The sequence below is a fragment of the Hippopotamus amphibius genome, chromosome 1 (assembly GCF_030028045.1).
Source record: "Hippopotamus amphibius kiboko isolate mHipAmp2 chromosome 1, mHipAmp2.hap2, whole genome shotgun sequence".
In the NCBI taxonomy this organism is placed as follows: domain Eukaryota; kingdom Metazoa; phylum Chordata; class Mammalia; order Artiodactyla; family Hippopotamidae; genus Hippopotamus; species Hippopotamus amphibius.
This window is the reverse complement of record NC_080186.1, coordinates 156,316,745-156,460,923: the sequence shown is the minus strand read 5'-3', so window position 1 is coordinate 156,460,923 and position 144,179 is coordinate 156,316,745. Positions and strand designations below refer to the sequence as shown.

Sequence of the window (144,179 nt, the reverse complement as noted above, 5' to 3'; positions counted from 1 at the left end):
TACTGAGATTATGTTTTTAAGGAGTCCTTGTTTATACATTGAGATGTTTACAGCAGAAATGATACATCTTAGATTTTTTTCAAAACAATCTGGAGGTAGTGTAGCAGTGAGTCAGGGCATAGGTGAAATAAAATCACTCATAGGTGAAATAAAATCACTCATTAATTGATAACTGTTGAAGCTGAATGGTGAATACACAGTGGTTCATTATGCTAGTCTATTTCTACATCGAATTGAAATTTTTCATAATAAATATGTTGTGTTTAAATAAAACCAGAAAAAGGGGAAAACTGGAGCACCACCCCCATTCACCTCAAGCATTGGGCATAAAGTGTGACTTATGAGTTTTCAAGTTGGTAACTACCTAAGGTTTCATTAAAAATTCACCAGTGAGCATGACAGTTGCCCTTAGGTAATCCTGGCCTTTCAGACAAAGTTCTGCATCATCTATAAATGTTTTCTTTCCTAAGTCCACTCTGTTTATATTCCATAGACTTATAGTATAAACCATAAGCTCCCAAATTTGCATAAGAAGCAAAATCACCTAAAGAATCTTTTTTCAAAATTTCAGAGCTTCATTCCATCTCTACTGAACTCTGTGGGTGGTGTCCTCTATCCTGTATTTTTAACAAGTTCCCTGTAAGGCTGATGGAGTCAGCTCAGAACTTACTCTGGTACTAGAATTTAAACCAACAGCACTCAAACTTTTAAAATCCATGTCCCCTTTTGATAAACATAAAGCTCTTGTACCTACCTTTAATGTTATTAACACAAGCATCAGAACTTAAGAAATTTTTTTCCTAACTGTATATCAGTGTCACCTCACCTCTCCAAGATTCTCCACCCAACCCTTGGGTCGGTCCTCAAATTATTTCATGAATATTAATTCAGAACAGTTTAAGCAACCTTAAAGCAAATATTTTGTCATTTCTGTCATCAACTTCTTCATTGCTTTTAGTATCACAACTTGACGGGATAATGAATTACTTTATTCAAGAACTATTTACTGAGCACCTGACATGTGCCAGGCATTGTGCTAAGGATACAACTGTAAATAAGACAAGGTCTCTGCTCTTGAAGAAACTACATTTAGCACAGAGAGACAGTTAATAATCAATACAAAGTAGTGATGAATTTCATAAAGATAATAAAATAGGATGATGTGATCAGCCAAAGTTGGGAGTGGTCTCTACTTTAGAAAGGGTATTCTAGAAAAATCTTTAGGGGGAGATAATATTTGAGCTGAGACTCTAAACAATGAGAAAGAATCCAACTATGAACTGGCAGAGGGAATGGTCCAAGTAGAATATGTTCCAAGAAGAGGGAAATGCACACACAGAGCCCTGAGGCAAAGCTCTATATTCAAGAATGGGAAGAAGACCAGTAGGACTTTAGCATGTTGAGGGTGAGGAAGCATGGCACCAATAATCTTCTGAAGCATTAATTGCTGTTAATGTAGGAAAATGGAAAATGTGAATATCATTTCCACTCCCCAACATCAGGAAGATAACCAAGTGTAAGGGATAACTAATAATGTTATGTTTCAGAAATTAAAGCAAAGTTGCCAGATTCCTAGAAGATCCCTTCCCACCTAGTCTCAGGCTTTTATGGTTATGGGAATCAGGGAAGGTGAGTTCAGACTAGGAAAAGTGGAAGATTCCTCAGCCCAAGGGAAATACGGAAAATAACAAATTGCGGTCTCAGGAATCACAGAAAGAGATCTTCAAGCCCACATTGAGCTGAAAAGATGCAGACCCACCTACCTTCAGGGGCCAAGAAGGGCAGCAGAACAGAATGAGGTCTAGAGAGCCCTGCCCGAGTACAGAGGACTGCTAAGATCTATGGAGCCTTTCCACACCCTCGGTAACAGGCCTCTAGAACATAACTGAAACTGAATTTCTTTCCTAGGGAAATGGGGAGATCAGAGGAGGCAATATAAATCAAATAAAGTAACGTGACCTTCTTTGCCCTTGAGATTAATGCATGAAAATTCATTCTAAATAGGGTAAGTAATTAAAATTAAACCAAAAAATTAAAAAGGTTACTCTGTGCTCGGTGCTTCCTATGTCTAGTTTCTAATCCTTACAATCATCCCACCAGGGAAGTAATATCACTCCTCCTCACCCCCAGTTTGCACATGGAGACCCTGAGGCTCAGATTAAGCTTTCCTAAGGTCTTGGCTAATAAACTATAAAGCCACTTACCTAGTAGCACTGAATGCAGTACCAGGCACATTGTCAGTTCTAGTATGTTTATTTGATTAATTAATTGGCCAGGGACCTCCCTGGTGGTGCAGTAGTTAAGAATCCGCCTACCAGTGCACAGGACACAGGTTCGATCCCTGGTCCAGGAAGATTCCACATGCCGTAGAGTAACTAAGCCCATGTGCCCCAACTACTGAAGCCCACGTGCCTAGAGCCCATGCTTCGCAACAAGAGAAGTCACCACAACAAGAAGCCTGTGCACCACAAAGAGTAGCCCCTGCTTGCCACAACTAGAGAAAGCCAGCACAAAGCAACAAAGACTCAACTCAGCAAAAAAAGAAAAAAGAAAGAAATTGCATAAAAAGGAATGAAATTGAGCTATATGTAATGAGGTGGATAGACCTAGAGACTGTCATACAGAGTGAAGTAAGCCAGAAAGAGAAAAACAAATACCGTACGCTAACTCATATATGTGGAATCTAAGAAAATGGTACTGATGAATCCAGTGACAGGGTAAGAATAAAGATGCAGATGCAGAGAATGGACTGGAGGACACAGGATTGGGGTGAGGGGGGTGAAGCGGAAGCTGGGACGAAGTGAGAGAGTAGCACAGACATATTTACACTACCAACTGTAAAATAGATAGCTAGTGGGAAGTTGCTGTATAACAAAGAGAGATCAACTCGATGATGGGTGATGCCTTAGAGCGCCAGGACAGGGAGGGTGGGAGGGAGTCGCGGGAGGGAGGAGATATGGGGATATATGTCTAAATACAGCTGATTCACTTTGGTGTACCTCAAAAACTGGTACAAGAGTGTAAACCAATTATATTAAAAAAAAAAATTTGGCCAGTTGAAGAATCTGACTGAAAGAGTTTTAAATTAATAATTAGCTGGTCTGGTTTACTATGGGTCGTTGAAGTGACTCACATATTTAGCATACATGATTTAGGAATCTACTACGTATAAGGCACTATCATCAGTCAGAGACAGTAAAATAAGACAGACACTGTCCTCAGCAAGTAGCAGTCTGTCTGGAGATAAGAGCACACAAACAAGTACAAGGAAGTAAAACAGATTAGAAGTGCAAAACACTTCCCTAGAGATTTGAAAGAGGGAAATATCACCTCCATTCTGGGGCACCAAATAGAACGCCCTGCAGAAGAGACCTGTGACAAGAAGGCAGTTCTAGGTACCCAATTATCTTGTGTATTTGAGCATCATTAACTGACCTAATGAATTCAAAACAACCAAACCTTTTTCCCTCAGCAGCAGGGTTTTGCCAGAATTATATAGATAGCTTCATCAATTCCAGTACTTACACAGCCCAAGTGAAGCCAATTTTTTTCCAAAAAAGAAAGAAGTAATGAACTTCAACAGATACTGACCTCTTATGGGTAGTTAGCCTGCTACATGGATTCCCAAGGAAATATAAAATTATGTCAAACTACTTATGTACAAATGCATTTACCTATGTGATGGCCTGTCCCTCGAGTTCTCCTTTTTCTGCCAAATGCACCCCACCCACTGGGGCTGGAGACAGGATGGGGGCCTGAAGTCACGTCCTGTTACATGACTCCCCACCACCATAGCTGCCTGGACCCAGCCTGGAATAATTCAGGTTGTCTCTCACAGCAATAGAACTGGGGCACAGTTTGAGCTCCTTTTTGCAGCTCAAACTGCAAAGACGGACATTTGGGAGTTATGGAATGCTTCATCCTGGCATGAACACATGAGAAGAGGCAACTGGTTGGGAGAGAGAGGAAAATAAACAAATATGAAGAAACAATCAGAACCACAAAAACAGAGAGAGAATCACCAGGAGAGTAACTGCCTTGGCTCCTGAAGATTTTCCTGGTTCTTGGATCTGCTCCCTGAGATTCTTACAGTAAATTCTCCTTTGCTTGTTTAAGCTGGTTGGAGTGTTTCTACTACCTGCAACCAGAGGGTTGATACGCACAAGGGACAGAGCAGGGGGAACGTACAACACAGAGTATGGAAGACATCACTTTGTTCTATTTGCCCAAGCAAACAAAAGCAATCCCACACAAAAGCCACAGATCACGAGATGTCACGTCCCAGCACTCAGCAGCAGGCCCCGCGTGCTTTTATGAGGGGCTATGACAGCCTGCACCCCAGTAGGTCTGGGAAGGCACTGTGCCTTCCACACCCTGGTGATCACAGCAATTTGACAGCAGAGGCTAATGAATCCCACAGTTGGGGTTGGGATGCTTTTGTCTGCTTCAGCAGTGGAGAAGGCCCAGCCAGCTTCTTCATTCAGGTACTGGAAAAATAGAACACAGGAGGAAGCTGGTTTCCCAGGTCAGAAACGATTACTGAAAAATTCTATCCACGGGCCACTTTTAAAAACACAATGTACACAGTAGGTAGGAAACAGGGAGCTGTGAGCAAAAACTTCTGAGCATCCGTCCCCCTCAGAGAATAAATCTACTGAGATAAAATTTTTCTCCCTTTCCTTTGCTTCCACTTCCATGACATGGCCCTCTATCTTGTCTGTTTCCTGAGTTTTCTTGGCTACATATCATGGTTGTTTGCCTTCACTCTTCTACCAGAAGATAAACACCCTGAGAGTAAGATCCAGGTCAAGTTCATTTCTAGACTTGCCAAAGCACATAGCATAGTGCCATGTACAGAAAACATGCTTGGTGATAAATGTTTAAGGACACAGGCTGTGTCACTGACTACCTGCGTGATCTTGGGAAATTTTCTCAACTTCTCCATGCCTTATTTTCCTTACTTATAAAAGAGCAATAATATTCCCTTACTCTCTGGATTATGGTTAAGTGAAAACTAAGACATATGTAAAATGTCTTGCATGAGAAAAGCACACTACAAATGGTAACTATTATTAGTAGCTACTGACCTGAGCAGTTCAGACCTAGACTGTGCCCCCTTCTCTCCCACATATTCTATTATCACTGTCATACCTGATTTTTATTTCAACCCCAGAAATTCCCCAGTAGCAAGGATGCAACCGTTCCACCAGGAGAGGGAACTAGGCTAGGTAGAAAGCAACCACACTAGCTAAGTACACATGATAACTAAACAGTAAAGGATTGCATTGTGCCCAGCTTTGAAATGTGCAAAAATTACACCTGCTCGTGCCAAGTTAGAAGCAGCTTCCAAGTGCCTGATGCTGCATTCATCACCACGACCCAGAAAGATGCTGACTGAAGGTTTTCAAAAACTTCAAAAGACTCTTGCAATAATTGCATATTCATTAGACAAATTAGTTCTAGATTATTTTTAAAACCATAACTTGAAAAAAAGAGAGCAACAAAGAATTCAAGAGAATTATGCAGGAGCGGTGTTTAGAATATAAAAATGTAGACTACTACTCATTCTTTCTGAAAGCATTAAATGGTAAAAAATAAAAATAAAAAAATAAATAAAGATGAGGGATGGAGAAGGGAAACTAAAAATAAAAAGCCATACAGAGAAAAATAATATCTTTATGAAATTCAGTCCTTGGGAAGTATATAGAATTTTTCTATTATTTGGGGTTGTGGGGGAAATGTACAAAATCTTTCCATCTCTAATGAGGAAACACATTGGGAAAATAATGACTCTCATCATAATATTACACTGGCTGAAGTGGTGATTAACCAGTGTGACCCTGAAAACAAGTATCTGCTGGGATCTTGTTCACGGAGAAACCACAATCTGGTATAACAGGACGGGCTCCATTTTTGTAGACTTCATTATACCCAAAATAGGCAGCTGCCAGTTTACCCAGATGTGTTAACAGGGTGGAAAGTCAGGAAAAGCAAACAAAAGCCTCCAGTGGAGCATCAGGTGGCTCACAGCTTCCTGCCTTGAAAAGCATCACAAAACGGAAAAGCAGGTCCTAGAACACAGGGCCAGACAGCGCTCTCCACAACAGGAGCGGTGAGGAGTGCAGATGCTAGTATTCACCATGTGGGAAGGTTAAGTGATGCACTCCACCTCCTGCAGCCACATGGGTGCAATATTAGGGTATAAATTAAAGAGCCCAGTAGTAGTTCCTGTTACTTGCCAGTGCCCATTGAGGTTGATCATTTCGCCATATGCAAAAGGCTGGCTGCCTTGCTACCTGGCAGAAAAATCAAGCAGTCTGTTCCAAAACCAACCCCTTCTTGCATGATTATAAGCACATTGCTACATTCCAGGACTAGTGGAAGAGGTGAAAATTGAAAAAAAAATGATCATAGAATTAAATTTATGATGACAAAGTGTAGGGAGAGAACAGAGAGCAGTCTACGGGCATCACATACACTGGGGGAAGCGAAACAGGCAGAGAGTACCAGTATTTCTAGGTAGCATGGCATAGTGGTTAAGAATCCTGGCCGTGGCGTTTAAAGATTTAGATTTGGGCCCAATCCCTCCCCTTTCTAGCTCTGTGACTTTGACTTCAGGCAAGTCATTTCCTCCTCCAAGTTTCAGTTCCCTTGTTTGCAAAATGGGAATAAGAATACCAGGACAGTTTCTCAAGATATGAGGATGTAGTCCATATTGCCTCTAGAATTTAGTAAGCACTTATGCAATAAGATTCTTGTTATTATCAGACATGATAGTCCAAAATACATCACAGTGGTGTATTAGTTTGCCAGGGCTGTCATACACTGCCACAGACTAAACAACAGAAATATATTTTCTCCCAGCTCTGGAGGTGTCAGCAAAGCTGGTTTCTCCTGGGGCCTCTCCCCTTGGCTTTCAGAGGGCCGCCTTCCCACCGTGTCCTCACATGGTCTCTTCTGTGTGTACATCCTTATGTCTCTGTATGTCCAGATTTCCTCTTCTTAGAAGGACAACAGGTGGATTGGATTCGAGCCCGCCCCTGTGGTCTCACTTTAACTTAATCACCTCTTTAAAAGTCCTATCTTCAAATATAGTCACATTCTGGAGTTCTAGGGATTAGGGCTCCAAAAAATTGATTTGAAGGGTATAAAATTCAGCCTATAACAACCAGTATAACATGGGAACTGACCAATCAGCAAAGACGCTACTTAAGCACTGGTCATCAGAATAGATGCTGATTGTACAAAACCAGCATGGTGAACTGAGGCAAATGGGTTTTTCTTTACTGCTATGATTATTATCATTCACTGAGTTTTATTAATACTGCCTCTACTCAGGGTACGTCAGGGTTTTAGGCAGAGTGATCCAATGTTTCTGAAAGGTGAGATTTCAGAAGGCAGAGCAACCTTCAACCAGTGTGCGCTCCTATACCCTGCCTATTCCTGGAACTGGACAAACGCCCAGAGTCTTTGGAAACTACCTTGTGAGAAGAGGCAGGGGGAAACAGTGACAGATGGAAAAGCAGGGAGGGCACAGGAGACTGAGATTTGAAAACAAAGACTAGGAAGAAGACATTTAAGTGGAGAGAAGAAAACTTCCATAGAAAGAGCTAATACAGTCCGGATGAAGGAGGTCTTGGTGCATCTGTCTCCAGCTTTGGTTCTAGCCCAGGGTTGACCAGTTGCAACTTTCACAAGGTCAAAGTATGTTCTTCATATCTTCTTGGCATACTCCTTCATGTCATCCTACTAAAAAAGATTCTTTCTTTTCCTCTTTACCCAAATGGCCACTTTTGTTATCCTACTGTGTTGTGTCAGACAGAAAGTTGTAGAAGAAGAAAAAAAATCTAAGATACCCATCACCTTCTTCTACATCATCTCCTTCTCCCTCTCCTTTTCCTCAGTCAGCCTTTATTCTGTGCTTGTCATGTGCAGCATTTGGTTCTCACTTATGCCTTCATTTAATCCTCATAACCTCCATAGCTCTGTCCTTTACCACAGGATAAACTATCTGTTACACAAAACAAAAAGGCAACATATGGACTAGAAGAAAATACTTGGAAACAACGCGACTGACAAAGGCTTAATTTCCAAAATATATAGACAGCTCATACAACTCAATAACAAAAAAGAAAAAATCCAACCTAATCAAAAAATGGGCAGAAGACCTAAACAGACATTTCTCCAAAGAAGACATACAGATGGCCAATAGGCACATGAAAAGATGCTCAACATCGCTAATTATTAGAGAAATGCAAATCAAAACTACGAGGTACCACCTCACCCCAGTCAGAATGACCATCATTAAATTGCTGTATAACAGAAATTAACACAACACTGTAAATCAACTATACTTCAATTAAAAAAAAATTTAAAAGCAAACATATGGATACCGCCGGGGGGGGGGGGCGTGAATAGGGAGATTGGGATTGACATATATACACTATTATGTATAAAATAGATAGCTAATGAGAACCTACTGTATAGCACAGGGAACTCTACTCAATGCTTTTTGGTGACCTAAATGAGAAAGAAATCTATAAAAGAGGGGATATAGCTGACTCACTATAAAGGGAACCCTTCTACACTGTTGGTGGGAATGCAAATTGGAGCAGCCACTATGGAGAACAGTACTGAGGTTCCTTAAAAAACTAAAAATAGAGCTACTATATGATCCAGCAACCCCACTTCTGGGCATATACCCAGAAAAAAAAGAAAAAAAAAAAAACCTCTAAATCAAAAAGATACATGTACCCCAATGTTCATAGCAGCACTATTCACAATAGCTAAGACATGGAAGCAACCTAAATGTTGACTGATGTGGTACATATATACTATGGAAAAATTACTCAGCCATAAAAAAGAATGAAAGAATGCCATTTGCAGCAACATGGATGCAACTAGAGATTATCATACTAAGTGAAGTCAGAAAGAGACAAGTACCATATCATATCACTTATATATGGAATCTAAAATATGGCACAAATGAACTTATCTAAAAAACAGAAACATACTCACAGACAGAGAACAGACTTGTGGTTGCCAAGGGGAAGGAGGATGGGGAAGGGATGGGTAGGGAGTTTGGGGTTAGCAGATGCAAACTATTATATACAGAATGGATAAACAACAAGGTCCTACTGTATAGTACAGAGGACTGTATTCAACATCCTGTCATAAACCATAATGGAAAAGAAAAAAAAGTATCTGTTAGAGAGCAAATTACACATGAAAACCCACCCACTCTACCTCCCTCCCATGTCTGATTACATGCCTCCCTGTAGCATCTTGGCTTAGCCTACATAACCGCCTCACACATACCCCACATGCACAAGAGTGCAAATCCCCTGACGGTAGGGACCATGTCTGAGCAATTCTTTTGCTAAATCCACTACCTAACAAACACAGTGCCTGGCTTATAAAGGTATATGTAATAAGTAATTCTGAATGAATACTTATAACATAAATAAACAAACCACCTATCTGGATCACTTCTCACTAATAAGACACATAAGATATATTTCCCCTCATGGCCCACCCCCACCATACCCCGCATCATCAAGAGCTAAGTGGGAGGAGTGGGGTCTTCCCCCAGCCCCACCTAGTGCCATCCTCCTAATTCCACTTTTGAAAGAGCAGAAGACATGCTCGGCTAGAATTGAGAAGGCGTGAAAAGGCAGAGTTCATTTAGGGCAGCTCTGGAAAAAAATTTTTAAACATCTGGACCAATTTTAAAATGCACTTGAGTTCCAGTTCAAGAAACGGGAAGCAGAACATGGGCTCAGAACAGCAATTACTTGCCCCTTTGTCTCTCCCACTTCTTTGAGAAAATTTAGTGAGCTAACTCTTAGCATGCCAATAACCAACATTTGGGTAAATTATAGATTAGCTGCAGCAACTGTTCAGCTTTTTAAAAGAATTCACCAAATTAAAAAAAAGACTTTTTTCAATTTTATGCATTTTGTTCAATGTCCCACAGTTTTGAAAAATACATCATAACAGAACTGATATGGTCTTAGGGCGTTTTACCTGTATTTGGACTAAGTTTCCTAATGTTTTTCCCAGCTGCTTTATTAAAGCAGGACAGATTGTCACCTTGAGAGATGAAGACAAAAAGAAAACTAATAACTACGGTTTTTTTTAATTGTCACTTAGACCTGGAGATGCTAGATGACAATCTAGGAAACAGCTAGGTTTACCTGGGAGGAGGTGTGCTCTCTGGTTATTACCATTTCAGTGCGGCTGTTACTTAACAACCTGGCTGTGTTAACAGCACTGTTCTTCTGAGCATGGAACTATGAGGTCTGAGCTATGGGGTCTGACCTCCAAGTTTCCTGGCAGCTTTTAAGAGGAAAGTGTACAAGACAGAGGGTCAGCCAAGCTCTGCCATTTGTTGGCTGCATGGCCTTAAAAAGTACATTGTCAGAAAACAGACAAACCCAAATTGAGTCGTTCCATAAAACAACTGGCCTGAACTCTGCAAAAATGTCAATGTCATGAAAGTCAGTGAAAGGCTGAGGAACTATTCTAAAATAAAGGCAACTAAAGAGATATGACAATTGAACCCAATGCGTGATCCCAAACTGGATCCTGGATCGGGGGGGGGAATGCTATAAAGGACAATATTAAATCAACTGACAAAATATTACTGTCTTGTTTATTGATGTGTTACCATTTCTGATTTTTCCTCTCCCCGTAGAAACTCCATGAAGAAAAGGACATTTTTAAAATGTATTTGCGTATAGATCACTAGCATTTAGGAGATGTTCAATGATGGTTTTTGAATGGATGAATAAATGAATGAATAAGTAGGATCAGCTACATCAATCCAAGCATTTTCCACAAATTACCAATATTGTCCCCGCTCTGGGCTAGACACTTCAAATTAATTACCTTATTTAGTTCTTTTCAAATCAACAACGTGAAGTAGATGCTATCAGGCCCATTTTACAGATTGAGAATCTAAGAATCTCACCAAGGTCCTGAACTCTTTTGGGAGGTAGGGGTAAAATCAAGATTTGAACCAAGTCCTGAGTCTCAGGTCTCTGTTCTGTCATTGCATGGTGCAGCCTCAGGAAAGCAGGCGCATTCAGTCTTCCCCTCTGATCCAATGCCGCACATTAGCATCCTGAAGTCATCTGCGTAAGGACTTGACAAGGCTTCATTTTCTTCTACTGCTTATCTTTGACACAACGCCTTCAGCGGCTGTGGGTGATGGGAAGGCTTTTAACCTGGTGAATCAATAGCTGATCCTTGTCTACCTCCATCACTGCAGTGACATGTGGCAGCCTGAGTCATCTCAGGTCTTTAAGGCATCTTGTTTGTTGCCCTAAAGTCCCGTTTTGGCAATTTTCACAATATTAGCTTGTCCTTTGGATGGGAGATGAAACCCTTGGTAATCATTTAGGGCATGACTTGCATCAGCAGTAATGGTAGCTGGATTTTTGTCCTTGCTCCAAAAAAGTAAAACCAAAGCATTGAGATTTTCTAAGGAAGTCTTTGTCAAATATTTATTAAGCTACCTATCGAGTTCCAGGTACTGCTTTCAAGGCGCTTGCAGTCCAGTGGGGAGAAAAGACAAACAATGAAATGAATGCCATCAGAAGAAAAGTATAGGATGCCATGGGAAAGGGGGAGAAATCAATAAAGGCTTCCCAGTGGAAATAACATCTCTGCCAGCATCTAAAGGATAGGTGAAAGTTACCTACATAAAAGGGTAGAAGGTACCAGAGTTCTTAGCAGAAGGACCTGTACATTTAATGGCCTGAAGGTGACAGCATGGCACATCAGAACAGCTTAAGACCATTCTACATACCTCGAGTATAGGTGCAAGATTGGGACAGCAACAGGGTTTACACTCTATTCTAAGGGCAGTGGGAAGCCAGTATTAACTTTCCATTAGGATGACCTTCTTGGGGCTTAGTACAAATAAATGATGGTGAGACAATGTAACCAGACAGAATGAGACTGCTTCAGTCCGGCTGTAATCAGGAAACAGAACCCCCACCAGCTATTTTGACAAAGGTAATTTAATGTGAAGAATTATTAGCCAGATGTTGCAAGACTGAAAGACCAAAAGGAGACACTGGTATCATAAACATAATTGCAACTGCAGGAAGTAGTTACCACTTCAAAGCCTCTAGAAGCAAAGAGAAGAGGTTGGTATTACTAAAATGTAAAAGCTTAGAGGAAGGTCACTGCTGAGTTCCGCCCAAACCTGAGGAGATGCTGCTGCCAGGCTGGGGCTCGTTTCTCCGAAGTTAGAAGATCTGACAGAGCTGGGATTTAGACAGAGGCTGGCTGGCAGGTGCTGATGTCTGAGAAGGCACCATGAGGCAGGTTCTGAGTGTTAGAAAAACACACCGGACCCAACTGCTGCTACTAGAAGCAAGTGTCATGGGTAACGTGAAGCAGCACGGCTGGGTTACAAAAACAGGAAGGAGAAATCCCTTCTTCTTCCTCCAGTTTCACAGTTTCTTCTGGCTCCCCTCCCCCAGCGGCAGAGCCTCCCAGGAGCCACGTGAGAAATGTGGTTAGCAGAGTCCCAGCCCCAGTAACACAAAGCTGAGAGACAATAGCTTCATAACCATCACGTCAAAGGTCTGCAGGCTTCTGTCTCTTTGCATGCCTCCTTGGCAGTCCTGGGGTGAGAGACAACTGGAAAGCAAAGCATTTAAGCTCCAGGTAGGAGACAGCAACACGAGGAGCACATCCCGGCAGGCTTAAATGTGAGGGAGGAATCTGAGCATCAGAAGGATCATGGCAGCCCTGCTTTTACTGCTCATTGGAAGGGCTCAGCTCATGCAGTCTGAGGCCACATTGTACAGCGGGTGGTTTATCCTTGGGCCCTAACTTGGAACACCGCGTGGAGTCCCTTGCATTCCATCTCTTCCAAACAATTATTCCCTGGTGAGCTGGAGTATTTTAACTGCCATTCACTTTACTTTCAGCTGCCCTCTGGGGATCCTCCTCTTCTCCAGCCTTAGTGCTTAGAGGAAAATTTCAACCTCCTGGTGGAACACGTGACACAGACCTGAGCCAATCAGAATGCCACATTGCCCCCCCACCCCCATTGTGATTGGTTCAGGATAACCCATTCAGACCCCAGGAGAGGGACATAGGCTCTACTCCTATATAAGAAACTTAAATCTGGAATGTGCTACAGCTACATAACAACCACAAGTGGAGAACTTATTTAAATTTGGAAGTACTACATCAAAAAGCAAATTACAGACAGAAATGGGTCCTTGTCATATCACGTGAGCCCTGAGCTGTAGCTGAAGGCAAATCTACTGGCAGGACTTTTCAGTTAGGTAAACTACTCAATTTTCTTTTTCTATTTAAGCCATTTGGAGTGAGGTTTTCTTTCACTTTCTACAAAACAACAAAAACAAACAAAAAAATGCAGTATGGTACATAGAGATACTGAGGCAGCACCATTGTCTTCCATTTGTCTCTCCACTCTTTCTCTATTTGCAAAATAACCTTTTCTTGCCCTCCTTTTGGATCACAGTACTGGCAGGAAAATTCCTCTATTAAACAAAATGAAAATCATTTAATTTCACTAGTAAACAAAGAAATGCAAACTACAACGAGAATGATCTCAATTAAAACTGACCCTCCCCCCCCAAAAAAACTTTAAAGATGACAATAACTAACTCTGACAAAGTTATGATGAAAAAAGTACATTTATGCATATGGCCATATAAATTGATGCAGCTATTTTGGAAATCTTATTGTAATATGTATTAATGGTCTAAAGCTTTGACCCGGTAATCATATTCTTTTAAATTTATCTTAAGGAAATAATTACAATGACCATTCTCTATCTTGCTTGACCCTCCTCATCTAGGTCATCAATGTCCTATTTAAAGACTAATTACCATGCTTTCCTTTCGGCGCAGTGGTTAAGAATCCTCCTGCCAATGCAGGGGACATGGGTTCAAGCCCTGGTCCGGGAAGATCCCACATGCCACAAGCAACTAAGCCCATGTGCCACAACTATTGAGCCCGTGAGCCACAACTATTGAGCCCACGTGCCACAACTACTGAAGCACTCAAGCCTAGAGCCTGTGCTCCACAAGAGAAGCCACTGCAATGAGAAGCCTGTGCTCTGTGCAACTAGAGAAAGCCCACACACAGCAATGAAGACCCAACACAGCCAATAAATAAGAAAATAAAGACTAATTACTGAAACTGTACACCATACTTTACATATAGTACAATAGTAGAATATAGTGTTCCTACTCATTTTCAGGACTCTGAATAATATTTCCATGTATACTAATAAAGTTTAACTTTTTTTGGGGGGTGCATAGTTTATAATAATCTTGTCAAATCTCTTTTGCATATAATCATTACTTAAATCTGGCACTGCAAGTGAGTCCTTTACACATTTACAGCTCTTCTCTTCAGGAAGACTGGAAGTTCCTTGAAATAAAGTACTGGCTCTCTCCCAAAAGAAACTTGTACCATAATGTTTATTGCAGCACTATTTACAATAGCCAGGACATGGAAGCAACCTAAATGCCCATCAACAAATGAATGGATACAGAAGATGTGGCATATATATACAATGGAATATTACTCAGCTATAAAAAGGGATGAGATGGAGCTACATGTAATGAGGTGGATAGAACTACAATCTGTCATACAGAGTGAAGTAAGTCAGAAAGAGGAGGACAAATATTGTATGCTAACTCACATATACGGAATCTAAAAATGGTACTGTTGGACTCAGTGACCAGAACAAGGATGCAGATACAGAGAATGGACTGGAGAACTCGAGGTATGGGAGGGGGCGGGGGGTGAAGGGGAAACTGAGACGAAGCGAGAGAGTAACACAGACATATATATACTACCAACTGTAAAATAGTCAGTGGGAAGTTGTTGTATAACAAAGGGAGTCCAACTCAAGGATGGAAGATGCCTTTGAGGACTGGGGCGGGGAGGGTGGGGGGGGCTTGGGGGGGGGCGTCAAGGAAGGGAGGGAAGATGGGGATATGTGTATAAAAACGGATGATTGAACCTGGTGTACCCCCCCAAAAAATAAATAAATAAATAAATAAAAAATAAATAAATAAAAAATAAAGTACTAGCTCTCATCTTTATAAGCATCCAACAATGTTTCGGTCAACAAACATGTAGTACATGCCTGAAGAGAAAACTGCACAGTAGTTAGTGCAGGGCCATGCACAGCTGGTGCTGGATTAAAGACTGTGATCAATGTCTCCCTGGAAATATTTACCTGGAAGATGTTTCTATGATACCATGGACTTCTTGAGGTTCTCATTCATCTCTGTACTCCAAAATTTAGAGCAGTACAGACATACAGCACATTTGGTAAATGCTTAATGAATTCATTAGCAAATAAATTTTAAACTGTCTGAACCTGAATAATTTTGAGAGTTGCAGCTGATGGGGCAGAAGATGTTTACACATATTTTTGTCCAGCCAGTTCTGCAATCTTGTGTACACACACACACACACACACCCCTAAGCCGTGGATGCAACCAGGCTGTGTGTTTGTGATAATTAGCAAAGGGAACACTTGACCAGCTAGAGACCTTCTCCCAGAATAGCACTATGCATCAATCCGAAGAGTCTGAGCTGACACCTCAAGAGGTAAAAATGTTCAGTATTTTCACCCAAAGGATGACATTTTGTCTAATGATGTTAATTTTATACCATAAACACTTTACACTACCAAACAACAACAAAAAAAAAACCAGTAAATGCCTGTCAGGTTGACAATTACAAATGGCAAAAGGGAGATTAGTTCCTGCAACAGTGAGCTTGGATTATCTAGAAGACAAGTATTTAAAAAACAATTTGACAGAGATTAATTAGGTCTGTGTCTTCATAAAGCAGAATCTTTTGTTTGGCTCCACTTTGGCTCCAGATACACTCCAATTTGCCTACTTAGTGTTAAGTAGACAGATTGGGTTTACTTTACTTGCTCAGTCTTTACCTGAATTTTCATTCTGAATTTTCCACTATCATTTATAACTCTCACCATAATCATAATGTCTCCATTTAGGAATATATTTTTACTTGTACATGGTTGGGTACCACGGGGATTTTCAGCTGAAGCAACCATTTCATAAGAGGGGATACAGGTCAACCTCACTTAGAGAAACTCATAAAGCATCTAACACTTCAGATGTATAAAACTACAAAACTGTCCGCTTTTCAACATTGTTCCCCATAGATTCCTTATTACATGATTTTGTTGAACTTTATATACCTGTTTGAGAAATTTAATCTAAGGATGGTATCATATCGGTGTGCAAAGATTTACCTTCAAGTAGCTTTATTGTAGAATTATTCATAGTAGCCAAGAAGGGAAGGGAAGGGGAGGGGAGGAAAGAGGGAGGAGAAAAGAAGGAAGGAAGGAAGGGAGGAGGGAGGGAGAATTTCTAACAATTCTTTAAAAATAGGAAAATTATAGAGTAGTCAAGTATTGAAATACTACACGGCCTTTACAAATTATGTTGGAGGAGAACATACAACAGTTGGGAAAATGTTCTTGATGTAGTGATAAGAGAGGAGGAGAAAAAAAAAAGCAAGCCATAAGCAATATTTGGAGCAGCAAAAATAGTGATTAAGAGCATGGATGCTGGAGCCAGACTGCCTTGGTTCAAATCCCAGTTCTACTACTCAGTAGCTGTATGACTTTAAGCGAGTTAACCTCCTGGTCCCTCCATTTCCTCATCTGTAAACTGTGGGTATTACTGGGACCTAGATCATAAGGTTGTTATGAAGTTAATATAAGTAAATATAAATCAAGCACTTAGAACAGTGCCTCAGAGTAAGTACAATGTAAACACTGGCTCTTATAAACATTTACACTATGCTCCTGATTTTATATACAACATATGAAAATATTACACACAAGAAAAAAACTTGGAATATGCCCCAAAATATTAGCAATGATTACCTCAACAGGATTAAGGGTAATATTTAGATTTTTTCTTTACCATTTTTTTTAACTTTTCTAGAATAAAGTTGAAGCATTTTTGTAATTTTAAAAGTTAACTTTTAATCAAATCACCTTTTATATGCTTTTGCTCTTAAAATATTTTATTAATAAACCATTTTTAAAAGCAAGTATATTACAGTATAATGTAATATCCAGCTACAGATTTTACTTGAAATTAAGTATAAATCCATTGTAGTTAAAGAATTTGAAGTCCATGATATAAAGTAAGGTATGATTGTGGTTTTCTTTTCCTTTGTTTTGTTTTAATGTTTTATTTCCTGGGATCAACTATCTCTATATGGCATTCAAAAATGTCATTCCTTTATTCACTTAAATACTTTAGGTGTCTACAATGTGAACAGAAGACACAAAAATCCTTGCCCTCCTATAGTTTACCTTCTAGTGGGGGGGGAACGAAAAACAAAATATACAAGTAAATTATGCAGCATGCTAGAAGATGATAATTAGGGCTGAAAGAAAGGAAGCAGTTTGGCAGGGATTTGGCAGAGGGCAGAGGAAAAGGCAATAGGAGGAAGTAGGGCTACACGTTTTAAAAGTGTTCCTACTGAGCCTCACTGAGCAGGCGCTGCATGCCAGGACGGAGGGGAAGTCCTTTGGTAAGTACAGTGGTCCATCAACGGATGAATAGATAAAGATGTGGCACATCTGTACAATGGAATATTACTCAGCCATAAAAAAGAATGAAATAATGCCATTTGCAGCAGCATGGATGGACCTGGAGATTACCATTCTAAGTGAAGTAAGCCAGACGGAGAAGGACAAATACCATATGATATCGCTTATATGTGGAATCTAAAAATAATACAAATGAATGTATTCACAAAACAAACAGACTCACAGATACAGAAAACAAACTTGTTACCAAAGGGGAGGGGAAGAGGGATAAATTAGGAGTTTAGGATTAACAGATACACACTACTATATATAAAACAGATAAACAACAGGGACCTACTGTATAGCACAGGGAACTGTACTCAATATCTTGTAATAACCTATAATGGAAGAGAATATAAAAAGAGAATATATATAATTTACATATACATGTATAACTAAATCACTTTACTGTATACCTGAAACTAACACAATATTGTAAATCAGCTATATTTCAATAAAAATTTAAAAACAAAATAAAATTCAAAAAAATACAAATATTCACTCCATCATTCCATAGGGTTGCTGAGCACTTAGAATTTGCCAGGTCCTAGGCTGGGTGCTAAAAAGGAGGTAGTATCCAAGGAGTCACACACGGTTCCTGCCCTACTTTACAAAGGGTAAAATCTTATGGTCACAATGGTCCTTTACAGGAAAAGTTTCCCAACCCCTGCTCTTAACCATTATCTTATCTGACAAGTTAATTTGAAGTTTTAGGGGAAATAACTGCAGTTCATTTAGACAAGAAAATCTCTTGGGTGTGGTTGTGCTTGCTTACTTTAGATCTACAGCAAATTGTGATACTCAGACTGTGCCTTTAAGGTTTAATGCATCTAATGCTTGAGGAGAATTACAAGAAGACATTTTGTGACATTTGAAGGTGTTTCGATCTCAGCTGCCTGTTATCTGACACTTCAAAATAAAATCACTAAAAATTTGCAGCCTGCTTACTTCCAAGCTCACATAAGAGACCTGTGATTCTCCCGATGTCCCTCAAATATGAAAAATCATTTTAGAGATGTTATGGTTTGCAATGCAATGAAAAATATAAATTCAAGACCTTGGGTATTATTAGCTCAAAATAGCACCTGTGCTTCTTTGCAAGCTCCATTATATAAATCTCTATTATATTCTAGAGAAAGTTTAGATTTCAGTCCCAATCCACAAAATCTAAAGTACTCACTCATTCAACAATTTTTTACTGAGGACCTACTATATGCCAGGCATTGCTGTTGCTTACAGAACAAGTACTTCTCAGGTGTCAGTAGCCTGTCCAGTATGACATACTCCTTTTTAAGTGAGATGATATTTTCACCTTTAAACGAGATGAAAAAATAGATATGTCCCTAGTATCTTGCAGTGTGTAGTCTACTGGAGAAGAGAAAACCCAAAATAAACACAAATAACAAAATAATTATATCATTACAACTGTGCAGAATTCGTAAAGAATAGCCTTTTAGGAAAAGGAATAACAGGCCACATCATTCCCATCGGAAGACTTGGAAAGCTCCCTGGAGGAAGTGACGTCTCTTAGAGGAGAAGCAGGGCAGAGCCAAGTGAATTTTGTGCGAAGAGTGTCCTTACCCCTACCACAATGGTCACATGCTGAAATGCTAAGGATTGGGGGAAAGTGGGACCAAGAAATAACATTTAACATATGAAAGCTGAACATTAGTATTATTATTACCCTTCTAAACATACACACACCAGCTCACAAAAGGGCCAACTGAGACTGGGAGAACTGCCGTTTTGTCCATTTCCCAGTAGTAAATGGCAAATCTGGGGATCGACTTCACGCTGGCTCAGAGGCCAGAGCTTTTCACTGTCCCATCACATGCATCTCTTCTCTGCTCCGCGACACTAAGGAAACCCGGAGTCTTTGTGCCACTTCTAGCTCCCATTTCATTTCATGAGACACTATTCTAAGGAGAAACTGATTTCAGAACCATGTGATCTTGCTTTAAGATTTCCAAATTCAGGGAGAAGAAATGTCAGAGGCTCTCACTTAAACTAAGCTCCGCCCCACCCTCTGCAGCACTCTGGCAAGCCACTCACCCCACCCTCAATGACAATTTGCTTCACACGTTTCTTCACTAGAAAGAAAACATCACCATCCATTCTTAGGAGTCTTGGAGATTCTTCCAGAAACAGACCCTGGTGCTCTGTGACATGCAATCTCTCCTTCACCTGGCTTCCTGGTCCTGATGGGGTCCCTCATGTCCCGGGAATGCAATATCAAGTTCAGGAAGCTGAGTGTAAGTCCCGGGCAGGAAACCATTTTTCTTTTAGAGCAAACACAGATAGGGATAGACACAGCCACACATCTCTTTGTGGTCATTTCATTCTCACTTGACAGGTGATGAAAACGGTTGGAGTGGAATGATGTGACCTCCACAATACTAATAGTCGTTTACGTGATATTTCCAAAGAGGCATTGGAACTCGGAGGGGTTTCTGGTCCTCAACATTCCCTCTCTTTTAGACATTAAACTGTAATGATTCCAGAACCAACAGACCTGGATCCAAACCCTTCACACATTGGTTGGGTGACCTTGGGCAACTTAACTGGTGTATCTGAGCCTTAGTGTATTTACTAATACCGTCTGTTCCAAAAATATTAACTTACTATCCTGTTTGACTGATATTCTGCTGGTTTTAACAAGCAGGACAGTAGCCATTTATAAAATATTAAATATTCTTTAGTTTTAATAAATAAGCACTGCCTTGAGCTCTCCAAGAAAACCCTTTCCCACGATCCCCACCAGTAAAAGCATTAGTAACTGGCACACCTACTACCTCTAGGATCTCACAGCTGCTATTCTTTTTGATTGGCTGATGCCCTAGGCAGTCAAAGTGCCCAATGGGTCTGTAGCTGCTCCCTACCACAGATTCTCCCAGTAATCCCCAAGGGCTAGCCCTGCTTTCTCCATGCACTCCTCCAGGTTCTGGGGATCCCTGGCCATCCTGACAGCCACGTATAAAAGCAGCCAATTCCCTCTGCTCCCATATGCCAGTATTTGTTCCCCTGCCAGAGTGTGTCCTGATCCAGCAGAAGTTGGGCAGGGGATGCCTTTGGTGGCATTGCTCACACCCAGGTGGGCAAGCCCTCCATGCCCATCTGGACCACAGGGGTTATGACCGTCCACCTTGGGCTGGCACTCCCTAGAATCATCTCTGTGTGGCCACTTGTGGAAAATGAAGCCACCATGAGCCAGGGTCTGAGAGAACCAGAGAAAAATGGGGAAGGCAGATGGTCAGGCCAGGACACACTAAGAGCCACTACAGAAGAGGAGAGTACTTTTAATTTTTTAATTACTATGATTTTCCCCATTTCACAGGTAAGGAAACTGAGGAACAAAGAGGCTATTTAAAACATTAAGTGGCACAGTCCAAATCTAAACTCAGGCACCTCAATGACAGCAGGTGTGTATTTAACCTTTACACTCACCAGCTCTCATCTGGCCTGAAGTATAGTATCAACTTAATTAAAAATGACATTCTACTAAATGATTTTCATGGCTTAGTTGATAGGAAAGAATTTGACCATATAAAAATCTTTGGCAACATTTTAAAATCTAGGAAAAAATTTTAATGTAATTGCTTAGTTCGGCAGAAACTGAAAAAGTTCTTAGGACCATGAAAAATATTGCTGATTTTTAAGAAATTCTCCACTTCTTAATACTGCAAATCACCTAATGACTATTAATTGAATGATGAGCTGAGGTGGATATAATTCCCCATGTCAAACCACACGATGTCACGCAGCATAAGACAGCCATACCAAAGAAGATTACACCCACAGTGTCCAAAAAAGTCAACAAAGGACCTGTAAATCACTATCATTTAATGAACTGTGTGCACTACAGCTTCTGTCACTTGGTAAGCAGTTTTAGTTCCGTTCAGAGAATAAAAAGAAAATGCATGTTTAATTTTTTATGAATAGCTTGATTTACATATTAACTTATATTACTGTAATGCTTAAGTATTTTTAAATACCACCCTTGTATTCACTTATGAAAAGGATGTTTCGTAAATCTGTACTAGAGTGAGCTAGCAAATTTATGGTAATCTCAGTATAGTATTCAAGCACCATGACTGTGCACAAAATGGCCCTCCAAATCTGGTAGTCACATGCAACACTCCTTGTCTACGGCTGCGGGTAGAGCCATGCACAGAGATTCGTGGCAGCCAGATAAAAGTAAAGGGTCTACAGTAGATGTAGTTTTATCTTCCTTCCCTCTCTCCCTCCTTCCTTTCTTTCTTTTTTTCCCTCCTTTTTTCCTTTTTCAGGGGATGGGCAGGGGATGGGGATGGTCCTCAGTCTCCCTTCTTGGGAGAATCAACACTCCTTTACTTCCTGTGGTCCCGGCAGAATGCATCAGGACTCATTCTATAACATAAATTAAGAAAGAAAAAGAGAGGGGAAAAAAACAAACCTGACAACCAGCCTCACACAATAAAACAACATTAAGAACTGTGAGATAACAATCTCAAAATAAGAAGCCACAAGCCAAAGCAATTCAATAACATTAAGGTCCTCTGTTCTTCAAAGAGCTAAGGAACCTTTCCCTAAAGCAGTCTTATCCCCAGCAGACTTCCATTCTGTCTCCTTGGCCAGAATCAAGCCACACGCACCCTTCTAAGCCACGTACTCCCACAGGGGAAGGAATTGTCTCAGCAATGTGGATTCATCACGACACTGCTGAAATTCCAGAGCACTCCTAATGGAACTTCATCAGCCCAAAGGCAGAGCAGCTACCACTTGGGCTTAAGTTCTACATTCACTAGAAAAATTCAAAAAGGTAGACCATAGGAAGAAAGGGAGGCATTTAACAAACTGATATATAATTTTTTCCTATCAAAAGACAGCAAATACTGTCAAATAAAGCAATCACTCATCTCTCAACCCTGATAAATGTACACTAGGCATGCAAACAGGCAGCTGGGAATGAATTGGGAACTAGACTTCCCGTTCCTTTACTGATCTGTGTAGCACCCACTGGCCATCAAGTAACAAGTGCGTTAAGCCTTCGGAAGGAGCCAAGTTACCAAGCAAACACCGTCTATTCAAAGCAGACAATTAGTAGTACCACTTATATCTGATAGGAATTTTTAATGCAAATGATTTTAAACTCAGATCAAATGGCATAAGCCACCTACTCAGCATGGCTTTCAATGAAGCTCGATCATTCAGCAGCTCAGACATTATCACCAAGGACCCCTGGTGTCTGGTCGTCTTTCTCTCCCTTAGCTCTGCCTCCCATGGGGTCAGCCTTATCATCAGACTCCAGATGGCAGACACACCCTACACGTATGCAACAGCTAAAGCTTTACTCTTATGACAAAATGGCTGCGGCAATTTCAGGTCCCATATCTTTATTCTAAATAATCTACGGAAAAGAAAATGCCATTTCCAATAGCACATACCTTGGTTCTGGGATCTTTCATTGTCCTAAAATGAGTCATCTGACCAAACCCAAATTAATAACTACAACCAGAGGAAAGGATACACAGGTTGGCCTGGATCCATCTTAGCCTATTTTTTGGACTATGTGTGGGATCAGTCTCACCCCTCAGGGCACAGTCAGAGGGAGAAGGAGAGAAGAGAGGAATGGTTATCAGAGTGACAAACGACAAATTTCCACTGCACCTATCCTTCACACCTGAGTTTCTCTAGATCAAGGAGTTCTTCCAACAAGCCTCCAGTTTCCCGGGCTACTCCAGAGCTATGTTTTATAAAACCTTATGTCTCATTTTACTCCTTCAACTTAAGAGAAAAAAATCCATAAAATCAGGGCATATTTTATTCAACTAGTACCTCCGAACAGAGTCATGGTACCTGGGGTATCCTCCTTGGTTGGCACAGGAGTGGGTTTTGTGGCAACAGCCATCACTGATGAAACATCATGTCACAGTGGTTTCAGGATGCATGTTCACTGGGCTGTAACCATTGCTAATCAAGCTTGGAGATTTAGTTGCTGGCATTAGACACAGAAATGCGAGACAACAGCCAGGCTAAGGGATGAGAACCACACATTCGCATATGGGTCGTTTTCACTCAATTTCCCTCTGTGGATGGATCAAAGCACTCTGAGCACAGCAGTCAACCAGGAGAAAATTCCAAAACCTGCATCTGTGCTTCCAGCTCCCAGCCTGGAGACAAAGCAAAAGACACCGAGAGAATTCCCAGCTTCCAGTAATGTATCAGGCAACAAGATGAAAAATGAGTGAACCACAATCGGCAGCCAAATAGGATATTACTGTTGTAACATCCCAAGTGCAAGTCAGTGAACCAGCAGCAGTCTGTTGTACTCAAAACACGCCTGGGATTGGAGTCTGTAGACTTATATTTTACCAATTATTTTGCTACTTGGGTAATTCACTTGGTGTTTCTAAGACTCAACTTCTTCCTCTGTAAAATGGGAGCAATTTAACGAAGTTGCTAAATTTTGCAGTAGCTGTATAATTCACAATTACCCTAACTCCCCAGTGTATAGAACTGCCATTTTGTAAATGATTCCTCACCTGCTGTTTTCTATGAAAATTATAGATGTTTGGACCAAGAGTAAAACCTGGCCAATTTTTGAGCCAAATACATTTCTCTTCCTCATAATATTTAAAATCGGGCCCAAAAGGGAACAATTAAACTCCTTCAGAGTGATGGGGCCAATAACCCGGAACCTCACACTACTGGCAACCAGAATCCACTTTTACTGACCAGCAGAGGAAGACAATATACGGAAAAAGATTAAAAAGCAGACACACAAAGGAGCTGAGAGGGGACCAAGGGACTACTTTCCAGGCCCTTCCAGCGACAGCCCTGCTCAAGGGTTTCATGGCAAATCCCATAACCATAAACCAATCTTCCTCAATCCCCTTTTCTTGTTTAAGACATTTAAGTGGGTTTCTGTGACTTGCAAGCAAATGATTTTAAGGAACTCCTAATGCTTATCTTATGGGGTGGCTGTGAGAATTAAATGAGATAATAATGATTTGTAAATGGAAAGTACTTCTAAAAACTGGTAAGGACAATAAAGTTAGCGACTGACAAAGACCTAGATCTGGACAAAACAAGTATACTGTTTTTTTTAATGGAAAAGAAATATTTTGAAGAGAGGAATTTCTTGACACAGAGAGATGTTTAAGATGTATCATTACTCTATACTCTGTAATAAGCTATATAGGAAAAGAATCTGAAAAGGAACAGATACATGTGTATGTATAACTAAATCACTTTGCTGTATACCTGGAACTAACACAATATTGTAAATCAAATATACTCCAATATAAAAATTTTTTAAATAAGTAAAATAAAAAGATGTATCACTAAGCACGTGATCAGGTTACCATCACAGAAATTATATCAGAGGTTGGCAAAATTTTATTGTAAAGGGGCAGATATTAACTACTTTATTCTTTGGGGGCTGTACAATCTCTGGCACTACACACTGCTGTTACATCAAGGAAGCGGCCATACATAGTATGCAAACAACTGAGTGTGTTGCATCCCATAAGATTTTTTCATTGATGCTGAAATGTCAATATCATAAATTTCACGTCACAAAATATTTTTCTTTTCATTTTTTCAACCATTAAAAAAATAAAGTGTAAAATACATTCTCAGCTGTGCACTGTACACACACACAGAACTTTGAAAGTACTACTTCAATAAAAACAAAAATAAATGGGACCCAATTAAACTCAAAAGCTTCTGCACAGCAAAGGAAACTGTAGACAAAATGAAAAGACAACCCACAGAATGGGAGAAAATATTTGCAAATGATGTGACCAACAAGAGATTAGTCTCCAAAATTTACAAACAGCTCATGTGGCTCAACATTGAAAAAACAAACAACCAAATCAAAAAATGGGCAGAAGACTTAGACATTTCTCCAAAGACGACACACAGATGACCAAGATGTACATGAAAACATGCTCAACATCACTAATTATTAGAGAAATGCAAATCAAAACCAGAATTAGGTATCAGCTCACACCAGTTAGAATGGGCATCATTAGAAAATCTACAAACAATAAATGCTGGAGAGGGTGTGGAGAAAGGGAACTCTCCTACACTGTTGGTGGGAATGTAAATTGGTACAGCCACTGTGGAGAACAGTACAGATGTTCCTTAAAAAACTAAAAATAGAACTACCATATGATCCAACAATCCCACTCCTGGGCATATATGCAGAGAAAAACATGGTTCAAAAGGATACATGCACCCCAGTGTTCATTACAGCACTGTTTACAGTAGCCAGGACATGGAAGCAACCTACACATCCACTGACAGAGGAATGGATAAAGAAGATGTGGTACATATATATAATGGAATATTACTCAGCCATTCAAAAGAATTAAATAATGCCATTTGCAGCAACATGGATGGACCTGGAGATTATCATACTAAGTGAAGTAAGTCAGACAGAGAAAGACAAATATCTTATGATAGCCCTTATATGCAAAATATTAAAAAAAATGATACAAATGAACTTATTTACAAAACAGAAACAGACCCACAGACTTAGAGAACAGATTTATGGTTACCAGCAGGGAGGATGGGATATAGGAATAGATTGGGAGTTTGGGACTGACATGTATACATTGCTATATTTAAAACAGATAACCAACAAGGATCTACTGTATAGCACAGGGAACTCTCCTTGATATTCTGTAATAACCTAAATGGGAAAAGAATTCAAAAAAGAATGGATACACATACATGTATAACTGAATCACTTTGCTGTACACCTGAAACTAACACAATATTGTTAATCAACTATACTCCAATATAAAATAAATTTTTCATATAAAATTTATTTATTTATTTATTTTATTGGCTGTGTTGGGTCTTCATTGCTGCACACGGGCTTTCTCTAGTTGTGGCAAGCGGGAGCTACTCTTCATTGTGGTGCATGGGCTTCTCATTGCGGTGGCCTCTCTTGTTGCAGAGCACGGGCTCTAGGTGCATGGGCTTCACTAGTTGTGGCACATGGGCTCAGTAGTTGTGCCTCACGTGCTTAGTTGCTCCATGGCATGTGGTGTCTTCCTGGGGCAGGGATCAGATCCATGTCCCCTTCATTGGTAGGTGGATTCTTACCCACTGCACCACCTAGGAAATCTCTAAAATAAAAATGTTTTAAAAAGTACTACTTCAGGCAGCCACTTCTCACCAGGGACTCCGGGCTGAAGGGCCGCATGTGAGGCCCCTGCAGGAAGCGCGCTGTGAGCAAGTGAAACTCCACTAAGCACCAAGGAGAAGAAAAAAGTGCTCGAGGAGGAGAAAAGATGGCAGCGAAGTAGAGGGACATGGAATGCATCCCTCTCCACAGATGCAATGGGAATGCACAGAAGGACGCAGTAATTCCCACAGAGAACCAGCTGAACACCAGCAGACGGCCTCGGACACCAGAAAGGACCGCGGGGAGCCCGACATAGCCGGTAGGGAGGCATCTACAAAGGCTCAAAGAGGGTGAAGAGGCGGAGCTGTGGCAGACGGGAGGGAGTGAGAAACATACGGAGGGTCCGCAGCGCAGCTCAGTGTTCCCGGACCGAGACGGCGATCCGCGGCTGAACGGAGAGTCCGGGAGCAGGAGCGTGGGAACCGGAGAGCTCGTTCAGGGTGAGAAACATTGTTGCCGGTAGGGTGACGGACTGAGAGGACAGGAGGGAGGAGGTCCGCGGAGAGGAATGCCCGTCCCTGAGAGCTGCCCGGCCATGATGGCGGCTGGAGGCTGCAGGTTCACGGGCGGTGGGGAGGAGCCGCGCGCGTAGCCTCTCTCTCTCTTTCCACGCCTCTGCAACAGGCAGTGGAGAGGTGCCCGTGGGCCACCTAAGGCGCTCAGGGATAACAAGCACCCTCAGGCACTTGGGCGGGGCTAGATTAAAACCCCTTGCAACGCCAGCAGCAGGGAAGCTGCCAAGAGAAAAAAAAAAACAGCAACAAAAAAAAAAACCCCTGAGAGAGGCCCAACTCTGAGACTTTCTGTTTACGCCTGAGCCACCAGCGTCCCTCTGCAACAGCCACCTCCAAGCCCGACTGAAACAACAGTGCGCCACTGCTCACTCACTCCCAGGAGAAGGAGCCACTATTGTACCCTCTCCCTCCCCGCACACTGACGCTTAGAGAAGAACAATAAAGGAACCTCTGCTGGTCACAGAATAATGCAAAAAAACCCAAGGCAAGGAGAAGGACACTTACAGCTGAGATGCTAAGGAAAAAGAAATAGTAGTATCAATACCTATTGAACCAGTCCATTCTGGGATCAGTTCTGGATTTTTTTTTCTTTATCTCTCTTTTTTTTTTTTCTTTATTAAATACAATGTTAGCCCTAAGGGATCTACAAGTTTTACAACATAATTTTTTAATGATATTTTTTATCCTTCCTTTTTTTTTTTTTTTTTTTTTTGCCTTTTTATATACTTCTATATCTAGCTAAGTTTTTGGTAGTACAGACAATATATCTCTCATACTTTCCTTTCATCCCTATCTTTTATACATTTCTATTCCTTTCTTTTTATTTGCATATTTCCAACCACATTATGCTCTTCTGTTCCCCTTTCTTCCAGCCTTTTTAAGTTTATTTTATCTTAACATACTTATAAGCAACACTATCAGTCTGCTCAGACTCCTTGCTCTATCCTCCAGATGACTCACTGCCTTGGTATTTAATATTAGGCTTTTGTCTTTATCTTAGTTCTTAGTCCAGTTGTCTAATTACATTCTGAGAATCTCCATTCTCTCTGGTGGTACTCTGGCTCTTTTCTATATTTGATCCTAGCATACAAAATCTCCCTGGATTAATGTTTGTATGTATAAGGTGTTATTTGTTTGCTTTTGCTTTTGTCTCTGATTTGTTCTGTTTCAGTTGTCAATTTCTGCTGGGTTTCTCTCTGAATTTCTGATAGCACACTGGGGTTCTCTCAGGTCTTTCTAGAGCCTTATGTCCTAATGGATTCAGTAATGGTGTGTCTTATACATGTATGCGTTTCCTAGACTTAGTATTTGTTTAATCCAATACTTGGACATTAGTCTGAGGCTTGGACACTCTTCTATAAACACCTCTATCGCCAGGACAAGCAACCCCAAAAGTTTGCACAACCACGAGGAAACAAAGAAACACCATGCAGGCAAAGGAGCAGGAAAAAAACCCACAAGACCAAATAAATGAGGAGGAAATAGGAAAAATGCTTGAAAAAGAATTTAGAGTAATGATAGTAAAAATGATACAAAATCTCGATAACAAAATAGAGAAAGTATAAGAAACAGTTCATAAGAACTCAGAAAAACAAACAGCAATGGATAACAAAATAACTGAAATTAAAAATACTCTAGATGCTATAACCAGCAGAATGACTGAGGCAGAAGAACGAATAAGTGAGTTGGAAGATAGAATGGGGGAAATAACTGCCACAAAGCAGGAAAAAGAAAAAAGAATAAAAAGAATAGAAGACAGTCTCAGAGACCTCAGTGATTACATTAAGCGTACCAACATTCGAATTATAGGCATCCCAGAAGAAGAAGAAAACAAGAAAGGGTCTGAGAAAATATTTGAAAAGGTTATAGTTGAAAACTTCCCCAACATGGGAAAGGAAATAATGAACCAAGTCCAAGAAGCACAGAGAGTCCCATACAGAATAAACCCAAGGAGAAATACACCAAGGCACATATTAATCAAACTAACAACAATTAAACACAAAGAAAAAATATTAAAAGCAGCAAGAGAAAAGCAACAAACAACATATAAGGGAAAACCCATAAGGAAAACAGCTGACCTTTCTACAGAAACTCTGCAGGCCAGAAGGGAATGGCAGGATATACTGAAAGTCCTGAAAGAGAGAAACCTACAGCCAAGAATACTCTACCCAGCAAGGATCTCATTCAGATTCGAGGGAGAAATCAAAAGCTTTCCAGACAAGCAAAAGTGAAGAGAATTCAGCACCACCAAACCAGCCTTACAACAAGTGCTAAAGGAACTTCTCTAAGTAGGAAACACAAGAAAAGGAAAACACCTACAAATACAAACCCAAAACAATTAAGAAAATGGTCATTGGAACACACATGTCAATAATCACCTTAAATGTAAATGGATTCAGTGCTCCAACCAAAAGACACAGACTGGCTGAATGGATACAAAAACAAGACCCTTCTATATGCTGCCTACAAGAAACCCACTTCAGACCAAGGGATACATATAGACTGAAAGGAAAGGGATGGAAAAAGATATTCCATGCAAATGGAAGTCAAAACAAAGCTGGAGTAGCAATACTCATATCAGACACATTAGACTTGAAAGTAAAGACTATTACAAGAGACAAGGAAGGACACTACATAAGGATCAAGGGATCCATTCAAGAAGAACATATCACAATGGTAAATATCTATGCCCCCAACATAGGAGCACCTCAATACATAAGGCAAATGCTAACAGCTATAAAAGGGGACATCGACAGTAACACAATAATAGTGGGAGACTTGAACACCCCACTTACATCAATGGACAGATCATCCAAAGAGAAAATAAATAAGGACACACAAGCTTTAAATGACACATTAGACCATCTCGACTTCATTGATATTTATAGGACATTCCATCCAAAAACAACAGACTACACTTTCTTCTCAAGTGCACACGGAACATTTTCCAGGATAGATCACATCTTGGGTCACAAATCAAACCTCGGCAAATTCAAGAAAATTGAAATCATATCAAGCATCTTCTCAGACCACAACGCCATGAGACTTGATATCAATTACAGGAAAAAAACTGCAAAAAATACAAACACATGGAGGCTAAACAATTCACTCTTAAACAACCAAGGAATCACTAAAGAAATCAAAGAGGAAATCAAAAAATATCTAGAAACAAATGACAACAAAAATACAACAACCCAAAACCTATGGGACGCAGCAAAAGCAGTTCTAAGAGGGAAGTTTATAGCAATACAGTCCTACCTCAAGAAACAAGAAAATGATCGAATAAGCAACCTAACCTTACACCTAAAACAATTAGAGAAAGAAGAACAAAGAAACCCCAAAGTGAACAGAAGGAAAAAAATCATAAAGATCAGAGCAGAAATAAATGAAAAAGAAAGGAAGGAAGCCATAGCAAAAATAAATAAAACTAAAAGCTGGTTCTTTGAGAAGATTAACAAAATTGATAAACCATTAGCCAGACTCATCAAGAAAAAAAGGAAGAAGATGCAAATCAACAGAATTAGAAATGAAAAAGGAGAAGTCACAACGGACACCTCAGAAATACAAAACATCATGAGAGACTACTACAAGCAACTATATGTCAATAAGTTGGATAATCTGGAAGAAATGGATACATTCTTAGAAAAATACAATCTTCCAAGACTGAACCAGGAAGAAATAGAAACCATGAACAGACCAATCACAAGTACGGAAATTGAGGCAGTGATTAAAAATCTCCCAACACACAAAAGCCCAGGACCAGATGGGTTCACGGGCGAATTCTATCAAACATTTAGAGAAGAGCTAACACATATCCTTCTCAAACTCTTCCAAAATATTGCAGAAGGCGGAGCACTCCCAAACTCATTCTATGAGGCTACCATCACCCTGATACCAAAACCAGGCAAAGATGTCACAAAAAAAAGAAAACTACAGACCAATATCACTGATGAATATAGATGCAAAAATCCTCAACAAAATACTAGCTAACAGACTCCAACAGCACATTAAAAAAATCATACACCATGATCAAGTGGGGTTTATCCCTGGGATGCAAGGATTCTTCAATATATGCAAATCAATCAACGTGATACATCATATCAACAAATTGAAGGATAAAAACCATATGATCATTTCAATAGATGCAGAAAAAGCTTTTGACAAAGTTCAACATCCATTTATGATAAAAGCTCTCCAGAAAATGGGCATAGAAGGAAATTACCTCAACATAATAAAAGCCATATATGAGAAACCAAAAGCCAACATCATTCTCAATGGGGAAAAACTGGAAGAATTCCCTCCAAGAACAGGAACAAGACAAGGGTGTCCACTCTCACCATTATTATTCAACATAGTTTTGGAAGTTTTAGCCACAGCAATCAGAGAAGAAAAAGAAATAAAAGGAATCCAAATTGGAAAAGAAGAAGTCAAATTGTCACTCTTTGCAGATGACATGATATTATATATAGAAAACCCTAAAGACTCTACCAGAAAACTGCTAGCACTAATTGATGAGTTCAGTAAAGTAGCAGGATACAAAATTAATGCACAGAAATCTCTTGCATTCCTACACACTAACAACGGAAGAGCAGAAAGAGAAATTAAGGAAACTCTCCCATTCACCATTGCAACAAAAAGAATCAAATACCTAGGAATAAACCTGCCTAAGGAGGCAAAAGATCTGTATGCAGAAAACTTTAAGGCATTGATGAAAGAAATCAAAGACGACACAAACAGATGGAGGGACATACAATGTTCCTGGATTGGAAGAATCAACATCGTGAAAATGACTGTACTACCCAAAGCAATTTACAGATTCAATGCAATCCCGATCAAATTACCAATGGCATTTTTCACAGAACTAGAGCAAGAAATCGTATGATTTGTATGGAAACGCAAAAGACCCCGAATAGCCAAAGCAATCTTGAGAAGGAAAAATGGAGTTGGTGGAATCAGGCTTCCTGACTTCAAACTATACTACAAGGCCATAGTGATCAAGACAGTATGGTACTGGCACAAAAAGAGAAAGGAAGATCAATGGAATAGAATAGAGAACTCAGAAGTAAGCCCAAACACATATGGGCACCTTATCTTTGACAAAGGAGGCACGAGTATACAATGGAAAAAAGACAGCCTCTTCAGTAAGTGGTGCTGGGAAAATTGGACAGCAACATGGAAAAGAATGAAATTAGAACACTTCCTAACACCAGACACAAAAATCAACTCCAAATGGATTAAAGACCTACATGGAAGGGCAGACACTATAAAACTCCTAGAGGAAAACATAGGCAGAACACTCTATGACATCCATCAAAGCAACATCCTTTTGGACCAACCTCCTAGAATCATGGAAATAAAATCAAGAAGAAACAAATGGGACCTCATGAAACTTAAAAGCTTTTGCACAGCAAAGGAAACCATAAACAAAACTAAAAAGCAACCCTCAGAATGGGAAAAAATAATTGCCTATGAAACAATGGACAAAGGATTAACCTCCAAAATACACAAGCAGCTCATGAAGCTTACTACCAAAAAAGCAAATAACCCAATCCACAAATGGGCAGAAGACCTAAATAGACATTTCTCCAAAGAAGACATACAGATGGCCAACAAACACATGAAAAGATGCTCAACATCACTCATCATCAGAGAAATGCAAGTCAAAGCCACAATGAGGTATCACCTCACACCAATCAGAATGGCCATCATCACAAAATCTGGAAACAACAAATGTTGGTGAGGGTGTGGAGAAAAGGGAACTCTCCTGCACTGTTGGTGGGACTGTAAGTTGGTACAGCCACTATGGAAAACAATTTGGAGGTTCCTTAAAAAACTACAAATAGAACTTCCATATGATCCAGTAATCCCACTCCTGGGCATATACCCAAAGAAAACCATAATCCCAAAAGAAACTTGTACCATAATGTTTATTGCAGCACTATTTACAATAGCCAGGACATGGAAGCAACCTAAATGCCCATCAACAAATGAATGGATAAAGAAGATGTGGCATATATACACAATGGAATATTCCTCAGCTATAAAAAGGGATGAGATGGAGCTATATGTAATGAGGTGGATAGAACTACAATCTGTCATACAGAGTGAAGTAAGTCAGAAAGAGAAGGACAAATATTGTATGCTAACTCACACATACGGAATCTAAAAGTGGTACTGATGAACTCAGTGACAACAACAAGGACACATATACAGAGAATGGACTGGAGAACTCGAGGTATGGGAGGGGGCGGGGGGTGAAGGGGAAACTGAGACAAAGCAAGAGAGTAGCACAGACATATATATACTACCAACTGTAAAATAGATAGTCAGTGGGAAGTTGTTGTATAACAAAGGGAGTCCAACTCGAGGATGGAAGATGCCTTAGAGGACTGGGGCAGGCAGGGTGGCGGGGACTCGAGGGGGGGGAGTCAAGGAAGGGAGGGCATACGGGGATAAGTGTATAAAAACAGATGATTGAACTTGGTGTACCCCCAAAAAAATAATAAAAAAAAAAAGTACTACTTCAAACTGTTAATAGAAAAAAATGTTAATAGAATTTATCTTAAGGTATTAAGTTTCAAGGGTTACTTATTTTCTTTGTGATCACCTATATTTTCCTTTTTCCTAGCATAGGCATACATTACTTATAAAATTATTTTTATTAAAAAAATTTTAATGGAAAGTGGAGTCATAAAATATAGCTCATAAAATGCAGGCCAAGAAGGAAGCAGGAGAGTGAAAGTGTTGCAGGCCCCCAGGAGCCCCAGCACTCTCCCTGGGAGCTAAGCTGGGTGCATGTCTCACTGTGGACCATGAACACACAGCTGGGACAAAGCAGAGAATCCTGTCTGAAAGGAGCTCCCCACATCATCAAAGAGCACCTTACCAACCACACCAGCCTCACCTATCCCTCGCCTCCAGTCCTAGAAGTTATAAGAAGAACCCCAGGACTTCCTAGGTGGTGCAGTAGTAAAGAATCCACCTGCCAATGCAGGGGACATGGGTTCGAGCCCTGCCCTGGGAAGATTCCACATGCCACGGAGCAACTAAGGGCGTGCGCCACAACTATTGAAGCCCACGCGCCTAGGGTCCGTGCTCCACAACAAGAGAAGCCACTACAGTGAGGAGCCTGCGCACCACAACGAAGAGCAGCCCCCACTTGCAGCAACTAGAGAAAGCCCGTGTGCAGCAACAAAGACCCAATGCAGCCAATAAATAAAATAAATAAATAAATTTATTAAAAAAACAAAAACCCTACAGCCTGGAACCATAGTGTTTTCCAGAAGGAATGGAACAAATATTAACAAGCATCACTCCTTCTTTTTGGACCCAGATGACTGATGAGTGGTTGGTTTTGCTTATAGGAGGGAGCTCAAGGGACCATCGACCCAAACTCTCACCCCAGCCTGAATGCCTCCACACAGCAGTCCTCCCCAGTTCCCAGCCAGACTCTGCCAACAGGAACATCAAATGTGTGGTGCAAGCCAACATCTGTCCTTCACCTCCTGCGTGCCAGGCACCGGCCTAGGTGCTATTCAAAGGACAGGCTCCCTCCACCTAGAACTGCAGGTCATGTTTTCAATTTCAGTGTTATTAGCCATCAGTTTAATATATTTAGAATAAAAATAGCAAAAATAGTAATGGTGCTATACTCCTGGTACCCACTATCTCACTTTAAATCTTCACTGTACCTGTGATGCATCATCAGCCCAGTTGAGAAACCGAGGCTCAGAAAGGTGAAGTGACTTGCCCAAGATCACCCAGCCATCAACTGGCAAAGTCAGGATTCAATCACAGGACTGACTCCAAAGTGACCAAGCATCCATGTCCGTGGGCTGGAAACCAGTTGGAAATGCAGACTTTCAGTCCCCACCCCCAGACCTGCTGATTCTGATTTTGTATTTTGACACAATCCCCAGGCGAGTTGTGTTCCCAATAAAGTCACTGTCCTAAGAAATCTATTCTTCAGACTGAAAGGAAAGGGAGGAAGGACACAAGGTGTATTACGCATGCCTCTGTGGGCCAGGCACTGTGCCGCTATCATAGGATTCTTTTCCTTTTAATCACACAGTGACCCTGATTTCATGTCCATTTTATTAACATAGGTGAGGAACCTAAGGCTCAAGGAAGTTAAATCACTTGCCTAAGATCCACAGCCAGTGCAGGGCAGGGCCAGGATTTGACCCCAAACACCCCAACACTGCTCTGTCTGCCCTTTTTGCCTCGTGTTGGAGGCTGAGGAGAGGTGGAGGGTCACGTAGCCAACCTGCAAGAGGCTCAGTTAACCTTTGGGATTTGAGTTTACTGCTAATGTTGGAAAGAGGGTGATTTTCTAATAAGCTACATTAGGGAACAATTTCCCCCCGAAACGAGTTTTTTTAACCTCTGTTAAATTAGGATGTGTAATTTCCTTACAAAGTTTGTCCCCAAAATGCTGAAATGGTGTCCTTTGGAAGTGACAAGTTCCTCATCTCTAATAAAAGCAGAAGCAGAAATTTGTCTCAGGGCAACTCCTAAGCCCTCTGTCAGAGAAATGGATGGCTCCATTCTGAGGAAACCTGGATCTCCTCAGAAAAAAAGAAAGACCAAGTCAGAAAAAAAAAAAAAAAATTAGGACTTGCAGGGTGTTTTAGATCAAGTACTGTCCCTGATTCAAATGATAAGGCGTATCTAAAACTACATGGAAGGAATAGATAAGGCAGCCAGGGGCCAGCAGGAGACAGAGCCTAGGGTGGTGTAGCCTGCACCCTATACCACCCTCACTCCCCCCCCCCATCCCCCATCTTTTTTTTTTCCCTTGTTTTTGTGCAAGGCTGTATGTTTCCTTTCACCTCAAAAGGTGCCTGGCACATAGTAAACACTCAGTAAATAGTTAGTGAACAAATAAATGAATGAATGGTATCAAGGAATGATTATCACATATCAAATGTTGCCCTAAAAATTTGAGGCATTTTATAGGGGTGTCTCCAAAGAATTCTGGGGGTCGTGGGAGGTGAGGAGAATAGACCTGCAGCTCCCCCTGCCCACCTGCTCCCATCCAACTAAAACATCTTTGTTTTATACTGTGGACTTCTAAGTAAGATTGGACTTAAAAAAAAGTGTCTCATCACTCAAAGGGAAAAAATAGTTTGACAATCCCTAGTACAATAGAAAAATATTAATCAAGAAAGAAAAAGATTCTAAGTCTTCTTATCATTAGCTGTGTGACCTTGAACAAGTTGCTTAAATTTTCTGAGCCCCAGTTTCATCACATAAAATAGTTTGATGAGTTTGCTTATATGATTTCTAAGGTCACTTCCAGCTCTAACATAATCTTATTTCATCATTTTCATTACCATCCAGTTTTTTTTCTTTCTTCTTTGTATTTTTTTTTCCAATTTGTTCTAATTTGTTTACAATGAGCATTTTTTTTTGTAGGGAGAAAAGATTTATTTTCAAAGACATATAAATTAAATTAAACTAAAAAAATCCCTCCCAAGTATTCCCTGCATTTGAATTTGCTTTTAACAAAAGCTAGAAGAGATGTTTTCCACGTTCTCGCCTGGGGAGAACAGAATTTAAAGTCATGCTGTTGGGAGAGCTGGAGTCTTCAAAAGCAAGTAATGCTTAATCTGTTCTATTTCTGAAGCACAAAATGAAACCAAACAAAAAAGAAAAATAAGTACAGCTTCATCAGTGCCAAGTTTCCTCATGCATAAATAGAGATCCATCCAGAAAAACAGCCTTCTCAGTCGGGTGGGACAAATCTTCATGTGCTTTTGTGGAAAATTCCCCAGCAAACTGCCAACAAGGATACTGTCTACAGCTGCCTCCGGGTATGGCCAGAAAAACACACAAAGGCAGTGAGATGCCATGAGCCCTTCCGGGGCAAGTGCCTGGTGGGAAATTTGCTCTACCTCCGATCCCATGGAATAAACATGGCTGACACCTCCCGAGCTGACTACAAGCCCATCCTGAGCAAAACTAGTGTAGGACAGGTCTGATTTTAGACCTCCAGTCTCCATGTTTTTGGTGTCTTCTCCTGGCTCAAGAATGCCCTCTCCCCACCCCCACCCCCACCCCACTCACTGTCAATCTTAGTAGTGCTCAGCTTTGCTTCCGCATGGATCTAGCATTAACCCTCTCTCCCCCTTCCTCATTAATATCTTACTCCAGAAGGGACCCTAGCCACTCATTCAAAAATAAAATGATATGTCTTCCTGTCATCTCTCTCATCAAGGGCAGGGAGAGCTTCTGGGTCCATCTGAAATCATACATCAGAACTGCTTCACACTCAAAGTACAAGACGGGGCCTATTTTTATTCTTTACCTACATACGCCCTCTAGTTGAGCCCACCCAATTCCCTGGTTTTAAATACCACATTTGTATTGAGGATTTCTGTATCTCTCCTGGAAATCCACACCTGTAAAATCAAGTCTTCATTTGTCATTTCTATTTGCATATCTAATAGGAATCTTTACTGCAATCAAGACAGAACTTTTTTTATTCCCCAGTCTTCAGTTTTCTTCAAAGGAAATAGCATCACCACTTACTCATTTACTCAAGCCAAAAAATTTGGGAGTTATCTTTGCTCTTTTACTTCCTTCATGCCCCACAATTCAGTGGCAGATCCAGGTAACTCTATCTTCAAAAGAATCGCAACCGCCATTTCTTCTCCACTGCTCCTACCGTATCCTGAGCCATCACAGCCTCTTGTCGAGACCATTTCTATAGCTTCCAACTGATCTCCCTGATTCCACTCTCCCTAAAATCCATTTCCCAAAGAACAGCCAGTTAGATGTTTTTTGAAACATAGATCCAAGCAAGTCACTCTGCTACTTAAAACCATCCAATGCTTCCCACACTTAGAATAAAATCCCAACTCCCTGCCCTAGCTTACGAAGCCCACGATCTGATGCTTGCCTTCCTTTCTGACCTCATTCTGCTCCCACTTCACCCACCACTATCCAGCCACACACTGGCCCAATTTCTGTACTTCACACCCACAAATTCGGTTTCCACTCTAGAGCCTTTTGGTGTTGCTATTCACTCCCCTGAAATGCTCCCCGCCCCCCCCCCCCGCCCAGGATCTTCCCACAGATGGCTTCTTCTTGTCATTTAGGTCTCAACAGGTAAACTTCTCTGCAGAGAAGTCTTTCATGACTATCAATCCAAAGTAGTCACGGCAGATATCACCACATCTTGTATTTCAGTTATCTGCATAGCACTTGTCATTGATATTTTCTTGTTTATTTGTTGGTGTAAGTCTTAAGACTTGTTTTCTAATGCAATACTCAAGAACGTCCCCATGTTCATCATAGCTCACTAATGTCTATCTGATGCCTAGAACAGTGCCTAACACACAGTGGGCTCTCAGTAAGTATCTACTGAATGGATGTATGGATGAATAACCAGGGAGATAAAGCAAAGATATTCACAATGAAGGGAGAACAAACCACGAGGAAGCCTTCACGTGATGGTGAAAAAAATCATGGTAAGCTACCTTGGTCTTAACTCTTCCTGTCAGAGCCACAGTTTTTTGGGTTTGTTTTTTTTTTGGGGGGGGGGGGGTGCGGCGGCAGTTTGAGGATGCTTGGGAACCTCTTTCTCATTCAAGGGCAAGTCAAGATTTCTTCTTCTCTCTCCACATTTCTTATAATTTTATACTGATATAACATTTTGAAAGACATTCTGAAAACATAAAAAGGCAGCCCACAATGCCATCATCATAGCAAAGCAAGTCTTTTCACACATAAATATTTCCTTTAAGTTTTAATTCATAAACAGAAATAGTTTTCACAAAATTGCAACCGAAGAATACACGTGATTTTACTGGGTTGCTTTTTACACGTACTACTGTATCATAAACATTTTCTATGCTACTGCAGACCTGAATATTTCTGTAATATTAAAAATAGCTACCATTTATTGAGAGTTTGCTATTTGCCAGGCATTGCTCAAAGTATTCAAAATACTGGTCTTATCTTGCTTTATCTACACAATAAATTTTTAAGGTGGGCACTATAATTACTTTGTAGATTCCCTGGTCAACAAAGCTCTTGCACACGCACATTATACGTATCAAAAACAAATGTCAGTATGAGGTTGTTGATAATATTGACTGGGTACAACCCATATATCCATCAATAATGGAACACTCGAATAAACTAGGATGCATTTGGTCTGCCATTAAAAATAACGACACAGAAATATACAAGATGATATGGAAGAAATATTAAGAGAAAAAAACAATCAGAATGATGTTTATTATGATCTCAGTAACATTGGGTTAGCCAAAATGCTCGTTCAGGTTTTTCTGTAGGATTGTATGGAAAAGACTGAGTGAACTTTTTGGCCAAACCAATACTTATTTTAAAAAGTCATATGCAGCTAAATGAAAGATCACCTATTATTTGATTCCACGTATGTGAAATATCCAAACTACACAAATCCAATGACTGAAAATATATTAGTAGTTGTGCGAGGCTGGAGCAAGGGAGAAATGGCAAGTGACTATTAACGGCTGTGGAGTTTCTCTGGGGGTGGTAAAAATGACCTGGAAGTAGATAGTGACGATGTGTGCAACATTGTGAAAATACTAAAAGCCATTGCATTGTACACTTTAAAATGGTGGATTTTTTGGCATGGGAATTGTGTTTCAATAAATATATTTAAAAAGTAACTGAAGAAAAAAGTTGTATAATAGATAAACATATGTATTTAAATTTAAAGAAAGGGGACGAAAGATGCACAGGAAAATGTTGATAGTGATAGAAGGAAGGGCAGGTGGACATATTAAATAAGATAAAAGGAGGGGTTTTTTTCTGTCTAGTGCTCATCATTTGAATCACATGATTTGAATAATTTACAATTAAAATGTTTTAATTTATTGCTTATTTAATTTAAAATAATTGTGTAGTAAAAACAATAACAAAAATTTTTAATTTCAAATCAAGTAAGTAAAATAGACAATGTCTGATTTTTATTAGTCAACTCACCAAGGTATTAAGATCAACAGATATCTAAAAAGCTAAAAATAGAACTAGCATATGATCCAGAAATCCCACTCTTAGGCATATATCTGGGGAAAAAACGTAATTCAAAAAGATACATGCACCCCAATGTTCATTGTAGCACTATTTACAATAGTCAAAATATGGAAGCAACCTAAATGTCCATCCACAGAGGAATGGATAAAGAAAATGTGGTACATAGATGCAATGCAATATTACTCAGCCATTAAAAAGAATGAAATAATGCCATTTGCAGCAACATGGATGGACCTGGAGATTATCATACCAAGTGAAGTAAGTCAGACAGAGAAAGACAAATATCATATGATATCACTCATATGTGGAATCTAATTTTTTCAAATGATATAAATGAACTTATTTACAAAACAGAAACAGAGACACAGATTTCAAAAACAAATTTATGGTTACCAAAGAGGAAATGTGGCGGGGAGGGATAAATTAGGAGCTTGGGATTAATATACACACACTATATAAAATAGGTAGCCAACAAAGACCTACTGTATAGCATAGGGAGCTCTACTCAACATTCTGTAGTAACCTATATGAGAAAAGAACCTGAAAAAGAACGAATATATGTATATGTATAACTGAATCACTGTGCTGTACACCTGAAACTAAAACAACATTGTAAATCAACTATACTTCAATAAAATTAATTTTTAAAAAATGATCAACAGACATCATACAAATGAGAGGATTTAGAGAAACATTTCTCCTCCTCAGTACATGTAGGCTTTAGAGGCTGAATATTTTCTCCTCTGTGTTACAAAGAATGACTTTTTGGATTCATAATGAGTCTTAACATAATAACTCTCAAATAATCACACTGGACAGTATAGGTAAGAATAATTGAACTTCATGAACAACAAAGAACAAATTTGACACTGCTATATTTTCTTACTTTTATTTCACCCAAAATAAAATGCTCAAAATACAACAGTGAGAAAATGGAAGCATTACTTATAGGTTATATATGACCGTCTAATTAGAAAAACCAACATAATCTAAAGACAAACTGCTAGAAAAAAAATCAGAGAGCTTAGCCATGTTGTTGATATATGACTGACCTACAAAAATCAACAGTATTTCTCAACATCAACAATAATCAGTAGAAAATATAAGATAAGCAACAAACATTAAAAATTTAGGAATTCAGCTAAGCAACAAATCTCAATAAAAATCTCAAACAAATCTCTCTAGAAAGTAATTTTAAAATCTAATAAAGGACATCAAAAGTGAGCAGAATAAATGGAAATTGTAATAATTTTTAAATGTAAATTTTCCCATCATTAATCTATAAATTCCCAATAAAATCCACCCTTGAGAAAGTCATCATATTTACTCTAAAATTTACATGGAAGAAGAAAGGTCAATGCATAGCTAAGTCAACTATAAAACAGAAAATTAAAAAGCTGGTCACCATATAGAAAGACACACAATAAAGCCATAAGGGCAGAAAAATAGACCAATGGAACAGAATAAATAACTTAAAAACACAGTCATGGGTATATGAATACCTCATATATGACAAAATGCAAATAAATAAGAAAATAATGGCATCCTGTAAGCCAGAATGAGTGGACATCAGAACCTGACAATGCTGGTACCCTGATTTCAGACTTCCAGCCTCCAGAACTGTTGGAAAATAAATTTCTGTTGTTTAAACCAGAAGAAAAAAAAAAAAAAAAACAAGAAAGAAAGAAAATAGTTGATTGTTCAAGAGAGGGTATAAGAAAAACTCATTCACTACATGGAAGGAAATAAAACTGGATCCCTTCATAACACCATATAAAAAGGGTGATAGGTTTAAGATAAAAAGGCAACAAATGGAATGTAATCTACGAAACTACCGAATTACTAAGCTATACACCTGAAACTAATATTGTAAATCAACTATACTACAATTTTAAAAAGATATAAAAGCAACAGAACCATAAGGGTAACTGAAGAAAATATCTTGGACTTCATAAATTAATTTCATTTAATTAAGACCTATATTATAGAGGGGGGAGGTGATTCATTTGGTTGCCTCACATTTAAGGATATCTGCTTCTGAGTGGGCTGAATCAGAACCACTCCAAAATTCCCCTAAACAAACTGTACAGATTCACCAGAAGAATAAGTACAATCACATAAAACCCATCCCTTCAGCATAGCTAGAAGATAGAGGACACCAGCTCCCACTGAAAGCATTTGTGGAGAGTGAGAAAAGTCCAGGGAAATTGCAGGGGAAGAGGGAAGGGTTTGTTGGTTCACATCCTTGAGGGTTCCCCTGAAATTCAAAACTGGCCCCTGGCACAGAACTTCACATACGAGGCTTGTCCTGGGCAGTCCACAAGACAAGATCTTCACACCCACCTGCCAGAAGCTTAGAAGTTTATATAGAGGCTTTAACTGGGTTCAGTCATGTGTACCATACAGATGGTCTCAACAACTCAGTGAAACATACATTCCAGGGACAGTGCAGTGGATAAACCCCCTCCAATTGCCTGGTTCCAGCTTAAGGGTCAACTGGCAGCCACGTCCTCTCGGCCACCTCCTGCAACAGGGGTGCAATTGCCTAAAAGTGAATTAAAATCACCTCCAGAAAGAGAAAGCATACTAATTGTGACAAAACTTAATAACAGGAATGACTACAGGGAAGAAACTTAAAGGTGAACAGCACCCGAGGTGGTAACCTCAAAAAGGCACAAATTCTGAAGAGAAAAAAAACACTTTACTGTCTGGGGTGGTGAGGATAAAAGCATGTCAAAGAAATGTGGTATCCTACCAGACAAAAGAAAAATTTTTAATTGGGGAATACACTGCAGCTTTTCCACTTTGACAGACAGACATTAAAGAAAATATACTTCACAGACAGAAGAAGAAGCTCTTGAATTAAACACTTGTAATCATCCCCAATTGCCAAGCTGATACACAAGATAAAGATTCCATACCCACTACTATATATAAAACAGATAATCAATAAGGACCTCTGTACAGCACAGGGAACTCTACTCAATATTCTATAATAACCTATAAGGGGAAAGAATCTGAAAATAAATATATGTGTATGTATTGATATAACAATCACTTTGCTGCACACCTGAAACTATGACAACATTGTTAATCAACTACACTCCAATATAAAGTAAAAATTAGATTAAAAAAATAAAAAATTTTAAAAAAAATTCCAAAACAGTGTACACCTATACAAGCTTGGAAGAATAAAACTTAAAATTGAAACAAACTGGTGAAAATTCTCCCACACCACCCTAAAAGCAACAATGAAAGCAGAAGAAACTATTGCACAAAACACCAAACTGAATCCAGTATTTTCCAGCAAGCATGTGGAAATATGAAAAAAAAAAAAATACCTTGAATCAGATGATCAAAATCTAAGGAAGAGAAAAGGCCATAAAACAGGAAGAAATAAAGGTTGATGGAAAGAAATGAGAAAAAAAGAAATAATAACCTCAGAAATGAAAAATTAAGTTACAGGTTACCCTAGGAAGATTATATTCAAATGAATATTTAATAAGAGGAAATGAAGGGACTTCTGTGGTGGTACAGTGGTTAGGAATCTGCCTGCCAATGCAGGGGACAAGGGTTCAAGCCCTAGTCTGGGAAGATCCCACATGCCATGGAGCAACTAAGCTGTTGTGCCACAACTACTGAGCCCATGTGCCACAACTACTGAAGCCCGAGAGCCTAGAACCTATGCTCTGCAACAAGACAAGCCACCACAATGAGAAGCCCACACATCGCAACAAGAGTAGCCCCCACTCACCACAACTAGAGAAAGCCTCACCTTGACTAGAGAAAGTCTGCACACAGCAATGAAGACCCAAAGCAGCCAAAAAAAAAAAAAAAAAAAAAAAGGAAATAAAGAAAAGTAGAGAAACAACCAAGATAATAAGATAAAAACATAAAAATAGGGTAAAAAAGAAAATAGTTTAAATGGAAGACATGCAAAGGAGATCCAATTACACATAACTGCACTTTCTGAAAAAGAAAAAAACAATGGAACAGAATTTTTTTAAATATAATCCATGAAAAAGTTCAGGAAATTATAGAATATCTACAAGGGTGAGTCAAAAATTATCTGCACTCCGATTATATTAAAACTTCTGCTGGCTTCACTGTCTTATCAGTGCTTTCCTTTCAAGGTTACCATCTCCCAAGTCACTGCTTTGCTGGTGTGAACTCATTACATCAGCTCATTTGTAACTGCCGTGCAAGCAAAAATGGATGCCCCGGTGTCGGCTTGGATTTTTCTCCCTTTCCTAGTTCTTCCAGACTAGTTTGTAGCAATTTGAGTCTAAAGCATCATCTTCCACCTGAACCCAAATATCTAAGAGGAGTTTCAAGCTGTGAAAAGACTCCCAATGGATTCATCTGAGGTTAACCCAACCTGGACCATGGAGTCTCCTCAAATGTCCATCAATGAAAATTCCCAGGCAACTCCAGTTGCCTCTCAACCTAGGTCTGAGGTGTTAATAAAGAACCTCAGTAACTTGACGCTTGATCCCAGTATCAAATTACCACTTATTCTACCTCAACCTACTGGGCGGTTACTTGGTGAAAACATACCCTATAGGAGAGGGATGAGGACCCTGTTAACTGATGGGAGAGAGAAGATGGAATGGCTGATTCAATCTATTCAAAAATGCTGACAAAGGAGTTCCTCAGTCTGACTCTCAAACAGAACCACAGCAGAATGATGTTGAGACTCGATCAAGAGTGCAAAGATTTAGATGTAGCTGTCGTTTTTGCCAGTTTCATAGAGATCCTTCTGAGGATAGTGATGAGAATTATTACAATAATAAGTATTATAGTCATTATGACATGGAGTCGAATGAGCCATAAATCTTATTCTTGTACTATTTTTTCTTGCTGGTAATTTTAGGATCGTTATGAAGCAGCTTGGGAAAGATTGCGTACCAATATTTTGATAACCTATAAGTTCTGTGTGTTTTTTTTTTTCTTATGTGTCCTTTCTACCTTGCATTTGAATGACTTGAATATACTTTGGTTCCACTTTTGAAACAAATCAACTTGGAAGGAACTTGAAGAATTTGGGTGGCTTGGCCATAGCATTGTTAGAACAGTGTGTTGAATTGTAATAAAAATTTGATGTGCTGTTTCAATTTTCAGTAACAAATGTGTTTATAGAGGATTTTATTAAAATTTGAGACTTGAGTATCTTAAAAAAAAAATGGATGTCCCACTTGTGATTTGCAGGAAAGAAGAGCAGCGTGCAGTGATTCGTTTTTTGTGGTCTAAGGGTGTACCTGGTGCGGTTATTTATCGAAGACTTTCTGTGCACTATGAAGAAAATGTTTTGTCGCAAAGATGTACAAATGGACAAAGAAGTTCAAGGAAGGTCACACAAGTGTTAGCCATCAAGAAGGAGCCAGATTCACTTCTGATGAAGAAGTGAAGACAGTGGTGCATTTGTGACTTGCAGCTCAGCCTAAAACATTTTTTAATGAGGGAATATGAAAGCATGTTGACAAAGTGTACTGAAAAGCAAGGAGATTATATTGAAAAATGATGTATTTGTCTTTTCTAAAAGTTAATTAAAATAAATTCTACAGCCAGAGTGCAGACACTTTTTGACTCACCCTCCATAAATCCATATACTAAATGGGAGGAACCTGGGAAAATTCACCCAGAATGATCAACCCTCAGATACATTCCTAGTAAAACTATTAGACTTTCCAGATATAGAAAAAAACCTCATGTCTCCAGGCAGGCAAAAGACTAATTTTTTTTTTTAATAGCAAGAGAATTTAGCTGGTATCAAAATTCCCAAGAGCAACATACAAATCAAGGCAAGAAGCAGGCAGCATTTGCAAGAAACTTAAGGAGGGAAAAGGTGAACCAAGGATTTTATATCCAGCTAAGCTGTCGTTCAATTTCAAGGCATAAATAAAAAAATAACACACAAAAAAAAACAGTTTTACACATTCACGAACTTGGGGAATACTGTATTCATGAGTCCTTGAAGAATCTGCTAAAGAGTGAATTTCATCCAACCAAGTTACAACTGAGGAAATTTAGGCAAAAGGAGTGATGGTGAGGATTTAATAATTTAATTTTAGATTTAAGATTTTAAAAAATGGAGACAAGAAGAATATAAAATGCTGTATGCTTTGACAAAGTAAATATAATATGAAAAAAAGCAGAAGAGAAGGGAGAGGAAAATGGAAAGGAGAATGAATTCATTGATGATGCACAAAAGGAGTCCTCAAATCTTCTGACCTCCCAAATCCTTGTACTTGTAAAATTTTTGAGAATCTCAGAAAGTTTTTATTTATTGATTTATGGGTATCAATATGTTCCATATTACAAATTAAAACTGAGAAGATATTTATTTACTTAAGAACAACAATAATAAGCCTATTACATGGAAACATAAATAACAATTTTATGAAAAGTAATACATTTTTATGAAAAGTAATTTTTTTCCTAAAAAAAATATAGTAAGAAGATTGGCATCATTTCACATTTTTGCAAATCCCTTTAAGGTCTGGCTTAATAGAAGACACCTAAATATTCATATGTGTTTCACACATTTCCTTAGCTATCAAAGGGATAACATCACCACATATGATGTAGCCTCTGGAAAATGTTCATGTGTATTCATGAGAAAGTGAGAGTGGAAAATCGAAGAAGTCTTAATATTATTGTGAAAATAATTTTGACACCAGAGACTCCCTGAAAGGGTTTCAGGAGTCTCCAGTGGACCACATTTTGAAAGCATTATACAGATAAAAGGGAGGAGTCAAAGGATACGTTAAAAAATGACATGCCATATAAAAAAGGTTAACTAAGAAGACAGTGGAGAAGGACATTTAAAAAGGTATAAGTACAGAGGTTACCAATAAATACCTAATCCTAATAACAAAAAAAATTTTTTAATTAAAGATAAAAGCAAACACATCAGGACTTCCTAGGTGGTGCAGTGGTAAAGAATCTGCCTGCCAATGCAGGGGACACAGGTTTGAGCCCTGCCCTGGGAAGATTCCACATGCCACGGAGCAACTAAGCCCGTGCGCCACAACTATTGAGCCTGCGCTCTAGAGCCCGTGAGCCACAACTACTGAGCCCATGTGTTGCAACTACTGAAGCCCACGCGCCTAGGGCCCGTGCTCCACAACAAGAGAAGCCACTACAATGAGGAGCCTGCGCACCACAATGAAGAGTAGCCCCCGCTTGCAGCAACTAGAGAAAGCCCGTGTGCAGCAATGAAGACCCAACACAGTCAATAAATAAATAAAATAAATAAATTTATAAAAAAAAAAAAGAAAAAAGAAATAGCTGCAGATATATGTTGGAAATTAATATATGGCTGAGACAGCATTGCTGTCGAATGGAAAAAGAGATGATTAATTTGATGAGTGATATTGACATTATTGGCCATGATTATGGGAAAAAGAAACAAAAAACAAAAAAACAAAAAAAACAACAACAAGGAAAGCAAACACATCATGTAGAGAAACATAGAAAATTTAATAAAATGAGATAGTAATTATAATTGAAATAAAATGACAGTAGAGACTCAACATAACAAGTATATTAATAAAAGTGAGTTAGCTTAACACATCTTTTAAAAGAAAAATATTTCCCCAATGATTCATAAAGAAATATCAAATCTTTGATATACAAGTGTCACATCTGAAAAAAAAAAAGTGATTCTGTAAGGCTAAACATGAAAGGATGGATACAGGCATAATAGGCCAATGAAATCAGTAAGAAAGCAGTCCTGATACCAAAGTCGGCTGCAAGCCAAAAAAAAAAAAAATTAATGTGACAAAAAGGACACTATTAATGCTAAAAGCTGCAATTCAAAATAGAGATACAACATTTAGAAATATTTATACACCAAGTAACACAGCAAGCATCTTTATAGAGCAGAAACTACAGGAAAAACAAGTAGAAATACACAAAAACACCTGATAATAGACTTCAACAAACTACTCTTATTATAACACAGGTCTAGGAGACCAAAAATTAACAGGGCTACAGAACACACAAACAACATTCTCAATATAATAGATCTTATAGAAACATATCAAACATTAAGCCCTGATAATGGAACATACATTTTCCTCTCAAGGAGCACAGAATATTTACGAAAATTGATCAATCAACTCAGGTCACAAAGAAAGCATCAGTAAGTCATATGGAGAAGAAATATTACAAACACCACTCCCTAATTATAATGCCATAAAATAAGCAACAAATAACAATACTTAAAAATAAGAAAATTCTTTCACCTGGGAATTAAAATCTTTCTCTTAAACAAATATTAAGTGAAAGAGGAAATAAAACCTCAAATTCCAAAATTTCTAAAATATAATGATAATGAAACTACTACACATTAGAATCTAAGGAATACATTCAAGCAGTAATCAGAAGAAAATAATTAATTTATATGCTTATTGCAAACTAAAAATATATCTTTATAACTCTAAGGGAACCCAGACATAGGGGGGCCCTCTACAATATTCTGAGGTTTAGTCTCAAAAATTGTTTTTTGAAAGAACAAAATTAACCAAAATAAAGTACAAAGAAGAAAATAATAGATAAAAGTAAAAAGTAATGCAGTAAAGAGAAATACAAGAAAACTATAAATCAAATTCCTTGTTCTTTGAAGAATAGTAATAAAGTAGACATATCACTAGCTCATCTGATTAAGAAAAAAGGCACAAATATATAAAGTAAGAAATGATAAGAAAAATAATGACCACTGAGACAAAAAAAACTTTAAAACCATGAGATTAATTTTCATACATTTATACAAATTTGAAAACCTGTATCAAATAATTTTGGATGAAATAAAGTTTACCAAAATTGACTCGAGTAGAGTTAGAAAGCATTTTAAATGGACCAATGTTTACAGAAAAAAAAAAAAAATAGAGAAGTTTTATCAAAGCTAGACCCTACAAAAAAGCACCAGGCCCAGGTGGTTTCACAAGGAAATTTTACCAAACTGTCAATAACCAGATAGTCCCAGTATTACAAAAAATGTTCCAAAACATAGAAAATGAAGGAAAACAACTTTCAAAATCATTTTATGAAGCAAATTTAATATTGCTACCTAAATATAATATAGTTTAAAAATTTTAAAAATCAAACATATAATTTATGAATATTAATGCAAAATATAAATATTTATTAGCAAACAGATTTCATCACCACACTATGAAAATAATATACAATAACCAGGCAGGATTTGTTCTAGGAATACAAATTACAATCAATATGGGAAATCCATTAGCATAAAACATCATAAATCTGAGAAAAATCATTGTTATTACTTTGATAACTCCTGGAAACTTAAAAATTCAACACCTATTCCCAGTAAATACACACACACACACACCCCCCATGATTCCAAAGCCACAATCCTACTTATTGTAAAAACACTGCAGACGTGCAAGACTGGACTTCTGAGATGGTCCCAATGATCCCCACCTCCACATACTCATATCTTTGAATAGACTCCAACCACACTGAATCATGCTGATCTCTTTATCCAATTACACAAATTATGGCAATGATGTTGTGTGATATCCAATGGTAACTTATAAAAAGAGACAATTGTAGCTTCCACCTTGTTCTCTCTGTTAGATCTTTTGTCCAATGGAAGCCAGTTGCCATGTTGTGAGGGGACTCAAGCAGCTCTATGGAGAGGACCACATGGTGAGAAACCATGGCCTCCTGCTAACAGCCATGTGAGCAAGCCATTTAGAAGCACCAGTTAAGCTCAGATATCTGTAGCCCCAGCCACCATCCTGACTGCTACTTCATGAGAGACCCTCAAGCCAGAATCACCAGGCTATACCACTCCTGAATTCCTGACCTACAGAAAATGTGTGCGAGAAGAATTGTTTATTATTGTTTTAAGCCACTAAGTTTAGAGGTAATTTGTTATGCAGCAATAGAGAACTAGTACAATCTGTGTGAGAAAACCTTAAAAACGCTACTGAAAGACACAAAGTCAAATTCAGACCAATGAAGAGGGAGCCCTTGTTCTTAGGACAACTAAATGTCATAAAAAGAGCACTTCTCCCTACACTAATTCATAAACTTAAGGCAGTAACAACAAAAATACCAATCATCTTTTTTTATGAAGCCAGATAAGTTGTAACAAATGTTCATATGAAAAAATAAACACTCATGAATAGCTAGGTAAACACTGGAAAAGCAAAGCTATGGAAAGGGACTAACCCTACCAGATACTAAAACATTCTAAAAAGTTTCTATAATTAAAACAGTGTAGTCCTGGCACATGAACAGGCAGACAGACTGGTACAATAGAATAGAATAGGATGCCCAGATAGAGAACCAATTACATATGGAAATTTAACACATAATTAAAGATGGTGCTCAAACTCCTGGGCAAAGAAGAACTTTAAAAAACAAAACAAAAAAAAAAACCGGTACTGAGATAACTGGATAGCCGTCTGCAAAAAGATATAATTAAATGCATTAGTCACATCATATGTAAAAATAAACTCTAAATGGGTCCAGAAATCTAAATGTGAAAGATAAAACTATACAAATACTAGAAGAAAACATGGTTGAATTAATCTATAACACGGGTATAAAAAGTGTTTCTTACCAAGGCTTAAAATCAATTGAAAATAAATTTAAGATAAATTGACTATATAAAAATTTAAATGTTTTTCATGAAAAAAACTACCACAATCAAAGTAAAATGACAGATGACAAACTGGGAAAAAATAGTTACATAATGTACCACAGATACTATTCTTAATATGCTTAAAAACTGTTAAAATAAAGGGGGAAATGACCAAAATTTCAATAGAACAATGAGTTAAAGGCACAAGCAAACAATTCATGAAAAAGATATACAATGGTCCTTCGTCATATGCAACTATTTCAATTTTATTCATAATAAGAAAAAAAGCAAGTAAAATTATACTGAAATACCATTTCTCTTCTATCAGGTTGGCAAAAAAGTAACAAGCTTGGCAACACATCCTGCTGGCAAGGCTGCAAGACAGTCTCTTTCATTGCTGATGGGAATGCAGATAATATAACCCTTAGGCTGGGGAATTTGGCAATCTCTAACAAAATTACACATGCATTTCCTTTTAATTTAGCAATCCCAGTTCTAGGAATTTACCCTGAAGATGCACTTCTAACAAAAAGAAAATACATTCACATTAGGTTATCCACTGCAGTATTATTTGTACATGCAAAATCGTTGGAAACAACTTCAATATCTACACACAGGAGACTGGTAGAAGTTATGACACAATGGAGTGCTTTGTAATAAAGAAAAGAGATTTCTCTGAGTTAATATGAAGTGAGTTCAGCATATTTTGCTAAGTGGCAAATACAAAGTGCAGATATATTTATATTTCCATAGTCCATATGGTCAGTGTCTATATGAAAATTAATTATAAAGAGGGAAAATGGTTATTGGCAGACTCACCTTAACTAAGTGACCAAAGTTAACATTTTCAGTAATGGTAAAAATTGATATCATGTACTTCCTGACATGATGCCCTGAGAACACAATATCACCTTTGTAGTATTTCTACAAAAAAAGAAAATTATCATCATGAAAAAAAAAAAATCACACAAACACAAACTTAGGAACAGTCTATAAAATATTAAGGGCATGAAAGATAAAGAATCCTGAAGAACAGGAGGGAGGAAAGAGGGGAGGAACGGCAATGGGGGGGTGTAGGAAAGAAAGAAAAGGAGGAAAAGAAGGAAGGAAGGGAAGGGAGGAAGAAAGGAAGCAAAAGAGATGAGACAGGTAGAATATCCTGGACTAGAGGGAGAAAATAGCTATAAAACTCAATATTGAGACAATGGGCAAAATTCGAACTTGGAGAGTAGATTGAATAATAACATCGGGTCAATGTTAAATTTCCAGATTTCATGTTTGTACTCTGGTTATAGTTTATTCCTGTTCTTAGGAAATACCCACCAAAGTAACTAAGGGTAAAGAAATATGATGCCTGCAATTTATTTATAAACGGTTCTCTAAATATATGAACTATGGCTTGTGTGCATATGTCCCTATATACACACATACGTACATGAGTGAGAGAATAAGCAAATGGAGCAGAATGGTAACATTAGCGAGTCTGAGTAAATAACATATTGAAGTCCTTATGTATTACGTTTGCAACTTTTCTGCAAGTTTTGAAGTTCAAAATAAATATTTTTTTAAAATTTGGAATCTGTTTGATGAGTGACAACAAGGACAAAGTTCACTGGTTGAAAGCATGGGAGAAAGTATTTGGAACGTCTAAAACTCACAAGGCCTTGACGGAATGAAAGGAATTCCTGCAAAGCAACAAGAATAGCCAGCAACCCCAATAGAAAACAACACAAAGGATATGAACAGGCAATTTACAGAGGAGGAAATCCCAAAAGCTACCAAACATATAATAAAGGGCTCAGAATTATGGGTGGTTTGAGACATGTCCATTTAAAAAACCAATGAGATATCACTTAACACTACCAACTCACAAACACTAGAATTCCAAATAATTCTAAGAGTTGGTAGAAATGTGGAGATGGAGGAACACTTACAAATTGCTAACAGATATATAAATATGGAAATATAAATGGTATAGCCATTCTGTAGAACAACCTGACATTCCTTAATCAAATTAAATATATATACACTGCTAAAGAAAAACTTCTCTGGACACTTGTTAAAAATGTCAAGGCTGACTTAAGACTCTTACAATAGAGAAGAGAGATTGACCTCAACTCTGCTGAAATAAAAGGCAGGAGAATTTTTAAATGCTGAGGTGAACTAATGGAAAAGTACTGAAGGACATTGCAGGGAGGTTGGTCAATGTGACTGGGCCACCTGTGTTTGCTAACTGTCACTGTTCAAAGTTAGGCTTCTACCCTCCTACAGAAACCCTTCCGTGATTACACTTCAAAGGGACGACTCCCAGGTCCTAGAGAAAGACATTTCTGGGTTGTAGAATTTTTACACTACAGTTGCAAGTTTTCTAAAATCAATGGTCTTAGAAAAGGGAGTTCAGGGGCCTACAGTCATGAAGAAATTTGCCTCAAGTTTAGTCAAGCTGAGGGGAATGTTAAGGCAGTCTTGTTCAACACCCACCAGCAACTTCACACCTGATGGATGGTTAGATGGATGGATGGATGGATGGATGTATGGATGGATGGATGGACGGAAACCAGACAGGCAAACATGCACAAGTATGTCCACTGGAGATTATATTTAGGATCAGGGAGTTGGAGCCCAACATGATACCCAAGAATGAACAGGTAAAGTATGGCAGGTACACACTGTGCAGATTATTTAGCAGTCATTCTGCACCACATCCCCTTAGCCCAGTTTTTACATCAGCTATCGCTTTTCACACTGACATCTTCCAACCCTCCCACCTGTCTATTTCAGATAGGTTTTCTCCCAAACAGTTGGACTTGTTCCGCTCACACATTGGGCACTGGCTTTTAAGACTTTTTCTGGAAGTGACTCATGTCTTTTCTAATCACATTCCATTAGCCAAAGAAATTCACTTGGTCATGTCCAATTTCAAAGAAGGAAAGAGAAGTGCAATTCTACCATATGCCCAAAAGGTAGAGAGCAGGTAACATCTATGAGCAGAACTAAAGACTGGCACACTCTCAAAATGCCCAACTAAGGTGGTTTTGAGTATTCTTGAATGACATAAAGATCCATGACAAGGAGTCCTTTGTATTTTACTGAGGCATGAATCTGAATCACGCATGTTAATGAGGATGAAGCTGGTCAGAGAAGGCACCAAAGCAAGTTTCTTATCTGTGAATGAACGAAGGTAACTACCCAACATCCACATCACATCACCCTGCAACTTTGTTGTTCTCCGCTATTGCAAATGCACTAATGCTCATAAAGTATACTTAAGTTTCATAGGGAAATTTATCTGCTATATATTTGGGGACTATCAGAGTGTTTGAGACATACCTAGTTTTGAATATAAGGGTCCATTCACTGATTAGTCAGTCACATCTATTAATCATGGCAAATGTTCATATCAACTACTGTTCTCAGCCACAATGCCTCACGATTTATGAGTCCCAGTGACTGAGATGTGTCCTGACTGGAATTCAATGAGTCCAGTGTGTCAGAGAGACAGTCACACATCACAGTGGTCTGGGTACTGTGGAGTTCTTTATCCCATTTTGTTAGAGTGGAACTTGGGAAAGCACAGGATCTGGAGCACAGAGGCTCACGAGCTGAATAACCTTGGCCATGTCATTGAATCATTCTTAGCTTCGTTGTCTTTATTAGAAAATGAGGCTATAATACAGAAGATAATTTCTTTCTTTCTTGCCTCACTTTTTTCCTTCTACCCCTCCCTCCTGTTGAAATTATGCTATGAGAAATGGTCAAATTTAGCAGAGAAGGGTTTGTTTCCATTCGGAAGAATCTAAATACATGAGTCTCCTTCTCTGAAAGGAGGGAAAGGCTGTAAGGGTCTACCTTTCCCCCCTCAGCAGAGGACTCCATGTCCCTGCTTCCAGGAGGAAGCCACAGCCCAGAGGAGTAGCAAGGAGAGAAGATCCAAGAAAGCAGAAGCTCCTGAATGATCTGAGTGACCAGAATGAAAGGAGGCTCAACGAGAGAGGTAAAAACCTATTGGACATCCCCTTCTCTATTTTCTTACCTGCATGTCTGAGCAGACATTCCATGCATGACCAATGGTTACAATAACTGTCACTCAAGGCAGCTGTAAATCAAGTCTTTCATATTATAAAGTGTTACATATAAATATGAAAGATGATAACTTTGACCACAAGGATCATAGTGTGTGTCAGTATGGAATTCCTCGAGGGCAATCGAGTAGGGCTATATTGGAAGTCCTTTAACTTGCTGGATCTAGAACCATCACGTAGTTTTCACATTTTGAGCCGCTCTTTCATCTGCTTTTTATCAGGGACTCTCATCTGAGGAATGAGTTATTCCACAGAAGCACAAAGGCTTGTCTGTTAGAGAAAAATGTCTCCAACTAGAATAATCCTTAGTTAGAGCTGGGAGAGTTTTTATAGACCATTTAGGAAAGTGTTGTCCAATAGAACTTTATGCAGTGATGGACATGTTCTGTATCTGCACTATGCTATACAGTTGCAGCCTCTAGCCACATTCGGTTATTGAGCACTTGAAATGTGGCTAGTGCGATTGAGAAACTTAATTTTCAATTGTATATAATCTTAAATTTGAATTTTAAAAGTCACATGAGGCTAGTGGCTACTGTATTGGATAGCACAGATTAGGGAAAAGATTCTTGACCTGGGACCCAACAGACCTCCTAGTATCTGAGAACAGCCTTCCGCAGAGACATAAATTCTTCTAAAATTTTATGTGAAATATTGAGTTTGCAAAACAACACTATCTTCCAAAAACACATAGCTATCCAAGAATAAGTATTAAATACATTAGGGTGGGTGTCTATGGGGAGGATGGTACAGGGGTGGGAATGAAAATAGTGATGAGAAATGAAGGTGAAAATAAAATAAAAATAAGAGGATAGCGCTACACATAAAAATGATAGTGGAACGGGAACTGAAGAGTATAATTCTTTGAACTCAAAGTACTAGAAACAAAGGAAAAAAATGTTTGTTTGGATGTTTTTCAAGGTCAGACTTAGCTTTCATCAAATTCTTAAAGAGGTCGAAGACACCCTCCAAAATGTCAAGAATCTCTAAGCTAGGGGAGAATAACCTCAGGACAGATGGGACAGGAATGGGAAGTGGATTGATTCAATAATAAAAAAGACAACACTTTACCTGGCACAGTTGGGTTGGCAGTTGTCTGTTTAACCAACAAAGTGAGACATTTCATCTTAGAGTGGGGAAACGTTAAAAAATGGTACTCATTTTAAGTATTTCAATTCAACTTACATAAAAATACACGTGAGTGCCTTTGCCAGTCTTCTGGTGTGCAGCCAAGGACTTTTCATGAATGAGTCCACTAACTAGATTTCTGCATTATTATTTCCTCCATAAATCAAAACCATAATGCATTTTCTGATTTCCAGTATCTCTCTAAATGGAGCAAGAACACAGAGACACTCTAAAGCAATCTGAGTCCAGAATCCTCCATGACTTTCACAATTTTCCCAAAATTCTATGGTTATCTAGCCCACATCTAATTCAAAAGCAATCTTTTTTTTCAATTTAACGTAATGAGTCTTTCCAATAGAAGAAACTAGGTTTCATAAAAACACCCTCTCTCTCTGTTCCCAAATGTCAATAGTTACGGTATGCAGAATAACGGTCCCCCAAAGATGGTCATGCTCTAATCCTCAGAACCTATGAATATAACTCTACATGGCAAAAGGGACTTTGCAGATGTAATTAAATCAAAGATCTTGAGCTGGGGAGATGATGCTGGATTACCCGGTGGACCCAACGTAATCACAAGGTTCCTTCGAAAGAGAGAGGTGACGAGGCAGAGAATTTGAAAATACTATGCTGGTGGCTCTGAAGATGGAGGAAGGGGCCAGCCAGAAGTCAAGGGATGCAGGAGGCCTCTGGAAACTGGAAGAGGCAAGGGAACAGATTTTTTGTTAGAGCCTCAGGAAGGAATGGAGCCCTGTGGCATCTTACCTTTATTCTAGTGAAACCCATTTCTGACTGACCTCTAATAAGATAATAAATGTGTATTGTTTTAAGCCACTAGGTCTAGGGTTATTTGTTAAAGCAGCAATGGGAAATGAATACACCAGTTTACATAATAATTAAATAATTGTAACTGCAATGAGCATAAACTGATTTGAGAATAAATGCAAGTAACCCTTGCAAAACACGTAATCCAACTTTGAGACCAGAATTCTACAAGTGAATAAGTGAGGTATAATAGCAGTGATTATTCAAGATGCTGTGGACATCATGTTTTATGGGAAAATGGGGAGCATTCATTAATCCAGCCAACCAATCTCCTAATCCAGAAAGAAAGCATCTATTTTAGTGGCTAACTTTTATTGAGTGGTCACTATAGGCAAGGCACTGTGCTAACTATTTTACAACAATTCTGTAAATAGATATTCTTTCCAATTATATTTTACCAATGAGGAAACAAATGCAGAGTGCTTAAATAACTTGTCTCAGATCACGTATTTAGTAAATGGCAGACTTACTAGCCAATACCTGACCTGTAATCCATCTGATTCTAAAACCTAGGCCCTTAAAGCCCCTTCTAAACCTCTTTTGACGTTCTCCAGATGCTAGCCCAAACAGCTTATTTTACTGATGAAAAAACTACAACTAGTCTAACTAATTCTAGCTCTATAGCTATATTAGTCAAAATCACAGCAGGAAATAGAATAATCAAACAGGGTAATTTGAAAGGAACTAAATAAAGGACTTTTTACAAGATGTGTTTTTATACACACTCAGAAACACATCAAGTGACTCAAAATGGAAGTTTGTTCACCGTCAGGGAAAGAAGGCAAATAAGATTGCATGAAAATAACATGACATGGTACAAACAATATAGTTTGTGATCAGGAAATATAAATCAAGGGATATACAGATATTTCTCTTTGATGTATCTAGCATCACATGGCATTACTAGGAAATTTCATTTGAGATAAGATAAACATGTAGCCAATTACTGCAGTTCAGCCACTTACCAGCTGTGTGCTCTCAGACAAATCACTTAACCACTGTGAGCCTTTGATCCTCATCTGTACATCACCTCCTACTATCTCCACAGGGTTGCTTCGGGGATTACATGAGATAATGGACATGGGAGTGCTTAGTAAATTAACTAACATGTCCTCTATAGATATGAGAGATGATTACAACATGTGAAATGAAGTGGATGATAAGCGTGACCAACCTGTTGTTAGACTAAAGCATCCTGACTCAGGGCTCCCTCTGAAATTAGCAGAATTTTAGCTCATCAGAGAAATGCCGGGTTTGATTTAAAACCTTACTGATGTTACAGACTTGTCACCCAGGACCTCTCATCACCACCTCTGGCATCTGGAAAATGCAAATCGCATATCATTTTTAAATAAAATAAGATGACAAATTAAAGTCCAGGCAGGTTCCTTTGCAAGTACAACCTAACACTGCAACTGGTCCTTGTTAAAATGATTTCATTAAATCCAGCTGTTCAATTCCCTCTTACAATGCATGGTATTTACCATTGCTACACAGTGAGGCCACACATTTACTATAAAAATAAAATGCCAAAAATCACAACAATTTTGGCCTTTATTTTTCAAAAAAAGCTTTCCTCAAGTGTACAATATAGTGACAGGTGGGCTGCTCAGACCTGTTTTTGTGAAAAACGTTTTTGTTTGAATGTATGAACTGGTGAGGCAGAATGGATACTAAGTGAACCGTGAAATGGACTGTCTTAACTTTACATTTCTCATACTCCTGAGCAAAATATTTGTTAAATGAACAATGAAAAAGAGGAGAGGGTGGCAGGTGGATGAGCAGTTAATGTGGAGATATACTTCACAAAAGATATGTAAATGATCAATAATATGAAAAAACTTCAACTGTAAGCTCCATGAGAGCAAGACCTTTGTTTTGTTAACCATTCTATCTCTAGAGCCTTCTTCCACAGAGTTTGGAACATAGTAGATGTTCAATATTTACTGACAGGATGAATAAAGTTTCCTGGTGTTCAAATAAGTGCAAAATAAAACCATAGTAAGATGTCATTATTCATCTAACAGATAACCAAAATTTTGACTTTGTTTTTCATGATGAAACCCAAAGTTGGCAAGGCACAGAAGGAGAGGATTTCAGGTGTGATTCTAATTTGGAAGTTATTGGGGGGGGGGGGGGAAGGAGCAAGAAAGAAAATAGGGAGAGAAATAGAAAAGGAAGGAGAGGTGGACAATCTCCAAGTTTATCTACTCCAACTCCCTCATTTTACAAATGATGATGTCACTCATTTATTCAGGTTTGAACCAAATCCCTGCCCTCAGAGCTGTCAAGTGGAGGAGACAGACACTGAACAAAGTTATTACAAGGAGGAGTGCAGAGTGTATGAGAAAAAGGTAATGGAGACCCAGCCTAGTGTATAGACTCAGAAGGAGCTTCCCAGAAATGACACTTGAGCTAAGACTTGAAAGACAGGTAGGATTTAAATAGAGGAAGGAGCCCAACAACTTTGGGCTTATAGAAAGTCAGTGGTGTTAAGCTTAAACCCCTGAACATTACATATAAAACAAAACACAAATACTCTGAAAAGTGAAGTAAAAAAGGCAGACCAACTAGGAAACTTGAGACCCAAACAACAACACTGCAATGAGTTTCCTGAATATTCTTTGTGACTCACATATTTCAGACTGAGTGCTGCAGAAGCCAGCAACCTGGAAATGCCAACAGGCACAGACAGAAACAACAAACAATAAAAGCCCTCTCTCTAGGCAGAGGACCAGGAAACAGGCAGCCTAGCAATCACTAAAAGAAAAGGCTATACAAAGAGATTCACTCAAAAACACTGTATTGATAAACCAAACAAGATTTCTAAAATGTGTTTGAATAACCCCAAGGAAGCCCACCCCACCAAAAAAATAGAATTCTTTTTAAAAAAAGAAAGACTTAAGCTCTAACTCTATAATTACACTAAATGTAAATGACCTAAATCACCAATTAAAAGTCACAGATTGGCAAAGCAGATTAAAAAACATGACCCAACTGTACGCTATTTACAAGAAATGCACTTAAAATGTAACATTAATAAAAAGAAATATAGGCGTTCCTATTAAAGGTACTCTAGCTAAAGGAAACTTCAGGGCAAAGAAAATTATCAGTGATAGAGAGGGACATTATAAAATGACAAAAAGTTAATCCAAAAAGAAGACATAGCAACCCTAAATGAAAGAGCTGAAAAATATGTAAAGAAAAAAATCTACAGACATAAAAGGAGGAAAAGACAAATCCACAGTTGTAGTTGGAGATCTCAATACCCTTCTCTCAACAACTGATATTACAACAAGACAGAACATCAGATAAAATATAGAAGAACTCAACACTTTAAACCAACAGGATCTAATCAACATTTGTAGAATACTTTTTCCCCCAATAGCAGATCCATTCTTTTCAAGTGCCCATGAAACATACTAAGTTTATACATCCTGGGCCAGAAAACAAATCCCATCAGATTTAAAGAGTTGAAATCATTTAGGCTGTGTTCTCTAACCACCGTGTATTCAGATTAAAATCATTGCAAAAAGACATCTAACTGGAAGACCCCCAAATGGAAGACTAAACAACACACTTCTAAATAACCCATGGGTCAAAAAGAAAGCATCAAGAGGTATTTTTTAAAAATACATTGAACTGAATGAAAATGAAAATACACCATATGAAAATTTGTGGAACACAGTTAACACAGTGCTAAGAGGGAAATTTATAGCACTAAATGTACACATTAGAAAAGTGGAAAAGCCTCAAAAGAATAATCTAAAGCTCCCACCTCAAGACCTACAAAAGAGAAAAATAACCTAAAGCAAGCAGGAGTCAGAAGTAATAAAGAACAGAAATCCACAAAACACACCAGAGAAGCTAGAGAAAAATCAGTGAAACAAAAAGATGATTCTTTGAAAAGATCAATAAAATTGACAAACAGCATCTCCTTCAAGACCAGATGGACACCAAAAAGATAACATGAAAATACTATGAACAACTCTACACACATAAATTTGACAATTTATATAATATGCAGCAATTCCTCAAAAACCACAAACTACCACAACTCACCCAGTATGAAATAGAACATTCAAATAGCTATACAACTATTACATAGATCACATTTGTAATTAAAAATCTCCTTAAAAAAAAAAAATCTCAGCCCTGAATACTTTCACTGGCAAATTCTACCAAATATTTAAAGAACACCACAGTCTCTTTCAGAGATTGCCGAGTGTTTACTATGTACCAGGCACTGTTCCATTCCAACTGTTTTCACATGTCTTGAACTCATTTAATCCTTTCAACAACCCTATAAAATAGGCCCTATTATTACTCCATCCCATAAGAAGAAAATGAAGCCCAGAGAGCTTATGGACACAGCTGGCTCAGAGCATAACAAGTATTCTAGTTTAAACTTCTGGGCTATCTTTGAATCCAATCAGATGCTCAGATTTCTTGTATTTAATCTAATGCCAAATTAACTGTCAGATTTCACTTTTGTGAAGGGAAATTCAGATCTGACCAGGATGTGCTCTTTCAACAAAGAAGCTGGGGTAATACCAAAGTTGGCATTCTCAATAGAAATATGTGTTCTGTAAACAAAAATAAAGGTTATTCCTGCTAGCAGCTGCCATACAATTTCCATCTACATGACAGTTAAAATATATCTATAAACCAGAAAAGAGGTTTCTTATTAGAAATGATAAGAGCTTCACTATAGCAGAACCAGCCACACCACTGTAATTACAAGAATCAAAACACTGCTTCATTAATTTTTCCCTGTCTGTTATTTTACCCCATCAAGACTAATTACACCCCTTCCCATTGATTTTAACAAGCACCCTGGGTTAAACACTGCAGACAGTCTGGTTAGAGAAAGCTGTGCTTTATAGGTGCATCTGAACAGTCAGCATTTAGGAGAAGACAGTATGTTAAAAACATTATATTGACAAATAAAATTTTCCTAATGTTTTCTCTGAACAAAACTGGAACCATTACTGTCCCACCCAAAACAATTATAGTGAAAAATAATTTAAAATTTAATATTCAATAAACACTCTTCCTAGTTAAGTACTTTCTTCTCAACGACTAAGATCTCTACATTAAGACAGTCCTCAAAACAATCTGTGATGCCCTGAAGTCAAGTCTTGCCCAAGTTTACTGCATATTTGACCTGTTTTACATTACAAGACATTGGCAGGCAAAGGCCATGCTGCTGGGTGGGAAGGCCCACTCTGAGGGGCGTGGGAACTCTGAGAGTTCCAGGGATTGGAGGTGGCCTACATCAGGGTTTCTCCAACTTTTCCAGAGAGGGGCTTCTCACTTGCAGAACAGGGCCCTGCAGTATTTGAGGATGTACTAATTGCAAGTGCTTCTATCAGTCTGAGCATATGTATTTGTCATCCTTTGGTATTTCCATTAAATCAAACCTAATGTAACACCTGCTACGTACAATGCAGCTTTCCAAGCAGAGTACCAACCAAAATGTCTTTTATGTCTCCTTTCTAAAAATTAAGAATCCATTACAATCTTACAACTCTACAAAGTTATACATTTGTTTTAGCAAAAAAAATTTTCCCACAAATCTTCGAGAAAAATATTCTAAGAGGAGGATTTTGCCCATCTATCTTGTGGCTCCACACATCCCTCACAGAGATGGCCATATGTTCCCAGTACAAATACTCTGCTTTGAGAATTACAGGTAATACACCCAGAAAGAGATTTCAGAGGCACATCCAGGGAAATAAATGCCTGGCTGGTGCTTTGCTATTCCCCAGTTCTTCTCTGCAAAATCTTTGCCTTCAATAAGGCCCAAAAACATTGTTAGCATTTATTTTTCCAGGAAGAAACGGTTCTCATAGCACTTGACAGAACAATTAACACCTAAGGAAACAAGTTATAATGCTAGCTCTAACTTCACACATACAAAAAGGCTACTTTCCATACTGGAATCGTTCCAATTGTAATCTGATGCATAGTTTAATCCAATTTAAAACTATAATTAAAAATCGCAGCATCTAGTGCCTCAGATGTGACTCCAAGGCTTTAGATCCAATCACCAATATACCAGTAGAGCTGTATTGAACTTTTTTCTGCTGTATCTATGGCTATGTTCATAAATATTTTTTTAAGACATGAATTAATGCTCTAAACCTCCATGCTATATCCTCCAACTCTCTGAAATGTCATCTGGGAAAGAAATTATCAGACAGGAAAGGTTTCCCTGTAGTCACCCAAACCTAATCAGTGACAGGTATGACCTTGTACATTTCTCCGGCTCTTTGCCTCAAATCCTGTTTCCATTTACAATAATGTTACCCTGGGGTAATTCATTCGTTAAATTTTTTCTGGCTGTTTTTGTAAACCTCTTGTCCTGAGGACCAGGGGAATGTTTTCTGGACTGCCTGACAAGAATGACTTTGATTTTGAATAGACTAACGACTACATCCTTAAACAAGCATAAATAAGAGAGGAGCTTCAGCTCACAAAATAATTTCCCCTAAACATGTAAAGAAACTGGCAATGCGACAATTTCAAAGTCTGAACAATCGATGGACTTCTGAATTTACAGAGACACCTAAACTCAAAATAAGAAAACAAAAACATACAACTGAACAGTTGGCATTTTCTCCTTTGTCATCGGATCTGAAAGTTCAACCTGGCACCGACACAAAGAAGTAATGATTCCATCAGTAGCCTAACAGATGGCAGGCACAAAATGGCTCTAACCTTCTCTGAGAATGCTGGAGAATAGCTCCGTGGAGTTTAATTCAACAGGATGGTGGCCACTATTTTCTCTCTGCTGCCTCCCGCACAGCTTGTTTGTCCATAGCTCGGAGAGCTACATCTTAAGGTCGGACAGTGCAGTTACTCAGTTTAACCCTTTAAGACAAGCGAGGGTCTTGAGTTATCATGGAATCCTTTTCCTGCATGGGATTCTGTTTCACCAAATACGACCCAAACTTTGGATCATAACAAAGTACTCTGCGCGTGGTAGAAAATTTTTAGGCTCTCTTTTCTTTTATTAGCATTTAAGAGACACTGGAGCATTTTTCTTCCTTAGACAGTGAATTACATTTCTCTGAAGGACTAGAGGCAAAACATTAAAGGAAAAAATAAAGAGTTCTCATAGGGCAAACTCCTTCCGCCAGCTAGCTTAAGGATAACCACTTTTGGGAGAACAGACATGACTTCCAAAGCTGATAGAAGTGCTGCTCATGGCTGCAGCTAGAATCTCTGTGGGTGGAATCCAGGCATCCGTACTGTTGAAGCTCCTCAGCGGGTTCCAATTGGCGGTAGAGAAATGTTAAGAAATACTGCATTTAAAAAATGAAATACTGCATTCTAAATTTCTGTCAATTGTTTCTGTGATTTTTATTCTGAGACCTCATCGCACCGAGTTTGTCATTCTTAGGACTCTACCCCTCTATCTGCCTCAGTATCTCCAAGGCTTGTGTTAAGGTTCCAGGGTTTGCAGGATTAGCCAGAACTAGTTCGCATGCCCCACTCAGATATCAGGGAAGCAAGGCACTGATACTGCAGCCCTGAATTCAGGGACATCCTCAGATCAGGCTGTAACAGAACAGTCTGAAAGTAAAAGACATTTATGTCAGAATATCCTGCACCCTGCAATCACTGTGCACTGTGCAGTCCCGACGTGGCTCAGATGAGGTAGTGTCTCACGTTCCACCTTTCTGTATATAAGGCTCAGCCTGGAGAGAACCTATGATCTTCCAAATGGTATGATGTGCCCCCCCACTAATCCAGACATGATTATACAACCATGCAATCTGCTGGTGAGGCTCTGCGGCCGTCGAGCTACACATTTTGTGCTGAGCTCTCCACTATGCCTCCTGTGCTATTTTCTGCATCCTTTAAACAAGCAATTACAGTGTCATTTACCCAAGAGGTAAATATGTCTGGTCTCACCATCAATCAGTGCCCATTACTGCCCTGTCAGTACAATGAAGGCACAAGCCTCTTGGAGACCCACTGCATCAAGTCAAAAGAGAAGACAAACCTTGCCTTCCTCTTGTACACAGTGGGTGCTCAATAAGTGCTGGATGAACCAAGGACTCCGCGCCTAAAGGCACTCAGGCTCTAACAAAAGAAAGGCATCAACAGGGCTTGGACAGGGCACTTTGGACACAAGGCACAGAAATCCACTCGCATACATGCGAGTAAAAGGTGGACTAATAAAAGGATAAAGGCAAATCTCAAGGAAACTAAATGCAGAAAGTATAGCTGAGCCTCACAAGCAGGTCAGCAGCAGCTGCTCTCTCTTTCTCCCTTCGGGACCACTGTGCTTCATTTCTTCCTGCTCTGCAGATCCTGGTCCTTTGCTCCATTAGCCCATGGCCCATTCTGTCACCCAGTAAGAGCAGTCTTTGCTTATTTCTGGGAGAAACGTTAATGGCTCAGCTTGGGGGAAGCAGGGAACTAACATCCGCTGGCTGGTGTAACACTCTTATCTGGGGCTGCTGCAAAGGGCTAGAATCACTATTATGAATGATGAACACAAGCGCTGCCAGGTGATGTGATACCCTCAAAAACTTAAAATTCACACATAAATATTAGTTGTGACACCTTTATTTCAGAATGACAGCAGGACTGAATTTCACAACTAATTTATAGCTCTAAATCACAATAACACTGAATCAAAAACACTTTATCCTGCACAGAAACTTGGCACAGAGATGTTCATTTGCAATCTACTTATGTTTCACATTATAGAACAGTACATACAAAAATACTAACCCAATTGGGGAAACAACAGCCTACAGATCTAAGTAAATCCTTTGTAGCTGTATCCCAGTTATCCTGAGGTCACAGATCTGACAACTGCAGTTGAGGATCAGGAACTAAGTTAGAGGAAGTAATACAGCCACTAAAATAACATCACGAAGTCAAGGCTGCAAAATTCATCCACCTCACTGCTAGAAAAGCCTCCTGAAGACTCACTCAGCTTGTTTCCTGTTACTTGATACACAGCATACAATTACAGAATTTCCCAGCCCCAGGTAGCGAAGGACATTTCCTAGAGATAGGCAGAGTAAAGGCAGTGAGAAATAACAGGGAACAGTGACGGAAAAGGAAAAACTATGAGAACCACAGCAAAACTCAAAAAGCAGAGCCATTCAGTGGAGGGGCTTTAACAAACCTAAACAGGACCTGAAAGAATTCAGAACATAAATGATGGCCCTGAAATGATTTCATTATCATTGGTAGATTCTGTTTGCAAAAACAGGGAAACGTATACTAAATTAAGAGTTCCATGTAAATGGCTGAAATAGAGCAAAAAAGACATGTGACTTAAAAGAATAACCTTGAGTCGGCTATACCACACACCCACGATGTCTGATAAATGGGATATTACTACACACGTACTGCTTATAAAATACACAAAGCAATTCATATCAAAAGAATATAGCACCTTTTTTATCCCCATGATTGAAACCATAAAAGCCTGTTTATGGTAAAAGCACCTCAATCACGCAGGGATAGCCTAAGTCAGCTTCTCTGTGCACGAGAACTTTATACTGTCCTGAGTGATCGGCGAGCCCGACTGACTATAAACCCTTCTTAAATGACAGGAGACACAGAGGCCACAAACAGCTCCCCTACATCACTCTTTGTCAAGTTCTGGTCTGTGGAACAGCACAACCAAGTCTCCCGGTGAACTTGTTTTAAAATGCAGATCCTTGAGTCCCAAATGAATCAGAATCACTGGGGGAGACCCTGGGAACCTGCAGTTGAGCCCACCTACCCAAGGATTTCTGGTGCAAGTAGAAGCCTGGGAATCATTGTAATACATCCTCACCTTCACGTGTAGGTTCAGCAACCCGGCCAGCGGGGGACTGGCCAGGTCTGTGAATCAACCCTTCCCACCCTTGTTCCTAACGTGCCCAGTAAGGCTATACTTCTGGTTTTGACATTTGATAGATAATCAAGTTAGATGTGCACTTCTAAATGTTTAATCACAGGAAAAGGATTCTGACACACAATAAAGGTTAACAAGCCTTAATTAATTTTAAAAGGAGCATACGATTTTTAAGCCGTATATGTGAAGCTTGAAGTAACAGATGCTTGCAGGAGAAAAAAAAAAATACTGAGTGAGGGAATGTGTCTGATGCAAGTTCAGAGGATTGCCTGGGAATGGGGAGGAAAATACATGTAAAAACGCAGTCTTGGAAGAGAGGCAGAAAGCAGCTTATATCCAGAATAGGGAAACGCAAATCTCTTAAAAATTGGCTGAGATGTTTAAGCTGTGCCTTAACTCTTGAAGCAAAGGCTGGAAACTACTGGCAAACATGTTTTGTTTGCCCGGCACAATGTTTTAAACAATCCTGAATTTGTTGCCAACACATAAAAATTGAGAGATTTCTTTTTTTTTTTTTTTTAATTCTATCTTTTCCTGGAAAATTGGAAACTGGAAGAACTAGAAAAACCAGCCACTTGGCAAAACTGTGCTGGAGCCGGGCAGCAGCTGCCCACCCTTCACCAGCCCCATTCTCCTGGGGTCTCCCCAGTGGCCGCCAGCCTGCTTCACGCGTCAGATCACCTGCCAGACCCCCGCAGGCCTTTGCAAGGCCCGCCCCAGCTTCAAGGAAATAAGGCAAAAAGTCAGCCTCTCTGTGCTTCACTCTAACAATAATTCTTGCTACAAAGATAACTTTCCTTCCTGGGAGTTGCTAAGAAAGGAACCAGATGATATCTGCAAATCACCTAGAATTCACTGCAGTGTTCTCATCCTTAGCTGCCCATTGGAATCACCTAGGGAGCTTTAAAAAAATACTGATGCCTGGGTTCCACCCCCCGAGATTCTGATTTAGTGGTCTGGGATACAACCTAGGCAGCAGGATGGCAGAAAGCTCCCAGGTGATTGTAATGGGCAGTGAGCCGAGGTTGAGCACTCCTGGCTTCACAGAATTCAACTTGTTGAACATGAAGGATTACGTTTATTCTTTTTTTTTTTTTTTTTGGTCACTCCATGAGGCTTGCGGGATCTCAATTCCCTGACCAGGGACTGAACCCAGGCCCCAGCAGTGAAAGCTCACAGTCCTAACCAACAGGCCACCAGGGAACTCCCAGGGTTACATTTATTCTAACATCAACCTCCAAATATAGATTGCTTCCCTCTCGCCTCTGTGACAATTCATATCAATTTTTTGAAAATGCACTATTATTCCAAATGCCATTTACAAACTGGAAAACGAGGTCAAAGGGTGTTCTGGTTTCTACCATTCATTTTCCCTCCAACACAACTGAAGAATGAAACACGAAGAAAATGAAGGGAAATTATCCTAAGACACAAAACGCTGGCAGCACAAATAGCTCAAATACAATAGGAGGAGCTCACAGTGGCGGGCTTGCATTTAAAAAAAAAAAAATTGGTTTGAAATTCATCCATGCACTAAGTGGAAAATTTTTCAAATATTAGGGAAAAAAATTACTTCTCCAAGACTTTCCAGTAATGGCCCAATTTTTATCTTAAGATGAACTCCAAATTACTGCCTCTCTTCAAGCTTTCTCTTAGGTAGTGTGCATTTACATCTTGGCGTCCAATCACGGGAGATGCAAACTACCATTATCTAATTTTCAAACAGTAATACTACGTTACATTACATTAGAAAAGCATATTTCCAAAATGGCTTCACGTAATAATAGCTTATATGTACTTCTGTGCACCAGGTAGCATGCTAGGCACTTTATCACATGATCTCCAATTGTTCCAACAACCTCATACCGTTAACTCTATAACCCCATTTTACAAGTTTAAAAAATGAGTTTCAGAAAGATTTTAAATTACATACACGATCACCGAGCTGCTGCGTGGCCCCACTTGGATTCAAACCCGAGTCTGTTTGACTCCCAAACCTGTGCTTTTTACACCAAACAACCTTGTTTAATCATCACAAGTAGAAAGATCTGTGCCCGATTATCCCCATTGGCCCCGTGAAAGTCAGAGAGGTCACATGATCTGCTCCACATCCCAGAATGAGTCAGAAGGAGCCAAGATGATAGCCCTCCTCCCCGCTCCCCGGGTTCTTGTAAGGAACAATCACAGTTCCCGTGTTACATTATAAAAGCTATGCTGATGACAGTTATATATTGCAGTACTGATAGGCAGAAATCAAATGCTCCTGGTTTCTGAGGATCTTCAACATTATTATGAATATGGCTTAACATCAACATAGGTCTGGTATATTCCTGTCTGTTCCAGGCTACCTAAGAATCAGGTATCAAGTTTAACTCCTTTACTCATCCCAGAATCTTCTCGTGAATCCTATGAGCAATGATGCAGAAAACAAACAGGCACAAGCAGAACTTCTCAGGCCTCTGGCCCATCCTTGGCTGCCCCAACACCACCACCAGGCAATCAGCAGGACATCCTGAAGAAGGGCGGACATCACCTTCTACGGGATTTTTCCTTTATTTGTAAAATCGCAGAGATTATGTCATAAGAATCAGCCAGAAGGTCTCAGCTCCACAAGAGCTGCTATGTGAGGCCGGCTCCCAGGGGAGTGTATCATGTCATGTCCCGGCAGGAAGGTCTCCTCTTCTGTGAGCTGCCAACACCCCATCCTTAAACCTGTATTTCAAAAACTGTGTCGCTGGATGTGTTGTGTCCGAGAAAAGATTCTCAAGCAAAAGGAGACACAACGTAGCTTCCCTGCAAGAGAAAGCAAACAGGCTTTACCACCTAATAAACATGTCTCAACAATCAATACTTATTTACCCTCTTTTCTGAAGCAACTCTTAAGTCACTTGAATTCTACCACTATGGATAATTCTTGAAGAAACTGCATTTCTGCCTCCTAATGATCTTCGAACAAAGCGAGCACCTCATTTGATTAAGTCCAACTACCCAGACGAGCCGGCTCACAGGGAAGTTAAGATATAGCTGAAATAGACATCTTAATCATTCCGATGTGAAAGAACTCTACTATGTTATCAAATCTCACCAAGCCCAGTCTCTCGACTGCCGGCAGCAAGAACAAACAGATGTCAGGGCTACTTGTTTTATTCAAAAATGACAGGAAATCAAAAACCTATCAGATGGACGTGTCAGCAGCAACACCGCAAGCAGGCTGGTGAGTGAGATTTACGCGCCTCCGCTTTGGCTCTGGACAAAATCACCTTCTAAGGGTTCAACAGGCCAGAGGGCTCTAGGGAGCATCTTCTGCACGAGGTACCCTACACAAGGCGGTCATGCTCTCTGTGAACTTAAATTATGCAAATTTGAAATGTGGTACAATATACAAATATTAAATAAGTCTCCTTAGGCACACTTGTGCAGACCCCATGGAATGGTTTTTTAAAACATTAAGAACTGCAACATTCCAAAGCTCAAAACTGGAGTACACAATACACGGCACCTCCACTATTGCCACATCACAGTGCTACTATTTATCTGCTAAACAGAATGCCTGTATTTCTACCCCATCATGCACGTGCACTGGAACTTTATGAAGCAATTGTAATGATCACTATTGCTGGTGTCTTAACTTCATTGCTGTGATCATTTTAATGCTTTTTTTATGCCTTAAAATAACACCATCCAAGTGGCAATGTTAAAGCTAATGCAGAGAAAATAAACTCTCACACTATTAACTCTGGAATAGAGGTAAGACGTGATCAAATGCTACGTTAAAAAAAAGGCCAAACCACCACCAAGAGACCACCTGATATTAATTTAGGAGCCAGCAAACTAACCCCAGGGAGAGACAACTTTTTCTTAAAGGACCAGATAGTAAATATTTTAGGTTTTGCAGGCTGTAAGATCTGTCACAGCTCTTTACCTGGAATGTAGCCAGGAACATAGCTGCATTCCAATAAAACTTTATTCATAAAAGAAGGCCCCAGGCTAGATTCGGCCCCCAGGTTACAGGTGGCTGACCTCTCCTCTACAGCTATGGAGTGAATCCCCACCCCACCGCAGCCTCTTCTTTTAATGTAGCATTTGACTGCACATAAAAGGCAGCTCCCCCACCTACAAACATTCTCCCGCTTCCAACAGATATAATTTTGAGAAAATTGAAAGTTCCATTAAAACAGGAGTATTTCAAACTTGCCAAAACTTTGTAAAAACAGTCAAGAAAATGAGCTAAAAGGGGGATGTGACAAGCTGGCAACAGTGCTGCAGCAAGAGCAATGCCTCAAGATGGTAAGTATCATGTTTTTCGTGATGCTTACATAACTGTACATATTTGTCAAAATCTACCAAATCGTACATTGAAATTAGTCAACGGTGCATTGATGATACCTCAATGAAGCTGATTTTGAAAAAAGCTTAAAGCCTCAGCAATAGCCCCTAATTTGCAGTAATTGTAGATCCATGTGGTAAGAGGAACAACCCTTACTTCATATTTGCTTCTGAGAAAACTGGTCATAAATGACTGTTTCAAGTATGTAAATCCTGCAGGAACTCCACTGCATTAAATGCATTAAACGCACCTGTCCTGCACTAAACTCCTTGTGGTATCCAGACCTCAACCACTTCACCTCAGAGAGAACTGGTTGCTTTTAAGAAACAATACAAAGCCCTGAGTTCATGACTTAGCTCTCCGCCACAGTAAAAGCAAAACAAAACAAGAACATGGGTCATTTAAGACAGGAGGTAATGCTTGTTTAATTTCCTGTCTTTCATTAGCAACACTTTAAATCAAAAACACAAGTTGATAATTTCAAACATGAGTTGTTGCTGAGTCAACTCTTTTCAGTCATCTTTGCTCCACGGTGGAGCCTGTCAACATTCAAGCAGGGGGAAGAAAGAGAAAAAAAAAAAGAAAAAAGATAAAAAAGGCAAGATGCTAAAAGAAGAGGCTGAGATGCTAAAATCAGGGAAAAGCCACACAAAGAAAACCATTCCTCCTTTGATGAATCTAAAGTCGATGGAATATATGACAACAATTTCAAAACCCCAGCTAATAGCTTTCGCAGGGCCCTTGCATTTCATCTGTCTCCAAGTCACAGATGAGAACTTATTTAAAGCAACTGTTCTCAGAGTGTGGTCCCTGGACCAGCCTCACCATCATCACCTGGGAACTGGCTAGAACCACAAATCCTCAGGCTCCTCTCCCCCCAGACCTACTGAATCAGAAACTCTGAGAGTGGGACTCACCAAGCTGTGTTTACCAAATCCTGCAGGTGATTCTGATGCTCCCTAAAGTTTCCAGATCACTAATTTAAAGTCTGAAAACCAACATACACTTTGGAGTTTCCTTATCCTCTCATTTAACTTGGAGCTGACTTTAGATCTGTGCCCAAGGGCACACGCACCAGAGGTGCTTGGTGAGCCTCACAAGAGGCCAGCATGGAAAAGCAGGGGCATGTGGCCAAGTTCTTCTCCACAACTTTTTCAAGAACAGAGCAGATCTGGGAGCACATGACATTTAGATTCCATGCCGGGCTTCCTAGGTGGCGCAGTGGTTGGGAGTCTGCCTGCCAATGCGGAGGACATGAGTTCGATCCCTGCTCCAGAAAGACCCCACATGCCACGGAGCAACTAAGCCCGTGTGCCAAAAAAAAATAAATAAAATAAATAAATAGATTCCATGCCAATGTTTCGAGCACCTGTCATGTGCCAGGCTTGCGCGAAACAAAGTTATCTTGCTTAGCCTTTCCAATAATAAATATATGTATCAGTATGTGTTAAGTACACAGAGGCTTAATATTGATCAGAGTGGAGTCAAATCCGCAAACAAGCAGAAAGCTTCATAATTCTCCAATCTGCACTCATGGGCCTGGCCAGCATGCTTTGAATGATGAGGTTCTCATACACAAATGTTCCTGTTGCTTCTTCTTCGGTTAGCTGTTCTCAAACTTTATCGTATATCAAAATTAGAGACCAGGTTGCTTATACAAAACCACGAATACTCTAGTTTTAAGCCAACATAGGGAAATTTGAGGTGATTGTGAATTATCCACGACAATGTGTGCTCTACTCAAAGCTTTTACCTTCTCTCAGATGTTAAAAATCAAAGTCCAATAAATCTTGTAAGGTGCAAATCCACTATACACATTTATTTTAGGCTTTGAGTCTCAAATAATTTTGTTCTGCCCTTTCCACCATGAAGACCACTGTCAAGGTAGACAATAAAAAATGAAGGCATGAAAAAAGCAAGTAATTCCGAAATCCCCCTGCTTATCTGTTAACCCTACATCACTTGCCCTAAAAGTGGCCTGTGCTCCAGCACAAGTGCTACTTTTCTCATCTGTGCCCATGGCAGACATTGCTAATCAACAGCAGCACTCTGACCCGGAGCCAGAGAGAGATTCTCAAGGCCCTGGGATCCTCAACAGCATTTCAGACAGTGCCCCACCCCTCACCCCGCCGCCCCCTCCAAATCGGGAGGCGTATACATGACGAGTAAAATGTCTGTGTTTCCCTGGCCGATCAACATGCTCCTTTCTTGTTTTCTTTTAGGCAGTTTAAGCAGCTTAAAGCTGCTCCCAATACAGCCCTAAACCCCTCCTTTCACTGTTCTCAGACAACAAAATTAAGCTTCAGTTAATTCTGCACGGCAGTCTCTACAAACCTATGCCACCTTGAGGGTGGCAATCACGGTGGGTTGTGTTGAACACTTTAAACAATTTGAGTGCAGCTGTAACCCAGCATGTAGCACAAAACTGCTCTGAAAATCAAAGAACCAAGCAAATACGTACAGAACAGATAAAACACCTGTGAGGCAGTATATGCCGTGCATATAACTGGGAAACGTATGACTAGCCCAGGGAGGCCGATGCATGATACTCAGGCTTGTAAGCATGAAGACATAGCTTGAGAAAATAATTCTCATTTTGCTTTTGGTACTCACTGAGGATTCTTTATTCGGCTAGGGGGGCACCACACTGTTCCTTTAACAGCATCTCCATTATTCTAATTCCCTATGGAGAGAAGAAAGAAAAATCAAAATGCCACATTTCACGGACAAGCACTTTTACGTTTATCACAACCTCTCCCTTCAAGGAATCCAAGCCATGGCCGTACGTTCTTTTCAGGAAAGAAGGCTCACAGTCATACTTTACATTTTTATAATATTCTACTCAGCAATTTCACATACATTATCTCCACATGCGCTCGGAACTACTCAGGGAAGCAGGCAGAGCGAAGCTGTGGATCTTCCATTTTAGACACAAGAAAGCCATCCAAATGGTATGAGATAACTTCCTGAAAGCGGCCCAGCTATTAAGTGGCCCTGCCAGTAATCATGGCAGTGGTTAGTACAATAAAGTGACACCAAAGGCCACAGATCACCATAACAAGTGTCAGGATAACGGAAACGTTTGAAATTACTATCACGTGACACAGAGATACCAAGTGAGCAGACACTTGGAAAAACGGTGCCAAAAGACGTGCTTGAGGCAGGGTGGCTACAAACCTTCAGGTTGTAAAAAGCGCAGCACCTGAGAAGTGTGATAAAGCAAAGCGCGATAAAAGGAGGTACGCCTGTGTTTACTGAACACTTACACATGTGCTAGACTCGCTGCGAAGGTCTGTATGTGCATTACCCAGGGTAGTGCGTGCAGGGTGCAACCCGGAGATCCCCCCAGGACTCAGGCACTCCTCCCCGTCCTGCCAGCACCCTAAACTGCTGATGCAGGCAGCTGCCCTCAGCCAAAGGGAGACGCGTTCCCTGAGGTCGTGCCCCTCCCCAGGGGCGGCCCACATCTGATGGCTGGTGGGTATAGGGTAGAAGGGCCCAGTCCCAGCCCTCAAGCTGGGACAAGTCTGAAGGGCACCCTACCACCACAGTTCCCCACAGGACCAGCTGAGACCTTCATCACAACTGCCTCGCAGCTCAGCGTCACCTTCTGCCTCATCCTGCTTCTCTCGCTCCTTCACAAGAGTGGTTCCCGAGAGCCCTCTCCAATGACCTCCTGCACAGAGCTTTCCAACTGACTCTGTGTCCGAGAGCCGACTAGGACACCTTGCTTCACATACACAAAATTCCTGAACAAGTATTATTCTTACCCCCATTTTACCGGTGAGGAAAAACAGAAGTTCAAAGAGGGTTAAGTAATTTTCCCAACGTTATACAGCTATTAAGTAATAAAGCCAGGGAAAGAAGACAGACACTGAATTAAACACAGACACTGAATTCTGCTTTCAGGGGCATGCCTTCACCTCGCAAGGCTCCCTCCACAACTGCAGGCATCAAGCTGTCTGCCCACCCACCTCGGCCAGTCAAATTCTACCCTGAGGGAAAGAGGAAAGTGGACACTCCCTCTCCCCTCCTTCAAGGACAAGTTCTATAGACCAGAGGCTAAACCTTCAGACAGAACAGCAGGACTGTGGTGTAATTATGAACCGGGGTTGTTAGAAAGTCAAAGCTGGATCTTGGGGAATGGGACACGCTGCTCTCAGGGATGCGAGTGTGGACGGGAGGGAATAAAAATGATCAACGCTAACTTAAACTGCAGGTCCCCAGGCCCCGCACGGAAAGGCTTTGATTTCATAGGACTCAAGTAGGCCCCAGAGCACTGTACCCTTAACAAGAACCAGCTGCTCCCCACGGTCAGGCAGAGCTGGGAGACAGTGAATGGGCCTACAGGAGAAAGGCAGGCACTTCTACCTGGGGTTTGTGCTGAGCCACAGGAAGGGGATGCATCTCTAGAGAAGACGATAAAATATACTGAGTACTAAAGTACACTGAACAAAATCTGACGTTTCCTTGAGGTTGCTGAAGGTCCTTCTGATTCTAGCTGGCCGTCACCACAAATACTGCCACCATCTTGGAAGGAAGAAGTATTAATTAAAGTAACTTGACCAGGCCAAGGAGCACGAAGTGTGGGGTGGGCCAAAACAGCAGACTGTAGGACCAGGAGCCCTGCTGTCAGAGTCAGGAGACCTGGGTTCTGGTCACAGCCCTGCCAATTATTCTGCTGGGTACCTTAGGCTAATCACTTTTACCAAGGTGTAACTTAGACCAGAGAGCTCAGGGGACTGCGAGGTTGACTGGACAGTGCAGCTGTACACCAGGATTACTAGGAGGACTCACAAAAGCAAATACAGATTCCCAAGCCCTACCTGGACCCATGCGATCAGAACTTCCAGGGCGGGGGTGGTTCCGAAGCACCACTAGTTCATACCTAGGACTTGTAACAAGACGCTTGATACCACCTCTGTAAGCCTAGGAATTGATGAAATAATTGCCCTTAAGCATTTCTGAAGATACAGTATATACTCCTGTACTCTTAGAGTTACTCACCTTTTTAAGAATTAGGGGGAAAAGGAGGGGATGGGGAATGAAACGACCAGTGGAATGAAATTTAACCTAATACTTAACCTAAGATTGAATTGTCATTTCTGCTCTCACTCACTCAACAACAGAACCAGTTAACAAATAGTTACTGTGCACCTGCTACATGCACTGGAGATTATATGGTGAGCAAACCTGTCCTCGCCATCATGGAACTTACAGGCTAGTGGATTTCATTCCCCTTGTCTCAATTTTTTTTTCTTCCAACAAAACCCTGGGCAATAATTAAATGCCTTCCTTCTATTTTCAGGAAGAATAAAAACGGCCATGTTCTTGCAAAAGAAGTCGCAAGCTTCTTCTTGCAGAGTGCGCCCATAAGTCTAGTTGTTATGTCTTTTAAAACCAGAAAAGCAGACTCCTTCCTTAGGAAACGAGCACTTGGTGAACACTCCCCATCCGTCTAAATTAAGAACACCACTGCTTACTGAGCTGAGCACTAACTGACATGAGTGAAGACGGTGGGGTTGGCCTTGGGAATTGAAAGATGTTAAAGATGTTATTTATTGAATCAATTATGCTTACAATGTGACGGTTGATTTTCTTTCCCTTTTTACCCCCTTTCTCTTACCACTTTAGTCTTTTTAAGCACAACAGTTAGAAATAGAAGGTGGAGAACAGGGGCACACAGAGAGAGACCTATAAAATTAATTAAAAACAAAAAACAAAAAAAACCTACCTGGGAGGCCAAGCCATTATTTAGTACATCTCTTTGGTAACGAAGGGCCCAGTCAAAGCCCAATCGATAAAATCCTTTCAAACAGTTTCAGTGCTTAAAATTCAACCCCCAGGAGATCAGGCTTAAAGGGTCTAAATTTACACACTTATCTCACAATGATGCCTGAAACACAGAATAAACATTACGTGGATCCACCTTTACAGACAGAGCTTAACTTAAAAGTGTTCTGGACTGACAAACCAGAAACCAGCTTGATTTTATTATCCCCATGCCCTCTGAGAATTTTCTTCCCTGTTACCAGGCCATCTTTCTCTATTTGCCAACGTACGGACAAGGGAGCCCTCCCAGTCTCACTTCCCTAATACCAGGGTTGTGCTGGCCAGACACATCCCCGCAGAGGAGTCCCACAGTCGCATCTTTCAGATTCAAAACACTTCACAGATTTCCCACTCTAGGAGTGTCTGAGAAATAGCTGATCCTTACAGAAAACAAAGAGCTTGCCTGAAAAGGAGGCAGGATAAGTTGGAACTATAGGTGGTTAGATCCAGACAGTGTGCTTATTTCGTTATCAAACTGATGCTTCCTTCAGAAGCTGATTTATCTATGAGGCCCTGAAGAGACCTGCATGAAGGGAGGACCTCCAGAAGCTGCTAGAAGATGAGTGGTTTGACCCAAGCCTGGCTATGAGTGTGACAGACAGAGAAAGGAAGGTACAAGCAGAGGAGGAGAGAGTAATATTAGACCTTATAAAAATTACAAAGTTCTTGGGGAATTCCCTAGCAGGCCAGTGGTTAGGACTCTGTGCTTCCACTGCCAGGGGCGCCTGAGTTCAATCCCTGGTTGGGAAACTAAGATCCCACAAGTTGTGCGGTGCAGCCAAAATAAAATAAAATAAAATTACAAAGTTCTAAAGCGGTTCTCAAAAGACACATCTATGGGGCGCACTTAACAAAAGAGAATTGCTCACTTAATTATCACAATGACAAAAGACTGGTCATCATTAGATGAAGAACAACTATTTGTGTACTGAGTGTTTGCCAGAAGCTGGGTACTGTGATAACCAGATGAAGTATTGGGAGACCTCTCCTCCGGCTACTGAAAATAAAGCTTTCTTCCAGGTCATGGCTTTGGAATAAGTGCCAGAAACAGTATCGGTGCCCATTCTGTGTAAAGACTGCACTGATGCTGTGAAGAATTGAAAAATGAGATGCATATAAGACATGATGTTTCTACTCAAGGGCTCATCGGTCTCTTGAGAGGAATTAGAGGACTGCAAGATAACTGAAAAACAAGACAGCCTCTGAAAAGCATTACCACGTTTGAAAAAAAAAATTCAACGGAAAAAGGGAAGTAGAGACGGATCTTGCATGAAGGGAGGACCTGCAGAAGCTGCTAGAAGATGAAAGGTTTGAGTAAGATCCAAGCCTGGTGATGAGCGTGACATACAGAGCCAAGGAAAGGTCGAAGCAGAGGGATGAACAAAAGGCACGGGGGTGTGAACGTCAGTGCACCCGCAGGTAAGCGTCTGCCTCCCTGAGGGGTGAGAAGGTGGAGGGCAGGTGGCAGGAGATGAAACTATTCCACTTCCACTGCTCCACCCCCGCCCCCCCTCCCCACCTGCTCACACACACCCTGCCTCCCACCTTAGCTCTGCTCTTTCCTGCAAGAGGCAACAGCCCGTACAACATCCCACAAATAGCCCTGTAATTATGCAACCACCCTCTTAGAGAGATTTAGGGTGGAGTCCAAGCTAGCTGTGAAATCTTGGGCATGTTACTTAAATTCTCTAACCTTCAACTGCGTCATCTTTGAATGGAGATAATATAGCAACATGGGCTTCTCCTAAGAATTAGTCAAAATAATATCTGATCTGTTTGCCACAGCACCTAGCCTCTGGTAAACACTCAGTAAATAGTTGTTTGTGCAGATCTCTCTCATGATCATCTAATCCCACTAGAATGCAAATACCATAAGGCTAGGGGCCTTGTCTGTCTTGTTCAAGATGTAACCCCTAGAAGAACAACACCCAGTACACATGCAGTAAATGTCTACTAAATGAATGAGTGAATCTATCAACCAACCAATCAGTCATCAGCTTACAAGTCTACCATGTTAGATGGTAAGGTGCTCAGAGACAAGGAACAAAAATTACTTACATTTGAATCCTTATTGTCTAGTGCAGAATTTGGCACAAAATACATGCTCAATGTTGATGAATCATAAGACAGATCAACTGATCTCTTTGGAATGCCAGGCTGATGAGCGTGAATTTTGGAATTATAGTGCGATCTGCCCAGTAGTTAGCATCCTAGAAAGTGTGGTGAAAGGTCAGGATAACAGGGGCTGCCACAGGATATGAAAAAAATAAAACAAGGAAAGAATAAAGAATGAAAGTATGAAAGATAAAAGGGAGGGAATGCTGCGGAAAGAACTGACAGCAGAGCAGGGACTTGAAATGGGTCCTGAAGAATCCGGATTAGCCGAGAGGAGTCAGAAAGTGAGATAATCTCAGATGCAGAAGTGTGCATTATAAAACCATACACCTCTTGATAAGAAGGTATGCATCCAGTTTACTTTAAAAACCTCACTTCCCTTTTGATTCTAAACTTTGCTTAATTAAACTGCTTTACACAAAGCTTTCTCAGAATCTTTTCATTTACTCTAGGAAGAATCGTAACAGTATGAATAAAAGGTAGAATAAGAAACTGTTGCTTCCCTGCTTCACCCTTCAACAGTGTTCCATTGCTCTTATAATAAAATTCACGTTCTTTATCACAGCTAGAGGCTCCGTATGGTCTGCTTCTGGCCCACTTCAACCGCAGGATGGAAGGAAAGGAGGCAGGGAAGGAGGAAGGGAAGGAGGGAGGGAGATCAGCATCCAGTTTTCTCACCAAAAGGCAAGGGAAACACTGCTCAATGCTTCTCCAGGAAAAGATTTTTTGCCACAAAAAAGTATCTTGTAATCTGATGCTGTCCAATTCTTTTATATTTAGGATTTCTCATCTATAAAACTGGGATAACACCAAACAACTGGCACGTACTGTGTGCCAGGCATGGTGCTGAGTGCTTTGTCTGCACTGGCTTATTTTACCCTCCTATCTGCCTTAGAGATGATCTTCTTTTTTTTTTTTGGTTAAGACCCAAGGCTCAGAGAAATTAAGCATCTGGTCCAAAATGACATAATAATCAAAAAGCAGAGCCTTGATTTGACGTGAGGCAATCAGGATTTAGAGTCCAGGATCCGGAATCTTACAACACTGGGGGGCAGTAGGGTTTTAATGAGATTAAATGCGTGAAGACACCTAGGATAATACTGGCTACACAGCAAGAGCTTTCCTTCCTTTCCCTATTGATTAGGTTCAAAAAGCCTGAAAAACAAATCAAATACTTCAGCCCTGTGCCAAAACTAAATGGCATGATTTTAATATACAAATCTATATTTAATCACATCTACAAATTATTTCATATATAACGTTTTTAAAATAGGAATATCCTAACAGACTGTACAACTTCAATATAATTTTCCCATGGGGCTAATAAACTCTTGAGTGAGATTCATTTTTATTTTGAAAAGTAACTCAAAATCTTTAGGTGTAATTGCAGAACATTAAACTGATACAATAATTCCGATGTCTTTGCTTCACATTATAAAGCTTCCTGTCTCCTTAAGGAGAACATTTAATCTCACAGTTTGTAAAGGAGAAGAATATATCCCAAAATAATAAAATCTAAAAATTGGAAAGGACATGATATTATCTAGTCCAGATAGGAAACTCACAGCAAAGAAACGAAAGTGGCCCATCCAATTTAGGGAATTGTCCTAGGATCAAATATCACAATGAAAGATGGCCAAGCCATTTCCATGCTGCCAATCTGCAAATAAACCGCGGACATGCACCTTTCAGTGGCCAAAAGGCATTTAGCCATTGGTCTCCCACCCTCCAATGTGACTCAATAAGTCTATTTTCATTTTTCATTTTTTAAAATGTAACTTGTATATAATTTCAGTTTTCCTGACTTACAGACTTCATGCCAAAAAATGGCTTGTTCATGTCTGTCTGTTGAGTATAATTATCAGTACTTTGTTTAAACATCAGCGTCAACCTCCCACCCAGTGCCACATCCACCCGTGACATTTCTGACAACTGACCATCCTGCTTAGAAACCTCCATTGATGGGATGCTATATACTCCCTTTTCCCTCTGTCTCAGGCCCAATTACAAGGCAATCTTCCTTACACTGAAGCAGCACTGGCTCGGCGCTTGGCACCAAAGGGTCCTAGTACCAAGTCTTGTATCAACTCTTAAAACTACCAAACTAAACAACAAGGTTTCTATCAATTCCCTTTACTGGCCATCTTCTCTCTATTCATCAGGTTTATGCTCAGTCATAATTTCCCGTTTCTTCCCTATCCTGAGAGAGAAAATGGTTAGCAGCATGCTTGTACATTTAACCAATGAACTGTCTCTAACAGAATAAATATATCCAACTGATGCCTAGATAATAAATAACTCCAATGGATGCCCAGATAATTCTCTTATCTTTTATCTCTACTCTTCTCCTTCCCCCAAATTCTTGAACTTCTGTAAGTCAATATTCTTCTTTACAAGTAGGATCAAGTCTACTGTCTTCAAATGACACATTTTCTTTGATCAAAATATAATTTTCCAAAGCCATATTTTGGTCAAAACCCCATCCCACCAAATCTCAACAATATTGAGGTTAATAATTTATCCTGGGCTTACTATATGCCGGTAGCTTTGCCTACATTATCACATTTAATCCTCTCAATAGTCCTATGAGATGAGATACTTTTACTCTCACCATTTCCAGGTAAGGAAACTGCACCTCGATGAGGCGACTTGCTCAAGGTCACAGAGCTGGTAAGTAGCCAACCTGGAATTTAAACCTGGATTTCTCCAGCTCTTTCCACACAAGTACTTGCCTCACTGAATTTGTTTCTGTGCCTGTAAAATGGGTGAAGGGAAGAGAACACACATACCTCCTTGCAGGATTGCTCTGAGGATTCAGTGAGGCAACCTATAAAGCTACTGACACGTGACAGATTTTCATTAACCATTACTTCCTATTCTCCCCGTGGCCTGGAAATCGGTTGCAGATTTCCCTATGGACCTAAATTGGATTGGGGGCCTTCACAATGGGATGCCCACAAGGGACCCCCGTTCAGCTGGTGGTCAGTGACCTGGAGGAAACGTCAGCAGGGGCTCACCTTGTGCTTGTTCATATTTCACTTGTTCTCGACATCATCTCTAGGAGTTACTAATACTGCTGTCCGACACCCTGAGCCCAGCAGGGTAAACCAGCTTTCTCCAGGTCACAGGGGTTGTCTGCAACAGAGACAGAACTAGATAGGATCTAAGCCTCGGGGAAAGAACTGATGATTGAGAGGCTGAGGGCCCTCCAAGGCTGTGCTGAGCACATTACATGCCTTGTCTCATTCAATCCTCACACCCAACCTATGAGTCAGAGACATGAGGAAAACGAAACTCAGGTTAAGAAACCTGATCAAAGGCACTCAGCTAGGAAGTGCAGAACCCACAAAGCCCAGGTTTTTGTGACTCTAAGCCCTCGGCATACCACTTCCTTAAAGGGATATGTTTATAGATTTCCTGTTTGTCTTTTTTTCACCTTAGGCATAGTTCTTCCTGCCATCACAAAGTTATTTCTATCTACATCTGGGTGGTTTTAATTTTATAAATTTAGGGGAGGCAGGTGAGACCAAATCACACGCAGTTCTTGGAATAACTGCATAGAGAATAAAAGCACCTCACCACATCTCCAAACCCATTTCATTTTCTATTGGTACCTAGTGAAGCTCCCTCATGTACCCTGGAGAAGCTGGAGGACACACATGTGCACTGGAAGCACTTCTGTTTCAACACAGTATCTGCCAATTAGAGCTCCTTGGTTGACTGCCAAATGCCAACATGGAGAGCCCTTTACTTCCCATGAAAAGCCTTTCAGTGCTAAACATGATCATGGTGTCTTGGGGACAAAACCTGGGGAGGGTGAATGAGGTATCAGGTTACAACTCGGAGCCAGTGTCTAAGTGAACATGAGCGATACAAATACGACGGCTCATCTCCACCCACCTCCTCCACATCACCTGTGGAGTAGCAGAACCATGAGCCCCCACAAGGTTAAGAAGGGATGCTTTTTTTAAGCGTTTAATGTCACAAAATAAACACATGGAGATCAACTCGATGATGGGTGATGACTTAGAGGGCTGGGATAGGGAGGGTGAGAGGGAGTCACGGGAGGCGGGGGATATGGGGATATGTGTATAAATACAGCTGATTCACTTTGGTGTACCTCAAAAGCTGGTACAAGAGTGTCAAGCAATTATATTCCAATAAAGAGCTTAAAAAGAAAAAGGGGCAACCAGAAAAAAAGCTACAACACAGATGTAGAGAACAAACATATGAACACCAAGGTGGCGGGGAGGGGGATGAATCGGGAAACTGGGTTGGGATTGCCATATGTACATTAATATGTATAAAATAGATGACAAGAAAAAACAATATCAAATTGTAAACTTTAAATATATGCAGTTTACTGCATGTCAATTATATCTCAATAAAATTCTTTTTAAAAGGAAAAAAAGAAAAGAAAAAAGCTACGTATAAATCCCTAAAAAAATAAAAATCTCTACATGCAAATAACAATCTAAAGATAAACCACCTGCTCTTTTTTGAGTCAATCATTTGCAAAGGGAAAAACAAATACTGGGTAGCACTTACGGATGCAAAAGTTCTTTAAAATTCCCAGCCCCTATAATAAACTGATGTGGGGAAAGGAGAGACTGAAGAAATGGACGTAATAACATAGTTGATACTTAAAAAAGTTGCTCTAATATTTCACTTGCTAACTAAATGGGACATTATTGGTTAATCCTTAGGCTCATACCCTGTGTACTCTTCAGTCCCAGATATTCGTATGTGGATTAGTAACTCCCATGTGGATCATGTTCTAACTCTACCAGCTGTCTTGAATGTTAACCAATCTAATAAAATTCTTCCCTTCAATAAAAAAAATTCTGGGGCTTATAAAAAAACATATTCACACATCCCTCACTCAGAGAACTGCAAGGGTGGAATTCCTTTTAAATAACCAGGGTTCGGGACTTCCCTGGTGGTACAGTGGTAAAGAATCCAACTGCCAATGCAGGGGAGGACACGGGTTCGATCCCTAGCCCAGGAAGATCCCACATGCTGCAGAGCAACTAAGCCCTTGAGTCACAACTATAACAAAAAATGAATGAATAATAAATAACCAGTGCGGTAAGCAACTCCGGTTCTTGTTCTGAGACTGATGCAAAATCCCCAAGGTGAGGGACAACTGTGATTCACACCTGATTTGGAATTTGGCCAACAAAGGCTCCCTGGGAAATAATTTGTGAGACTGGCTGAAGTGTAAAGGGGTGAGCTGCTGGAAAAGTAAGATTAGGGGGACATGCAGCCTAGTCATCAAGTGTTCAGACTAAGGTCCGACTGCCTGGTGTGAACTCAAGTCCTTCCACTCACTAGCTGTGTGATCTTGGGCAAGTCAACTCACCTCTCTGAGCCTCCTCATCTATAAAAATCATACTTATCACAGATAACTGTTGAGCAAATTGGAGGAGTTAATTAATGTAAGGTACTAAATATGATGCCTGGGGCACTGAAAGTGCTCAACAAAACATTACCTGTTATTGTTACCTTTACTGTTGCCCCTAGGGATGAAAAGACTTTTAAGACTTTTTAAAAGATAATAGAATGGAAATATAAAGTAGTTGTCCTACTAATATTTATTGGGCGCTAACTATGTGCTAGGTGCTGAGGATAAAGTGGTGGGTCCCACTCAGAGGCCTGTTGTTCAGTGAAGGAGACAAAGAATACATTCAGAGAATCATGAAAATACCTACATACCAATGAGATTCAGGGAATCTTTTCTAAGGTAACAATACAAAATACAAAAGGCTATGTATAAAGATGTTTCATGTGGTCTCATTTATAACGGTAGGACTTGGAAAGAACTTCAATGCTCAATACTAAAGAAATGGTAAAATCAATTATTACATAACTACTTAATGAAATATTATGCAGTGATTAAAATGATGGCTTTGAAGTTTATGTAGTTACTGTGAAATGCATTTGTGACAAAATAGTACTTGAAAAAAAGCAAGACATGAAATTGTACTTATACTGTAATTATGACTTTAAAATCTGCATATAAAAGATAAGAAGGAAATATGCCAATTTGGGTTATAATGGAAAGTAACAGTTATCGTTTATGGAGTATTTATTGTATGACAAGGTATTTTAAGCACTTATTTATGCTATTCCCTTTAATTCTCATACTCAGAAGGTAGGTACTATATTCACATTTCACCCGGAGAGAGGTTAGGTTCATATATACCCTCTGAGGGAGGGGACAGAGATTTAAAATCCGGTTGGGTTGACTCCCAAAACAGGCTCATCGTAACCACTAAACATTTGTCTCTCGTGTTGTAATGAAAAGATTAAGTTTTTGCCTATAACCTCCTTGCATTTTTCTTTTTAAATAATAGTAACAACTGATGATTTACTATATGCCAAGTCCTCTCCTAAGCATTTTATGTATGTGACTCATTCACTCCTCACAAGGACTCTCTGATGTAGGTTCCTATATTATCCTCATTTTACAGATAACAAAAATAAGACTCAGAAAATTAAATGGCTTGGCCAAGGTCACACAGCTGGTCAGTACAGGGTATGCTGGCTGCTTTCAAAGAGCACTAGGGCAAAAGAACATAAATGGCTCTGCTGCAAATACAATTTAAAACATTTATGGGCAGGTAATACTTACTCAAAAGCATTTTATATAAAATGTTTCTTAAAATTCTGCTTAAAAACTGGAAGTCTTTTAGGGGGTAGTGCAGCAATTTTTAAAATTATGAAATATTTTGAACACATCAAGAAGTGCAGAGTAGAAAAACTAGTGGGCTTTCACAAACTAGCGGGCTTTTAATGTCTTTAAAAGTAACAAAAGCTACATCTTTACCAAAGGCCAGTGATCGAGAAAATTTTTAATTATAGCCTTTAAATTCTTCTTAAACTGGGTGTCAACATGAAAGGAGTTAACTCTCAAAAACCCACCATTTTCCTTTACCAAGGAAATTCACAGAAAAATAGTTTAGCTAGAATCTAAGGAAGCAAGCTAGACAAAGACTAAGGGGTCAAATCCCAGGCAGCTAATGGAATTCCAAGGAAATTGAAACAGACAGAGAACTGTCACTCCAACAAACCTGAGTTCATGAGATACAAGGCCTCTTTCCTCCTGAACAGGCAGACACCCCAGCCTCTTGCACATCATCTGCTTAGGGCTCTGTCCGGTGCCCCTAGTCCCACAAAGGGTGGGCACACCAACGGGTCCTTCAGCAAGAGCTGAAGTCCTACTGTAGAGTGGGGAGGCAGCATAAGAAACGACCACTGACAGAGGGGTAAGAATGGCCAAGAGGAACAGCTGGACACCTCGGAGAGGTCAAGGGGCATTTAATTAGCATGCTCCAGGGCTTAAGCACACAACTGAAGTTTAACTATTAGATGTACCTTCAAGAAATTAAATTCGCTTTGCAGTTCAAGTTGCTCTACCCAGAAGTCTATATTCATCCTTGGCCTTGTTGGTCAAACTAAGAGCCTTAATCTAGCACCAAGAGCCTAGCTGAATCCAAACCCAATACTACAACAGATTTGATCCACCAAAGATTTGTGACTAAAACGTACTTAGTCCGCACAAGCTGTGGATACAGCCGCTATTTTTCTGGTATTTCAATGCAGCTCAGCCAGAGCTATTTCAGTGTTCGATTCTGTGTCTGACTTAGGTTTATACAAGGTACATGAAGACTGATTTATGGTGGCCACGGATTTCTATTTTCTCATTGTCTCTGAATTTAGCACAACAGAGTATGAGAATGGGCTCAGAAAAGTAACAGATTGGTTGGAAATTCCATCCAGAACAGTGAGGGAAACATGGCTCCCAAATCTCCAAAGATTCCAGTTGGGTGTGAGCGTAAAAAAGCAACAGGAAAGCAAGTACCACAGTGTACACCTCAAGTGTCCACTTCAAGGTCATATGTGTACCAAGCTCTGTATACTGGCTGATGACACTGCGTAAGTAATTTAACCTTTGTGTGCCTCCGTTTCCTCATCTGTAGAATGGAAAACTGGCAATAACAACATCTGTCTTTTAGAGGGTTATTGGGAGACTCTATGTTCATAAGACAGGGAAGGAACTGGCTCCTGGTAAACACTCAGTAAATTACAGTTACCACTATTATTACTGTATCTGGCTTTCTCCAAAATTTCCAGAACAGTCTATGTTTACAGAAGACCTGAACTGAAAACAAGCCAATGTATCTATTACTGGGCACCAATACTCAAAGACATCTAAAGGCTTACAAATCTTTGTATTACACAGGTGTATTTAGCTCATGTGAATAGGATTATAAAATGAAATTGTAACAACCCTACCACATGCTTTCCACCCTTTCTTGCTCATTAGTATTTTTTAAAAGTGTGTTTCTCTGGGCTTCCTAGGTGGTGCAGTGGTTGAGAATCCGCCTGCCAATGCAGGAGACACAGGTTCGATACCTGCTCCAGGAAGATCCCACATACCGCGGAGCACCTAAGCCCGCGCACCACAACTACTGATCCTGAGCTTTGGAGCCCGAGAGCCACAACTGTTGAGCCCATGTGCTGCAACTACTGAAGCCCACGTGCCTAGAGCCCGTGCTCTGCAATGAGAAGCCACGGCAATGAGGAGCCTGCGCACCACAACGAAGAGTAGCCCCCACTCACTGCAACTAAAAAGAAAGCCCGCGCACAGCAAAAAAGACCCAACACAGCCAATAAAATAAATAAATAAATTTAATAAAAATAAAAGCGTGTTTCTGGAACTCCCTGGCAGTCCAGTGGTTAGGACTCCATGCTTTCACTGCCGAGGGCCCAGGTTCAATCCTTGATCAGAGCACTAAGATTCTGCAAACCACGTGGCATGGCCAAAAAGAAAAAAAAAAAAAAAAACGGTAAAAGTGTGTGTCTTACTTTTAAATATTTTATTGCCACCACCTCAATCCTTGATATACCTGTTACGTGAATTATCTCTGATGCTCTTGGACCCCTACTTAGTTTCAACACCTGAATTTTTATGCAGACTACAAGACTATTTGTCAGACAAATTTAAAAATCTTGGTATTTACACACTGGGGGAAAGGAGGGAGGGTTCAAAAAAAAAATCACACAATGTCAGAATTGAAAATGACCTTCTAGCCCAATCCCCAATTTTACAAAAAATGACAATGAAGTTCAGAGCTACTAGTCCAAGCACCATGGCCAGGAGAGTGCAGCCAAGGTAGGGCCAGAGCCCAGATTTCCTGATTCCTGGCCCCTGTGCTCCACAGTGCAGGGATGTGACGTCTGATCACTATGCAAATAATGACACAGTGACTCATCTCAAGCTCAGGAAATCTCTTTCTATCATGTCTTTCTATCATTTCACGAAAGAGCTTAACGTCCCAGGTTTCATCTAGTTTCACAGACGGTAACACCCCAGAATTTCGGCTGGCTGATTTAAGGGATTCCCAAAAGCTTTACCACTGAATAGTCTATCACACCCCTGGTGAATTCAAATGAACTGTCGAGGGATCTTGGATTCCTAAGTCTCACAGTCAAGGTAAAGGCATGGATTTAAACTCTGTGGAAGGAACAAAAACTATCACTGGCAGAATACTCATTTTCACGAAGATGTTTTCACTGCAAAGGTTACATTTCTCGGGACTAAAACTCTAGAGATAAAAGCAGACTGGGATGAGCTGATGGGGGGGGGGATATGCAAGAAGAGGGCGGCTACTATTATTTAACTGATCTAGAAATAAGTTGTTAAAAATCAGAATCCTGGTAATATTCTCACAGCATCTAATGAATAAATATCAAGTAAATCAATCTATTTGAGCACTCAAGAGTGGGATTTAAAAGTATTATCAACAGATCTAAATTGAAAGCTTGGAAGTAAGAGGGAAAAAACATATTTCATCAGTTCTTCAAGTGACTCAAGTAATGCAAAGAATCTTCAGAGAATTCACATAATCAAGCAGGACATATAAGTCTCCAATATATTGTCAGCAAAACATTACACTAGTGTTCTTATGTCATATTTGTGAGTTTATTCTTTTGAATGACAGGTTTATTTGCTCTTCTCCTCTATCTTGGAATTACTATTGGGTTTTGAAACGTCCACTCCTTTTTAGGATAGTGACTACCATGAATGTGTAGACACTGTATAGTCAATTCACAGATAAGGAATTGAGCAGTTAAGGGCAACTAGCCCAAGATAACACAATTAAAACCTTAGAGGAGGGACTTCCTAGGTGGTGCAGCGGCTAAGAATCTGCCTGTCAGTGCAGGGGACACGGGTTTGATCCCAGCTCCAGGAAGCTCCCATATGCTGCAGAGCAACTAAGCCTGTGCGCCACAACTATTGAGCCTGCACTCTAGAGCCCGTGAGCCACAACTACTGAAGCCCACGTGCCTAGAGCCCATGCTCCACAATAAGAGAAGCCACCATAGTGAGAAGCCCACACACCACAATGAAGAGTAGCCCCCCACTTGCCACAACTAGAGAAAGCCCATGTGAAGACACAAGGACCCGACACAGCCAATAAATAAATAAATAAATAAATAAATTTATTTAAAAAAATAAACAAACCTTAGAGGAGGATTGAAGTCATACAACTAGTTAATGACAGAAGCATTAACTTTCACTTTCTTCGGAGTAAGACTCAGAAAACTTGAGGTAACAATTTCATTTCTTCTTCACAACAATCCCATGAGGGTGGACTAATTAGCCCTGCTTTGCTAGTGACAAATGGAAGTCCTAAGAGGTTGTCATTCATTCAAGTCATACAGCAAGAAAGCTGATAATACCCAGAGCCAGCTCGTGGTGGAAGCTACAAATGGGCAGAAATTTTCTGGAAGAAAACTGGTGATGTGCATCAAAGGTCACTAAAATGTGCACACTCAGCCTAGGAAGTGACCAGAAATATACACAAATATTTATATTCATGGATTTGCTACAATATTATCTATAATAGTGAAGAAAATAGAAACCAACAATAAGAGCTATTATGCCAGTGGAATATTATGAAAGCATCAAAAATCATGTTTTCAAGGAATGTGTAATAACACAAAAATATTCACAGTACGCCCATAAACGGCAAGGTCGGGCTAAATAAACAGAAAAATCCCAATTGTTTAAAAAAAAAATTACATATATATACACATGCAAACATAAACAAAGACACATGGAAGGATCTATATCAAAATGTTAAACGTAGATACACTGAGTAATAAAATTATGCATTTAAAAAAATGATTAAAAAAATAATTTTTAAAGAAACAAAACCTTACCCATACTGCTGCTAAAATTTTTGTTTGGATACATATTTAAAAGGCTATTTACTTATAGAAATATACTTCTTATCAGAGAATTTCTCTTAATGCAAATAATTATTTGTTTTTCTATATGCCAGGCATATTTCATATACATGCCCTCACTTAATCCTTAAAAGAACCCTGTGAAAAACTATTATCACTCCATTTTAGAGGGGAGAGAACTGAGGGTCCCAGATGTGAAATGTGACACCTGGGAAATGAGAAAACCAGATCATGTACCAAGGGTCACTTCTCTAAAGCTTCACATTTGTTAAACACACAGGCAAAACCTGTTTCACACTGAATGACCTTTCTAAAGGCAGAACGTACAAAGCTTTTAGTTCAAGAGTTGGCATGTGGAAAACGATTATTAGGATGTCTACAATTTGCTCCAAAATATTTCAGCCTGTGCAGCATAACGTTATGTACGGTGCGTGTGGCAGTTCAAGTTACACACCAGGTAGAAAGTTGCCCTGACGCGGGCTTCGCACTCCAGGTGCTGGCTGTGAGCATTCTCATCAGCACTCTCCCTCAACAGAAACCTCAGTTATCTTCATCAGAAAGCAGCAGAGGCTTTGATAATTAGCATAAGGAATGTCAAAATCGTGAATTTTCACTGGTAAAATTAGCGGCTTGCTAACTAGCATCATGGATATTAGAAATGGACCCTCACTACCTCAATTAGTAGAATTTAAGACATGGGGATTAGCTCAAAATTCTAGACACTCATCCTTGCAATGAGGAGTTAAGACTATTGAGCGAGGCCTTCACCCACAAACTTTAGGGAAGGCACCCATGGTTTATGTCTAAACGGTCCTGTGGCCAGACACTGGGTTGAAGATTCTAGCTGAATCTTGCCTTTGGAATATCATCAGCCCTGCCTTCAGAGAACAAGGCACCCAGGAGGGCAGAGACGTAAACTTACAGAACAGGTAAGCTACTTTGGGCCCACCTGTAAATGATTAACAAAGTGCCTGTATGTGTTTCAGAGCCTTTTTATAACCTGGTAGTGCGATTGTGAGGGTGCAGCTAACCCTCATCGACCATCATCCATTCCCAGTAGGTACCAAAAAGACCTCAACAACTGTACACACAATGTGCAGGCCAGTCTGCTTAGGTCGGTCCTGACACTGCTGCCAGTGCTCCCGACCTCTTGGTATTTATGCCCTTGTGTAATCCCTTCCCTTGACTGGGGGCTACATCTAGGGACTCACTCCTAATGAACAGAACACAGAAAATAAAAGGATGTCACTACTGTGATTAGGAAATAAAAAAACTGCGGCCTTTGCCTTGCCAGCACCCTCCTGCCCTCCCCCTTGCTTTCTGCCATGCTGTGAGACACTGTGTAGAGAGGCCCACGTGGCAAGGAATCAGGGAGGCTGGCAGAATCCTACCAGCAACTGCATGAGGGTTGGGAACTGAATCCTCCCCATCGAGCCTTCCGATGAGATTGCAGCCCCAGCCAACGTCTCGATTACATCCTTGTGAGACTGTGAAGCTGAGAACCCAACTAAGATGTGCCAGACTCCTGACCCACAGAAACTGAGAGACTATAAATGTGTGCAGCTGTAAGCTCTGGAGTGCTGGGGTAGTCTGTTACACAGCACAGATAACTAATACAGTTAGTTTAAAAAAATACGATGCAACAAACAGATTTTTCAAATGCCCATTTGGACTACATATATAGTACCTCAGCATACTATACTATACATATAAAATATACACTGTAAATATATAGTGTATACTGTGTGTGTATATATCCATATATCCATATACACACACATAACATACTACATATATATAGTTTATATAATACATATATATCCAGACTTCCCTGGTGGCGCAGTGGTTAAGAATCCACCTGCCAATGCAGGGGACATGGGTTCGATCCCTAGCCTGGGAAGATCCCACATGCCACGGAGCAACTAAGCCCATGTGCCACAACTACTGAGCCCACGTCACACAACTGAAGCCTGTGCTCCCCAACAAGAGAAGCCACCGCACTGAGAAGCCCGTGCACTGCAACGAAGACCAGCCTCTGCTCACCACAACTAGAGAAAAGTCCACGTGCAGTAATGAAGACCCAAAGCAGCCAATTAATTAATTAATTAATAATAATTATATAATACACACACACACTAGTATATACAAGAACAGTATCTTCTGTCTCAGAGAGTTATCTTCCACTATTAAAATGGATTTTGTAAGGCTCAAATAAGCACACCCCCTAAGGAAGCAGCATATTCAGATCTCTTTAGCTTAACATGTCTAGGCCAGACCTTCTTCAAAATGATGCACAAATTGTTTGACTTGCCTACATTGTTTCAGTGACAAATATTTCACATGCTGTTGAATTCAATTTCTGCTTCAGCCTCCTGATCAACACAATAAGAATAATGATGGAACCAATAATGGGGCCTTGCCAGGAGAGTGGCTGAAATAACAAATTATTTTATCACACGCTGAAAATGTATTTCACAAACTTAAAAAAAAATACCTCTGTGCGAGTGCATAATGAGGGCCCTGCATTTCCGCAGCATTTGTACTCATCCCGAAGTACTCAGACAACTGGACGAAAAAAGAACACTTGCATGACCAGACTGTCATCACCCATGTTATCCCCTGCGCCGCTCCCAGAAAAGTAAAACGTGGGATTTACAAGAACCACATGGGAGTCCACCAAAAAGTTCTTTTGATTTTTGTTTGGAATTTGGGGGGTGGAAGGGGGGTTGGGGAGTCGGGGAGGGGGGGACTGGTGACTGTTTTGTTTTGATTTGGAGAGACGGAGGCAAAAACTACAAAAGATCATTACACCCAATGCAGTATGAAGCATGCTTTCTCACTGGGGACAGTATTGAAACCAGATGACAATTCGTTCATGGGAGTGAAAAATATCTTACACTTTTTATGCATATAGCAAAGATATATAGGGACTTTCTAGGTGGTGCAGTGGTTAAGAATCCACCTGCCAATGCAGGAGACAGGGGTTCAATCCCTGCTCCAGGAAGATCCCATATACCGTGGAGCACCTAAGCCTGTGTGCCACAACTACTGAGCCCATATGCCGCAACTACTGAAGCCCGTGAGCCTAGAACCCATGCTAGGGTTCTAGGGTTCAAGAGACGCCACCACAATGAGAAGCCACAACTATTGAGCCTGTGTGCCACAACTATTGAAGCCTGTATGCCTAGAGCCTGTGCTCCACAACAAGAGAAGCCACCGCAGTGAGGAGCCCTTGCACCACAATGAAGAGTAGCCCCTACTCACTGCAACAGAGAAAGCCCATGTGCAGCAACGAAGACCCAATGCAGGCAATAAATAAATAAATGTATTTATCTATTAAGAAAAAAGATATATAATACAGTGTACAAACACATAAATAGGATATCTATAGTATTAACGTGGGGGCGGGCAATTAGGAAAGAAAAGTCTACAAAGGATCCTTAGTTGGGGGTGATAAAGGAAAAAAGACTTAGCAACACGGGCCTGAGGGATGCCTTCCCAGAATTAGTGAGCACCTGAGAGCCACGCCTGCCCCAGGGAGGAGCCTGATCTCTGTTTCCTGTTCTGAGGATCCCTGAGGTTGGCCCTGAATGGCTGGGTGACTCCCAGCTCTGCTTCACAGTTGCTGACCATTCCCCTAGGCTGCAGAAATGTGGATGAAGCCATACATGTGTCCCAGACTTCCATCAACCCCTGTTTTTCTTCAGATCTTCTTCTGTTTCCTTAGTCAGGTTTTTGACCATGCTTGCTTACCTGGAGGCATATGAATTTGCATGTATTTGCAAAATATGTATTTGACATCCTGCATACTACCTGTCCATGGCACTTTTTCAACACTTCCAACCCATCTTCTGTTGGCCAGCTTTGGTCAAAACTCTCTACCAGAACATGAAATCAGGGCAAAGAGACAGAAACTATGGCAGAGTCAAGAGACAGGTGAGTGCCCCTCAGAATGAAGAAAGCACCCATATGGCATGCTCACTAGTGCCACCTGCCAAGAGTGTCGTATACGAAGCACTCACTCTCCTGAGAAAAATACACAGTAATGGTACAGTGCATTGCTGTCATGGACAAAGATAGACAGCTATCTCAAAAAGAAACCTTTAAGCAGTTTCCTTGAAAAATTAAACACAGAATTACCATATAATCCAGCAAAGAATTGAAAGCAGAGATTTGAACAGATATTTATTCGCTCTTGTTCATGGCAGTAATATTTGTGTCAGAAAGGTCCCCAAACTGTAAGTCACCTCAAGGTGGAGAAGGGAAGAGAGAAAAGCAATTGAATAAGCCCCCAGAGGCACAAAAACACAAGTGACCTCACCTTGGGGATCCATAGCTAGGGCTAAGTTTTAATTTACACACACAAAGATACTTTGTGAGCACCTAGTTTTTCTTTTTCCTGCGGGGGGGGGGGGGGGTGGGGAAGATCCCACCTTCATCACTGTTACCATGGCTGTTCGCCTCAAGCTCTAACCTGCCCTCTTCCTTGAAGAAAGGTAAGTGTTATCCATGTCTTACAGGAAACCACCAGAACAGAAAAACAAGAGGCCACCAGAATTGGTTAGCACCAGCCAAAGCCAAGACAATGGAAAACCTGACCTCCAGGAGACCCCAAGCATCGTTATATGCTCATGGTAACATTAGCGTGCTAAATGACATACCTGACATGTGCCATGACAGGAAGTACTGGACCACAGGAGGAAGGAAAAGAAGTGGCACCTCGGTTGTAGGAAGAACCCTGCCTTTTCCCAGAAAACCAACGCACATGCCCCCCTCCAACCATTACCTTGCCTTTAAAATCTTGCTTGATCGCCTCCCACCTGCAGAAGTTGATTTGCACACTGACTTCCCACTTCTCCATCCTTTGGCCATTGAATAAAGTTTGTGCTGGTTTAACCTCAGCATTGGTTTTGTTATTGGCTGTGCAAATCCAAACGGAAAAAGAACCTTCCCCACTGAGGCAGGGGCTTCAGCTAAGTTAGAGTTCAAGTGGGGGTCCATACGACCTATTCGGTAACATCACCACTGAACAGCCTCCAGTTCTAAAGTAAAAATAAAGTCACCTAAAACACTCTAATGATGATTTCTATAAAAGCCATTGAGGCAAGCTCAGCTGTGAAAGTTTATCAGGAAGTCAGGCTGATACCGGAAAATCACCACTTGGATAAAAGGTAAAAGACACTTAAGCATGAGTGGCTCCTAAAATTGAAAAGCTGACTAATTAAACTAAGCCTCTTTTATTAAAAAAAAAAGTCAGAAAAGGCAAAAGCTAGCAGAAAAAATATACTCTTACTTCTGAGCATAATAATTGGGAATTCAGAGGAATCACTTGGATTACTCACTTTTTTTTTTAATACATCTTTATTGGAGTATAATTGCTTTACAATGTCGTTAGTTTCTGTTGTACAACAAAGTGAATCAGCTATATTTATACTTAAATCCCCACATCCCCTCCCTCTTGAGCCTCCCTCCCACCCTCCCCATATACACTACCAAATGTAAAATAGATAGCTAGTGGGAAACTGCTGCAAAGCACAGGGAAATCAGCTTGGTGCTTTGTGACGACCCAGAGGAATTACTCACTTTAAAAATTTAAAGTCACTTGATTTCCAGATAACAGTCATCAGAAACCAGCTGTGGACCTCACTGTGCATTCTATCTCCTTTTCACTCATTTCCACATAAATGTACTGAGCACTGTCCAAGGTATTACTGTCGGGGGGGGGGGGGGGGGCGGCGGGAGTTGGGGGGTAGACTGGGTATGAGATGAATATAACTGTCTCTCTGCCATCAAGAGCCTAGAACAGAACTACTATGAGACCACACCAGAAGCCTTTAAGGAGTATTTACCCATCCTACCACCCCTTTCCCTGAGAACTGACAACCCAACCCTGATCCACGTAGCTGTGACAGAGGATTAGCCGTATTTATACAACCTGGCTTCTACCCTCCTGGTCATGCTTGACCTAGGGAAGGCCGATGCGAGTCCCTTCCAGAGAATCTGGAAAGGAAGAAATAAGCAGTCTCTGTTGGCCAGAAATCTACACAACAGGTACACCTGGACTGTGGAGGCCCACGTGACACTCTACAGCCTGTGAAGCAGAGAAAGCCAGACTGCAGAGGAAGAGCATACGACAGACGCACAGTCTTATGGACAAGAGCTAAAGAAGGAATACCCCCTGGGTTCCCGGCAGCCCTCAGTTCCAGTGCAGACCGTTCTGAAGCCTGCCAGCCTCACCACCCTTGCAGCTCTATATCACGCGAGCCTAAGGCATGTTCTGCTATGTGCCACCAAAGAGCCCTAATAAACACGCAGGGAGCAGGGCCGCAACACACATTCATCTAATGCACAGCACGGTGCTGAAGAGGCTAGCATTCTGCTTCATTCACCTGAACATACCTTGCACAGTGAGTGGCAAGTGTACGACTTGTGGATAAAAGACAGGGATTTGAGTCCAGGCTCTACCCTTTGCTGGTCCTGTGACCTTGAGTAAATCCATTGAGCCCACACTCACAGTTCCTACCACAAAGCAGGTGCTCGCTACATACCTGCAAAAGGAAGGAACGCGGGCAAGCAGCTGCCCACATGCTGGGTGCACCTCTCTCTTCAAGACACTTCTCATCAATAAAATGGGAATAATAATGTCTGCTTCGCGTATCTCACAGGATCAGAATGTACACAATCACAATATGATTAAAAGTCATTACAAAGGTTCAGAATGAGAAGCAGGTCAAAAAGAGACCCACTTGGGTTAACCAAACAGTATTTATTTATCCAAAGCAAGGGCTGGGAAACTACAGCCCACAGGCCAAACCCAGCCACCACCTGTGTTTGTATGGTCCACGAGATCAGAATGGTTTTTACAAATGAACATTTGCAATCAATGTGATGGTAGCGAACAATAAATTTTAATCCCAACTCAGGTAAACGTTATCCCCCCCAAAAAGAATTCCATTCTTTTAAGAATTCCATGCTTAGCAGACTTGTATTGTAAAAACTATACTCAATTACTATTACTATAATTTTAATTTTGTCAATAAAAAATGTGTGCAAATTTGTTTCTCTCTTGTTACAAGGACCTACTTAGTATCTTGATTTTGCCTCTTGGCCCACAAAGTCTAACATATTTACTATCTGGCTCATTACGGAAAAGAGTTTACCACTTCTAATCTAAACAATGTCCAAGAAGTCAACTCAGTCAGGGACAAAGCAACAAAGTTATTTTTCTCACCAGCACTATTATTTTTACAGTGCAATTCTGCAAAAATGGGGCTTTCTACAAATGCATATTTTTCAATACAGCAGGAAAAACCTGCAATAACGTCTGAGTAAGTGAGAGCGACATCAGAACTTCCAGAAGCTCAACGACCCCCTTCAAGCCCAGGCTTACACAGGCAGGGCCAGTCTGGCTATGTGCTCAACTAGGGTCAGGAACATCCTTAACCTTGACAGTATGTCTATGGAGTACAGCACCAATTACTCATTCATCACCCTCAGCCTCCCAGACTAACATGTGGTGGTCCCAGTTCATTCCTGAACCTAGATCCACAACACGAAAACAAAGGTCCGTCACCCAGCAACTCTCTAGGGTCATAACGATAGTTCTTTAGACCAGCCATTAAGCCTGTCCCACAAAACAAGACGAGGTAACACATGCATCGGACCTGAGTAAACTCTGGAAATAAGTGATTATGCTCGTCAGCATAATTAATAACAATCATAATGACAAATAATTTTTAAATTTGATAAATTAAATAATCATACAATAATTTTAAAACGTTTTGGAACACCTGCAATAGGCATATAAAGGTGCATAAGAAATGGACTTTCCTAGGCAAGAAAATAGGACCTATCAATCTCATATGTAATGCTATCTAAGAGAGATGAAAAAAAGAATAGCTTTACTTAACTTAAACTGGTAACAAAGGACATTAGAACCCAAGGTGGCCTCCAAATAACATTGATGGAAGCCTAAGCTCCCACAAGTGCAGAGCTTGAAAACCACAATAAAAGACAATCAGGAGCTCCAGAGCTCTGTGTCTTCTTCATCCACAATATCAGGACAATAATAACAGCTATTTCCAAGGTTTGTGAGTATTACATGAGTTAATGATTAAGAATTCTTTTTAGTGAGTAGCACATGGCAAGCACTTCATAAATTTTAGCTATCATATTTTTTACTAGTTTTCATATTGTATATAGTGCAAATATAATTATTCATTCTGATTATTTCTCTTCATTAGACTGTAAGTATTCCCATATCATCACATATTCTTCACTGGCATATTTTTAATTTAATGAGTCACAAACGGCACTTTGGTTTTACTCTGATTTGGATTTATGTAATAATTAGTGAGGATAATTATCTTCACATATATTTGTTTATTAACTGTGTTTTTTTCTTGTTTTGTCAGTTTATGAGCCTTATTCAAGAACCCAATGAAAATCTCCATGGTTTCTTAAAATTAATGTTAGTTCAAAGTGAAAAGAAGCTTACCTTCTGGGCACCCTGTCTTAAAAATGTTCTGGCAAAAGTTTCCAAAACACAGTTGAGAAAACCAGCCCCTGTGATTGAAATCCTGCCTTTCTGAATGAACTCTGTCCTGCGAAAAATAAAAATATACATCTTTGTAACACAACATTGTAAAGCAACTATACTCCAATAAAAATTAAAAAAAAAATATATATATATATATATACACACACACATATACATCTTCGGTGTCAGTCCACATTTGAATATTTATATTACAAGGATTTCCAACAGCATAATTACCACTTATAATCAACATAAAATAATATCCATAATAATTCAATAATTGCCTGTTACAACAAAAGATTTTATTAAAAGGAGACTTCCAATTTATATAAGCAACGTATTACATTCAAGACTATTCATATTTCAAGTTGCTAACTATATAAAGACTCTTCATTTCAAGTTGTTAAGAAAGTAGATTTTAAAAGTTTTCACCCCACACACAAAAATTGTTATGTGAGGTAATGGACGTGCTAGCTAACCTTACTGTGATAATTATTTTGCAATATATACATATATCAAATCATTACACTGTACATCTTAAACTTAATATTACATGCCAATTACATCTCAATAAAGCTGGAAAGGAGAAAATACATGAATGCATTATTCTGACTATAAAAGAATTTTTATTTATACCTAACAAATAATTCAATGATCAAACTGTGATAGGACAGTCAACGAGCTTTAAGAATCTCTACTTGACCCACAATAAATTTAACTGATTCTAAGTAAATATATATATATACACACACTCATTCCATGCTACAAAATGTCTTCTTAAAATTGAGTCTGAGATAAAAATCAGCTGTATGACCTCACATAAATTACTTAGATTCTCTTAACTCAGTTTCCTTCCATGTAAATTGGGAATAATTATAGTATCTTCCTTTTGCAACTAGTGTCAGAAGTAAATGAATTAATACATAGAACAGGAACACGAACAGTTCCTGACAAACAGTAAGGAACTTATTCAATGTTAGCCACCGTTGCTAAAGACAGTCAGACAGAGACAGGAAAGAAGCCTGGAATGACTTCTTTAATCCCTGATTAGAAAAGAATGTGAGACACATGATATGTGTCACTAACCTGTTTAAAGTTCTACCAATATTAATTATCTCCATTTCATTAAACAAAGATTCCAATAACACTTGAGAGCGATGGCAGAAAGATGGCAGAATCGGAAGCCCCAGGCCCTCATTCTCTCACAGAGACCCCAACCTAACAACAATATACGGGCCAAGTTGCCTCTGTGAGACGTCCATAAGCCAGTTAAGAGACTGCAACACCCCAGGCGAGCACAAAGCCAAGCACAGCCACGTCAAAGTGAATAAGAATGTTTGTCACATTTTCCTGCCATAGCCCCCCTCCACCCAGCACAGTGCAGCACAATCAGAAGAAAACTCCCAACTCCTGTCTTCTCCTTTGGGAGGAAAGAAAAGAGTGGAATGTACAGCTAACATTCTGGCTTTATGGGGGTTGGGGGGTGCTGTCCAAGGAACTAGTTTCTGTCTTCCTTGATTCAGAATGCTGAAAGGAATAGCAGCATACTTTGGATGTCTGGGGGCTATTAATAACAAAGGCAAGCATGGTGACTTATGACAGCACCAGAGAATCTGCAGCACCACAGACAGACACCAGGGAGAGCAAGAGAATATGAGCTCTTGATAACAGGGGCAGACCTTCTTCTAATGGGAACTCACACACACAAGCCCCCAAATGAAACATCCTCAGAAAAGATATGAGGGCCCCCCAAAATCTCTACCCAGGCTGATGCATGAAGGTCTTTCCCTGAACAGAGCCAGACCGCAGAGGTCTTTGGCTATCTTTTCAAATGCCCAAGTCTCAACAAAAGATCACAAAGTAAACAAAGAAACGAGGAAACAAGGCCCAACCAAAATAACAAAATAAATCTCTGGAAGCCAATCCTAAAGAAATAGAAATCTATGAATTATCTGACAAAGAATTCAAAATAACCACCTTAAAGAAGGAGCTAAAAGAGAACAGAGGTAGACAAGTAAATGAAATCAGGAAAATGAGACATGAACAAAATGAGAATATCAACAAAGAGATAGAAACTAGTTTAAAAAATTCAGAAATTCAGGAGCTGAAGAATAAAATATTTGAATTGAAAAATTCACTAGAAGAGTTAAACACCAGATGTGATCAAGCAGCAGAAAGAATCAGTGAACTTGAAGACAAGTCATTTGAAGTTACTGAGTCAGAGGAGAATGAAAAAGGAAAAAGAAAAAAGAAGGAAGAAAAGTGAAGATGGCCTAATGGACTTATAGGACATCATCAAGTGGGTCAATGTATACATGGGAGAGCCAGTAGGAGAGGAGAGGGAGAAAGGAGCAAAGAGCTTATCTGAAGAAACAATGGCAGAAAACTTGCCAAATTTGAGGAAGAAAATGGACATTCAAATTCAAGAAGCTCAACGATGCCAAAAATGATAAATCCTAAAGAGACCCACGTCAAGACTTTTATTTATTACTTCTATTACTTTTTTATTACTTTATTACTTTTATTTATTCCACAACAACAAAAAACTTCCCCTACCTTCTTATATCTCTAAGGAAAGGAAACGGGAGCCAAATCTCCCATAGGTGTACTTGGGTGTATTTGTACATGTGTATATGAGCACATTCACTAACACTAAGAAATATATTGAGAAAACTATGAAATCAAAAAGCTGTGATTTTGGTAAAAATAGTTAGTATAACCTCTTAATTAGACTTTCTCTCTAATTCTCCAATAGCAGTAGCCTCTACATTTAGATCATACACACAGTAAAAGGAAGCCTTCAGAACACGTCTCTCCCTCGCTCTTCCTCTCCCTCCCCCTCCCTCCTCCTCTCCTCTCCGCTCTCTGTCTCTCTCTCTCTCTCTCTCCCCCCTCTCCCTCCCTCTCTCTCACACACACACTACACAGAGTTATCCTAGCCAATCTGGGACATAAATAGTCTAGGCAAATAGTCAGTCTAAGCAAAGCAGCTTCCACCTCTTAGATTTAAGCCTATTTTAAATGATTTGCTCATGTAAAACTATATCCTGGTGACACTAATCTTTCCTGTCTTTGTTCCAGATTAGTCAGAGTAGATATTTTACAGTGATTTTAATACTTAAAAATGAAAAGTTGATCAGTCCTACACTCTTAGGAGAAACGCACTCTTCAGTCTGCAAGAAAATGTAGGTGAGGGATTAATAAAAGTCTCACTTATATCATATTCTAACCAATATTTTTTTCCACCACTTTTGGGAGAAGTAAGTGCTCAGAAAAGCACTCTCAGGCTTGACCCACATATCAGAGAATAGCAGGGCAGTAAAGCAGGGTCATGCCCTTGCCATCAATGAGATGAGAGTTTATCCTATTATATTTTAAGACTGCCAGAGAAGGAACTGCTGTACTTTCTCTCAATAACTCATTGACAAAGCACATCAGACATTTTCTTCTTAATACACGTAGCTAACCTAAATCCCTCATGCTAGATAAGCCTCCATTTAAGTTCCTGCGCAAAACACGGCAGCTTAAACAACAATTTATGGTTTAATTTCAGCTTTTTTAAAAAAAGAAAGAGAAAAGGATGGATGGGTGGATGGATGGACGGACAGACAGACAGACGGACGGACAGACATATGGACAGAGCTGAAATATGAACAGACTCTCTGGGCATTAGAATTATAGGTATTATTTATTTACTTTGTTCTTTTTACTAATTTTATATAATAAAGATGTATTACTTGGCAATCGCAAAAAAAAATCACTAATAAGTCCTTGATCCTTTTTATATAAATAAAAAGTAATTCTTTAAAAGGCTCTGTGCTTTTTCAGCAAAGATACTTGCTAACTTCGGATTTATCCTTCATTTAAAGTCTCAGTAAATCATGTCTTGACTTTCCTTTTCCCGCACTGTGTAACTCCAGTTCTTTGTGCCTTTTGACTTAAGACTTTCTCCTGCCTCCAAGCCTTAAGTGTCTGACGTTTCACTCAAGAGATATAAAGATGATTCAAGTTTTCCTACACCTGGTCTTATTTCTGTTAAGCCTAAAGGAATGACTGCATCCATTTATGATGTTATATACTCAGGGTCACACTTATTCTTCAAAAAAGTGTAGAGTAACAACGTGGATTGTGTATCAGACAGTGTACTATGTTCTGAGGTTGTTACTCTTAACATGTTTTCTCTCTTTTACACATGAGGACACTGTGGCAAAGATAAGTTAAATAACTTGCCTGAGATCATAGCTTGATGTCATGCAGATTCATATCTACCATCTCAAAACCCTAGTCCTGCTCCTATCTCAGTGAAGGAGAAAACCATCATCCTAGTCTATGAGATTAGAAATCTCAGCAGCAGGTTATATGGTTCTTTTTCTACTCAATCCAAACATTCACTCAGTCCCTGGATTGTGTTTATTTTACATCTAACGCCCCTCAACAGTCCATGTCGTTCTCTCTCTTGCTGCTGCTACTGCCTGGGTTTAGCACAGCACTCTCGCTCCAGGACCAACACAACTGCTTCCCAATGGGGTCCTTGCCTCCAGTGTGGGCTCCCCATAATCCACACTGCCCTGTCAGCTTCCTAAGCACACTCTGATCTTGTCACTGTTCACTAAGGCACAGGGAATAAAACCTGCATATTCAGTGGAGATTCATCCATCCTGTTGCAGGAAGCTGTTGTTTTCACTGCTGCATACTATTCTAGGGCTTGAAAATACTCCAAATTATTTATCCATTCTACTGAAGATGGATATTTAATATGGACTCAGTCTGGGGCTACTAACAGTTCTGTAAAAGAAACATTTATAATGCATCCAGCTACAAGCATGCACGTGTGAACGAATGTCTCTAGAGTGTCTAGTGGTCAAAGATCTGGGTCACAGGACATGCACAGTTTCAACTTTTAAAAAATGCCAGGACTTCCCTGGTGGTTCAGTGGTTAAGACTCCATGCATTCACTGCAGGGGGCATGAGTTCAATCACTGGTCGGGGAACTAAGATCCAGCATACTGTGCAGTGCAGCCAAATGGAAAAAAAGAAAAAAGAAAAAGAAAAAAGACGGGGAAAAAATGCCAAATGTTTTTCTAAATAGTGGTACCTATATTTTTTTCTTCATTGCATCATTTCCAATTGCAATGACTAGCACATGGTAGGAAATCAATAATGTGTTAGGAACAGAAGGATGGAGAGGAGGAGGAATGGTAGGGAAGAGGTAGGGAAGAAGCAAAAAAAGAGGAGAAATGCTTTGGTCGGGGAAATTGAACCAAATGTCTCAGGAGTTCACTTGCTGGTATCAGAAGGGGGCAGCCTTCACCTGGCTGAGAGATAAGCAGAGTCTCTGGAAACATGTTCAAAGAGGCTCACTCACTCACATGGTGCCTATATATGAGTCACATCTATCGCTCTGTCCACGGGCAGACAGAGTTCAACACAGAACACAATGGAATCATGACAAGAGGCCACAGCTCAAAGCTAGGAATGCCTCTGTGAAAGTGAATGGCAGTTTATACCATCAGTCTTTTTTTAAGTGACTTTGGGGTCACTTAAAAAATGTGTTTCCATCTGAATGGGGAAATAAAAAAGTTCAGAGGAAATATGGATCAGGAATTAATCCCTAGAGCACGCAGCCACCAACTCAGAATCCTCAAAACGGCAGTTTCCAGGAAAGCAAAGGTCTGAATGAGATCCTGTCCCTGAATTATTGACTGGTTGGGTCTGGCAAATCTTGCCTAATTGTTTTCACAATGAGAATTTAATTAAAGTGCCTTTGAGGAGGAAAAAAGTTTCCACAGATATGCTTGATGTGAAGACATCTCAGTTCTAATCAGGATGTTTCTGGCATTCTCCTGTAATCACACAGAGCAGTGGCCCAAGGGACAGGCCGGATCTGCCCAACTCCCTGGGCCCAGCACGGCTGCAGGGACCGGCCCGCCTTAGCATGTGCTGCGCCGCCCAAGACACACGGCCCCTCCCCCCATCTCACCAAACGCACCTGCAGAACTGTGCTTCCTCAGAGACCCCGTTCAATGTATAGGGTCCTCAACAAGCACTAAGCACTGTTTAGCCTTAACGTGAACGCACATAATTATATATGTGTCTCTTATATTTTATATATTTGTATTAAATATATATATATTTTACAGGACATGATTTAGGCATGTGGTTCCTGAAGTCAGATGGCTTGGACTCACATCTCCTCTCTAACACGGAATAGGGACCCACCCGTGTAGGCACGTCTCCTCTGCAAAATGGGCTTAATCATACCTACCCGAATGTTGTTCCAAAGGTGAATAAGGTTCTACGCGTAAAGCACTCAGGGATGGGGAAGCATTTGATACCTGTTAGTTAATCACACTAACACTGGTAGAAACAGCTATTCACTACCACCACCATTATGATTCCCACTTGCAGAAAGAGGAGCACAGTGTCTGAGACGTTAAATGCCTGCAGTACAAATCCAGCTCCAGTAATCTCCAAAGTATTTCCACATCACCAGCACCTAGGTGGCACTCAATCCCCATAGACTGCTTGGCAAGGAGCCCTCTCCCCATGCTGGCACTCAAGGCCCTCAGAGTTCCGGGACCCTCCGTTTTTCCAGCCTTCCCTCCCTCCCTGCTATCACACGTCACACGCTCAGCACAGCGGCCACGGAAACCAAACACCCCGCTGGCCTCTACGACCTCCACTCCTAAAGCCCTTCCCCTCTGAGAAGCTCTCCTTTAATCCACCCCGCAAACCAATGGGTTGCTGCCGAAATGATTAGCCAGGAGCAGGAACAGGAAGTAAGTAAACGGTGGATCTCGGGAGCCCGGCAGCCTAAGGCAGGTATATATTATCAGGCGGGATGGCTCTGTCTCTTAAAACATAGCATTAATTCTCATGACCTATCTTATCAATAGCCTATTGTGGAGAAGTACTGTATTAAGTCTTGTATATACACATTTCAGTTAATTCTCACCATCTATCTTAGGAGGTAGATAATATCAACCTCATTTTACAGATGAAAAAACTGAGGTTCAGAGTGGCAAATTTGCTAAGGTCACATAAAAGTAAGTGGCACGGTCACTTTTTGAGTCCACACAGTTAACATCAGCTCCCATGTCCCTTCCCACAATCCTGCCACCTATAACAGTGCCTATTCAGTGCAAGCTTACTGGCATCCTGAGTGATGGGCAAAGCTTCAAAATACACCAGTTTGTGAACCAGTCCAATTGGAGCCTTGTCTTGGTGTATCAGGTCCACCAGTGCGTGCATCCCACTCAGGCTGGCTTCAAGGATGTGTGATCTACGGGGTGGCACAGGGCTCAGCTATCAGAAGGGCTACGCCCTTCGCTGAATGCTTTGCTGTCACTATTTCTAAGCTCTTAACTATTTTTTAACCCCGCATTTTCATTTTGCACTGGCTCCTGCAAATTATGTAGCTGTTCCTGATCCCATTACAAATATAGGTCCATGCAACACTGCCAACTGCCAGGTCCCTGGGAAGTTTTCTGAGATGCTTACGAATACATACTTCAGTTCAGCAATACCTAATAAAAGCCTCAAACACGTGCAAATCCTTGGAACCATAACATCTATCTCTGACAATGGGTTCTGAGCAAAAAATCTTAGATGAGGGCACAGACCAACCTACAAAGATACTCATCACATCACTATCTATGAGAGCAAATAATGGCAAGTAATGCAATGCCCGATAATTAAATACACTAGAATAACTTTACCCAATAAATACATCTGAACAGCCATTTTAAAAAATCATTTTAAAATGACACATTTACACACAGGACCCTTGGCGGCAGCTTTTTTTTTTTTTTTTTTTTCATCTCTGCTTAGCTACCAAAACCAGCCTTGATTAGAAAGATGGTGACCAAGCTCCCAGGTGTTGATCCTCAACCTGATGGAGGAGGCAGACCCTTAGACTAGGTGGACTGTCATCAGGTTCCTGGCTACTGTCCCAAGACCTTTAGGTTGCTCTGCATAATATCAATTCTTGGTTGATAAAACATTGTAATTTTTAATACCCAAACTTTTTATTTATTAGAGATGGATAGAGGAAAGAGAGGAGAAGAGGGAGGGGAGGGAAGGGGAGAGGAGGGGAGGGGAGAAAGAAAAAAGAAAGAAAGGAAAGAAAGAAAGGAAGAAAGGAAGGAAGGAAGGAAGAAAAAGAAAGAAAGGGAAAGAGAGAAAGAGAGAAAAAGAAAGAAAGGGAAAGAAAGAAAGAAAGAAAGAAAGAAAGAAAGAAAGAAAGAAAGAAAGAAAGAGAAAGAAAAGAAAGAAAGAAAGAAAGAAAGAAAGAAAGAAAGAAAGAAAGAAAGAAAGAAAAAGAAAAAAGAAAAGAAAGAAGGAAGAAAGAGAGAAAGGGAGAAAGAGAGAAAGAAAGGGAGGAAGGAAAAAGAAAAGGAAAGAAAAGAAAAGAAAAAGAGGGAGGGAGGAAGAAAGGAAGGGAATTAAACTGGCATCTCTGCTCCATAACAGATTCCAGAGGAGCTTTTCCGAATTTTGCTAAACTTTCCAGCAGGGTGTTTCTGCCAAAAAGTGTTCACTGTTTGCTGGAGAGCCAGATTATCAACTCGTCATGCTTTATGAGATAAACAGGAATTTTGCACAAAACAGAACTCCAAAAGGGGTGCCAGATGTATGTCTGCTTTCCACTGGAACCACAGGACACTGACTAGTTATCAAGGGTTCCCAAATCTGGAGGCTCAACAGATTCACCTGGAAAACCTTAAATATATTGATTCCCAGGAGCCAGCCCAAGCTGACAAAACTAGAATCACCACAATGAATCCACACATTTAAACTTCCCCCAACCCTGCACTAATACACAACTGAAAACCAAAGGGCAAAGGAGGACAGGAGAGGAAAAAAAAAATCAATAGGCATTCACTAAGATATTTCAAAAGCTCTTACTTGTAAATGGCACAGAATGCTCTCTTAGCTAGGCATCATTGTTTCCAGTTCAATCATCACCTCCATTTTCAATAAAACAGCTTACTCCACTTGTCAAAGTTAGTGCCTATAAGGAACCACAGCACTTTGAAAACAGCATTTATTCACCATTAGATCCAATAACAGCCTACTTTATCTAGTGCTTTATACTCTCCAAGTGTGGGGCATTCCCATCTATTATCTTATTAAATTGCCACATCACTCTGTGAGGGCGCTCAGGCCAGCTTTATCACTTTGCCCAGAGGCCAACGGCACGTAAGTGACCAAGCAGCAAAAACCAGCAGAAAAGTATCCACATTACTAGGTTCAAGATTCCCTGTAGGACTTCCCTGGTGGCACAGTGGCTGAAAGTCCACCTGCCAATGAAGGGGACACAAGTTCGAGCCCTGGTCCAGGAAGATCCCACATGCTGCGGAGCAACTAAGCCCGTGGGCCACGACTACTGAGCCTGTGCTCTAGAGCCCATGAGCCACAACTACTGTGCCCATGTGCTACAACTACTGAAGCCCGTGCGCCTAGAGCCCATGCTCTGCAACAAGAGAAGCCACTGCAATGAGAAGCCCGTGCACCGCAATGAAGACCCAACACGGCCAATAAATAAATGAATAAATAATTTAAAAAAAAATGATTCCCTCCACATTGAATTTCCTACCAAGCCCTATCAGACTTCCCCAATCTGCACGGGCCCCTCCTGCAAGCTTCCTCCCTTTTCATTTCCCTTCTCACGTCCCCTTTTCAGCTCATAAGAAACATTATCTGCCATTCATTCAACAAACACAGAGCCTCCTCTGTGAACCCAGCACTGTGCCAGATGTAGAGGTGCAGCAGGATGGAAAAGCACAGAAGAACCTGATTAGATGGACACAAATGTAGCTTTTGTAGGGCAGTCTTACTGAGTGAAAAGTAAGGCTCCTGCCCAATGCCATATTTACAGAAAAGGCCTTGTTGCTCTGTGTTCTATAACTGGCAGTGTGCTCTGCTGTCTCGTCACCCACTGGTACACGGGAAATCAAGGTCAACGTAAGCACAAGGCATCCTGTTTGGGGATGAATACAGTGGTTTTTATTCTGGCTATTAGATAACAACATCCTCAAGTCCTTTATCTTTATGATAGAGGCTTAGAAATAATTCCTAAGTAAAGCTGACAAAGCCAGAGTATTTTAATATCTCAGTGAAAACAAGTTTGGAAGTCAACTAAAAAGACCACTGCCAAACACACAGAAGTCACCAAACTGTCAAATTAGCTCCTAGGGAAAAAAAATACATCAGAGTAGGGAAAAAACAGATACACAACGAAAAATGCCCAACAATTAGTCCCTCGAAACATGAAATTATACTGCTTGTGAATTGCCAAATGAATACTTGACACTTGAGATGTTGTAATGCAGAAATTGAAAAATTAAAAATGTTATACACAGGATTTATCAGAATGACGAATATTCATATGATAACTTCAATAATAACAAAAACTTACTGAACTAAGAACAGCTGTTCATCCTAGTCATTTAATCTGTGTGTAAAGTTTGATTTTGGCTTTTTTGTTTCTTTTACTGTATTCCAGGAGGGATTTTTTTTGATATTTTGTAAATGTTGAGTCAACATAACCAATGTTATTAACACACATTCTACTAGGCTGAACATTTCCAAATCTCAGAAATAAGATCTGCAAGCAACTACAGATAAGCAGAAGCTCTTAGACACGGAAAGGTGAAGACACGGGCCATCAAGATGCTTAAGCTGAGTATGGGATTATGGTCTTGTCTCTCAAAAGCAAAAGAAACCCAGCTCTGCACCACCATGAACAGCGTGAGTCTCCACTGACAGTGATATCTTAAATCCTGCTTCAAGATCACAGAAAAGCTTTTATTGACCACCAAAACACACATAGTTATGGTGAAAGGGCAAAGCCCAAGAAAATAATTTTACAAGATGATTATCTTTTATTACATTACATGGATAAGGTCAATGTTATTAAAACCAAATCAAGTGCATATCAATTACATTCCCACATAGTACAACAAAAATCTATTTATTATAAGAACCAGAAACTGACAAATACATACATTTTAAAGTCTAGGAGCAAACACAAAATAGTAAGAAATTAGTAAGCCTATCTTGGAAGGTAAGGTTTCAGACGACAGAAATCATGACTTCTCATTCTGAAAAATTTAAAACAATACACTCCATTCCCCACTTCCAAGACTAAATGCCTGTATCCTGCTCTACATGATAAACAAAGCACATTCCCACAAGGGCTGACTTTCAATTTTTTTATTTTGGATTCAGTTTCATTTTTCTATTCTTTGATTTGACCCAAGTGTCCTAAGGTCAAGCAGTGCATCGCCCCAGCCTCTGTGACTCTGGAAACCCAGGCAGTACCTCAAAGCACCGCGTGTGACGGCCCTGGGTCTACAGCAGCCACGGTCACGGGACGAGCCAAGAAGAGAACCCCAAATTCAGCGGAATTCAGTCCATGCCAAACGCTGGCACTGACCCCTGCGTGCTATGCTCGCCAGTGCTTCAATCTCGCTCTGGAACTACAAGAGAAGGGTTCCTACTCCCGCGACTCTCAAACTGAGGGGCTCCTACTCCCAGAGACCGTTGAGCCGGGGAAATGCAAAATCACAATGTGGAACATCTCCCCATGGCATAACGGGAAATAACCATAAACACTGTTTCTATATTAAAAGAGGACATGCTCAAGGTTAGATCAAAGGTCGTGAGAATTTTAAGAAAGCCAGGACAATAACAACACTAAAATCATGACACTGAGCACCAGCATTTACTGACTACTGCGGGCAGGCACTGCTCCAAGCTCTGCATGTTCGAACTCACTTGAGCCTCACAACAGCCCTCTGAGGTAAGGATATCATCCCCAACAGACAGATGAGCACACCGAGGCTTAGAGAAGTCAAGTAACTTGTGCAAAGGCACATAATTTGAGTTTCAGAGGTGGTTTCTAACCCCAGAATCTAGTCAGTTACTGTGACACAGGACAGGAGAGACGCTGCACGGCCCTGAAGGAGCTAGGCTGGCTGTATAATGAAGCAGATCTCTATTTTGGACAAATGAGCCAGATGTGGAAAGACAGAAGACTGTGAGGCTGCCTGAGTTCCTGGTTCCCGGCCTTGGTAGGCCTGATGACTGGTACAGAGATATCCCTGTATTCATTTGCTGTAGTAAGTTTCTATTGCTTCCAAAGCATAACAAGACAACAGGTACCATGCTGAAAAGGAAATGTGAAGAGGAAAACCGGTGTGCAGTGGTCCTTCTTACTAAACTCCAATGGTGTGTCCCCAGGTGCCCATCTCTCTGCCAAGCAGCCCATGTGTCTCAGAGGAAAGGGACCCACCCCCCATCTCTAGGGGCAGATCCTGACTGGTGAGGGCCAGTCAGCCCGTATCAGGATCGGATCACTCCTACTGGTCCAGGAGGAAGCAGGTGATCAAGGCTGCCTCAAAGAGCTTCAGGGAAAGGCCTTTTCCCTCTTGATTGGTATGGGTTCTCCCACTCTCACAGGTCTCTTTCCCTCACTACATGAGGACAAAGAAGTATGCTGACGCTAGTCACTGCTGGCAGCCATGCAGAAACCCAACTTGAAAACAAAATTGGATACACAGGGAAAGGTGGAGGCGAAAGAACAACAACTATGAAACTGCAGCCCACTTGGTTATGAGATAACAGAGTTCCTTAGGAGAGGAAGGGCAGGGTCGTTGCCAGCAGCATAGATTCTAGAGCCAACCGCCAGGGGTCTGAATCTGACTCTGACACTTACTGGCCATCTTAGCTAGTATAAGGTAACTTCTCTAAGCCTCAGGTTGTAACATGGGGATAATAATAGTTCCAACCTCAAAGGGCTCATTTGAGGATTAAACGAAGTCATTTATATAAATTCATATGTACACATATACATATATATATCAAGCACTTAGAACAGAGCCTGGCACGTAGTAAACACATAAAAGTGATGGCTGGAATCACGTGAGCCAGGATGTCTGTATTTTCTGTGGAAGGTGGCCTGATCGGTATAGGAGAAGGGACAGAACAAGTATAGGAGGACGACTCTGAGACACGGAGTGCCAAGCTGGACTCTGGAAAAATTGAGATGAGTGCAAAACATCACATCACTCTAGCTTCTGAAAAGGATATACATTCCAGTCCATAAAAACTGCAGGAAGAAAATGTCCAGTGAAGTTATTAAAGGTGTATAAATACAGCTGATTCACTTTGGTGTACCTCAAAAACTGGTATGAGTGTAAAGCAATTATATTCCAATAAAGACCTAAAAATAAATAAATAGATAGATAAAATTTACCATCTTAAAAAAAAAAGTTATTACAGGAAGAAAGCATATTAGAAATACCCAGTTGTGTGATACACAGACAGGGAAAGACTGATGGAGCTCTTGCCCAAGAAGGTGCCACAACTGCAGACGCACCAGCAGGAAGCCAAACTGAATCTATATAGACACAGAGCAAGGCTTAGCCAGATTCTACAGGAAACCCATTCCGGGCCATCTCTGAATTGAGCCAGAAGGCCATGCACAGGGACAGAATGACATCTGATTTCCCGTCACACACCCACACCTGCTAACCAACACACAGCGTGAAGGTCTAATTTTAGACTCAGCAGCTGTGACAGCATTTCTTTTTCTTTAAAAAAACGACCATCCATATTTCATCTTCTGGGTGCAGTAGCTAGCCACTACTCTCTCACTCCCTGCAAAGGAGGGGAATGGAAGTAATTATGGGTCCTTCTTTCTTTGATGTCCCCCCCAAAATTACCCATTTAGAATGTCTGCCTAAAATGCCTTTTTAAATCCATGTCAAGACCTAAGAAAACATAAGTTTCCCAGAGTCTGAATCACAGCTGTCATCACATCATCCCCTGCTCAGAAACCTTTGTGTGGCCGCTTATTGCCAAAAGAACAAAACCCATTCTCCATAACCCGGAATCCAAAGCAACCTATAGTCTGAGATTAAGTCCGTCCTTAAAAATGCCCATATTCCTGCCTCACCATTTTGCTCGAGGTGGGGTCACTTCTCAGCTCATAGTGACATCACTTTGGGTAAGTTATTTAACCTGAGCTTCAAAACACCGCAGGTGAAGGATCTAGCTTTGACTTTGACATAATAGGAGTCAATAAATACTGGCCTGCTGTGTCAATAATCAAAAAGACAGTGTTTTGCAGAGGACAAGAACATAACACACCAAAGAAAGGAAAAAGTATAGTTGGTCAAATGTTTTTATAGAGGAATCTGGTAATATGTATCAAAATATAAAATGCACATAACCTTAGACCCAGAAATCCACTTGCTCCATCTACCTTAAAAGGTCATCGAATAAGTGAGGAAATATGTAATCATAAAGATTTCATCACATCATTGTTCATAATAGAAAAAATTCAGAAACAATCTAAATGCCAACTAGGGTTGGACCAAGAAAATTATGTAAACAGACATAATTCGATGATGAAAACTGCTTCTTGTTTCCTGAATTTAGTATTTTTTACAAGATACATGTGTCATTTTTTCCAGAATCAGAGGGACTATTTAAAAAATAATTTTTAAAAACACACAATGGAAAAAGGTCCTGAAGGATGTTTTCCCTGGATTCTCTGGGACAGTTATCATTTTACAAAGAACTGATGAAGATTTACTACTGCTTTTCAGACCAGCCAATAGCCCAGAAAGCTGATAAAATGAGGCTGAAACAAGGTATATGAAATGAAAGACTTCTGTGTTTTTTGCATAAAATCAACCAATTCTGTCCTTTTACTACTTCTACAAAAAAAAGAGAAAAAAAGAGCTCTATTCTTTACCCACAACTTTATAGTTAATCCCAAAATCTATGTTCTATATGAAGCTCTTGACATGAGGGAGACTGAGAAAAAAAAAAGCTAGTGGGTGGTTCAGAGCAAACCCACCTCAGACACTAATAAAACTTGGCATTCTTACTCACTCAGTGTGCTGCTGGAGCATTCTAGAATTATCACTATGGGACCAAAATTATGGGGAGCAGAAGGGATTTGCACAAGTGATGGGGCTTCAGACAGATTTTAGATTTCTGATTTTTGGTTATTTGGGTTTGAGGGCTTTACTTCCCTTAAAATGATAGGCAAATAAAAAATTCAAACCATACAGAACAGAAAAACATACAGTAAATCATCCTCTGAAATCACAGTTCACAGGAATAACCACTATTAACATGTGGTGCTTGTTACAGTTTGCTTTCATCTGTAAACCTATCTCAGAGGAATTCATCATTTCGCACCCATTATATTGGCAAAAACAAAAAAGTATGTTAAGTCCTGGCAATGTTGTAGGAAATGAGCTTTCATGTGCTGCTGATGAGAGTGTAAACTAATGTATTAACACATTGGTGATAGAATCTGTATAAACTTAAAATGTGCATGTTCTGAGAACCAGCCACATAACTTTTTTTTAATCAAGGAATAATTCATATATCATGAAATTCACCCCTTTAAGGTGTACACTTCAGTGGTTTTAGTATATTCACAGAGTTGTGCAACCATCAACACTAGTTCCAGAATATCTTCATCACCCCAAAGAGAAATCCCATACCCATCAGCAGTCACTCCCTCCGCTCCTTCCTCCTTGGCCATGGCAACCACTTTCTGTCCCTATGGATTTGCCGATTACGGACATTTCAAAGAAACCAACTCAAACAATATATGGCCTTTTGTAACTGACTTCTTTCACTGAAAATTGTGTGTTCAAGCTTCATCCACACTGTAACATGCATCATTACTCCATTTCTTTTTATGGCTGAATAATAGTCCATTGTAAGGATATACCACATTTGGTTATGTATTCATCAGATGATGGACATTTAACTTGTTTCTACATTCTGTCTATTATGAATAATAGTGCTATGAACATTCCCACAAATTTTTGTGGATTTTTTCAATACAGTGTAGATTGCTGGGTCAAGTGGTAACTCTATGTTTAACTATTTGAGGCACTGAAAAACCATTTTCCATAACAGCTGCACCATTTACATTCCCATCAGCAGTGTGTGAGGGTTGCAATTTCTCCACATCCTTTCCAACACTTGTTATTGTGTGTCTTTTTTATTATAGCCATCCTAGCAGGTTCAAAATGGTATCTCACTGTGCTTTTAATTTGCATTTTCCTAAACACTAAAGATGTTGAGCATCTTTTCATGCACTTATTAGCCATCTGTATACCTTTTTAGATAAATATCTCCTCAAATGTCTTGCCCATTTATTAACTGGGTTGTCTTTTTATTACTGAGTTGTAACAGTCCTTTACATACTCTGGATGCTAAACCCTTGTCAGATATACGGTTTGCAAATATTTTCTCTCATTCGCTCGACTGTCTTTTCACCTTCTTGATAGTGTCCTTTGAAGCACAAAAGGTCTTCATTTTGGTGAAGTCAATTTTACCTATTTTTTCTTCTGTTGCTTGAGCTTTTGATGTCATATCTAAGAAACTACCACCTAATCCAAGTTCACAAAGATTTACACCTATGTTTTTTCCTAAGAGTGTTATAGTCTTAACGCTTTCATTAGGTCTTTGACCCATTTTGAGTTAGTTTTGTATTTGGTATGAGATAGAGGTGCATCTGCATTCTTTTGAATGTGGATATCCAGTTGTGCCAGCATCATTTGTTGAGAAGAATACTCTTTCCCCATGGAATTATCTGGACACCTAGCTCTTTAAAATCTACCTGAAGTGTTCTGCAGCTTGACTGTGGCAGTGGTTACACAATTGCATATGTATGTGTTTGCCAAAACTCACTGAACTGTACACTAAGAAGGATACATTTTGTTGTATATAAATAACAATTAAAAATTCTCCTTTAACATAAAGCTGTATGTCAACTATATTTCAATAATAAAATCAATTCTCCTTTAGAGAAACGTTTACATATAGCATATACAAGGATCATATGCTTCACAAATATTATAGTACTGCTTATAGTAAACAGTAACGAGAAACCATCTGAACGTCTGTCAAAAAGGAAAAAAGCTAAATGGAATGTAGTATAATGATAGGATTGAACATTATGCAACAGTTCAAAGGAATAATCTAGATTTTATAGATATCACATGGATAAAGTTCAGAAACATTCTACTAAATGAAAGAGATAAGTGCACAATGATTTACACAGAATGAAAGCATATAAGTAAAAAAGAGAAACAAAACCATACTATACCAGTTCTATGAGTATCTAAAGGTATCTCTTAAAGGTCTGGAAGAATACTCAATACACTCATAACACTCACTGCCTCTGGAGAAGGCAAAAAGGTGTCAGGACTGGATAGAATGGTCAGAAATGAGTTGAGCTGTCATTTTTTCCCCAATAGGAAATCTATGTATTGATTACTTGTATGATTAAAAATTAATAGTGTATAATTTATGAGTCGTAAACAGAGGTTATATGTATGGAATCACAGCTTTTTAATATCTGTGCTCATTTGTGCTTCCCTGCACCCAACCTACACACACACACACACACACACACACACACACACAGGCGATCTTACCAATTTGGATTTTCCATACTTTCCCGGAAGACAGACTCTTCCTTCATGGATGCATATTGTGTCCACGTAAGGCAGTGACTTCGTATAGCCATGTTCCTTTCCTGAGGATTGAACCATGATTCCTCTTCTAACTGGATATTAGGTACCTTTAAAATGTTCACCTGTCCAAAAGAGATGGCTTTCTGAATTTAGGAAGAGGAAGCTACATAAGGACTGTGTCCAGAGTTGCTTTCCGTCTTGGGGAATTAAGAGGACACATGATCCTGATATACGGATGATGGCTCACCAACGGCTGTAAGTCCTTGATAATCAAACACACTATGACCTTACTAAACACTGGTGAGGACATGTAAATGGCCCAGGATTTATGTAGGCTGTATAGTCCCTGGCCTGATTTCCCTAACTGCTGAACGCTAAGCAAATTATCAGCCTCTCGTGTCGTGTCTCCTCTAGGGCTGCTTATGGCCTTCTCAAATTGACGGATTCTAATTGGGTCCACTTATGGGCTCACATGCTGGACAATATCAGATAAAATATTTTCTTCATTCTAAACTCTGTCCGATATCTAAAAATGTATGCTTTCCTAGGTGGAGGAAACATGGAAAACTACAAAGGCAGAATTGTACAAGTCAGAGGTGTCTTTAAATTATTTAAGAATGGAGATACAAGACAAACTTGAATGCCTTTTTAAATAATAGATTCAAAGCGTGTATATAGGGCAAAGGCAGGGTACACACTCTGTGGAAAAAGCCAGCAATAATTTGCTGCATATACTGCAACATATTACCGTCTGGAAAATAAAAGAAAGTTCATTTTCACTGTCATATCAGCTGTCTTTCCACTAAAGAAAGCGACAGTCTTAACCCATCATGAGGAAGTGATGGAAGCTGCCATGTTTTCTACATACAGCCCAGCACAGCAATTTGCAAGCTAGCCAGCAGGAGCCTTGCTGGGTTTCATACCACACACAGAATCACTTCCGGGTTGAAAGACCATTTGAGACATTTTTAAAAGTGCACATCTAGATGCTCTCCTCTTACTAAGGATTCTAAAAGGACTTTGTCAATAATCCCTTTGTTAAAGCAATGTGATTAAAAATTTCCACTTACCTTTTTCCAACAATCACCAGAGTGCTTAAGGATTTCAAAGAGAGAAAACAATTTGCTATCATGAAGATTTCAGCATCAACACCATTACTTTACAGAAACACACACAAAAAGACTTACAGAAGGTGCTGAGAACATTATGCTCCCAAAACCATTGTCTCTGAGAGTTAAATGCAAGCTGAAGCTTTTCCCTTCCTTACTGAAGATCAGACTTACTGTTTACCATCTGCCCACTTCTGATCATTCTCACCTAAGTGTCACAACTAACCATGGACAGAGTAGAAAAGATGGTCACTTCATGCAAAATGTCCAGAGTATCTTTTCACATAATTGTAGCTCATCTCTGTGTACACTAAGAGCCCTCCACAAAAGACAGAACAGACAGGAAAAAAACTATCTCTGGTAGCGCCTATCAAAACAGAGGTTGGAGAGGAGACAGATTTCTTCCCTAGAAGGGCTCTGAGGTAAAAGAACTGGGGAAGTTCTAACACTCCTTTACATCAGATAATGCTGTCTCTTCCCGTGACTGTTTGAGAATCACCCAGTGTTACACCAAATCCGATTAAATTTTGAAGTGAATTTACCTTCCTTAAAATTTCTGGAATCACATTCTGACAGACTGCGATCCTCTTTCTATAGATGATCCCTGTCGACACATCTAGAAACAGAAAATTTTCACACTCAAAAAAAAAAAAAATGGAAGGAAATGTATTTTTGTTTTAATGTCAATAAAACATTTAATGTCAACCTCAATTTTCTATGTGTAGTCAGCAGAATTCCATAAAGAAAATATTTAACTCAAAACCCAACATCCATGATCACTTTTCTGGGCCAAATGCCTCCAAATACCTGTGAGCAAGGAGTAAGGGTAAAAGAGCTGGCCACTCACACTGCACATTCTAAAGTCAAGGACAGAAGAATCGCAAACTGTCCACTGCTCTGGACTACTGATGTCAGCACAATGAGTCGCCTCAGCTCCAACTAAGAGGATGTTTTAACAAAATGATGGAGACTCCGATTCTGCCACCTTCTGCACCAAACATGTTTTCAGGCACAGATTTCTGGCTATAAACTTCAACCTATAGTTAATTATACTGGGCATACTCTTCTCTCATAGGGGAGCAGACTCCCTGTGGCTGGAACTATTCTATTTTGGAACGAAGTTTACAGAATAGCACTAGGGACATTTTTTTTTTAATACAATAAATATGAATTGAGAAAAAAGGAAACCAAGTCAGAGAAAAATATAAACTTTGAAGTGTTGTCTTTTGCTCTGTGAATTACTGTGACTCATCCATGCTCCTACAGGACTCCTCAAAGCTCTGGCTATAACTGCCCTGAACCTTGATGCAAACACCCTGAAGTTGTCCGTACACTAAGAAACTGGCTCCTCTCCTCTGCCCACTGGCATGCTTTTGGCCATCTAATTCAATGTCTGCAGTGCACACAGAGAATGCATGAGCCACTCCCAGAGGCAAGGATGCCCCTGTCGTCAATGGTAGGAATTACAATTAACCACTTTGGAATATGCACGCTGTTCTCTCATTTGATATCCTCAACAACCTAAAGGCAGGATTGTGATTATTTTCCCATTTAACAGATGAAGAAATGGAGCCTCCAAGAAGTTAGGTCATGCAGGACCTGAAATCAGACTTTTCTAAGGTCACATGACACCTTTCTCCCACGAGTACAGGGACCTCAGAAAATAGCTTTTAATTATATTTACAGAGTTACGGAAATGCAGAAAATACCCTTGCAAAGACAGTTCTCTCTTCACCAAGCAGAGAGAAGGCCTCAGAGTCACAAAATGAACAGTAGCATCACACGTTTTCTCAGAAGGTTTAAGAGCATGTAGGCCGGGCCTGGGTGTCTCCAGAGGCTTACACATGGATGACGTGCATCACTATAGCTTCCTGCATTGCCAGATCTCAAGTTCAAACACTGACAGTGAAAATGCTTCTATCGAGATGTGAGTGGCAGAGAACTGGAAAGACTCCTATACTCCAGTCCAGGCATCGGTAAACATCTCCTGCAACGCGCCAGATGGTAAATATTTTAGGTTTTGTGGGCCACACAGTCTCTTTCACAACTATTCTATTGTTTCAATAAGGAAGTAGCCACAGACAATATGTAAACAAATGAGCGTAACTGTGTGCCAGTAAAACTGTATTTACAACGGCAGGCAACACAAGCAGAGGTTGTCAAGCCCCACTCGAGTCAACACTGAAACATAGTGCGAAGCAGTTTTCATTCCATAATCTAATCACTTTACAGTCACATCTCATACATGCTACTAGTCACATTTATCTTGCCATGTATAAAACTATACATGAATATATCAAGGGACATAGCCATGTGACCTCGGGCAAGTTACTTTGTGTCTCTAGACCTTGGTTTCTTCATTCATTAAACAGGAGTAATAATAATAATACCTACCCCTTACATTGTTCTGAGGATTAAGTTAATAAAAGTAAGAGAGCCTGGCACACATTAAGTATTCAAAAATGTTAGCTGTCACAGCTGTCATCAATTCTTAATGGAGAACGTGACAAGAGCGTAAGGCGAGGTTTTAACTGCTAGAAATTCTGGGTGCTCTTATCCATCAGTCACCTCGAATACAGAACTATGCCTGTTAATATACCTGTTTAAAATATAATAGGCCACACACACACACACAAAGACACACATCTTTACAAAAATCAGTATCACTTAATGATCATCAATGAAATAAGGTATATTCAGAGAACTTACCTTTTTTTTCTTCCACAGTTTTTACAGAGATGACATTTTTATCCATGGAGTTTGGATACTAAATGAAAACACATAAAGAAAAATTACCATTCATTTTTTTTTACCAAAGTGAATTACTTCATAGTAACCAGTTATTTGCAGGAATAGTAAATATTTTCCAAGCAATCTCTAAGGCCAGTTTTCAATCAAGAGTCTTAATTTTACTAATTCAGAATAGGTAAGGGAGATGCTGTCATCAACTGGACCTGTATGAAATCCAACCTTCTTTAGAGTCAACCTAGCTCTGGGTGGAGAAGGGGAGGTTAGGGTAAGCTAATCTTAAATAATACTACTAACACTGAACCAGCCTTATATAAGTCAAGAGTGTTCTTTGTATGAGGCACTGTGCTAAATGCTTTACTTGCATGGTCTTTCTTAAAATCAGCCTCTCTGTTGTGACTAGGTCATGAGATATCATTATCCCATCTTTCAGAAGCTAAATGGAAACTAAATAAAATCAGAAAGCTTGGGGTTACCCAGCTGGTTAGTGGTAGAGCCACAAAATTAACCCAGGCCTGATATCAGTATAGCCAGGTGCTCAATAAATAATTTATTTATGCATGTATGTGCATGGCTGAGTCACTGCTGTACAGCAGAAACTGGCACAGCAATGTAAACCAACTATATTTCAGTAAAGAAAAAAATACAGAAAAAATAGTTTATTTATTGATTAAATGCCCCTGAAACACAACTTGGATGCTAATAAAGCTGATAATAGCTACCATTTTTGTCCTAGGCTGTTTAATACATTATTTCAGTTTAATTCTCAAAACTATTCCGAGTTACATGCTAAGTTTTTTCCCTTTCACGTATGAGAAATTAGGCTTGGGTAAACTAAGTAATCTGCTCAAAATCACCCAGCTAATGAGCGTCAAGACTGTAATTTAGCCATAGATCCTTACCGTAATTTAGCCACAGATGCTTTCTTTTGCCTTCAAGGCCTGCCCACCCAACCTACCCTCAAACACCTCAGTCACTCAAACCCCACCCTTTCCACTGCTCAGGTGCAGAGACGCCAGAGGTAGAAGTCCTCAAAGCCACAGGACAAGCAGGCTGAGTGCCCCCCGGGCTCTATTCCCAGAGGTTTACGGCTTCATCATGTGATCTAATCTGAAAGGAAAATAAATTACAGGGAAGTCTTTTCCAAAGCACCATAAGGCGGTGAGGGGGAGGTGAGAGCAGTGAACCGACCTGGCGGGGGGACGACGCAGGGCCCTGCCTGGTAAGCGTGACCTGTAAGCCTTCTGAACCCAGGAAAGAGTATACAAAACTCCGCGAGCCGGGCTCTTCCCCACGCCGCGGCAGCTGTGGGCCTACGTGCCTGCGTATGCACGAGAGGCTGACTGAGCGACCGATTTTTCAGGGAAGAGGGTCCATCACTTTCACACATTCTTAAAGATATCTGTGGCCCTGAAAGACCTGGGCTTAGAACACAGACTCTGCAAGAGCAGGAATTTTGAATCTCCACCAGCCAGCAGCGTCTGGCACGCAGCAGGCACTCAATGAACATTTGCTAAATGAACGAACAATCTGGAAGATAAACCTCGCTGACCTCCGGGATCAATGTGGAAACTAAATCTTACTCCCTTTGGGGACCAGGGGGACCAATCTATGAAGACAGCAGCGGGCTCAGCCCTCAGCATTCTCAACACCGCCTCAGGCCCTGTGCTGTAAATTAAACTCTGCCAGTCACACTTTCACGTGGGCAACTGCAGTCTTGAAAACTAATCAATACAATGGCTTTTCTTTCTTTTTCTTCTTCTTCTTTTTTTTTTTTTTTTTGCCACACTGCACAGCTTTCAGTATCTTAGTTCCCCAACCAGGGATTGAACCTGGGCCCCGGCAGTGAAAGCACCTGCCAGGTCCTAACCATTGGACGGCCAAGGAATTTCCCAACATGGCTTTTTACATATTTATTTATTCATTCATTCATGTTTGCTCCAGAAAAAAATGTTCAAAATTACGATGCCTGTTTTCTTGAAGTTTAATCTTAAGTATTTTCTTGAAGATAATGTCCATTACAGGGGGTCAGGTTTAGCCATTCTGTCCCTCAGCAAGGGGGCCTCATTTACCTAACACCCTTGAAGCTAGGGAGATATCTGAGACTCACACAGATGCCCTTAATTGTGTGTGTGTGTGTGTGTGTGTAAATCAGAACTTTTATACTAAGGTAAAATCACAGTAGGAGAGTGTTGCCTCTACTACAGTTCTAGTTACTCATTCTATTATGTTCATCAATACGTCCTGACTGACTGATTATTATAAATGCACTGTAAGTTGCAGAAGATGACTGAACTAAATTATGAAAGAGGTTGGAAATGTAATCACCAGAGAAGGCTAATGATAAAATTTTCCCAAGTTCTGATTACTTCACAAAGTTATCAGTGAAATTCCTAAAGATTATACACTCAGGGACTTCCCGCTCAGGTTTGATCCCTGGTCAGGGAATAGCATGCTGCAGGGTGTGGCCCAAAAAAAAAAAAAAAAGATTATAAACTCAAATGCTTTACTTATACTTTCATATAACTTTAACATTTGCTAATTAAGGTGAAGGGTATCGATTTAAATAATAGTGACAACTATTCTTCACTTCAGTTTTCTGACTACCCAGGCACTGTTCCAGGCACTAAGGATACAGTCATGAAACAGACAAAATTTCAGCCTCTTAGAGTTTACGTTAGTCAGAAAAACAAACAACAGTAAAATATAGAGGGAGAAAGTAAATCAGACTAAGGGATAATAGGGGCATGGGAAATCATGAAGAGGAGCCACTGTAAAATGCTTAAGGGTCACTCGTTAGACAATTCTTGCAAATTACAAAGTAAAATAGAAGTTGTCTCGGCCAAACACAAGAAATCCTAAACTTGGGAGGGGGGCCTGGGGGAGAATGTCTATATGTATGTGTATGGCTGAGTCGCTTTGCTGTGCACCTGAAACTATCACGACATTGTTAATCAGATACACTCCGATATAAAATAAAAAGTTAAAATGTTAAAAAAAAAAAAAGAAATCCTAAATTATTCACTCTAGTAGACTCATTTGCAAGATTGAGGTCATTTTCCCATGCAACCACTTTTGCAGTTGAATAGACGTGAGCCTCAAGTTTCCTTCCATACAAGAACAGGAAAAGAAATCAGAGGTTTATTTACAATAGCTAAATACCATGACATAAAAGCACATGTTTTTTTTTAATTAAAGATTTATTGGGCTGAGGCGCCCCCTACCAGGCATTACTTGAAATGACCTAGCAGCATCTTGTGGTAACTAGAATATTCGTGATTGAATGCACAAAAATGTATCTGAAGTCAGGTAATAAGGGGTCGAGTGAGGGAAGGCTGCTCAGAGAGGGTCACCACCAGGAATGCCAACTGGGAAGACAGGAAGCACATGACTAGGTTTTTCTGGACACCTTTACAAACACAGTGTGACAGTGGAAACGATTCAGCTAGATCAGGATCAAGCCTGTCGAAGACTTCCTGGGCATCTGTGCCTGTGCAGAGTGCTGTATCAGAGGTCCCCATATGTACAACCTCACTTCGTCCTCCTCAAAATGAGTAAACCTGTTAACCAGCATTAAGACAAGGAACCCCTGTGTTAAGAACACGATGGCACAAAGCCTGCACGTGGGCCGGACAAGCCTGGGATCTTCTGGTCCCCACTCCACACTAGAGACTCTTCCGGAAGCAAAGTGGTCTGATGACCCAAATATCGAGCAAAACCCCTTGCTGTCCTTGGACCTCACTCAGTGGACCACAAACTTCAGTGGCTAAGAAATACCGCAGGGGGCTGTGCACATTTGCCATACTTTCTGGGTGACACAGGGATTTTTCAAGGTGCATTTGAGTTCATTGTGAATTTACTTATAATTTTTACTTTCTGCACAGAACGTATAAACTGACCCCTTCTCTTTCCCCAAGATATAAATGTGTTGCAAATATCACTGCCTATATTATATGTACCGTAACAGTCTAACAAGGGCAAAATGTAGACTCTCCTACATTGTCATACACCTTGCTTTTATTTGTTTTACATATTAAAAGGCAAGAGGCCAAAAGTTGCAAAATAATGGGTAACAAACAAAATATACATTAAAACAAACATACAGCTATGAAGAGTGATAGGCCAAGAAACAGAGTCCATCCAACTACAGTGATAACATTCATATACTTCTGGGAGTAGATTCATGACGATAGGCTATATTTACCTTTCTTATTTACAAGGGGAAAAATATAAGCTTTCACAAAGCCTACTCTTAAGAGAGTAAGGAGTTATTAAAATATCAACTTTCCAAAAAGCTCAGAAGTCAATGCCTGCCTCTCATAATACTCCCACCAAAAAAGTCAATGACCTCCAAAGGAGCCATTGTTTACCAACTTCCAAATGGCATTATCCAAGAGAGCATAAGGAAGCAGTTAAGCTGATATATCTATATTAGTCCTGCAAAGAAGGCCAAGGGGAGCTACAATAAGTCTGGTATATTAACATATCAGTTTTATAAGCATTAAGGGAATTTTTGCTACGCAGGCTGTTGCCAAACATGTACACACAAAGGGATGGAGCTGCTGAAAAGAGATCTGGTGTTTAGGTACACAAAGAAATCACTGTGGGCTGTGCCAAACTCCCTTTACGAGCTACATGCAATAGTCTATCTTAGAAGCAAAGTTGATTTTATACCAAGATCAAAAGATTAATCAAAATGTCAATGATCAAAGACTAAACATATTTAAGTCAACGGACATTTTGAGTGGCTGTTCATTGGCCTTCCCAGTAGGAGGATGAAGTAGAAAGAACAAAGGACAAGCAGCCAAGATGTGCAGACCACAGTGCTGCCATCTGTGAAGCCGGGGCCGTGGACCACCAGAATATCCTCAAAGGCCCTTCTGGCAGGACAAGTTATGATTCTAAATAAAGGCCAACCAACATCACTTCACCCTCAGCCATACCAAAATGTCCCAATAAGGCAATGACATAATGAAGTTTTTTAAAAAGAATAGTTCATACAATTGTGACACAAAGGAAAATTCTCTTCCCTAAACATTAAATGCATACACAAACCCAACGGATTTAAAGATACAAAGTCTACAAAATAACTAATCGGTACTCTTCAAAAGCACCACGGTCCAGAAAGCACTAAGGAACTGAAGAGAACACTAAGACACAACCACAAAATGCAATGTGGGATCCTGGATTGAATCCTAGACTGAAAAAAAATCATATTAGTACACAAGTGCCCAAATCTGAATAATGACTGTAGAATAGGTAACATGGTATCAATGTTAATTCCCTGGTTTTAAATATTACACAGTGGGGACTTCCCTGGTGGTGCAGTGGTTAAGAATCCACCTACCAATACAGGGGACACAGGTTCGAGCCCTGGCCTGGGAGGATCCTACATGCTGCAGAGCAACTAAGCCCGTGCGCCACAACTGCTGAGCCTGTGCTCTACAGCCTGTGAGCCACAACTATTGAGCCCATGTGCCACAACTACTGAAGCCCATGCGCCTAGAGCCCGTGCTCTGCAACAAGAGAAGCCACCACAATGAGAAGCCCACGGACCTCTACAAAGACTGGCCCCTGCTCACCACAACTAGAGAAAACCCGTGTGCAGCAACAAAGACCCAATGCAGCCAAAAACAGATAAATAAATACATTCATTTTTAAAAAAAATTTCCAGGCACTGCATTATGACTTATTTTTAATGTCATTTAAAAATAAGTTCTAATTCGAATATACACCTTTACTCATGCTTACTCTCCCCTTAATTACTCCAGTTATAAAGACTTCTGCAGACTACTTCTCTTAGCTTTTTATTTTCAAGTTCATGGAATACATGTAATAAATTATTGCTGTTAGTATTACTATAACGATTTTTAACAAGTACTTTAAAAGTATTTGTTTTAAACAAGTACTAGAGCACCTACCGTGTGGTGACATTAAACTACGTATATTGAATGCAACTGTGTGCATTATCCAACTTACTCTCCCCCAACAACTCCAGAAGATGATATTATTATTATTATTATTATTATTATTATTATTATTATTATTATTACTACTATTTTGCAGATGAAGAAACTGAGGCATAGAAAAATGAACTGACTTGCCCAAACTTACACAGCTAGAAGCACTGCCACACCTGGCTGATGTCACAGCCCATGCTCTTCCTGTCTGCACCTTCTCCTTCCCGTCATGCCTAACTTTCTAGCAGAATTCAGGATAGGAACATAAAAGTGAAGAAAGACTATTACAGTGTGAACAAAGAGATAAATAACCATTATGTTAATCCAGGCCTATCCTTTGTCAAACCACTTATTTTGGAAATACAGGTCCACCCCAAATATTTCAGGAGCTCTGCAGAGAGAGATGTTCCACACGTTTTAAGTGTCAGATTTGCAAGGGAGAAGAGAGAGGATCAGAAATGGAAACATTATTAATCACCCAATCAAGTTTCTACTCTAAATGGAAATAGCCATTCATAAATCCCCTTTATGAGTTTAAGGGTAAACATTCAAACCATTTTGTTCAGAACATCAGGCTCCTGGCTAGAATAAATAAAACCTGAGGCCACTGTGGTGGAAGCAAAGAAATTATTTTAATCTGTCCATTTTATTACAGTACCCAAAGTAAGGACATATTACTGAATCTCACACCAACTTCGGTCTGAAATTACATAAGGCTAAATTCCAAAGAGAGTATTTCACTCATTCATTCAATAAGGATTTGCTGAGTACCTACTATGTTTCAGAATCTCTTTGGATACTTGAGATACATCAGGAACAGATGATAAAATCTCCGTCCATGAAGCTTACACTCTCTTCACAATGACTCTTTTGCCTATAGCGTAACAAGTTTAATTTCAACCTGAACAACTCTATGGTAAGAAAAACTGTAGCTTCTCTGGCCCCATTGGAGAATAAACAAGAAAAATTCAGGCTACACAATGGCTCTCTGAGTCCTTTTTTATGACTTTAAATTTCAGGTAGACAAAATTTAGGAAGTCTTTTAGAAAGAAATTTTTAGAAAATCTAGGAATCCTGCTTATGCAAGGCAAGCCCATTAAACAGACCCATGTGAGCTTCCAGAGATGAGTAAGCCTATTGGCTGCTATATCCATCTATGCAGCAGGGTGTTTGCTTCGTCGATGGTTGGAAGTAAAAGGAAGGAAACAGCTATAAATGATGAGAACTAGAAAGCTAAGAGTCATACAAAGAAAGAAACCAAAACACCTTGTCAAGAGCACTGACACTGTAGATCATGGAAAGTGCAGTTTAGCATCTGATGAATAAACCATTTTGGTTTCAACAGCATTCCTCCATGAAGAGTTCATTGAGAAACACTGCATTCCTGGAACAAAGAGTATTGTGGTGTTTGTTTTCAAGGTGCCACTTAGCTTTGAAAGCATGTAGCGAATACTTTGCCTGTGGTATCCAACAAGCAGGTGTAAGAAGAGCAAACATTCCCCAGGTTTTAAAAATAGTAGGATGTTATAACTTGGAAGGCAAGCCCTAACATACCAAAAGCCAGAGATCAGTAGACTCTATTTAAAACAGAATTTCCTCAGTGCTGTAGTGCCTTCAAACATACCACTGTGCAAAATCAGATTAAGTGCTTCCCAGAGATCTCCTATCATTGTCCCTTCTGCCAAGTGCTTTCCTTTGAATAAAAAGATACATAAAGACTAAAAGAAAAATAAAAGTGTATTTTGCCAAAAGGATCATTCTTACTAACTTATGCTTTAAAAAAAAACATATGCTTGTCAAACTGTTACACATTTGATCCTCATAACTGTCCTGGGAGATTGTTGGGGTACATGCCATATCATTTCACAGAAAACAAATTAAGACAGTAGGATTGTCTCGTACAGTTGTGACTGTTGCTCACTATACAAGGTTTTCCAGTCAAGCAGACCAGTGGGCACAGGGCTATAACCACCTAGAGGAAGGAGCACTTCTTTCCAACTTGCATAAGTAGCCCCATATGCTTCCCACTAGCCCCATTTACTATGAGCTTATGGGGGAGACCGCCTAGATGATGTCTCTTTCTAACTTGCACAAGGGGAACTTCCCTGGTGCTGCAGTGGTTAAGAATCTGCCTGCCAATGCAGGGGACACGGGTTCCAGCCCTGGGCCAGGAAGATCCCACATGCAGCGGAGCAGCTAAGTCTGTGTGCCACAACTACTGAGCCTGTGCTCTAGAGGCCCGTGCTCTGCAACAAAAGAAGCCACTGCAATGAGAAGCCCGCACACCACAAGGAAGAGCAGTCCCTGCTCTCCGCAACTAGAGAAAGCCCGCATGCAGCAGCAAAGACCCAACGCAGTCAATGAATAAACAAATAAGTAAATAAGTTTATTAAATAATAATAATAATTTGCACAAGGGCACAGGATAGGCTGGTGAAAACTGTTTCCCAAGGCCACCCTAAAACTGCTCTTAATGAAGGAAGCACAATGACTAGAATCCAGATCTACTGACTTCCAGTTCATAGCTTTAAATAGCGTAAGGTGGGGACTTCCCTGGTGGTCCAGTGGTTAAGACACTTCCACTACAGGGCGCATGGGTTCAATCCTTGGTCAGGGAACTAAGATCCTGCATGCCCCATGGCACAGGAAAAAAAAAGAAAGAAAGAAAAGGAAAAAAAAAGGAGAAGGAGAAGAAGAAGAAATAATAATGTAAGGTGAAAATTCTCACAGCAACTGAATCTACTGACATCCTAGAGATAGTCACATAGCCCCATCCAGGGATCTTTGAAGGACTGCTTTGTGAGTAGAAAGAATGGAAGTGTAGTGTCCATAAAGATAACACTGTCCCATCCCTAGACCTTTTCTGCAAAGGTTCTCCTCTTTCCCTAGCCTCACCTTCCAAAATGTCCTCCTCAGTCTTTATTTACTATGTCCCAGGCACTTTGCTGAGTATTTTATATGAATTCTTCCAGATCCTAACTGAACCCAGCTAAAGAGGCGACCTCAGCTATAACACATGGCACCTAAAAACCATCCACCTGAGCCCAGTGAGAATTAAAAGCTTATCATCAAAAGCTTAAATCACCAGGCCCCTAAATCACTAGGCTGATTTGTTACACAGCAATAGATAACTGAAACAAGGTGTTTTCTCATCCTCCCACTTTCAGAGCTATACCCTTAGACCAGGCACAACAGGTCCACTGAGATGGAGAAACCCTGAGAGAAGACTGCTAGGCAAAAAGGAAACTGAGATTGGGTAAGGAGCACCTCACAGTACAGTCTGCAACACTGTATTCCCTCCATGATTACCTGAGTGTCTATTATGTGCAAGGCAGCACAGCCTGGTGACTAGAGGTGTGGGCTTGGATTCAGATGTGCTGAAATCCTGGCTCTCCCACTCACTAGCTGTCCAAACTTATAAAAGTTACTTAAACTTCTCTGAACCTCAGTTTCTCTAGACCATGGAGTGGAAGTCAATCACAACTACTTCCTGAAGCTGCTGGGAGGAGTAAACATGATAATGGATGAAAGCATTTCCTCCCCCTGCCCTTCTGGCCTAGGAAACGCCTCTCATGTTTCAGCCACCACTTCACAAATGCCACTTTCTCAAGGAAGTCTTCCCTAATGGTCACCCTCCAGGATGTCACAGCACCATGAACTTTCCCTGTGCAAATACACATCATCAGCTGGAGTTATGTGTTCGCTTGTTAGTCATTAATTAATGTCAGTCTCACCCACCAGAGACCATCAGCTCCATGAGAAGAGGGTCTGTCTGTGGTGCCCTAGCACCCAGCACAGAGCCTGGCAAAGAAAAGCTGAATGAAAGAAAAGTGTTTAGCCCAGAAGCTTGACACATGCCAAGTACTCTCTAAATGAGAGCTTGGCACTGTGCTACGTGCTCCTGCAGGAATGAGACCTACCCCGAAGAAGCTTAGAGTCTAATTAGGGAAAAGACACATGCACAAGTAACTACCCAACACTGTAGAAGACGGTCACTGAGGCCCAAAGTGCCCCTCCAGCTCCGACAAGCCAGAGATCACCTCCTGATGAGGACAATTCAGAAAGGCTTTCCAAAGGAGCAGTGGCATTGGAGAATCCACACACCAAAGTGCCAGTCCTAATAAAAAACGAGGCGCTGGCTTTTTCTCTTTAGGGCCCAGAAGCCTGGCCTGAGGCAAAGTCTACACCAGATCTGTGATTCATTTATTCATCCATGTATTCATTCATCATTCGTTAGATTTGTATTGAGTACCTAGTAGGTGCCAGGTACTACTCTAGATACAGGAGATCAATTAACAATATCAACAAGCTGACACTCCCCCCCAAAAAAGGCCTCCATGGCAACACCATGTTACCAGGATCCTACTCACTCCTCTATGACCTGAGCCCCCAACTGCATCACCTACCCTTAATGGTGGTCAGGTCTTATCACTTAAAAAATCCATCTCCAGGCTTCCAGGTGGCAGGCACACAGAACATTGCCAGTGGCGGCTGCCTAAGGCAAATCACAATTCTCGCAAATCTTCCTTAAGATTGTGAAAGCTGAAAGAAGATCTTCTGATGTAACACTCTCATCTGTGGACAAAGAATGTCACCTGCCATTTCAGTAAACAAGTAAATCCTTCAGCCTCTGCAGCCATCCCCAGTGGGTGCACCCTGAGCGGATTCAGGACAGAGAAAAACAGGTACAGGCCCTAGATACCTAAGGTGCTTATCAAAGGAATTTCAATGAGCCCAGACTCTTGCATCCATACAGAAAAGCGCTAAACCCATTAATTTGAAATATCTGGTTTTCTTTAATTAGCAGTAATCTTTGGATGGTCAACTATCTGGTTTTTTGTTTGAACTCCTGTATATTCTGGCTCCTCCCTTACCTCCTCGGACCAGTCCCCTAGAGCTATCTCAGAGGCTGTATTCCGGCATAAGTCCTCAGCAAGCCTGCCCAATAAAACGTAATTCTTAACTTTTAAGTTGTGCATTTTTTTAAGTAGACACATCTTAAATGCAGAAACTGATGCCTAGAGAAAGAAGATGACCCTTGACCAAGGTCATCAAGTGAACTAACTAAAGGCAAAATCAGACTAGAAACCAGAGGTCCCACCTACCAGGCCTGGGTGCTTTTGATTTTTCAAAGAAATTTTCCATTCTACCATTACTGGCCACAGTCTCAGAAGGAGCCCTTGAAATAAAGAGGACTGAATATTGAGGCTAGGGTGTACAGTTATAGTAGCACAAACAATAACAATAACATTTTAAAGAACTTATTAAGCAAGCATCAGTCGCTGTGATAAGCACTTTACGGGAATTATTTCACTTGAATCCTCAAACTCCTGAGTTGGTACTATTATTTTTCCCATTTCACAGATTTCAAAACTAAGGCACGGAGACTGCCCAAAGTCCCACAGCTGTTAATAAAAGAGAAAGTGGGGAGGTGGTAGAACGACAGTGCTGAGTAAACTAGGATGATGGCTTCAACGGCCCCCACTAGCTTTAAAGGAGCCAATAATGTACTGCTAGAAAGATCGACAAGCCCTGTGCAACCTCACCGGGGCTCCAGAACTTAGACTCCCCGCGACTCTCCCTCCAGCTGGGGCAAAGTGTGAACGTGATGCCACGCACGGAGCCTTCGAGGAAATCCACCCCCGCCCTCGCCCGGCACATCCCAGAGGCGAAATCCGCAGCTGGAAGGGGAGACGGTGGGTGCGGACCTCCGCGCGGGCAGAGGGGGGCAGAACGGAGGAGAGGGAGCTGCGGGCGCCCGCTGCCCGGAGCGCAGAAGGCTGGGCCGCGGGGGCAGCGCGGGAGAACGCGAGCCCCGGCCGAGCAGGAGTGGGGCGAGTACCTTTCGGAGGAAGCTGGCAACCACCTGCTCGAAGGGGTACTTGAACACCTCGTGCACGTCCACGGTGACCCCCATCCTGGCGCGCCGACCACGCCTCCGCGAGCACCCCGCTGCTGGAGCTCTGTCTGTGCCGGGCCGCAAGTGTCCACGGCAGGGCAGCCAAAGGGGCGTGCGGGCTTTTTTCTCCTCCTTTTTCAAACTTTCGAAACTTTATTGTCCACTCGGAGAAACAGACAGTCGTTCACGCCCCCGCCCGCTTCCGCCAGCGGCCGGTCTGGGCTGCGGGCGCAGGGAGGTGCCGGGGCCCCTGGCGGTGTTGGCTGGAGGCGCCTGGAGCGGCCCCGCCCCGGACCCGCCCCTCCCTGGCTCCGGCCCCGCCCCTCCCTGCTCCGGCCGCGCCTCGCCCTGGTCACGCCACGCCCCCAACAGGCACGCCGCGGCCCCGGCCACGCCTGTGGACCCGAGTATCCTCCAGTGAGCCGCCGCACAGAGCCTGGAAGACTTGGAGTTTGCAGCTGGGGTTTTTGTCGTCACCCCTCCCGGAACCTTACTTAAGCCGCTATTGGCAGCCCAAAAAAAAAGTAATGATAAATGCATAAACTACCCGCCCTCCAAGTTTAGGAACTGTGATATAACCCTCCTCGTGTTGCCGAGTCCAGTGTGATAAAGGCCAGCGACTGCATCACTCACACGACCCGCGCAGCTGTCTCCGAGGCTTTAGGTTGCGTCTGACGCACTTAAAAACCCCCTATCTACATCTGACTCCGTAAGGAAATTCCTAAGCTCGTGAAAGGTTAAACACCACGGAGCAAAGAAACAAGGGATACAAAAAGAACTTTGAGTGTTCTTCACTCGACCGTACAGATTCTACAAGAGCAAGCTAGTGGATCTATTAATCCAGTATGTTCTCCAACATATTACTTCCTGAGCACCTACTATGTGCCAAGCACTGTGGTAGGCACTGGGTTCAGCAATAAGGAAAGTGCTGTCCCTGCTGTCGGATGACGAAACCCGATTAACAAAACAGAAGAGGAAGCAAGATAAAAGGTCAAAGTTACAGGTGGCATGATTTTGGCTAGGATGAATAAGGGAGGTCTCTGAGGTGGTGGATTTACGTTTATAATTTTATAAGCTCGCTTACCCCTGACACACATAGTCATACTGGTCTGGCAAAACCCTAGCCTTGGATAAATCCAACTCTCCCCGCTTACTCACTGCCTCACCCAAGCCACTGAAAGAGCCTGGAGGAAAACTGCACACCCAGGCCTCTCTTTATATTCATAACCTCCAACCTCAAGGGGCCTTTTTAATGGTGCTTAGACAAAAACACTGCATTTCTCTAACCCACTTACTGTCCCAAGCTCCTCTCTCTTCCAACCTCCAACACCTCCCTCCCCAGCCTTATTCTCAGGTGATTACCTTGCTTCCTTCTTCCTTTAGTAAACAGGAAGCATCTCTCTACATCTATCTACCCACCAGTCCAAATGCCCTTTGGACCTTCTCTCCTGTTCTTATGCATGAACTGTTCACACTTAGTTTAGGGCCCATCTCTCCACTTGTCCACCAAATCCAGGCATGGGCTGCAGATGGTTAACAAACAGCTCTCCTTTAAAAAAAACAAACAAAAACAAGGCCCTGATGTCTAATGGCTGCAATTTCTGTGGTGTAAATACTCCCACCACGGCCAATTTCAAATGACCAACATGTCATTTCCACCACCCACACATGATAGACATAACTGCCAGAACATAGACCATGGTAAAGGTAGTAATGGAATTAGGAAGGGAAGCTTTTTGAATATCTGTTACCTTTAAAATATAGTTTATTTAATAGTAAATTTATATAATTTATTTAATTACAGCTGTGTTTAACAACCAGCTGATGAGGTTCAGAACACAGTAGCCCAAAATATGGCACCAAAGCATATAGAATACTTTAAGCTGAAGGAGTTTGAGAAAACAGCCAAAGCAGGAAGATCTCTCTGGTCTTGCCCCACCCCCACCCTCTGCCCCTTTACCCTGAAGCAGATCATAAGACCCTCTTATAATAGGTGCCCTCTCCATACCCGGAGGAAAGAAGCATCTTTATCTCCGGGATGAAGGGTCACCAGGAAGAATCCGAACAAACAGGCCTTGCCAAATTTCCTCCAGGTACTACACTTACCTCGTACCCTTTTTCCTATCATATTTCTCCACAACTGCCCACTCTTCATCAAACCTATAATAAAAACACTTAGGTTTAACCATTTCTTCAAGTCTTCATTTCCTTATGAAGGCTCCCATGTCGCTTATAAAACATACAGTAAATAAATGTGTATGCTTTTCTCCTGTTAATCTGTCTTTGTCAGTTTAATTGTCACATCCAGCCACCGGCCCTAAGAGGGTCAAGGAAAATTTCTTCCTCCCCTACACAGCTCTATACATCCCTAAAATTTCCTTGTCCTCTTTCTGGTTCAAGGACATCTCTCAAGCCATATATACTCCCTTTTTTTGCATCATCAGTTTTGCCTCTACTGGATTATTACAACCAGCATACAAGTACATTGTGATTTCTTCCGTCTTAAAAAAAAAATCCACTCTTAACCCCATATCTTCTTCCAGCTCTATTTCAATTCTCTGCTCCATTTTTGTTCCTGTAATCTCTTGAACCCTTTCCAGCCAGTCCAGCCCCTGGCACTCCACTGAACCTACTGCTGTCAAGGTCACCAAGGACCAGATTGCTAAACCCACTAGTTAATTCTTAACCCCCACCTTACTAAACCTATGGGCCGCATTTCCTTGAAATACTGAATGAGAAGTGGGGTGGAGGGTTAGATGCCAAAGCATGGAATGTATGTACAGAGCAACTCTACTATATCACCCACCCATCCTTACAGGAAAAAAACAAAGCCCAGTGTCCCTGGGGGATTACACAGGCCCACAAAGGAGAGATAATTTACCTGTGCGATTAATCTGCCTCTGCAACTAGACAGCAGTTGGAGACTAGGTGTGAAACAAAAGCTCCCACCAAGCTGGACCCTGTGCCCCCACTCCACCCTGATCACCAAGTTCTTCCAGAATATATCCTTGGACAGATGCTCACCCACACCCACCAGCCGCAAAAGGCCAAGGCTGTGTCCTGAAAGATTAAAGGACACAGCACCTGTTGGCTTTGCTTGGACTGGTTGGCTAACTGCCTTGTGTAAGAACAAATGCCACCTGCCCATTCCAAGGACACCAGAGCACTCTGAAGGTGAAAAGGGGTGCCAGGCTTGACAAGGGAGGCCACTGCCAAGCAGTCTTGTGGCCCAGAATCACAGCCAATGTGCACAACTTACTTGCTGTGTCCACAAGGAAGAGAAAAGAGCTGTGAAACAAATGTCCTTTGCTTTGAAATTGGGTGGCTTAACCAGTCAGGGACTCAAGTTTGGAAATTTGCTGGCCAACCTAACAAGTTCATGACCTTATTTGGCCTTTAAGATACCAAACTCATCTTTGCATTTTCAAGGTCAGGCCCAGTAGAAGAACATGCAATACATTTGGATGGAATGAATGGATGATTGGCCTTTTATAAATGTTGTGAGGTTTAAGTGGATGGAGAGCTTCAGCCCTGACCGTCTGTCCTTGCCCTCTCATCTCTGTGCTTTTCTCACCCTCTTCATTCTAGTTCAGTTCCCTCTTCTGATCGTCTCTCTCTCATTGATCATTTTTATCCAGTCTTGTAATTGTCTGTTCATGTGAGTTCTCCACTGAACTGTGAGGTTGTCCAGACTGGAAAGAACCGTGTGTTAGTCACTCTTCCCAATCCAGTGCTGAGTAGGAAAAACCTCAGTCCATCTCTTGTGTTTCTCTTTTATTCTCACATTACTACCACACTCACAACACTTCTGATACCAGATGCATGGGTGTTTCTCCCACATCAAGCAATTCTGTGACACCAGCTGGGTGTCCTCCAAATTAAACTCAATTCTGACACGATCTATCTGGAGATAGCATCAGACCCCACAGGTTAAGGACTCAGTCCCACAAGACTGCCCCTCCCTTCAGATGTCAATCCCAAGTCCAGGTGGTTACCCGTGCTTCTGACTGATAGGCTATAAATTGGAGGTTCCCACAGTTCAACTCATTTGCTAGAGCAGCTCATAGGACTCAGGGAAACAGTTTACTTACTGTTGACCAGTTTATTATTTATTTATTTATTTATTTTTATTTATTGGCTGTGTTGGGTCTTTGTTGCTCCACACAGGCTTTCTCTCTAGTTGCGGCAATCAGGGGCTACTCTTCATTGTGGTGCACAGGCTCATCATTGAAGTGGCTTCTCTGGTTGGCAAGCACGGGCTCTAGGCATGTGGGCTTCAGTAGTTGTGGCACACAGGCTCAGTAGTTGTGGCTCACAGGCTTAGTTGCACTGCAGCATGTGGGATCTTCCTGGAGCAGGGATCAACCCGTGGTCCCCTGCATTGACAGGCAGATTTTTAAGCACTGCGCCATCTAGGAAGTCTGACCGGTTTATTATAAAAGGATATGACAAAGGTTAGAGATGAACATCCAGATGGAAGAGATGCATAGGACTAGGTGGGAAGGGGCACCGAGCTTCCACGCCCTCTCCGGCCTGCCACTCCCCCAGCACCTCCACGTGCTCAGCAACCTGGAAGCTCTCCAAGCTCCATATTTGGGGGATTTTTATGGAGGCTTCATCACACATAGGCAGGATCCATCATTAACTCCACTTTAGCCCATTTCCCATCTCTGGAGCATGGGGGATGGGGCTGAAAATTCCAAGTTTCTAATCCTGGTTTGGTTTTTCTGGTGATCAGCCCCATCCAGCAGCCCACCCAGAGTTGCCTCATCAGAACAAAAGACATTCCTATCACCCAGAAACGTCCAGGGGATTTAGGAGCTTGGCATCAGGACCAGAGTCCAAGACCAAATATTAGAACAAAATATGCTCCTAGTGCTTTTATCACTTAGGATACAACAAGGGTTTTAGAAGCTCTGTGCCAGGAGGAGTTTAAGATGTGGGGGAGGGCAGTACCAGGGGAGGAGGGCAGAGACCAATATATATATTTTTTCTATTATTCCACAAGTGCCTAGCAAAATGCCTGGCACATATTATATATTGAGTAAATTCATGAATGTACTTAACATAGCATATGACCTAGAGCGAGCTCCTTCCTGTCCTTGCATCTCACTTTCACCATCAACAAAACAACCAAGTGGGCCAAGATTATCTCCAGATTCCCTTGTAGTCCCTGAGATTCAGATGGCCTAGGACTCAGGGCAGGCAACATGGATACAAGGGTACAAAGCAGAAATTTGCAGGGAAAGCAAGCCAAAACCTCAGAACATGTTCACAATGTCAGGGTAAGTTAGACCCATGGCATCACTGGACCAGACTTCTTTTCTTCCAGTTAAGGATGACATTGATCAGACAAAGTGTACGGTCAGGCCATCTAAGATGGTGGTTCTCTTGCTCTCTGTACATCCCTTGCTCAACCAGTCCCTGTGTCACCTACATCTACTCACATGACTGACCTTCCCTCTAAATCATAGACCCTAATTGGTAAATGCTTGTATACTTGCCCCTAGTCCCAGCTAGTGATTGTTCTAATCTTTAGATCAGAACTCTCTCCACTATGATAGTTTATCAAAGGGGCATGCCCCTCTGCTGGTTTCCCTGGTAACCTGACTTAAATTCCTTCTGCACTGGTAACACATACATACTCCTCCCCAGCCAAAGACTGCTGCCATGCCCTGCCCTCCATCTGCAGAGGGTGGGGTGATGGTGGGATGTCACTCTAGGACCTTGCTTCAGAAGTATAAGCACCCCCCATCCAATAACCAGTGATGTCTCTGTCCCCGACTCCAGGCTCTTCCTTCAGTCTTAAGGCTGGGCAAGTAAAGGGCTTGCAGGCCTCAGGGGTGCAGCTCAACACAAAGGAAGTTCAAGAATTTTAATCAGGCAGAGAATAAACATTGCAGGGCAAGGAGCTAGCAGGTCATCACACCATCCACTTGTTCTAGAGGACCGAGAAGGTATTTAAATTCCAACACAGTGCAAAACAAATATGTAAAATATCTAAAAGTATGTGCACCAAGGAGAAAAAGTGGAGAAAAAGGATGATAAATGGGGGTGGGGCAGAAGGGAAGACCTCCCAGACAAAGTGACATTGAAGTAGAAGATTTGAAAGAAGAGAGGAAGCATGCTCATATTTGAAGGATAATCATTCCAGGCAGAGGGAGTGGCAAGTTCAAAGGCCCTGAGACAGCACTCCTTTTCCTGGTATATTTGAGAATTGAGGCCAGGGTGGCTGCAGCAGAGTCCTGGGAGAAAAGATCAGAAAAGTGATAAGGATGTTGGTCACAGAGAGTCTTCTAGGCCATTGATGAAGACTTTGGCTTTATCTCTGTGTGAAATGGGAAGCTACTGAGAACTTTGAGCTGGGGAGGGATGTGATATGAACTATTGCTATCAAGAAAATCCTGGTGGGTAAATTTTTATCAGCATGTTTCATTGCTTTTTTAGAACAGAGCCTTTGAAAGGTAGTTACTGAGTAAAAAGATAGGACCTTTTTTGAGGACCATTTTGACCCTATCAACACTTTCATCTTAGACTTCCAGCCACTAAAACTATAAGGAAAATAAATTTCTTTTCTTTTCTTTTTTCACTTTGGCCATGCCATGCCACCTGTGGGATCTTGGTTCCCCACCCAGGGACTGAACCCAGGCCCCTGACAGTAAGTGCACAGAGTCCTAACCACAGAACCACCAGGGAATTCCCAGGAAAGAAATTTTTATTGTTTACACCACCCAGTCTGTGGTACTTCGTTATGGCAGCTCCTACAAACTAACACATCATCTTCACTTGCTCATCTCTTAAAGTTTTCTTTCCAAATAAGGTCACATTCATAGGTACTGGGCATTAGGACTTTAATACCTTTTAGAGGACCAAGGTGTCAACCCACAACACCAAACACAAATGAGCAGAGATCAAAGATGAAGAGAGAGTCTGGTAGAATCAGATCTCCAGGTCCAGTCCCTGAATCCCATGAGTTGCCCTGTTTCCTGCAGCTCCTCGGGTTTTCTGAGTTTCTCCAGAATCCTCCTAGTACATCACCTTTTGTGCTTAACTTAATTTGAGTTGTTTTCTAACACTTTCAACGGAGATTCCTACCTAATATAATATGGAAGAAAATTTTAGCTGTTATGAGTTATAGGCCAGGAAAAAAAAGAAAAGAAAAAAAAAATCCTTTATTGGCAACCAGGCCTTATTCCATCTGCAAATCAACCCAACTTCTGATACCTTTGAAAGTTCAGCTGCTTTTCACATTTATATTTTCAGCTCTCTGTTTTTACTTTTTTCACCTTGATTGTTTAGAAATCCAATAAGAATTTTATTTATTTCGTTTGGTAAAACTGCATCCTGGGACTTCCCTGGTGGTCCAGTGGTTAAGATTTCGCCTTCCAATGCAGGGGTCAGTGGGAAGTTTGATCCCTGGTCAGGGAGCTAAGATCCCACATGCCTCGCAGCCAAAAAACCAAAACCAGAAAACATAAAACAGGGATTTTCCTGGTAGTGCAGTGGTTAAGAATCCACCTGCCAAGGCAGGGGACACGGGTCCGAGAAGATCCCACATGCCGCGGAGCAACAAAGCCCATGCATCACAACTACTGAGCCTGCGCTCTAGAGCCTTTGAGCCACAACTACTGAGCCCACATACCACAGCTACCGAAGCCCACGTGCCTAGAGCCCATGCTCTGCAACAAGAGAAGCCACCGAAACGAGAAGCCAGTGCACCACAACAAAGAGCAGCCCCTGCTTGCGGCAACTAGAGAAAGCCCACACACACCAAAAAAGACCCAACACAGCCAATAAATAAAATAAAATAATTAATTGTTTTAAAAAAAAGAAGTGTAACTTAGAAAGCTAAGGGGTAACATATGCAGCCTCAATGTGAGTAAGTTTACCAAATCTTTTCCCGTCCCATCTATTTTTCTAGGGCAAGAATGTGTGAGCAGAGCAGTAAGGTACTGGAGGGCTGGAAGGGTTGGAGGGGAAGGAGGCAACCGTGAAGATCCCCAGGGCAAAGGAAGAGTGAGTTTAGTGACAAATAACAACCTTAAGACAGCTTAACTTTGCTTTGAGCTAGTTACTACTTTTCTCAAAGGACTATTTGATTGATGAGATCAGGCAGCAATGAGAATGTCATCAGTCAATGACATACAGGAGGATTGGGGGTGCTTTGAGGAGATACAGCCACAGGTAGTGAAGAATGCAGGATTGGGCAAAGAGATAATCTGCCCCAAAATATGGTTCAAACTGAGTCTCAGCCAACCCTACAGGAAGCTCTGGTGCTGGGTGAGCCCCACTGAGGAGAGGGGCTGGGGGAGGAAATTCCCTGCAGAGGAGGACAAATCCCAGTAAGCAGCACTGCTTTGGGGTGGGGGTTGGGGGGAGCATAGGTCCTGAAGAGGGGATCTGGGTAGAGTACCACATCCATTATCATTATTATCCACAATTTACAGATGGATAAACTGAAGCTTGGAGAAGCTAACTCACTCAAAGGGAGTAGAATCCAGTCTCCCCCAATTTTTACCTGCAAAGGTGTAAACTAATAGATACAAAGTCACTGGGAGAAAACTGGAATGATTTGAAGGCAGAACACACAAGAGCATTCAGATTAAAGGCACTGATAACTTCCAGGGAAAGAATAAGCCAATCAAAAGAAGTATGGGTGACATGAGAAAATAAAATTCAAGAGGTAAACATAGATATTGGAAAAATTACCCCTACAAATAGACAATTCATGGAAGGACTTTGAATAATTCTTTCCTCGTTGGGAAAAAAAAGAAAATCTTTTCCTAGCATGGTCATATCAAGATTAACCTAAGCTATCAAGCAACTGCCTTTGTTTGCTCACCAAGCAGGCTGATCTTACCAGTAAGAGCATATCTAATTAGTGTGGTAGTAATGTCTCAGAATAAAGTGGTTCCTGACTTAGCTTTTAGCTCCCCAAATGCTTAAATGACTATGGTGGATGATACCATGCAGTGGTCATGTGTACTTGGTCACCCTAAGTCTACCCCTAAAACATGGACGCTTTCTTAGTTAGAGATGAGATAAAAGAGATGCTGAGGATGCAAGTCAAGGGTTACAGTAAAACCTTGGTTTGCGAGCAAAATTCATTCCGGAAACATGCTTGTAATCCAAAGCACTTGTATATCAAAGCGAATTTCCCCATAAGAAATAATGGAAACTCGGATGATTCGTTCCACAACCCAAAAATATTCATATAAAAATGATTACAATACTGTAATATAATACAAAATAATAAAGAAAATACAAAATATAAAGAAAATAAACAAATTAACCTGCATTTACCTTTTAAAACCTTCGTGGCTGGTGTGAGGGAGACAAGAGAGAGGAGGGTTATTGTGTAGGACGACTTTCACGGTCACTAACAGAATCACTGCTATCTATTGGCTCAATGGAATCTTTTTCTTTTCGTGCAGATTTAACAAGGAACCTATCCAATGACACTTGCTTTTCCCTCCTTTTGAGGATTTCACGGAAACGTGACATTACATTGTCGTTAAACAGATTCATCACTCACACTGCTACAGCCTTATTCGGGTGGTGCTTTTCTACAAAATGTTGCACTGTTTCCCACATTTTACACCTCTCCCTAATCTCATTTGAAGTGAGGGATTCCTCCGCCTTTTTCTCCTCCTCCTCTGCAGACGAGCTCTCCTCCATAACCTCTTGCTGTTGCTCGCGATGCAGACCTGTCAGTGCGTCGGTGGTCAGCTCCTGGCCACATTCCTCCACCAGCTCTTGAATGTCATCCTCATTCACCTCCAGCCCCACGGCCTAACCAAGGACACAATTTCATTGAGAACTGGCAGCTCCTGTTCATGAGCGAGCCCCTCCAATTCATGTCCAAGAACGCAATCGGGACACAGTTTTCTCCAAGCAGAATTGAGGGTTCTCTTGGTGACCCCATCCCAGGCTTTATCGATGATCTTGGGGCAGTTCATGATGTGGAAATGATTTTTCCAAAACTCTTGGAGGGTAAGGTTTGTTCCTGCGGTCACCTCAAAGCATCACTGAAATAGTGCTTTGGTGTAAAGTTTTTGAAAGTTCAAAATGACCTGCTGATCCATGGGCTGGAGGATTGGAGAGGTGTTGGGAGGAAGGAACTTGACCTTAATGAACTCGAATCCCTCCAGTAAGTCATCCTCAAAGCCTGGAGGATGAGCAGCAGCATTAGCCATAACCAGCAAGGCTCTGAGTGGCAGATTCTTTTCTAAAAGGCATTTCTTCACTGCAGGAACGAAGACCTCGTTGATCCACTCAACAAACAAGATGCAAGAGACCCAAGCCTTGCTGTTGGACCTCCACATAATGTTTAACTGGCTCTTTTGCACCTTGCATTTCTTGAAGGCTCATGGATTCTTGGGATGATACCCAAGCAGGGGCTTGACTTTGAAATCCCCACTTGCATTAGCACAAGACAAGAGGGTGAGACGGTCTTTCATGGGCTTGTGAGCAGACATTGCATTCTCTTCTTCTGTAACGTAGGTCCTGTTTGGCATCTTTTTCCAAAAAAGCCCCATCTCATCACAGTTAAAAACTTGCTCCGGCAGGTAACACTTGGAAACCATGAGCTTCCGGAACTCAGTAGCGAACGCCTCCGCTGCCTTAACATCTGAACTTGCATCCTCTTCGTGCCTCACAACACTGTGGATGCCACTTCTCCTCTTAAAGTTATCAAAGCATCCCCTGCTTACCTTGAAGCCTTCTTTGTTTCCCGTTGACGTACCTGGCAGTTTACTTACGAGGTCAGTGTACAAGACCTTTGCCTTCCTGCAGATAAAGTTCTCAGTCACAGTATCACCTGCTAGTTGCTTCTCGTTTATCCAAACCAGAAGCAACTTTTCTACATCTTCCAGGACACGTGGCTGTTGCTTTGACATTCTCCTGAGTCCTTCTGCGAGCCCCCTTACTTCTTCTTTCTTCTTTAACATGGTGCAAATGGTAGACGTAGACATCTTATAAAATCTTGCAGTTTCGGCCACTCGCGTACCTCCTTCGTACGTCTCGATGATTTCCTTCTTAACTTCCACTGTAACCATCTCCTTCTTCTTACCGCCTTTCTTTTCAACCTTTTTCTGCATGGGGCCATTGTACACGCTCGCACAGATGCTGACTACAGTACAGTATTAATAAACTCTTGTCATATACTGTACTTAATGTAACTGGCAATAAGGCAGCAGAGGAAAGGGTCTATATCTGCAGGCAGACTGACCTAGAATGAAGCAAAGCATTCCTAAGCTTACTCTTGTATGGAAAAGCAAAGGACTGTCCATAGGTGCTTTGAAGTGACAAAAAAATACACTAGTGCCAGTTGTGGGCACCTCCCAACGTGCTGAAAAACCACTGATTTCGGCCAAACACCGCGGCCTGAGATCGAGCATCCGAGCATGGGAGACGATCACCCACAATCCTGCAGCAAGAGAGAGAGAAGAACCATTGGCTCAGTTGTGATCCTGTGACATTCAGTATCACGTACTACTCATATCGCAAGACATCGCACGTGTATCAAGTTAAATTATTAGAAATATTTGCTCGTCTTGCAGAACACTCACAGAACAAGTTACTCACAATCCAAGGTTTTACTGTAATTCTAAGCATGTAACAAATTAACCAATGTCACAGGTACCTAGCATTATTCTTACCTGTGACCACGCATTAGACTTGCTTTTTTTATTTTTACTATAGTTGTTACCGTTGTCGTTACATATGGTGACTTGGAGGCTAGGCCAGCGTGTTGTTTCTGCATGAAGTAACATTCCAGTGAGGCTCTCAGAGTCTCCCTGGGACAACCGATTGAACTACAGTTAAAGGATGGGAAGATCATTCTCAGTCCTCCTAAGATGCTTCTTAAGTCCATCCACATCTGCTTCCCTTACCTAGAGCTGGAATAAAGAGGAAGCTTAAATGGCAATTTCTCTGGGCACAAATCTTAGAGGATTGACTCCTCTAC

The 144,179-nt window shown here is 40.7% G+C and overlaps 1 protein-coding gene and 1 pseudogene across 1 annotated transcript; one reads left to right on the top strand and one right to left on the bottom strand.

Moving 5' to 3' along the window:
• The first annotated feature begins 44,727 nt into the window (after positions 1-44,727).
• LOC130844761 (developmental pluripotency-associated protein 3-like) lies at positions 44,728-45,208 on the top strand (annotated as a pseudogene).
• Positions 45,209-68,400: 23,192 nt separating this feature from the next.
• Positions 68,401-132,272, bottom strand: PRELID2 (PRELI domain containing 2). Its single transcript, XM_057748141.1, has 7 exons — positions 132,155-132,272; positions 120,315-120,372; positions 118,148-118,221; positions 116,458-116,618; positions 98,936-99,041; positions 73,846-73,915; positions 68,401-69,698 (listed from the first exon to the last, which is right to left on the bottom strand). Exons 1-6 carry the CDS (start codon positions 132,227-132,229, stop codon positions 73,856-73,858), a joined length of 534 nt encoding a protein of 177 aa, XP_057604124.1. The 5' UTR covers positions 132,230-132,272; the 3' UTR covers positions 68,401-69,698; positions 73,846-73,855.
• Between the last annotated feature and the right edge of the window lie 11,907 nt (positions 132,273-144,179).

Bases quoted from the DNA above. Each gene is read 5' to 3' on its own strand.
- PRELID2 (XM_057748141.1), bottom strand. From the start codon at position 132,229: ATGGGGGTCACCGTGGACGTGCACGAGGTGTTCAAGTACCCCTTCGAG. The intron at 99,042-116,457 runs GTAAGATCGCCT...TATTTTTCGCAG, and splicing joins AGTATGGAAAATCCAAATTG to GACAGAGTTCATTCAGAAAG. The intron at 73,916-98,935 runs GTAAGCTTCTTT...TTCTCTCCATAG, and splicing joins TAAGACAGGGTGCCCAGAAG to GGAATTAGAATAATGGAGAT.